Source organism: Salminus brasiliensis, chromosome 16 (genome assembly GCF_030463535.1).
Source record: "Salminus brasiliensis chromosome 16, fSalBra1.hap2, whole genome shotgun sequence".
Taxonomy (NCBI): Eukaryota; Metazoa; Chordata; class Actinopteri; order Characiformes; family Bryconidae; genus Salminus; species Salminus brasiliensis.
In genome coordinates this window covers 6,532,961-6,677,139 of record NC_132893.1, presented here as the reverse complement: position 1 = coordinate 6,677,139, position 144,179 = coordinate 6,532,961, and the positions used below count along the sequence as shown (strand labels likewise).

The window sequence follows — 144,179 nt, the reverse complement described above, 5'->3', positions numbered from 1 at the left end:
TAATCAGTTGAGGTAAGAACATTTCATGCTAGGTTTGAGTATAAATGGTATTTAGCATAGCCTGCTATGTTCACTTTGGCAGACAATCAGCAAGCCTTTCTAGATGCATTAATCAATCTGCGTTGATAGAAATTCTACCTCAGCGTTTTTCGTCTCTCCAAAACAAAAACTAAGCTTGAGGCCCCTGAACACCCTGCTGAAAATTGCGGCTAAACACTAGCTTTTGCTACGGTAGCTGATTTCAGATGGTCCAGTGGTTGAAACTCTGGTCACCCAAATGAAAACATATGCTAATAAACCAGCTGATTAAGCTGGGTAAACAGCTTAGCTCTACAGAATTTTCACTTGAGTGCGACGGACTAGCTTTGCTTCATCAGCGTGGCCATCTTGACCGGTGCTTGTTGACCACTTTGGTCCGGCACTTTGTTCATGCTTGTAGACCAGCTAGACCATCAAACCCAAACTTCAACATGCCCTTTGTTAGTCACCAGCCAAGCTTGTCTACCAGCTTAACCAGCTTCACCAATTTGAGCTGGCCAGGCTGTTTCTATTCAGGTCCCTTATCCTCACGAAAACGACACTAGCTCTAGGAAAAAGGATTGTGGAGATGCTTAAAAACAACGTCCAAGCATTGGTCCACTGCGGTTTCATGTGGGGTGAGCTGCTTTACATGGCTGATGACCAGCTGTTTCAGCTGTTATCAGACTTAATTACATGATATTCCAAAACACAGCAGTTTCTCTCTCTCAAACTTTAGAAAGATGTTCTAAGCTGTGTGTGTTTTAATTGTTTAAATGACTTATTTTTTGCGGGCAGTGCAGAAGAGCTGGAGCTATGCACCCAGATGGACGTTCTTTTAAGTCATTTGGTCATTGGTGTCATGGTAAAGATATGACTCATTTATGATAAACTGTTCAATATGTTTAATGTCTGAATATGTTTAGATTTAATGTTTATAAAATGCAGTTTCAATGGAAAAGGAGAATTTTTGTAGCTCTGTTACCTTTTTCTAAGGTTGAAATAAAACTGGTTCTACATTTTTAGCCATCATTTTGCAGGTGAAATGAGGTTGGCACATTAATAAACTACTTTCTGTTCTTCATACTGAAATATGAACACTGCGGGTAACTGAAGGTGCCTGTACTTGCGGAAACATGTAGAAATATCCAAACACACCCAAAACTAAAAAGGAGTGTTAAACTAAACAAAAAAGAAAAAGAGTTGAGGGTTGTGGCAAATTACGTTTATGAACTTTATTTATAGTTAACAGGACGTGACCTATAAACCACTGAAATTCTTTACATTTCATTTCCCCAAATACGTACATACTTACATAAACAAAGCATTCTTTGAAGGTTTACAACAACTCTGAGAAAGAACTGACTGCTTAACTGTGTCAAATCCTCTATGAACGCAAAGCTTTTCTAGATCGTTCTTTAAAGCAAAGCAGATATCGTTTAAAGAATATTTTCGTATAGCACCAAAAACTAGAGTTTAGGGTTAGGTCCAAGTCTAAAAGTACCCCCTTTTGATAAGAGTGTACCTGATAAAAGAAGAGCAGACTTACCCTGCTGGATCGTGCTGCCCCCAAACAACTTCTGACCACAAGCTGGAAAGGAAAGGAAATACCCAGGAAAAAACACAGCAGCAGTTTATGCAATCAACCTCATCAAGCAGCTGCAAATAGAGGGCTGGAGTTTACATAATGAATGTCAAACAGCAACCGAAACAAAGAAGGCTTGAACTACAGAACCACAAAATCCATAGGGGAAAAAAAACAACAACTAAGAAATAAGATGACAATTAGACCTGGTTCAAATTCCAAATAACAGCAAACAAAAACAGCACTGAAGAAACCTTAAGTCATGTAGTCTACTAGAGGGTGAAATAAGGAAACTACAGACAAGTGTGAATGACAGTGAAATTTTTGTACTTCCTATTTCAGAAAGTTGTATAATAAGTCCTAACTAAGACTAAACACGTGTTGAGGACGTTATTAGATACTTGCTATTCTGTCCTTGTTGGCAGGGAAAATCTGACCCGTTTTAAAAACCTATTGCTGTGAAGTGCAGAGTATGTTATGAACATTACGACCATGAACACAGCAACCAAACACCACCTCCGTCCCAGTTTCCACTATACAATCATTCAAAAGTTAACTTTCCAAAAGTACAAAAGTTCAAACACTTATTTTAAGAGTAGGCTGTTTTTTTTTGTTTTTTTTTTAAACATTTTGAGGTGCATGAGGTATTAATGTTCTGGCCTGAACAGGATGATTATTTTTAACCACCTTGTTAGTTAATATTCCAGGTCATATTAAGCCATAAAACACACCATAGTTTTCCTGTAATCTTCCATACAGTGTAATGACAATTCCACCATTTTTATACATTTTCAGAGTTTAAAAAAATAAAAAAATAAAAATCAAAGACACATTTATAAGAAAACTAAATAATATTATCATTAAGAGTTCTAATAATTAGCTGCTCCAATATATTTCTTTAATTCCTTTAAGGGTCAATATATAATAACAACAAAAAGTGGTGAAATACAATCCGGATTCCAAAAAAGTTGGGACACTGAACAAATTGTGAATAAAAACTGAATGCAATGATGTAGAGATGGCAAATGTCAATATTTTATTTGTAATAGAACACTGATGACAGATCAAAAGTTTAATTTGAGTAAATGTAACATTTTAAAGGAGAAATATGTTGATTCAAAATTTCATGGCGTCAACAAATCCCAAAAAAGTTGGGACAAGTAGCAATAAGTGGCTGGAAAAAGGAAATTGAGCATATAACAAACAGCTGGAAGACCAATTAACACTAATTAGGTCAATTGACAACATGATTGGGTATAAAAAGAGCTTCTCAGAGTGTCAGTGTCTCTCTGAAGCAAAGATGGTAAGAGGATCACCAATTCCACCATTGTTGCGCAGAAAGATAGTGCAGCAATACCAGAATGGTGTTACCCAGCGTGAAATAGCAAAGCTTTTTAAGTTATCATCATCAACCGTGCTTAACATCATCAAAAGATTCAGAGAATCTGGAACAATCGCTGTGCGTAAGGGTCAAGGCCGTAAAACTCTACTGGATGCTCGTGATCTCCGGGCCCTTAAACGTCACTGCACCTCAAACAGGAATGCCACGGTCAAGAAAATAACAGAATGGGCTCAGGAATACTTCCAGAAATCATGGTCAGTGAACACAATCCACCGTGCCATCCGCCGTTGCCAGCTGAAACTCTACAGTGCAAAGAGGAAGCCATTTCTAAGCAAGCTCCACAAGCTCAGACATTTGCACTGGGCCAGGGGTCTTTTAAAATGGAGTGTGAAATGGCCAGCCTGCAGTCCAGATCTTCCACCTATAGAGAACATTTGGCGCATCATAAAGAGGAAGGTGCGACAAAGAAGGCCCAAGACGACTGAACAGTTAGAGGCCTGTATTGGACATGAATGGGAGAGCATTCCTATTTCTAAACTTGAGAAACTGGTCTCCTCTGTAGCCAAACGTCTGTTGAGTGTTGTAAGAAAAAGGGGGGATGCCACACAGTGGTAAAAATGGCCTTGTCCCAACTTTTTGGGGATTTATTAACGCCATGAAATTTTGAATCAACATATTTCTCCTTTAAAATGTTACATTTACTCAGATTAAACTTTTGATCTGTCATCTATGTTCTATTAAGAATAAAATATTGACATTTGCCATCTCCACATCATTGCATTCAGTTTTTATTCACAATTTGTTTAGTGTCCCAACTTTTTTGGAATCCGGTTTGTACCATAAATCAATGATGTTCTCACATCATTCAGTGTTCTCAGGTTCATGTTTAACCTCCTCTTATACCACCTCCAGCAATCAAGAGAAAACACACATGCTTCGAGATTGCACCCCAAGGCAGTGTTGATAGTTTGGCTTCATATGGAAGGAAAATGTCCTTTACTGTTCATCCTTTCTTCATTTTTAATCATTCAGTTTTGGGACTTGACTGGTAGCTAAACATTCTCAGTATTTTTACACTGTAATGGTATCGTTAGACATTGCACAAAGAATCCTGATAAATTCGACTAACATTTACTAGATATTTTAGCTAGATTAGGACGGAGTGAATTAACGATTGTATGTTTCAGGACAAAGTGGATATCTGTAACAAAGAATGTACCATCAAAAAAGGGTTTAGGTAAAGACACAGAAATTTCCCCAAAAATCTCATTTACGTATATATATATATATATATATCGTCCAGGTCATGCAAAAAAAAAAAAAAAATTATCATATCAAAATACATATTTTGTGCAAAGTTTGTGGTGGATGCACCAATAGAAACGCTCCAAAATTACTTGGAATAAAAAAAAAAAATCATTGAAAATTACGTTTTTTCCCCTTCTCCTGTAAAGTTGCCATTTTGGACATACCATTTTTTTTTTGCACGACATTGACAATATATTTTATTAACTTGTTTCAAGCAGAATAATAAAACTTGCACAACAAGCAACTCTCACCAAATTGGTGTTTATTAATTTGCCATTTGTAATTTGAAATGCGTGTCAAACATCAATCAGCCTACTTTATTGCATGAGGAACAAAATAAAATGTGGTCATTCACAACGTTTTGGCAGAGTAGTATATCATCTGATTATGTGCTTAACAGTAATTGTGAATAAAGGGTAAAATAAAATGAACTTTAAAAAAAAAAAAAAAGAAAAAAAAAAGAAAAAAAAGGTACCAACACCAAAAACCCTACAGCAATAATTTAAATTCAGAAATAACTTCAGCCTTCGAAACAGCTTCAGACCAAAGTGTCCTTTAGAAGACACTCACCTCGACTGGAAACATTATACACAAACGGCAGAGCAATGAATCTAGCTACTTTTTAGAATCTATGTCCATTGTAAAGATCCTTATTCGAAAGGGGATTCCCCCCCTCCCAAAGTTAATTCCTTACTTTCAAAAGCACACACAAAAGTGTAAAATGTTACACTACAGCTATCGGTACGTCATGTGTCCACAGAAATGTTCAGCTTTACTTCAGGAAATACCAGACCACTGGATCAGTTCATGCAAGGAGCAGAAGTCATAAAACATACAATATGTGGCAGTAAAAATGACGGTTGAATTAATACAGGTGTACAGTTTGCCTTAAAAATCAAATGCATTAGTACTGAAGTCCACCAAGGCTAGCTCCACATCCCAAATATTCCACTTCCAAGTGATTATCTATGTCAAGTCAGGCAAGATACGAGATCTTGGCGCGAGTTTAAATTAAATATATACATAAATCTGTACAGTACAAATTGACATACAATATCCTTTTAGAGTCTTCCCCATCATCCCCCCCCAAAACCTCTCTAATAACCAAGTGTGCCTGCCACAATTCTACCAGCATAGATACACAGCTTTACATTGGCTTCAACTACAACAACTTCAACAACAGCTGCATTTTTCCACAGAGACAGACAAAATAAAAACATAATCCAAGCCTGTTTAAGTGTTTTTCAGTCCAGTAGCACAAGAGTCTTGGGTATTGACAATTTAAAGGCCAACTGTCAATTAAGAGTTCCTTGTTTTACTTTACTTACACAGACGTAACAATATAGGAGCCACTCTCTGTTGTGTCTCCTTTCGAGTCTTTCTTTTTGACATTGCTGTTAACCGGAGTAGGGATCTGGGACGGCCTCGGCGTTATGCCGTCAGCGCTGCTCTTTCTGGGGCTGGGTGTGTAATTGAAAGGACTAACCCTTGCAGCGACTGCACCGCTAGGGGAGCTGTGTTTGCTGGAGTTGGTCGAGCTGAAAGGCGTACGCTCGGCGACTGCGATTTCATGAACTTCAGTGGCGATGTTTGGGTTGCTCAAAAGAGGATTGATGTCAGTCACCTTTTTGTCAAGGCTCTCGCTGCTTCTGATCAAGTTCAAATTAGTTTCTGAACCAAGGCGCCGCTCGTTCGCTGTGGGCTGCTTGGGCTGCACTTCGCTCAAGTCCCAATCAGAGGGATGTACTTTTCCAGGCAAGCTGTCAATGACCGGAGGCGTGTTTCCCGTTGGGGACTTGCTAGACCTAGGACTGTTAATGGGGCAATCTTCAATCCTAACCCACACATCCTCGCTCTTAGACCCTGTGGCACTCATCTGATGAGACAAATCCCCAGTTGGATCAGCCAGGTCCAGAGTCATTGAGGGACTCGCTTCATTCTCTTTTATTTTCCGCCATGTTCCTTTCCGTTCCAGACCCCCCTCCTTGCTCTGGCCGGAACGTTGTGGAGGGTTGGCTGGCTGACGTTCATCTTCACTTTTGCCCTTGTCACTAGACTCTGATGAGGCAGAGAGAATAGAGGAACTGCTGCCTGTTCTCTTCCAAGTGCCAACTCTTGGGAGGGAAGAGGAATGCTTGCTGTGCTCCCTTTTCCATGTCCCTGCTCTGTTAATTGGGAGTCTGGAAGGGCTCTCTGAATGGGAGCGGGAAATGTCTTGCCGTCTCAGTGACTTACCATCTCCATTCTCGGAGGAATTCTGGCTTTGAGGGGACTTCCTCCAACCGCTTCCTTGGTAGGGCAAAGAAAGAGACATGTCTGGAAGCGATGGGCTTGATACAGGTGTTTGTGACTGGCTGGGAGATGAAGGTGATAAGGATTCAAAAGAAGCAGACTCTTCCAACTTCCTTTTTAACGTTGGACTAGGGGCTTCTTTAATGAATGTGGACTGGCGAACGAGTCCAGGTTTCTCGGACCGGTCAGACTCACTCCCACTTGACTTCGTGGATGACATTCGGGACAACTCTGCCTTTTTTGAAGTAGCGGTGGCTCCACACTGATTTAAACTCTTTGAGGCAGATTCACTCCTGGGTATTCCACTGGTGCTCCTTGGCAAGCCACTCTGCTTTGGAGGCGTTTGCTGGCCCAACTGTCTTCCCGGGGAGGTGTAAGATATTCGGCCAGATCCAGATGGTTTAGAGGCAGCACTCGGAGAAACGGTACGAGGTATCTGAGATAACTTGTTAGATGGAGTCAGACCATTTCTACCTGGTGAGACCGAGGTGCGACCTGGAGACTGCATGGGTCTAGTGAGGGATTGCTGAGGCGGTCTAGATGGTGTGGAGTCTCTGGATCCTGATCGAGAGGAAGCTTTACTTGATCCCCCTTGTGAGGAAGGTGCTTCTCTGGCAGGACTAGGATCTGTTTTAGATGGCGCTTTAATGGTTCTGGGAGAGTTTACAGAATTTGGTCCCTGGGCTGGGGGCTTGGCAACCTGGCTACGTGCAGGAGGCTTTTTTGGAATAGGACTAGTACTAGGTGAACTGCTTCTCACTCCAGGTACGTGGGTCATTGTTCTCCCTCTGGAAACCACAGGAACTTGAGCTTGTCTCTGTTGAGAGGCCATGCTTTCAAGACTGGGTCGGGGTTTCCCAGTAATGAGACTTTTATACACCTTCTTACCCCCTTTTAAGCTTTTAGCAGCTTCTTCCTCTTTCTTCTTTGTTTCTAAAGTGCTTTTTTCACCAGGTTTCAATATTCTTGGGCCTTTGTTGGTAGACTGCTTGCTGTCATCTTGATTCACAGGCAGGTGGAATGGGGACCCAATAGATATACCAGATTTGAGAGAGAGGATAGAGTCTGAATCTGATGAGCCCTGTCTTGACAGACTGGCTGCAGCCTGGTGTAGACTGCTGACAATTGAATTGGCCCCTTCTTGGATGGCTTTCCAGTCGAATGACTCGGAGTCTGGTGATAAGGCTTGCTCTGAAATAGGGCTGTGTGTATCTGTGAGATCCAGTATGAGGTCTGGCTCCTCTGCTAAAATGCCATCAGCCAAGATGTTTTTCTCCTCCTTTTCGACTCCTTGGTCATCACTTTTGCTTCTGGGTGGCTGTTTCTTCTTCTTTGGCATTGCAGAACTGATGCACTCCTGCAGGAGGTCATCCTCAGAATCAATGCTGAGAGAGCTAAGAGAACTATTTCGAGAAAAACATACAGGGGTGTCCTCAACGTGAAAAGCTTTTGGGGCATAACCAGAGGCTTGTGGCCTGGGCATTTCCACCTGAGTAGTGTCCTCTTTGTGTGAGCAGTCCTTGTTGTTGTTTTCTTGGTCAATGTCACTTAATGAACTCAGAGAGGAGTTTCTTGAGAAACATACTGGAGTGTCTTCGATTGAAAATTTTTGCTTTTCGTCAGGCACTGTTCCTGTATTTTCTTTGGCTGCTAGAGGAAACCCTTGCTTTTGAAGGGGCTTGGTTGGAGCGCTCTGAAAAGTAGTCACTCGGTTGGCGTTTCCAGGCTGCTCTCCATTGCTCTTCAAAGGTGGGACTTTTCTTTGTTCCTTATCCTTTCTGAGCTCAGCCCTTTCTTTAGAAAGGTCAAGATCATCGTCTTCAAAGTCAAGCGAACTCAGCGAATCATTGCGAGAGAAGCAATAGGGAGTACCCTCAATTGGTGTGTAATGGTGCGGAGAATCAAAGGTAAAACCTGGACGCGCTCTTTCCTCAGAACTTACGGGCTTATCAGCAAACTCTCTAGGGCCTACTCTGGGCTCTAATTTTTTTGTTTCAGTATTTTTATCAGGATATGATGCCGCTTCTGATAAGTTACTGGGAGCATCCGGCCGCTTGAGCATCCTTGCTCTGTACTCGCTGCTTTGAGGCATAGGTTTTACAGGTGAAGTTGGCTTTTTCTTCTCAAAGTCCTGCTGAACTAGATTGCCAGTTGCAGTAGGTGGGTGCTGAGGCTGATCAGACATTTTCTGCACTCTAAAAGGTTTGTGCATTTTACCTTTTGGCATTGCAGAGTTGATGCATTCAGCAAGAATGTCATCCCCTTCGTTCTCAGCAGGAGCACCTAGTGAGTCAGGTGATGCAACATCCTTAGTTTCTGCACTTTTGCCTTCTGGGACAGTGTCTCGTCTTTGGTTGGATGCCTCTGCATGAGGCGCTGGATTTTCAATCGTTGCCAACTCATTTGGAGGTGAATCAATTGTAAGGTCACTGAGAGATGTTGCAGTGGAGAAGTTTATGGGTGTTCCTTCTACGCAATACACCCGAGGCATATCCTCTCCATGAGTTAGTGCCACGTGTTTCTGCTGTCCCCTGCTTTGTGAGGGAAGTAATTTGTAAACAGGGAGCTGGCTTGGCTTACGGGCCACTGGTGGGGGTATCCTTGAGGAGGTTGGCGGGGTTTGTTTCTTGGGTTTTCTTGACGATTTTGTGGGCATAGCTGAATTTATACAGGCCTCCAGGATCTCTATGTCGTCATCATCATCAGAGTCATCCAAGATGTCTTTCTCGGGTTCAGTCGCTGCTGGAGGCTTCTCTTGCCCCTTGGACTCTTTAACCTCATCCTTCTCAGGTTCAGAGTCATTTCCATGGTCATCTTCATGAACTGGAGGCATGATCTTCAGCTCAACATCCTTTTGAATAAAGGGCTCATCTAGACTTAGCGCACTGAGGCTAGAAGCACATGAAAATCCATCTGGCGTACTCTCTGTGGCAAAGTGCAAAAGTGTGTCGTTATCTGGAAGTACTTGGACTTTTTGCACAGCAGCATTAACGGCAGCATGCCTCGGAGCCAAATCCTGCTTTTCAGAGTGGGGTGGTACAGTAACTTTTTGTTTTATAGATGTCGAACGTGGCGGTGGGGGTGGTGGCGTCTTGCTACGACTGGGAGGCATCGTTTGACCAGGGCTATCCGGTAGATCACTGGGGCTAATAATTCCACTCACCATTCCACTGCAAGGCTCACTTTGTACAGAGCTAGCAATCGAGTGGCTTTCAAAACTGTCAAGAGAGCTGACAGAAGTGCACCTGCTGAACATAAGAGGCGTCTCTTGCACGTAATGTTCTGGGGGACTTTTAGGGGTCTGGGCACCACTTTTGGAGGGCGATTTAGCACCCGATGAAAATTCCACTGCTTTGTGATGCCTGGAACCCTCTCCATGCCCAACGTGTGACCCTTGGTGTCGTGGGGGTTTCATTCGGACATAGTGTCCAGAGGACTGACTCTCTGTTGTGCGTTGGTCTGGGACATTGGATTCTTTCTCAGAAACAGGCAATGTTGGGTAGTTGCTAGATGCATTGACATTTCGCTTACAGCTCTCCATTTCATCTTCAGAGGACAAAGATGACAGGGAGCTCCCCCTTGAGAAACATATGGGCGTGTCCTCCACACAATAGGTCTGCAGTGTCTCTTGATTTATTGTAGGAGCCTTGCAGGTTGGCTTCTGAATGGCCCTACCAGGCCCTGATCGTGTTTGAGCTGTGGATGGGTGGAGCTGTTTTTGCCTACTCTGATTCTTAATAGAGGACACTGAAGATGAGCTGTCCTGACTTAACTGGTCTTTGACAGAGCTCTGAGATGAAGATTGTTTTGAGTGACTGAACACTGCCTTCTTGGGACCTTCAGAATACTTAAGACTGTAATCAATTGGTTGCTCGACATGATGATCTTCATTGTACTTCATGCTGTAATTGGTTGGCTGCTCATCAAGTTGCTCCTCTTCTGAATAGCGCTCACTGTAGTTGGTTGGCTTGTCATCACCAAAATCGTCCACGGTGCAAATAGTTTGGCTCATCTTTTTATTCATTCCATGACTAGAACCACTGCTACTTTGCTCATTAGGTCCCCTTGATCGGAAGCTTCCAGACATGTCTTGTTGAACAAATCTGGGCTGGAATTTTTTACGTTTATCCTCACTTTCTGCACTTCCCTCGGCGTACATTGGATAACCTGGGCTTTGGGACCTGGGAGCTTTCTGGTCAGAGCGTTTCATTTCTTCCTCCAGGGTCTTGGGCCTTGCCCACCTCTCGTTCTGACTTGGACTTTGCCGGCCGGAGTTGAGCTGCTCATCCGAATACTTCAAACTATAGTTAATTGGTGTGTCTAGATCGCCATCGTCATCCTCCATATGATTCGCATTGTGTATCTTATGGGCAAGGTCAGCAGGATACTTTCTGTAAACACAGCATTTGCTTTCGTCATCCTCTGAGTAGGAGTCTACAGATGGTTTCATCTGGCCTCTTTTGCCATAGCCGTCAGTGCTGTTGACACTATTTAGACTGTCATTAGATGCTCGATACTCTAGTTTGGGCATTGGGCAAGGTCTGCCGGATGGGTCTGGTTTGCTGTAGTTGTAAAGGTTTTGGTGGCCGTGAACACTGGTCTGGCGTCTGATCATGTCATCCTGCACCATATGAGTGTCTGAGGTTGAACCTGAGGTTCTATCATCGAGGCCTAAGTGCATGCCTTGTACTTCTTCCATTACCATTGCTATCTGGGCGGCGGTGGTAGGAATCTGCATTCCAATTCTTTTACTAGAGTCAGGTTCAGGGTGGAAACCTCTTCGCTCCCTGTCAAGACTCTTGTCCCGCTCAGCCCTAATGCTTTCCGCGGCTCCTCTATTCTCCCGTGAAGATGGACTGGACAGCACTGGAGTGTTCATGTAAGGGGACCGAACACCAACGCCACTAGTGTTATAACCATCTGACCTGCATACCCCATCGTAATCACCGTACACATTGTGCTTGTGTCGAGGCTTTCCTCTGTGAGAAGCCTTGGGACTCAAATTGTCTATGTTATCAAACGTCTCGGAAAGATGTTGTGCATCCAGTTCCTCAATTAGTGCTTTCTGTTTTCGTACATGTAGTGAAGGTAGGCTAGATCCAGGAGACATTATATTGGCATCCTTGTATTTGGCAGGTCGGTTGGCCATGAGGTTCCTCAACGCTGCAGCACTGCCCATGGCGATCATTTTGTGCTTGGAGTGAATCAGATTTTTCAGCATGCTAACCGCACCCATATCCCACAAAGCCTCCTGGTCCTTCGCGTTACGAGCAGAGAGGTTCCAAAGTGTCCCGCAAGCATTGCTCACTATGGTCAAACTGTGAGACTTAAGGTGCTGCAGAAGAGTCTGAAGACAGCTGTTCTCCCTTAGGATTTGCCTACAGAAACATCGGAGAGGGGCAAAGATAAGCAATAGTGGAACAGCAGCCATGTACACTTTACCAGCAATTAACTCATTACGAACAGCGGTCGTATTCATAGGACACAGAAGTAATAGAAATGTCACTTCACCTGTGCTCCTCGTTTGTGGCTATAAGACTTGATACATTCCTCAGGATGCCTCCACCACTTTCAATAATGGCAAGGGTGTTAGTTTGGCTTCTGTAGGTAAGAGTGCTCACTAAAAAGGCCAGGGCTCCAGCAACAGAACAAATGTCAGCTTTGTTTTCAGTACAGTGAGCAGATAAGTTCCAAAGGGCACTGAGGACACTTTTTAATGTGGATTCCTATAAAAAGAAAAAAAAATAAACACCACATGCATGCAATACCACTGATCAATGTATTTTTGCTGCTATTCATTTCTAAAGGAGCCCTACCTTCTGAACCTCAAGAGCACATTCCATCAGTGCTCGAACACTGCCAACCTCACGCAATGTCTTTTTACTATTCACATCTGCACGCCAAGACAGATTCCTTAGGACACTGGCAATGACCTGAGTGGAAACATCAGAATTTAGTTGGTTACTTTTTTTTTTTAATTCAGTTAAATAACATGAACTGAATGGTTGATATAGGTATACAGGCATGTAAAAAATATAAATAGAAAGAGAGAGAAAAAAATATATAAATTTACCTGCTGCAAATCTTCACTCTCAGATTTTAGCTGAGCTACCATGGCCCTCATGCAGCCCTTCATGGAACAAAGTGTAGCCTGAAAAAGAAATGGGATAAACTGTCAATAACAAGAACAGTAACACGATACTTTGTTAAGCATAAAATTAGTTTAACCACTTGGCCAGGATCATCTTTAATTCTGTAAAGTACAATAAGATAAAGTACTTTTATGAAAATATATATGTATAATTACATTTTTCTACAGCAAACAGGTTTTGGACAATAGAGACGCTAGCATTACCACTACTGAGCGCTGGATTATGGCCAGTTAAGACGGCTTTGCTTGGTCGTAACTGTGGTCGACAGCCTGGCAAGCTAATGCAAGGTTAAAGTGAGTACCTTTGCAATGTTAAACATATACATTACTACAATAAAGAAAGATTTACTCAATCAGTGTGGTGACCACAGTAATGCAATTTGCACTCACTACAAATGAGGCAACAAAGTCTTATAACTTGAGTTCAGAAGATTTAAAAAAAGGGCAGCGGTGCTGAGACATTTCAGGCGGTTCTGTGTTAAGGAAATATTAGCCCAGTCCTTTTGGACTCCCTCTAAGGTCTGACAAACTTAGAAGACTGGTACTTTTAAATTCTCCAATCTACAAGTTCTCTGATGAAACTATATGCTTTGCTCCCTCTTGTGACAAAATAAAGGAAGCGACAAAAAAAAGGCTACCATTAGAACCTGCTACTACATATATGAAGGAGGACAAGAAGGAAAAAAAAAAAATCAGGATTTTTGAAAATCCTTAAATCCATTATTAGGAATAATAATAATAATAATAATAATAATAATAACAAATAAAATAATAATAAACCCCACAAACACTAAAAAAAGGGGTCATTTTGATCATTAAACCTTAAACCTCTTTTTCATTGTTGGTCTTATACATACCTAACAACAAAGTTTCCCCAAGGCTACTTTTGCCCACTAAAGCCTTATTCAGACGAATAAAACTTCAGGTAATATTAATCCTGAGTGAATTGATATTTGGGTAGATATTTAGTCTTATCCTCTGGAAAAGGACATGTATGTTTTTTCTCAAATATGGGGGAGCTTGAGGAGGCTACCTCGGGTTGTTCAAATCTGTAGCAAACCTCAGTCAAATACAGAAGACCAACCAAAGAACTTCCCAGACGGTGAGGCAAGCCATTGTGCAGCATAGCCTATAGCCTCCATATGTGTTGTGAACATGTATGCAATTTTCTAACAAAACATTTATTGTTCATTATTGAAATAATATAATATTAAGATTGGTCATCACTTTTTTTGAGACGACAGTGCATAAAATAAAATTGTGACTGCATTGAGCAAATCAAGCAGGCACTCCAGTCTCAATTTCATTTATGCTGAGAATTCTTTTCCCGTGCAAATCTGTTAAGAAATCCTGTAGTAAAACATTACTCCACCTCTCCATGTAAAATGAATCCAAATAGGGCTTACTAATTAACAGCTAACACATTCAGCAGTCAAACAATAAACACACAGCACATCATATAATTTCGACAAGCAGCTTTTATAGGAGTTGTCACCCAGACCTACCTTGTTGGCCACATCTCCAAAGGTTAAGTTAGTGAGGGCCATGCCGGCATATCTTCTTAGTGTAACACTGTAGTGATCACTGGTAAGACCATAAATCTCGCAGTCCACCTGCAACAGTTCACCTATTGCCTGCAGTCCACCTAAAGAGAGTAGAGAGAGCCAATCAGACTTACTGAACATAAAACACAATGTTTTCTCACAAACAGCAAACAGAATTTAAATATGTCTGAAGGTCAGAGGAAAAAGGTAGCAAAAAATGAAGCTTACCGAGTTCGTTCATAGCGTGTCTATGCTCCTCGTCGAAGGACAGCTTCATGAGAACACAAACAGCAGGGCAGATCTGATGCTCCACAGGAGAAGGCACTACAAATAAGGTGAAAGGCCACTAATGAATGCATGAAAATGCAGCGTATTTCCACACACAGTAAGCCAGTGCATTTCTTAGAAATCTATGAAGCCTACCATTTAAAGAATCCCACTAAACTAAAATTAAAGCCAGCTGAACATACCACAAGCTATTCCTGACTAGTTAGGGGAAGGAGAGAGAGAGAGAGAGAGTGAGAGAGATGAAGAATCAGCTTACTTGGGTTTTTATCTTGGTCCACTCCACGTTCGTGACTCTCTTGCCACTCCCAGCAGGTCTCGCAGTAAGCCCTGATTTGCTCCAGGAGGTGAAGCACCCGTATCTCCCGCCGGCCTCGCTTGTCATCTGGCTGCGAATGGATGATGTTATGAAGGGCAGCGCTAGCCCTGGCCCGGGCCTCTTTGCTGCCTCGGGAGTTGCCTAACAGTACCGAGTCCTTGTCGTTGCCGTGGAGAAGCTGGATGAGCAGCGGCAGGCAGCCAGACTGACGCATGGCTATGCAACTGTCCTGAGAGCTGGACATGGCCAGGAGAGTGCGGGACATGTCGTCCTTGTCGTGGGTCCCCAGCATGGACAGCAGAGAGTACACCATTTCCACCTGGCAATATAAGAGAAGAGTTAGGAATTTAGGGTTGTTTTTTTTTTTCTCTCTCTCCATATAAGCAGACGAAACTGACCTCAGGATTACTTTTCCAGTCTCCTCTAATCAACTATAGCCTCTATATTGCCAACCATATCGTCATTAAAGCAATATTCCACAACATTCCCTAAACGTTTCCCAACAGTCCTCACTTCATTTTCAAAGTGACTTTGATTGAGTTTATTCTGCTTTTGTTGGAGTAACTATCTCTACTGTACAGTTAGGAAGGCTTTCTACTAGGTTTTGGAGGAGCACTGCTGTTAGGATTTGCTTGCATTCAGCAGCAAGCGCTTTAGTAAGGTCGTTAGGGTAGGATGTTGCATGATCACCACCCCACATCATTCCCAACTCATCCTAACAGTCTTTTATGGAGCACCATCCATCATTCCAGGAAACACAGTTTCACAGCTCAATGCTGGGGGGCTTTATACCCCCTTAGCTCAAGCCTGGCATCAGGCATAGTGCCAACAGTTTCAGGTTTATTGGCTCCAGATAGTCCTATTCTACTGGCAATAATTCTCTACAAGGACTAGACGAGATGTGTGCGGGTGCGTACACCCATTCGCACAATTGTGTCAGCAATGGGTGCAACCTAAAGTAGCTAAATGCATTCATTACAAAGAGTGTCCACAAACATTTAGACAATGTGACAAGTGTATGTGCACAAGATATTGTGCAGAAATGACAGGTAATAGTCTTCCAAAGGAAATAGAACTGACCTGAGGTTAGGGTTCAGATTTTTGATTACAAAAGCCATTGTACATCCCTTGGCAGATGCAATTTTAACGAATTAATCATCTATATAACTTTATGCCAGTGTTATGTTAATGTTATGGCTGATCGGTGTAGTTTGAAGCAATATTGCTTTGCACTTAAATAAAAATAAATAAATAAATGAATAAATAACTTGCTTTAAGGCTGTCTGGTTTACCTTGGTGCCCAGATGACTGGTCAGTCTTCGTGGAACGGAGTAGCTCCCACCACTGCTCATCTCACTTGCTGTGTCGTGATCCACACGAGAACTTGAGCCCTGGTAGACAGAAAGCTGCCTTATATATTATTACAGTTTTTTATTATCTAATCCCTTTTCAAGTCTGCACACAATGAAAAAAATATGACTATACCATTTATAAACACCAGAGCCCATTAGCAGAAAGTCAATCAGAACGAAGAAAGACTATCTGTGGTGGAGAAGTGAAAAATCAATACTACAAAACACTACACTGAGAGAAAACATTTGCTTTCTCAACTCTGTAAAGCAACTCGAGGTCCATGAGTCACACTTGATCCCACCACCTAATCTAATGATGGATCACTGGCACCATCTGTCCGCAAAATGCGACTTGAACCTCAACGCAGCAATCCAGGGAAACAGTATGCAATTTAGAAAAAGTCCAAGTCTGTTTGGGAATTTTAAAGCCCCGCTGGGCTCCGAGCCCCGTAGAGGCAAATATTTCTAGGCTGTTTGCATACGTGACATTAGTATTCAGAGCACATTGAGGCTTCTGGCGTGGAATGAAAAGGCTTTTAAAAAGATCAGTTGAGGGAAAAAAAAACCCTTGTTCCCACTGCCAAAATGACACCCCAACAGAAACTGGTTTTCTTAAAGAGGACTGCGGACAGGACTTTCACATCCGGGGGCTGGGTTTACCTGAGAGCAAGCACCAGTCGCGATGGCAGCTTCTGCTGACGCCTGGGCCCCTTCAGCTTGGGCTACAAGCTCGTGCTTGGCAGATGGCTGTGGATGACAGAGGACAAGTTAGAAGATGATCATGGTGGGATCATAAAGAGGAACCAGCCAAGACGACGATGATGGACCGGACCAGAACCATACTAGCAACAAGGGGAGGGTATAGACTAGCAGGGATAGACTAAGCCACCTCATTGTGCAAGAGTAGAAAACCGTATCATCAGGGTTAACCACTCCAGTAATGTGGAACATACAGGACTGCTTGAGAGAGAGAAGAGCCCTCAATGAGGAGTCAATTAGGGAGAACTACGAGGAATACGAGAAAGAGCAGGGGAGAGATTCAGCAGTCACTAGGCTAGAGCAGCTGTACGAGCATCAGGCTCCCTTTTCCTGACCTACATAAACTGCTTGTTCAGCCTGCAGGATTAAAAGCAACAGAGGGGGAGGGAAATCCAAATGTGTCCAATAGGATTTGTTGTCAGGAGTCGGGGACCACACGTGCACCAGCGCTCGCAAACCACACATATATGGTGCTGCGAAGAACGGTGCTACATAGGGTTGTTTGAGTGATACCATTGAAGAACCACTGTTGGTTCCATGAATAGCCAACCTAAGAGAGAGGTGAGCAGAAAGAACCTTTAAAAAAGGTCAACATACAGAAGGTTCTTTCCAAATGTAAAAGGTTCCTCAGGCTCATCTCTTCCATAGAAATGCTTCTTAATCAACCTAAAAGTCGTTCCTCTATGGCATCGCTCAAATAACCTTTTGTAGCGCATTTATTTTTCAAGGGTGTATGTGAACATAAGCTCACATCTGCATTATATATACCCCCCCACCAAAAACAACCCCTAACGCCGTATAATCCCACACATAATCAAGCACTTCACTCAGCATGTCGACTCACCCACCCGCGCATCAAGTCTTACTGACTATGACCTGCACTTCTGAAAGCTAGGTCACGCTCACGTCAGCTCATGCTCGGTCACCCAAAAGGCCTACATTTAGCACACATGCTCATTCAATTAAATATGTATGCTGAGGGTTAATGCATGTAGCGCCCCACCGCAACACATTTCCACTAGCTACGAGAACAGAGACCTGGTTCTCGACACAGCAGAAATGATGCGGTGTACGGATCTGACAAGAACGCAAGCTTTGCAAAGCGGAACAAGTGGATTAAAAGTGAAATAGGAAACAAATTGGGGCTGAAATGGAGCTTAGACAAGTAAGGAGATTACGATCCTTGAGACTAAATTCTTATAGACAATATGTTGAGTTCTGAGGTGCTAGTCTGTCCGTGTTGATGACAGCACAGATTCTTTAAAAAAATAAAAAATAAAAAAAATGAATCCCCAGAAACGATATTTGTTTGGAGCTCATTACAGATCCCTTCTCCCTGCATTATGGATGCTGATTGCTAGAGCTGTAGGGAATTGCAGAGGTTACCTCGGCTTCCGCAGGCTGCGACTGTAAGTGCTGGCGAATCCTCAGCATGTCCTTCTCTATCTGCTGGATCCGCGCGACCCGCACCTGAGAACATGAGGCACACGTTGTTCTTGAGCTTTCAGAGCTTTCACTGTAAAAACAGCACTGCCTCAACATTAAGACATGATAGCTGTATAAATAAATAATCACCTGCAGCGGAGATTTAAATAATAGAAATAAAATACCTGAACAATATTTTATGTTTGTTGCTAAATGATAAATATAATGATTATTATTATTCTAGTCTATTCATTATAAACATGCCCTGTGTGTAAAGATATGTTGCCAAGCAGTTATTTTTATGCTGCTGTACTGATTTTTCGGTCATTTTGGAACAATCGCCAGCTTCATTCAGCATTCTGAATACATAGATTTCTTAATATTTCAACTAATGTGTAGGACAACATCAGGGCTGACCTAAGGAGCTTTGACGAGCTTCAAATGCTTGGTGTTCAAAAAAGAAAACACCCTCAAAAACAATTACATTCAGATTCCGTAATGAACCATAATTAAAGCAACCTTATGTAACACGTTTACCTTAAAAGATCGTCTTCAAAATCAATATGATGCTCCGATGACTTGGATCTTTGATACCTTGGGCTTTGCACGCTTCTAACAACACTATGTAACAATGTACAGTGAAGCTGGCAGGAAAACGAGAACTTCACAACACTGCGTAATCCAAATCATACTCGCATAAAACCCTGTAATATTACACTACCACCTCAGTCCACGTGCTTCTTTCACTTTCTTTGCTGATTTCATCCCTCAGCTTGTCTAGAAAAGCATGGTTAAAGTGTGTCCTTTAGATGACCAAGCAAGAATCCTCAATGTTATTGCACGTAAAATTCCTATTTTATAGCATGGTCTATAATAACTGCGTAGTTAGACATTAATAACTCATACAATGGCAATGTAACTACTGGTGATAAATTTACTGTTACGAGCCGATTACTGCAGAACAGCTTGTGCAAATACACATGTATCAACTTTAGATTTGATCCATGTAGTTCCACAGGTGCATCTCCATAGCCATAACAGCATATTTAGCATTCATAGCTGTAGTTGCACATGTTATTACATGAATTACTAATGTGTACCTATACAGTTATTAGAGACACTTAATATAAAGCAGACAGTTATTTTGGCTAATATTTGAATTCAACATTGCTGCATTATACATAGTAGTTGGACACCTTTTCACTCTTGATCCTCAGGTGTTTCGAGGGGGCACTTTTTAAAGAGCATTTTGAATGACAACCTTAATAGTTTTGTTTAAAATGATAAGAGTTCAAGTAAAAAAAAAAAATGTAAACTATAGTTCAAAAGTTTACAAAAGGTTAGTATGTATACAAGGTCATATCATAATACCATGACCACCTACCTACCACCCTTGGCTCAGATGAGACCTGGGAGACGCTGTGGTATAAACTGTATTAGGTGACGGAAGACGTTCTTTATAGGAGATTAATTGGTCCACTGTGACTCGATCCACTGTGAGTCATGGTTCCCTCTAGCATCAATGGCCCGTGGGGCACCACTGTTGTGCCGTTGGGAGGCACTCGATGTGCAAGTAGGCCATTCTCTGTACACCATTTGACCGGTACCATACCATCAAGCCCTTTTAGACATTAGACAAATCTCACTCTTTGCCCATGTCTATCGTTTTGCACTTTGCTACAACTGACTGCTATAACTGCTTAATTTATGTGCGGCATTCCAAATCCAAACCAGAGGTGGTCACAATATTTTTAGATGATTGTGTATATACACTGTAGGCGGGACTTTCAACTGCCCCCTTTATGGCTCACCTGTGCCCTCTTCTCCATGTCTTGGCAAGTGCCCAGTTGCTCCTCCATCGCTGCCCGGATCTGACGAGCCTCGTATTCCAATTGCCTCCGAGTCATGTCTGTCTGTAAAGAGAACTGCACATACAATAATGCCTTTATCAGATCAGACGTTTATTCACAGTAGAGAACACTTTGTTAATCCACATATGAACTGATCTGTGTGTCAATTTAAACTATATGTGATGTTATCAGAAGCTTACGTTCTCAGTCAGCGGTAGGCTGTCAATCCTTTTGGTGAGGTTTTGTAACTGGGCATAGTACCAGTCTTTTTCTTTCTCTTCTTTCTCCAGCTCTGCCATTAATAAAGACCTGAGACAAATAAACACAACACAAGATGAGCACTGGTGTAAAACATTATACAGGACTGGAATACGCCTTTACTCAGCGACTGAAATAAGTGTCTCCATGTCAACCTGGAGTTAACAGTAACCGAGCACCAACGCTTTATATTGCTCGGGAGTTAAATATAATCTTTGTTCAAAACCAGATTTAGACACAGACGGAGTGCTTGGATGGAAGGTCTATGCCTGGGAGGCTTAGCAGGTTTCCTAACTTCAGTTACCCTAAATCAGCCAAGACACGCTGATCAGAAACCACATAAGCAAGTGAGGGAATCTGGGAGAACATGATGTTCAGCTCAGCCACAACACAAAACATATGGGGGATCTTAATGTGGATCCTACCTCTCCTTCTCCAGCTCCTCGAGGTATCCAGCACTTTCTCTGCCCCCGTTGGCCACCCCTCTCCTGGGGAAGGAGGACATGGGGCTGGGGCTGGGACTGCTGTCAGCAGAGCGGCCTGAGCTGGAACCCTGCATGGAGGCCTTCGGTCTCAGCTTCACCCCAGGAAAACTATTAGGATCCAGGCTTATCTCTGAAGAGTTTAAGGGGGTAAAAAAAAAAAAAAAAGTCTTCATCAACTTCATCATCCAGAGAACTTGTTTCCAAAGTGCATTGGCCTTGTTTAGATGTTGAAAAAAATCATGACTTCTATTATTTAAACTGGTCATACTTGTGCAGGTGTCGCTGCACAGTAAAACAGTGCAACACCACTCCAGAGATCTTCCTAATTTCATTTCTGTCAACAGCCATTTCTTCATTAATTACGAACCGAGGAAACAGCCTCCAGTAAACACTTTGCTATCTTCTTATAGACAAGTCAACCTAGTGTTCAACACGTGCCTGGAGCAGTGGGCAGCCATTGCAGCGGTGCCCTTTGAGCAGAGAGGGTGAAGGACCTTGCTCAAGGGCCCAGCCTTCTCCTGCTTTGTGGGCATCCGTTATCTTAGTGTGCAGAGTGCAAGGCAGCTGCTTAGAGGAGCCCAGGGCTACTAATTGTTGGGACAAGGTTTGAGGAGTCAAAATTTTACATGTGTATCACCTTCTTAATGACAGCTGTCAACAAGCAGTAACCCTACAAAGCTACTAAAGTTCTGAGACCATAATAAAAGTTAGAGAGCTCACATGTTTTGGGGTGCCCCCTCAAACTTTGTCTTTTTAGGATCAGTTAATTTTCTCCTCACTAACAAAAATTTTACATTTAGGACAGGAGAGGCCAAACTCCTGCATGGCACTGTACTGAATTAGGATATGCTGAAATATCAGACTGCAACATAAAACATACATCTTCCTTTAAATCAAAATGAATTCAGACCTCCTACCTTTAAGTCTCTCCAAAAAGTCAATCTGGCCTTGTGAATCTTTTGGGTCTTCTTCAATACTTCCTTGCAGCTGCTTCAACACCTCCTGCAGCAGAAAAAAACAAAACCAAAGAACATTTCATTTTGGTTCTTCTCCGACATGTATACCTCCTTCTCTGTTGTGATACAAACATGAAGCATCCTGCACGTTACATGCGTCGAGACTCATCTTCAGATCACACAGATCAAGCACACTAGCTGACTAAAGGAAGGGAAATATTTTGGGCTCTTTTTGCCAGTGGGTTAACGTTGCTGCGATAAGGAGAAAAAAAAAAAAAAAAAAAAAAAAAGAACCTCCCTCGATGCTTTGAACTCCCATCAAACGCCGTCTGTCAGAAGCACAAAACTGCTTTGAAGTCCTACAGACGCGCTCTTGCTAATTCTTTAATGTTGCGATTGCATGTTTGATGTGCCTCGGATGTGAGCTGAAAGGTACAGATCACCCCATTTGGCCACTTTCTTCACTGTGCGCTGTGAAACACAATCTACTGTCTGCATCAGTATTACTGTCAGTGTTGCTGCATTTGATGTGAATCATGGGTAAAAAGATACAAGACCTGCTTCTTTATGAGCACGGATATAAAAACTAAGAGCGTTTCTACACCTATAATTGGGTTGCTCTGGTCCTTATTGGACAGACCTGTCTGGGGCAGGAGCTAGAAAGTAAATACACGAAGGTGTTTTAACATGGAGCAACAGCAGAGATGGCATTTGCTCAGATCTTTAGTAACTATATGGTCTATGTACTGGGTTAAACTGCACCAGCAGAGCCTTTTAGCTCAAACCTGCGGAGTACACCCGATAGTTGGGTCGAGTGGAGGTCGAATCACATTCGCACTACGACAAAACACTTCAGAGTTTGTTTGGGACTGGACCAAGACCACCTGCTCTCGAGGGTCTTGATGCAGTTGTTTTGGTTGAACTGCATCAAGGATGCAAAATGTATTCATCCAAATGTATTCCAGGGATGCACCAATAAAGGAGCTGTGAGCAGGCCATTATCCAATAGTTTTCATGTACATGAAACTTGATTGAAATGAAATTGCTAATTCTAATTCCAATCAAATTGCACATTAAAAAATGTTACACAAAGTAACCTTTATTATAAAGCAGTCCTCTGTGCTTTATCTTTGTGCTAGTATCAGGTAACACACATCATGCATTATGATAGCAACAGGATTAAGATTAAGATCTATAGCAGGGGTGGGGAACTCCAGTTTTGTGGTTTTCTGACCAAGCATACCTGATTTAACTTACTTGTTAACTGCTAGGTTTAGTCGGTGCGTTAGAGCAGATCCGGAAAAAAATAAATAAATTTAAAAATCCCCAAACTGTGCTGGACTCCGGCATCTTAGTTTCTGAGCCATTTTGACAAGGCCCTTATCATCCTCAGTTCAGCTTCTTAATTTAACCCAGCCGCGGCAACAAATACGGTCTACAGGGGTATGGGGGGTAGTGAGCATACATGCCTTAAGCAATGGGCAGCCACCTCAGCGTCCAAGGAGCAAATGAGAGGGGGGTTAGGGTTAGGTGCCTCAATTAAGGGCTCATCAGTCATGAATGTTCTGCGAGGAGAAAGTGGCGTTCCTTCACTACCTCAAACCCCAACCACCACCACCTACCGGTCCAGGGGATCAAACCAGCAGCATTACAGTTCTGAGCTTGCTTCTCTAACCTTTAGGCCACACTTGCCCTGGTACTGTTCACATTTTACACACTGCATATTTCAGTAGTCCAGCATGGCCTAAATAAACCCATCCATCAACTACTGGTCTGAGATACTGATCCAACAGTGACATTAATGCCCATCTATATATAAAAAATATATATATAATGTTAAAAACATGTAGATTACAAGAAGAGAAGACCATGTATCCAATTGTTCATTACAGAGTCAAAACCAGGACACAACTAAACTGAGTCAGACTCATTTACGCCTGAATCAACTGTATAAGCACTGACTAGATCAGTCTGAAATCATAGTGCACCAAATAGTCACTTCACTCTATAGAGGAGAGGGGGGGGGTTCTTAGAGACTCCTAAGTAAATCAATGGTCTGTACAGAACCATGACTACACAAAGAATTCAACACCACAAACTAACACACAGCCACATTCATTGTTACACCAAATACGGACACCAGCCTACTTACCACAGCGCAGCGACTTTTCAGTGGAAAGCCTGTTGTTACTCTGCTGCATCTTTACAGATACCCTACCCCAAACTCTCAGTAATCCATTAAACCTCTGCCATTTGTAATGTTATCAGCATAAAAGCTCCACCGCAGACGATCCTACATCCAGCAGATTGAGTCCGAGCAGCTAATCCAGGCAGCGGGCAGCGCAAAACCCCCCCAGCAACGAGACTACCTCTCAGGAAGCAGCTCTTTCCTCCCATCCTTTCTAGCAGACCCACGGCCTCATGGAGAATACAGCTGCTTCCCATTCAGAGAAAACACCGCCCCCTCCTGTCCCCGAAGGCCCCGGGTCAGCACGGCTGCAGCCCTCTGACCTCCGTGGACACACATCGTCGTGCCGGCTGATAGCCGGAGACGCCCGAAAAGGAAAGGTCAACCACAAGCGAGCTGTTCGTCTTCCTTCATTCAGGGACAAACAGAACCGCGAGAGAGACTTTTTTTTTTCTTCCCCCGAGCGAAAATGTGACGTCTCCGATCAGACCCTGGAAACAACGGCTTCATTATTGGGGAGGGAGGGTCATATGATCGTGGACCTCCTGCCACACGTTGAGTCAGAGAAATCTACGGTCCAGACAGATGACAAAAAGATACTCACTCCCCTCTGCCTGCTTCTGGATTCTTTGACTGGTTCAATGGTACAAACAGCTTATTTTTTGGGGGGTAAAGTAAAAATCACCACCACAGCCCGTCCAAATGGCTAAATGGCTGATGTTGATTCTGGAGTATAATTCGCTTTTTCGTTCGCACTGCTCAACGTAAAACATGGTTTCGGCTTACATGGATCCAGAAGGGACGGCAGATGCCCTTGAAACTCTGTGTCGCAGATGCTCGCCGATGCATGGGGCTCAAGTATACACTTTTAAAGAGGTCATTCTATCCGGCCAGTAATGGAAATCAATGCATTGTGGCATCCATCAATAGGAAAGGAGTCATTCTGAGAGAGTGAGGATCTTTCTCCTGACATGGAGCCAGAGGAGACACCTGCGAGGCTTGGCGTTAAGAGCTGGGGGAGTGCTGTTGGAAAGTAGGGTTGTCACAATACCATAATTTAGATTTTGGCACCAATATCTGGTGTAGTATTATAAGGCTCAAAACCAACTGATACTATACAAAAACACACCAACCCAAACACCACTCATCATTATCTGATCTCAATACTTTTAAGAACTGGACTGTAATTTCATTTTAACTGAGGCTGCATAATATTTAAGGGGGGGGGGGGGGGGGGGGGGGCACACCTGATGTTGCGATTTTAGTTTTTCCTGCAATATTCATTGTAATATTACAATCTGGAAGATCCGTCAGGGAAAATGGAAACAGTGAAAGTTTCCTTTAGTGTCAAGCGAGTTGGAGCATGACCTGTATGGTTTTATTTGCCTTACGTGACATTGCACACCCTTCAATGCAACTATTATGCATGTGCACACTGCGATAACTATGCCAAATATATATTTATTTAGCAGATACCCTTGAAAAGCAAAACATTTAAAATATAACATGGTGGAAAAAAAGGGATTCAAAAGGTAAAATAAGCAAGGTACACTACTGGCATGCTTGCACCAAGACGTAGAAGCAGAATCTTTAAGCCCTGTAAGTTCTGAGGTGGGGCCTCTGTGAGCCTCAATAAGCCTTGGGCACCTAGAATTAGAGCTGCACAATATAGGGAAAAACGGACATTACAACTTTGTTATTCTGTGACATTCTGCAGTATTTAAGTGATCCAACAATATTAATAATACACTCCATGTATCCAAGTTTGGAGTAAAATAAATGATTAAGGAGGATATAACCTACCTCTGGTAGATCCGTCAAGGAATACATGAGAACTACAGGTTGTAGCATGGACCTGTATAGTGCCTTATGTGACATTGTACATCCCGCAATGAGACTACTGTGCATGGCCATACGGCCAAGGCAATGTAGATATTATATATTGTGCAGCCCTATCCATTATCCTGGTGCTCGTTCAAGAAGTTCACGTTCTTGGAGTACTTTTGGTAGGTACGGACCACTGCACTGCATAACCTGAACACCCCAAAACAAAGACCTGCCTGGTGTTTTGGAGATGTTCTGACCCAGTCCTTCAACCATCACAACAAGCCCTGGTCAAAGTGGCTCAGATTCTTATGCTCACCCATTGTTTCTAGTTCAACACCTGACTGTTCACCTCATGCTTAATACATCCCACCCTTATAGGCGCTACTGTAACCAGAGGATCATAGTTACTCACTTAATTTGTAGCAGCAGTGGTTTTCATGTTATGGCTGCTCGGTGTCTTCAACATCTAGTGCCAAGCCTTCTCAAATGAGGGTTCAAGCTCCCTATTAATACCCATGATTTTAAAACAAACATTTCATCATTAAGGAAATGCTTTGAATCAGCTAGACCCCTTCACCCAAACAAACAGTCAACCTCAATGAGACATTTTCTCTCTATAAAAGGCAAAGCATTAGAGCACTCAGTTTCTCCACTTATGCATCCCGATGGTCATCTCTCTGGGAGTGACCTGTACTTCATTCTGGCAGAGTGACTAAGCTTGCCTTCACATCCATTCCTCCGCTAATTGATGCACTGTCCAGCCTACCCCTGTTTTGAGCATAATGGCACGAGATGATAACACTTTGAGTCACTGCCGCAAGCTCAGAGCTCCATTCTTTGAGAAAGCGTGCAGTGCTGAGCTCCAGATTACAGAAACAGGACTCCTCCAAGCCTGAGCAGACCACAGGACTGCCAGAACTGTGCTCATCAAATAGACGAAGCAAGCACTGCCACGGCAGCAAGAGCCCAACTGCGACAGGAAGCCTAATGAAGCAATGACCCCAAGTCAATCCTGAAGGTAAAGCTCCTAGGCTTTAATGAAGCTACGTTTGAAAGTGGACAGTAGGTGTAAACAAACTGCTCCCTGCAGATTATATTGTCAAACCCTGGACGCTCCTCAAGCGCAGCATGGCGCTGGTCGGTAGACTGCCTGAGGACTTTCGTTGCACTAGAATCAAAACTGGCAAGGGAGGACAGAAGTAATTAGCACATTTTTTGACAGTCCAAACACTTCACCTAGCATGAACCTACCTTAATAGGCATGCGCCCTTTCTGGAGCAAAACCAGGACAACGGCATGAGCAGCCATTGTAATTGTGTGATTTGCCAATGCTGGGAGAGGAAGTGGAGTTATTGATGAATAGGAGGTGTTTACTGTCTGCCAGCAGCTGTTTGTCTCCAGCAGCCAGATGGGAGAGGAAATGGCTGTGGGACGGAAATGAGCTGCATTCATCAGGGAAACAAAACCAGGAAGGGAGTGACGCTAAAATAAGTCCCAAACAGGCCAGAGGTGAGGGAGGAAAAGGGCTGTCGCGAACCCGTGTCAGAGGATTCCTTCGCTGTTGGTTCCGTCTGAACCAACAGCGAGGAGGACAGATCTACCAAGAACTTCAGCAAAACGATGGGATACGATCGTAATAAAAGGACTTTTAGACTTTATGGCTCATTGAGCTCCTTGAGGAACAGTGGAATGGCAACCAGAGATTCTGGGCACTTCACGTTCCTCCCCAAGAAACTCAGACGTGCTAAAAATACTGGACAACACAAAGGGGGCAATAAGTCAAAAAGATACGGTTCACTGCGTGACAGGATAGGACATCCTATTGTCTGGCAGCCTAACAAATATTTGTAGCATTACAATAATAGCAGTAGAAACCTACTGTCTCTGGTTTAAGCAGCTTCTTGATGGCAGATTACCATACTGAAGCAGGTTATTGGGTCAAGGAGCCATAGAAGAGAGGATAGACAGTTCCTAAATCAGAAGCAGCCTCAATTTTTTTTATAAAGAGACACTTGCACCGTGTATCGCTATACAAAACTATGCAGCCACATAATTTAGGATGTGGTGAAAATAACCATTCGACCCTTTCCTTTTCATGGTTCAGTTTAGTGCTCACACTGATAGCAATGCATAACATGCAGGGCTTCTGTAATGACCTGCATGGTCTCCCAAGATAAAATGCACATTACCTTTTGGAACCAACCACATTAAAATGCTGCAGAACTTTGAGCACAGAACAGGGCTGTTTATCTAACGTTAAACATTTTGGTTGTGGTCAAAAGTGGTCTGCACTACTTGCTAGCTTTCTGTGTGGTTAGAGGTGTTTGTTAGCCCTATTGCGTTCTGACACTCACTGTACTGGGCCGAGTGATGTATCCACTTTTTTCCACCCTGAAGTCTTTATCCTGTTTCCCTCACAAGGGGCAGTTAGATTTACACAGGAATACACAAGCCTGAGTCAGATACGATTATAGACAAAAACATATCATAAAAGCAAGTAAATTAAATGGGCTCTAATGGGCTTCTGCAGGGGTGCGCAAGCTCCGTAGTTCCATCAAGCGATTGAACGCAAGAGCGGAAGAAACAGCAGCATCCTTTGACCGAGGAGACTTGTGCAGAGCTACAGCAATCCTTAGCTCACAAATACAATCTGATTGGCCCTCAGGACGGGCTAATTACAGAAGTAACTGACTGAGCGCATATTTTGGCTGAAAATCAGTCAATACTAAAAAGAATAAATAAGACAAATAAATGATGCAATGTTTTAATGCTAGTTTAAACCCAGAAGGTGTGTTCTACTCCATACAGTAGCTGTTTTTAACACTACTGTAACTGAAAAACAAGGTGGTAGTGTATTTCCCACATATTAACATCTGTAGATATTAGAGGGGTGTATATGTTCCACTATAAAACAGGCTCCTGAGTGAGCAAAGGCTCCTCATTGTGGCAGGCTGTGAATAACGTCCGCTTATGAAGCCTGGAGAACACCAGAGGAGGCGGTCTTTAAACACAATGGTTCAACAGTAAAATCAAACTGCACTGGAAGAATGTGGATCAGGCTTTAAACAGCCCGTATCAGAACCATTAAAACATGCCTGGATCGGAACAGAACAAAAACACAGTGAATTGTTTCTGCTCATAAAATAAAGCCAAGCTTAAATGATTCTGAACACAATGGAGAAAATAAGAAAGGAAAGACAGACAATTAAAAAGCAAACCCGTCACACAGAGCAGTGCACTTCATTCGCTTAGCCTAATTTCTTGCTACCAAAATAGTCCGAAGACGACAATGCCCTGCCCACATCTGCCAGGCCTAAAACTGCATTCGGCCAAACCAAGGTCTCATTAGTGCTCCAAAGGGTATGATTATTCCTTGAGTTGACATAACCACTGGCATTGGGGACAGCCAAATGTGCCCATGCAGAGGGCTTGTTTCGAGCAGCCGAGCTTCCAAGCGTGGGAGGGACGACGCGCTAGGACATGGCCGAGACCTCTTACATAATCCGGGCATGAACACCGACTTTACCTCTCGAGGCCCCACACAAAGCTCTCTCCATTAGCACTGATGGCATCCTTTAAGCTAGGGGCTGGAGAGGAACAATTTTTCAAAAGGCTCAGACCTGGAAAGAATAGTTGTTTCTCTTACATAAAGCAATTACGATCAGACATCAAAGCACAGGGAAGAAGCACTGAAAGGAACCAAGACTCCCTAAAAGCAAAAGGAAGAACTCTGCAAATAATCTTGAACTGAAACTCCAAGAATAAGAAGAACCTCTGAAAAGAATGAAGACTCAAAAAAAGAAACACTCAAAGTTCATGAGGAAGAACCCCTGAAAGGAACCAAGACCAAAAAAGAAAAGACTCCCTGAGACCGTAAGGAAGAACCCCTGAAAGGAACCAAGAACTGAACGGAACGGCTCCATAAGATAAGATAAGGAAGAACGCTGCAAGGAACCAAGACTTCGAAAAACTCCTGAAGATCATGAAGATGAATCTCTGAAATGAACAAAGACTCAAAAGAAAAGACTCCCTAAGATCATGAGGAAGAACCCCTGAAAGGAAACAAGACAGGCTCCCTGAGATCACGAGGACGAACTCTGCAAGGAACAGAAGATTCCCAAAGAACATAAACACGAAAAATCTCTGAGAAGAACGAAGACGCGAAAGCCTCCCTAAGATCAAGGAGAAGAACCCCTAAACGAACCAAAAACTTATGAGGAAGAACTCATGATCAAGAACTCGGAATCAAGACTCAGAGAAACCTAAAAGCATGAAGAACATTTGAAAAGAATGAAGACTCCAAGATCACTGGGCAGGGGAAAAAAAAATAAGCATAGGGAAGAACCCCCGCAAGACACCAAGTCATGACTACGAACTCAATGGTCTATAAATGCAATGCTAAATGAGAGATGCTTACTGATATGGAGGAACGTCATCTACTGAGCTCTCCATCAAACACGACAAGCAAACATGACTATGACTATGATTCACCCACCATATGCCACAGACTGCCTGATGCTTATTTTCAGTATACAATATCTAGGTTACTTAATCTGCCTGACCTGACAACAGATGCCTCGATTCTTAGCAAGTCTGTTATTTTCACTCTTCTCTGACAACTGCCGCACCAACCAAAAAGGCTCCCTCTCCTCTTAAGGAGCAAACAGCGAATGAAGACGTAGAGCGGAAATCTGCTTCCGCTTCAAAGCCTCCCCCTTAGCAACACCAAATGCACTTCCATAAAAACGCCACTAATCCACGTCGCCCGTCATTCTTGAGCGTAGCATCACCCAGAACGAGGTCCAGCAGCACTCTATTGAAGGGAACTGATCAAACACTGCCCGATAGAACAGTCCAATCTAATCTGAAAATGCGATTACGGAATAAGCGTCATATGAATCCAAAGTGACAGACTCCCTTCAGATCGGCGCCTTTGGGAACCTGCAATAATCTTTTTAACAGAGAGCTCCAAATGTCTCTGTGCATTCAGCCCAGAACAACCACTTTCTGTCACATCCCCTCCTCCCCTAGCGGAAGGCTGCCAAGTCACATCCAAACGACTCGCTTCCCACCTAGCAGGCTGACTCTTCCGCATCAGAAGCTCCCTGAGAGCTGAACAGAGCCCTTGGGTTCCAGGGTTCGGCAGAAAGAAAGAGCATTCAGGTGGAAAGTACGGATCCGGAGTGATGGTTTGCCGTGAAGGACCGGGTGGAAAACATTAAAAGGAGGTGCATAGGAGGACTGAGCTTCCTTGGAAATTTCTTTAGATGAAACTCTGAAAATGTCATTTCTAGTAGTGGCAAAACCAAGTTGTGTTTTAATAATAATACAGATATTACATATTGCACTGTAATATACAGAAACTCAGGCATTCCTGTTGTCCCTACATAATGCATGCGCACAAGAAAAGTCCATCAATGGACTCAGAAAAGGCCTAAACTACAGTGGAAATGAGGCTGAAGGCACTTTTGAAATGGCTACACATTTGCAGTATTTTGTTATGCATTAAATCAGAGTAAAGGAAAACTTGCCATTTTATCAGATGATGCATTTAGTTCATTTTTTTTAATTTATTTTATCATTTTTTACATTTTATCCAATTTTCTACCCAATTTGGAAGGCCAATCCCCCAATCCCCATTCAAGTTAAAAAACTCCCACCGCTAGCAGTGCCCCCAACACTAGGAGGGTGAAGACTAGCACGTCTCCTCTTCACAAAGCCAGCCACTACCCTTTTTTTTGACATGCTGCCGATGCAGAATCACTAGGCAGCCAGTGGGCTCGGAAAGGAAAGCCCAGCAAGGTCAACCGTGCTCCATCTGATTCCTAATGGCTGCTAATGGCAAACAGCATGACCAGGGATTCAAACCAGTGATACATATAAAAAAAAAAAAAAAAAAAAAAAAAATGTTTTAAATAATAATAATAAAAACAATACTGCAGTATATGGCACTGCTTAAGGTATTGTGATATTCTGAATTTGAATTCCTGCATCGTGACAAACTGTATCACCAGAATCTTGTCAATGCACAGCTCTAGTAGTGAGAGGGTGGGAGACCAACCGATTGAAAGGAGGGGGGTTACTTTTATTTTAAAAAATCCGTAAATTAGCACAAATACATTTTACATGAGAATTAATTACGCACTAATAAATGATGTCATTATATATAAATCCGATCTTATTTTTAAAGGTTTTGGTTTCCAGGTGGTCTAGAGCTGCGATTAGCTTTTAAAATTTAAAAACGCACCTTCATATTAGAGGCCTCCGTCTCCAGTTTGGTGAGGTGGTTCGAGTTGTCCTCAAGCTCCTGTCTCAGGTTGGAGTTCTCCATCTTCAGGGCCTCCACTTGCTTCAGCAGCTGATCATAAGATGCTGCAGCCATCTTGGACTACCTCTTGACCTGCACGGCAAAGGCAACAGACTCTTAAGCAGCTGGTTAAGGCGGTTAATCAGGTTTAATTTAATGACTTTTTGGCCTGAGTAAAACGCTCGACTGCTCCCCTGACAGCAGAACGGAGTGATTCGGCAGTAAAAAGGAGAAACCAGGGAAACGGAGGGAGCTAATGGAGCAGGAGGGTGAAACATATGTGCCTTTAAGAAACGTTCACAAGCCGAGCTGAGTGAGAACACTATAATACAAACGCCCCCTGCAATAAAGCACAACCCACTCTCCTGATGAGCACTGGGTATTGGATTTGGACTGGTTTGTCATTTCTTGGCTAAAAAGACACATCCCCAACAAGCAGGCAGCAAACAGGGTTAGCATAAAGCTAGCAAGGGAGCCAATCAGGTTGCACATGGTTGAACTGCAGACCTACTTGGAGGAATTACATGACAAACATCAACAATGGCAGGTACAGGCAAGTCTGAGAGCGAAAGTGAGCTTCTCCTTTTAAGGCACTTTTGCTAAAATGGTTCCTTGACCCCATATCAGCAGCAAAGGCTTGAATTTCAACTACTTGCTTCATTAGATGATCAGAGATGGCATTTAAGTATCAGTACCAGCAGAAAACGGACTGGGTAACCAGAGCAAGTAAACAGTTACTGATGCAAACTAGGCTAAAAAGCCCATGCTCCACTGTGTGGTGTGATGTGATGTTAGCTCAGTAAAAGGCTTGTGAGATGGTGTGTAATATGCTATCGTCAGATCAAACCTTGTGGGGTGGCTAATTACTAATATTCTGCATCACGTCAAGCTACCATAATTTATAAAGGAAGAGGTTTAAAAGAGCCACTGAGGCCCTATTCGTCAAACGCCAACTTCTCTTACCTATGGCCATGTAGTTCTGGGTACAGTTTATTATATTTACTTTTGAAGGGAAAATCCCTTTATTCTTAATATTTCTTAATATAGTGAGACCTTCGGGACCTTTTGGCAATTCCATAGTTTAATATTTTACAATCCAGTATGACCGACCTCCCTGACCATTCAGCTCCCAGCTCCTTTAAAACACTGCAGTAAAATCTCTTTACATTCTCAAAGTTCCTTTAAAATGCTCTGTACTGTGGCACACACTCTGAACACGGCTAGTCAACAACTGATGTGCAATAACTTTTATAATCTCTATAACATGTACATTAACCTCCTCTCGGATTCAACATGGTATAATAGGAGTGTCTCTCCCCAAGGGCAGAAACAAAGTCCAAGCCCTAAAACCACAGATATTACACATTTTCATATTACAGTAAGCCTAGGGCATGACTATTATCGCAGTATTTTAAAATGCTGACAATAATATAAAATTACAACATGTCTGATGTGTGAAATGTCTGTATGTGACCATAATAATAATAATAATAATAATAATATAATAATAAAGGTAATTTCCCATTCTCAGTGCTCTCAGATATAAGACTTTACCCTCTAAACCTGTTCGATTTGAGCCTCAGTTAGCTGGAACACGCTCTGAACCATGGTGTTTAACCTGCAAGCTAACATATTTAAGCCTACAAACACAGCAGTGTCATCTCACCTTTCTAATACTCCCAACACTCAGCAGTTGGCCAACAGCAGCTGCACTGGGCTGTCCGATACTCGCAGGAGCTGCAGCAGAGCTAGTTAAGCAAAGCTTAGCTTAGTAAGAGGACTACAGACCCAAAACCATGAGGTCTGCTTGAGTTATTATTGTCTAAAATAGGGGTGGGAAATTCCTGGTTTTCCTGCTCAAGCCCACCTGATTCAACTCACCTGTTAATAGCCAGGTTTAGCAGAGCAGGGAAATCAGTTCTCTGCTGGACTCCAGCCCTCGGTGCCCATCCCTGGTATAAACATTCAATGCCATCAGTAGGCATAGTGTCCAGCCTTAGTCGCAATAGGTCTTATTGTCTGCCCAAGATTACAGATCAGCACCGTAACTACACATTATTGCAGCCCCTGTATGTTACCCAGGCCTTTACACAGCCTACAGGCCTCACACAATAACCCCCTCTACCCCTCAGCAAATCAATGACAGTTAATGAGAGTCAGGAGAGATGAGCTGTAATCACGCACGTGACTCACGTTTGTGCAGGCTGTGGAGTGGACTGCCCCCTGGCCATTTCCACCCACTCGGCACACTAAGCTCCACTAACAGCAGCGATCTCGCAGGCAAAATCACAATGGAAAGAGACATAAATCCAGAGCGCAAAAGTAGCCAGGACTGGCTTCCATAACGAGCCGTTTGGGCACGGCTGAAGTCTTGGTATTTTTAGCCCTGCTGTGGTGCGGAAGCTGGGAAAACATCTAGCGCTCCGTTGTCACTAAATTACGAGAGACGTGTTAAACATCAGCTCGAGTCCTGGCCTGCTTCCTATTAGAGCAACTGCTGTGTTTCTCAAGGCTTATGGAGCTTTACAGGGGCTTACACATTTACCTTGCTGCTACAGTGCTGTCTCCGCACCTGCTCTGGAACTCTGACAAATAGGTTTGGAAAAAGTCCATGTCGAATAATGGGCTATGTGGTTATAGGAATTAATCCCACCTAAATGACTATAATGATCAGCACTGGGACAAACAGCAATGCACTGCTTCCTACTTACAGTCACAATTGTCAGACGACATCTACAGGACGCAGCACTGGACGCAGTAAAACGGCCAACTGCAAGTGCGAGTCTCGTTTCACCAGGGGGTGGGGTGGGGGTACGCAAGTATCCAATCCGGTCAAAGCACCTCACCTTTACACCTGGCATTATCATGCGTTTTTGGGTGATCGGATCAGATTCGGATTTCGTCTGTACGCATGAAAAGCCAGGTGTAAACACCTCCAAAATGTACTGTGATCGGATTACGATCTAAATCACATTGAGAGCTGTTAAACAGTGTAAACAGAACACATTTTCTGTGATCGGATTCAGTCCGGCATCTCTGGACACACATTTTCACACATGACAAATGTAAACTGAATCCGGTAGATCCAGATTCAAAAGTAGATCCAGATACTTTGCAGAAACTGAATGCAGGTGTAAACAGACCCACTGAGTATCAGCTGATTCCCATCCAATCTGATCTAATCTTTGTGTTTCCATTAAATAATACAGCCACACAATTTAGGTAAGATGTGCTGCTAACGAATACACTCTAAACGGATGTTCTTTAGGACTACTAACGTGAAACTCTGTGTGGATGGACTCTCACTGGATGGGAATGCAATGTTTGTCGTCCTTCTGCTACAGTTTCATTTCTGACTTGAAAAGTAAAGACAGAACTCCAGAGTAATAGAGATGTGGTGAAGGGTGTATTCCTTTACATGGTGTTTCTGGCATGGGCAAAAATATAAGAATTGGGACGCCCATTTATTCAGAATTTCTCCCAAAATCAAAAGTATTAAAAAGAAGAGTTTGGAGCATTGCTGTGAGGCTTTGATTGCATTCAGCAGCAAGAGAGCTAGTAAGGTCAGGATGGTGGATTATCCCAAAAGCACTGGATGGAGCACCATCATTCCAGAGAACACCGTTCCACTGGTCCTCAGCTCAATACTCTCTCCCCCTCACACTTGGAATTAGAAATGGTGCCAATATTGTTCATTGTACAGTGAAGTTTACATGCATGTAAAAAATAAATAAAATAAAATAAAATAATTAATTACTACATTCTTAAAGATCATGGAGCATTTGGAAAATATCAGGATAATAGGAACGGAAAGCTGGCTTATGATGTCTGCAGGAAACCACAGAAGCAGCTGAGGTTGGGGGTTCAAAATTACATAGTTGTCCACAGTTTGACCACACACTTGCTTTAACTCGTCCTCCCTCTTTCACTCCACATACTAGTCATTCTTTCCATTATAATTCACCCTTTAATCCTCAAAAGCTACCTTGTACTTGTTCGGCCCAGTCAGGTGGCTATTGTGCATTTTTTCAAGATCGGAACATGACCGGCTCGCTTATTCGATTGTAAAGAGCTGCCTGAATAAGTGACAATATATTAGATACAATATATTATATGCAATATATTTAGTCTGTGATTGCATGCATCAGGATTAATGTTGTGCATCGTGAAAATTTAGTTCAACATTGTGATACAGCTTTGTACCATATAGCTGAGTCGATATTCATATGTGGCCTTTTCACCTTTATAAACAGGATATATCTAGAGAGAAATTAATACCTGAAAAAATCCATAGCGGAACAGTTTACATCTTCTGTATTTCACCACGAAAATGAATGATGTCAAGAGGTCAAGGAAGTTTTGCAACAATACACAATATTCAAATCTGAACATTCAATTTCCGTATCTCTTTAAAACATGGCCTTCAGTTACACCATGACAACAGCTTACATATGAGCACTAGGGGTACATACTGTCAGGTTCAATACCCTAAATACACAAAAATACACCCCAAAAATCACAAACCCTCCAAATCCATTTTTTAACAAGCCTTGCCTAACCCTTAATCCCTTATCATAGGCCCCAAAATTGAACCATGGGGTATTCCACAAAATGGTAAACTAAGTGACTGCACAACTGTTTTTGCTTTAGGATTAATAACTTAAATATTTAACCTAGAGTTTAATAGGTTCGATGTAGCACACTGTAAGCCCCTCCACCTTCGCACTCATTTTACTCAGCCCCAGATGCCTTTTTGAAAGCCATTTCCGTGAATAAGGACACAAGGGCGACTTGGAGGACTCTGGACGTGTAAAGTTTTATATTTTGAATATTTTGAGATTTTCGGAGAAGTAGTCAATTCGACACACCATAAAACTTTATTAGTGTCGGTTTATTATTGTGAGTTACTGCACTAAACTGGTATGATGAAGCAGCTATGAATTATAGATGTGTACGGACAGTCAAGTATTTGAGAACAAATACAGATACTGCTATTCGTGTAACGTGACCATGTTGACCCACGTGTAATTAAAGGAACGTCTGCCAATAATTCTCACACTTTGCTAACAGTGTATGAACAAGAATGGTCACCAGACAGATTATTAATCTAAATTAAAAACTGGCAAGTACTAGACTCTATTCATTACCAGTTAACTTATAAGACAAAGTAACACATCCATTGAGAATAGAGAAAACAAGCTCTTACCCAGCACCCAGTGTACTGGTTATCTCTATTAGATCAGGACCCCTCTGAAGAAGTCATCTACAATACTCCAAGATGAGAAAATACCACATTTTCTCAGTCTTTTCTTCAATATTTCTAAAAAATATATATTAATGAATCCCTGTGTGTGCTGCCATTTCCATGTGCTACTGAATATTGCAGCCACCAAACACTATTTTGATCACCTAATATTTTTTTCACCTAAAATTTCAGTCAAACTTCAGTCAGATTTAAATGAAAGCATGTTCATTAGCATTCGATTCAGGTTCTTACGAATATGAATTAGTTCGGATGCACATCTCTAATGTGAATTATAGAAGCATAACCTTTATTTTGGAAACAGTAAGAAACCTGAAAGGAATAGGTTCAGGTAGAACTATCACACTTGTATATAAATTAGCCCCAAACTCTTATGAACAAAGGGGCTTCAAATGGTTCTTGCCATAAAATAACTACTTTTGGTTCCATTAAGAACCAGGTTTGTATGCAGATTTGGAGAAATGTGAAGAACCTTTCAAAAAAGGTCTTTCACTTGAACATCTTCAGTACAAACAAGGTTCTATGTGGTAACAACAGAGGTTCTTCTATGGCACCGCTCAAACCCCCCCCCCAAAAAAACCTTCATTTTTAGGAGTGTGCCTTCATCACAGTTACATCACACTAGTTATGGCTGACTAGCAATCTTTCCCACCATGAAGAACAAGGCAGCACCAAGATAGCAGTTCAAAATGGCTATTGCAAGATTTGTGAAGAACCACACCACGCTCATAAGCCCACAGCATGGTCTGTCGTATATCATGAGCTTTCAGAACCGAGCTAGACGTTCTACACAAGCAGGTCTGACATTGCACCTTCTGAACTACCTGCATTACAGAGACACAATGTCATCAAATCACGAATATCATCTGCCATTATCTCCACGAAATTACACCAGTCTCCTCCTATCATGATAATCAGATCAGCAATTAATCCTATATGGCAATCTATGCGTTACTGCAACTGATGGCAGCACTCTGCAAATGGCTTGGGCTGATCACACAGGCTGAAGCAGCCAAGTGCCACAGAAATCTGCTGACACATATCTGCTGACACACATTCGGTGAATAAACGGTCAATAGGGGTATAAACGGTCCGCAGCAGGGACACAAACTGCATGATGAAACACTGTGTACTGCAATACAGTCTAGAAAATCACATTTCCTCAACAAGCCAGGGCAAAGCAAATCAACTAAAATGGTCGACGCTGCAACAAAAGGTGTAGGGGAGCAAGGGGAGCGTCAAACCATCAAAAAAAAAAAGAAAAGAAAAAAAAGGCACCAAGGCGAAGAGGATTAGCAGTACCTCATGAATATTTCATGGGGTGTACAATATTCATCTTCAAGTCAGGTTAACGGGAGTTTCAACGCTCAACGTCAGCCCAAATGATCAACACAGGTAACCTGCAACTGGAGTCCATTTTGTTGGAAGGCTCGTTTTTGGTAGTCTTGCTGGACATCGAAGGTGCAAGCGCCGTGTATGAGCACGCAGGAGTACAGCCGCTCCTCCTATGGCAAGCCAGATCCTAAAAAACCCTGCAGTCAGCTGCCCTTCCCTTCAGTCCACAAAGGCAGTGGGCAACTGCTTACTCTCTCTAAGCCCTGCTCTGCTCTGGCACAATTAGTCCTGGAGAGAACGCCATCAAAAAGCCCGACTGTATTTCAAGGATAATGCCTAACAGAATTGGACTGCATCCCCCCCCCAAATCATGACACATCTGCTTTGTTAGAGCATCGCTGGTAAATTGGTGGAGACCCGAGCACCAGCCCCTCTCCCTGCCACCATCTTGGCTATTAAAGCTCACGTTTCCATCTTCGCTCCAAAGCCATCCGAAATGTGGTTGGGCTCTTCTGACAACCTTCTTCTTTCCCCTCTACTGAAGCCCCTCAAGAAACCCCCTGCCCCCTTTTATTTTCTGCAAAACCCTTGCAGTCCCTCAATGATGAAGCAAGAATTAGTGTATCCATGCACATCCCCCACACCCTGCCTGTCTGCCTCTCTCAACAAGCAACCATCAAAACAAAAGGCTTAGAGGAACCGCCTCGCTATTCACACAAAATGTGCCGCTGCCTCTTCCGCAGGAGCTGCTCCTAATCCCCGTTAAAAAACAGACGCGGGTCTGAGATGCTGCGTCTGTGCGTGCCGAAACGTCCTGTAAAAGCAGGCGGGTAAAAGGAGAAACCTACCCCATGTCGATGCCAGTGACAGCCTCCATCCCATCTCCCCTTCAACTGTGTCATTTGCACGAGAGCATCCAGCCAGCCCAGTCACATGGGCACGGACGGGAGCCAATCAGAAGGCGCGCTCGCCTAGGCTGGTGGTGCAGTGGCTGATGCTGGCTGGCTTGCTTCCAGCCCAAAGCACAGCTGCTTTCCCCCGCCCGACTCAATTACGGAGGGGGGGAGCGGAGCGGGTGGCAGGGGGTTGGCAGAGGGGTGACAGGTCATAGTGCCTGAAGGTCATATGATGGAGCAAACGGATCAATAAGGCAAAGCCAGTGATAGTTCTGCTTGTTAGATGAACTGAGTAACATAACTTGGATCGGGGCATCCCTAGCTACTTTGCCTCCAATCGAACCCAATTCTCCCCACACTGAGAATCAGCCGATACCCATCCGATCTGACCTGATCTTTGTGTTTGTAGAAATAATCAAGCCCCACAGTTAAGCTAAACATATCCTGCTGATTAATCCATTCAGTAAAACCCCTTCATTTGTAAAATCAGTTTCTATAATCAGACATCCAGGACTGACTGATTTAGTTTAGTCGAGACTTTTCCTAAAATCACTGTTTTATAGCATTAATATCCTATAATCCAGTCTGACTCTCCTCCCAGACCAATCAGCTCCCAGCTCCATTACAACACTGCAGTCTAATCACTTCCTGTGTGTGTAGTGGTACCTACGCTGGACTGATATCTGATGTGGGTCTACTGCTGTAAAAGAACTGGTTTATAGTGGGTGAATGTGCTGTGTGAGATCTGGGTTTCTAAAGCATATGTGAGTGTATTAGCGTTAGCCTCCACTCGGTTCTAAATAAGCTCTTTGGTGCTGGTTTAAAAACAGATAAAGGCGTGCGGTTCTCCCGCTGGTAAAACAGAACGTTTTATAAAGGGTCAGATATTATGGTTCGTTTTCATGTTCCACTGTAAAATAGCTCAACACTCTCTTATTTTCCTTCTGAGAACGTCTGCACTGCTGCCTGCTGGGCAATAATGCCCATTAATAGCGCCTTGACGACACAAGATGGCGCTCTGAGCATCATAGTTAAAATAAAAAAAATAAATAATAAAATAAAAAAAACTATTAAACTGGACTAGGATTAAAATAGCAAATGTCTTCCATTAAAATATGCCAGCATCAGCCCCAAACCCGAGTCACCTCCACTGGGCTGGAACATCCTTACTAATAACTTGCAGAATTAATTTTACTAGGTTAAGACTTCCTTTTACTATGGTTAGTCCTGCACAATATATCGTTCCAGCACAGTCGTCGCAATGTGCGCATCCACAATGTCAGCTTGTTCTGTGTGATGCAAAAGGTAAATCCTCAATATTCCCATTTTCCAGGACATACCTTTCAGAGAAAGTATATATCTACACAGGTTCATTTATTTTATTCTGATCTTGGAACCCTTTTACAAGTTCATTCTGGGTACCTTTAATGGTATGGCTAGAGTGAGCTTCTTGAAACGTGAAACGATAAGTTCCTGCAGTTCAAGCTGAAAGCCGCATCATTTTAGAAGCCACAAGTGGGACCGTACTTGTGAAATGCTTAATATCATATGTTGGATCACTGAATTCTGATGAAAATTCATGCAATAAATATCACAGAAAGAAAGTACTGCAATGTCAGTTTTCTTCAATACAGCCCTAATACAGCCTTAACTATAGGAGTAGGAAACGCATGATAACATTTACAAGAACCCTAAACCCAATAGTCAATATACTGCCCTTTGGAAATCAATAGTTTTCTGCACAGCTCTATAGGTTTCCAATAACAGTATTGCACAGGATGCCGTGCACTAATTAGGAAATGTTTAGAATGATCAAAACGTAGACGGTTCAGATGCAACAAAATTTGAGAACATCACCAGATAGCAAATCACAAGAACTGTACAGCTCCCAAATGACTTCTTTTAACCTACTGCACTATTCGGTGAGCTGGTTTAGCTGAAGGCTGTCGTGACTAGCCTCAGCCTCATAATAAATCAAATTGAGTAGTGATCCTTTCTCTTCTGGCTGGTCTCCCTTTGCATACCATCAGGCCCCTGCAACTGATCCAGAACGCAGCGTCACGGGTTGTCTTCAATGTTTCTCAAGTATGGCTCGGCTTGACCTGCCACCCCTTAAGATCCACAGAAGACAACCAGGCAACCACAGAAGACAAAGGGTATCCAGGCTTCTGTCCTGCACCGAAGTGGTGGAACGAACTTCCCTCGGGTGTCTGAACAGCAGAGTCGTTCGCTGTCTTCAAACACACACAGAAGACCCTCCTCTTCCAAGATTACTTGGGTGAAGTGTAGCGTTGAGTGTTGTGGTCTCCATACGGACTTCTGTGTATGGTAGCAACTAAGCTTAGAGGCATGTTTTGGATCCCAGCTGATACAAACTAGCTAAGGGTATTTTCTGAGTAAACAGTGAAGCACTTGTCAGTCACTCTGGATAAGAGCGTCTGCTGAACGCCTTCAATGTTAATGTACCAGCAGTGACTGTACACACACCAACACGCCACCACCATGTCAGTCTCACTGCAGTGCTGAGAATGACCCACCACCCAAATAATAATAATAATAATAATAATAATAATAATACCTGCTCTGGGGTGGTTCTGTGGGTCCTGACCATTAAAGAACAGGGTGAAAAGAGGCTAATAAAGCATGCACAGAAACAGATGGACTACAGTCTGCAATTACAGAGCTACACAGTGCTCCTATATACGAAGCAGTCCTGATTTAATGGACAAAGAGCACAGAAATGTTGCATCTGCAGGAAATCTGCAGGTTTCATTACTAACAGTGTGATTAGACTGGTTTAATTAGATGAAGCAGATGTTGAATAAAAATCACTCCATTCAGTACGGAAGAGTATATTAATAGTAGTTTATAAGTAGTTATAACAATCTGTCGCTACTGATGTTTTTAGTCTGTGATTACATGCATCGTAATAAATATTGGGTACCACGAAAAAAGTTTATATATAGTATTTTTACCATATCGCCCAACCCCATACATATACATATAGATACATGTGCACACACACACACACTGTTGGTGTAACTGCATTTAACTGCATTAATCCAAAGGGCTTTGAAAGACACTGGACTGTCATCAGAATGTATTTATAATCAGCTGTATTTGCATTTATTTAAACTGTTGAGTTGGCCTTCACCAAACAACCTCTATCTTTTGTGCACACCGGAACAGTACATTTGAATAAACATACTCAGACTTTTCTGTAGCTGTGATGCAAAATACTTTGGCAGACCACAGACTGACTGATACATGGATCTTGTGAAGAGCAACGTGGACCCAGTGAACTCCATTGTGCCTCTAAAGAAATCTGAATAAACTTACTAAAGGTCTTGCCAGTCTCCTTTAGCAGACTCCCATCAATCACAACCAATGAAGTCTAGCAAAACCACAAACAAAAACTCATGATCTAAAACGAATCCATAGCTGCAGTCAAATGAATTGAGTTACCAATAAATAAATACATAAAATGTGAAAGCAAAATATGAAAGCAGTTGAATGATGCTACAGGATTAAGATTTGTAGTATTACTTATTTGTTTATCACCCAAATTTTGTTATCACATTTTTAAAACATTTGTTTTTACTTTTGCTCATCACTTAGAAGTTAAGCTGTTTGATAAATACATGTTTATTTTTGTTAGTAACTTAGTTATGCTAGTAAATTATGAGCCATTTTAAATGTCATTTTATTTTTTGTTTTTAAGCACATTTTAAATATTTTATATAATTGGTTTAGTGTAGTTGTGCAAGTCAACTGTGTTTTGGACAAATTATTTAAATAATCAACTATTAAAACATGAAAATGCCACCGCACTTAAGATCATTATTTTCACACTACCGCTACATTAAAGATCCACATTAACGAAGTCTATGTACCTCAAAGGGTAAGCCCGCATTTTATTAAGCAAGTCAAAGGTCCCATGCACGTACTTGCTTTCCAATGTACTGGGGGTGTTCTGCAATCTGCCCGAGCGCTATCCGTACCACTCAACCCCAGAGCCCTTTGTGTTACTGTGCATCCCTGCTAGTGTAGCAGAATTTTCCACCCAGAAGTAGAACCTTAAGAATTACTGCCTCTGAATAAGGCCTTGTCAACATTAGGCTAAATCACTTTCAATGGCCTGGACTTTTTTTTTTTAACTGAGGAAATGAATGGGCAGCCTGGAAGGAGGATGTACTCTGGTGGGATTTTTTTCTTCTTTTCATGTAAATTAGGCCTGAGTCTCTGAAAGACTTGAAAATGAACATTGGCAGAGACCCTTGTTCAACAGTCCTCTCTCAGAGTTGCCCTCAATAGGAATGTCCCACACTTTATTCCTTGTGTGGGAAAGTGTTCAGTGGTGAGGGAGCTAACAACAGAAATGTTGATTTATCATTAAAAATAAAACGACACAGAACATTCAGCTTCCTCATGGTTGACATGTCAAGTTTAAGTGTTTAAGTATTTTAATCAAAGTATTACAAAGCTATTTTATTATTTATTTTTAATAATAGTATCATTCAGAACTTACATTTTGTTTATCATTTTATAATTCCCTATTACGAGTTTCATTTCAGCATGAATATTTAACTTTTTACTGCTAAAATTAGAGATGCACCGATATGATATTAGGATCGGATATCAGTCCCGATATTGACAAAATTAGCTGGAACGGGTTTTGGATAATTAGGCTGATCCATGGAACCGATCCTTTCACTTTAATTTGTTTGCATGTTTGCAATGTCTGATTACTGCTTGTTTGTTTGACAAAGTTACTTATTTCCTTACTTATTACTTATTTATTTTCAGGTTCAGCTGCTAGATTATGTTTGAATAGCTGTTTACAATAAATATTAAAAAAAAGAATACTGTTTGCATATTTGACAAAGTGAAGCTACTTATTCTCAGTTTTAGCTGATACATTTGATTTATTTTAACATTTTAAGAAGTCTGACCCCTTTTTAATTGAATTTGAATCCCGTGTCAAGGTCCTGCCCAACTGTTTATTATTTTAGTGACAAATAAAGAGCAATTTAGTCCATTTATACCCATGTGGTAATTTGTTATATTTTCTTTATAAAGTTATAAAGTCAATCCTGATACCTTTAGTCTTTCCCACATGGTGAGGTATACGGTTTATTATTTCAACAATGGTATCGGGTATCGACCGATATGCACAGTTTATCAGTATCAGATCTGGAAAAAGCTGGACCAATGCATCCCTAGCTTAAATACAAGACATTCTGAATAATTACTAGGCTTGGGCACTATAACTGTAATACCACATAACAGCATTTATGTATTTAAGAGAGCCACTCCTAAGACCATTCAGTCAACTTTGTGCTCTTAGATATTAGGCTTTATCCTCTAAACGTGTGGTTTGAGCCTCAGTATAAGAACATGGTCAGTTTTGTGCAATAGACGACTGTGGCATCGAACAGCACAATTTGGACCAAAGGAAAGGTTATAATTTTATTAGAGCGATTTGAAACTTTTGAACAGTAAACGCAAAACCTACTTCGGATATACAGATCCTGTAGACCCAACTGCCCATACCTGCTCCATTAAGCTCCACCCTCTCAAATGATGAGAGACAATGAGCATCTCCACTAAAACATCTCCCAATCAGACCAGGTCACTTACTGTTTTTTGAGAATTATTTCTTCATCAGTAAGCTACAGCATTGAACACAAGGCCTAATCCACCTCCGGGGGCTGAATAAATGACAAAAACAAGTACAAGAGCCACCTCAGAAACATGAGTACAAGAGGATCTGAGGTACCTCATAAACATGCAGGCCTTCAAAGGCAGTTTAATCTAATCTCCCGATCAATCTCTGGCCACATCTGTCTACAAAGGAAGCCAGGTTCCACCACCAGCAGCGGTAATCATTCAGGCACAGGAGAAGTTGAAGTTCTGTCACACAAACACCAAAACACTTTGGGTTTTCTACAGCGAAGCAATTCATCACTGCAAAGGCGCCTGCCTCAGCAAATCGCAAGCGTAATTAGGTTCTGAGAAACTTTGTTGGAAAGTTTCTCAGATGTAGCTGTTAGATCAGATGTGGTCTCAGACCAGACTGCAGTGTTAATGGTGAATCGCCATTGATTTTGCATTAGTCCTAATACGGGGTTGGAAACCGGCCCTTAAATATAACTTCAAAAAACCCGGCCCTGTAAATAACTTCAGCTCACATTATGCTGAATCGAGTTTCCTCCAGTCTCATCCATCAGGACAACACATCCCACTTTTGAACAGTTTCTCTTCTGAGAACCAGAGGAGGGCAGGGTATAATCTATACTCAAATAAACATTAATTTCTAGACATATTAAGGTGCTACTGTAGTACAGAAGTAGCTGCAGAAAATTATATATATATATATATATATATGGCTCTACAAACAGAAAAAACCCCACAATATCTCGGTTTCTAATCAAACAAAGGTTGTTAGTGTCCATGCTGTTCGTACAGAACGTAGAGCTTTATTCATCAATCACCCTTACAAAGAAAATTCTACTTATAAAATGGTTCAATAGGACCAATGTTTTAAACCATTATCTGATTCATTTATCATCTTCAGTAGTACAAGCTAGAAACAGCACAATATCACTGTTCATTTTCCAATTCCAATCACAAAAAAATTCTCAGCGTGGGGATTCGTACAGGTCCCATACATCGTCTTCTAAACCTGCCGAGTTGTTTTTAACTGAAGCTCTTCACTGGAGGAGAATCTAAAAGTAGGCCATCACGCTCAAACTACTCAAAAAACTCGACTAGCCCACAGGAAAAAACACAGAGCTGACACCACATCACAGTGTGAGCGTGTGCCGATTCAGGTTAGATCTGTTACAAGATTGGACTGATTCTTTACCTCTGATATCTGATCCAGCATTTTGTGCTGGTATTGAACACAAGCGTTTGGGCGATGCTGGATTAATGTGAAAAGTGTGTTTTCTTTTTTTTTTTTTTTAATTTCCTGAATTTCACACAGCAAAGCCAATTTACACTTTAATATAATGTGGATTTAGTCTGAATTATCCACATTTTATATACAGCCATCTACACATACATACATACATCCATCCATCCATACATACATACATACATGTGTAGGTGGCTGCATATATAAAATGTGAATAGTCACACACATACATACATACTAATATATACTATACTAGACTAATATATACTATACATTTATATATACACAGCCGTCTACACATACATACGTGTAGATGGCTGTATATATAAAATGTGAATATAGTATGTGTAATATATTTTATATATAGCGCTAACTTATATAGTTTTATATTTAATAATTATGAGTACTAATATATACTATACATTTATATATACACAGCCATCTACACATACATACACACAATTTATTTATATATATATATATATATATATATATATATATATATATATATATATATGTAACACACACACATACACATATACATACACACAGTATACTAATATATACTATACTATATATTTACATATACACAGCCATCTACACATACATACATGCAGATGGCCGTATAACTAAAATGTGAATATAGTACGTGTAATATATTGTATGTATAGCTATATATATAAGAAATATATATGTAGTATACTAATAAGTACTATACGTTTATATATACACAGCCATCTACACATACATACATGCAAATGGCTGTATATATAAAATGTGAATATAGCATGTGTAATATATTGTGTGTATATATATATATATGTAACACACACACATACACATATACATACACACAGTATACTAATATATACTATACTATATATTTACATATACACAGCCATCTACACATACATACATGCAGATGGCCGTATAACTAAAATGTGAATATAGTACGTGTAATATATTGTATGTATAGCTATATATATAAGAAATATATATGTAGTATACTAATAAGTACTATACGTTTATATATACACAGCCATCTACACATACATACATGCAAATGGCTGTATATATAAAATGTGAATATAGCATGTGTAATATATTGTGTGTATATATATATATATATATATATATATATATATATATATACATACACACATACACACACACATATATATAAGAAATATATGATATATATATATATGTAGTATACTAATAAGTACTATACATTTATATATACAGCCATCTAGACACACATACATTATATAGATGGATTTCTTGGAAATGAATAGTAAAATATGACTACTCAAAACTACCTTTAGGATATGTGACTGGTCGGTAAGGGTTTACAGAATTATTAGCTAAATATTTTACAGCTGATCTCCAGAATTTGTCCGAGGAAAAGCTGCACTAGCTTTATAGAGCTGGTCAGGGCTCGTTTCGCTGGTTGCATTTTAAGCATTAGCAGTAAGTTTCCCATAGAGACCAGCACTGCTGCTGCTGCTGCTGCTGCTGCTGCTCCTCCTGCTGCTGTCAGGATCTCGTGCTCAGCTCGACCCCCGAAAAACAACCGCTGCTGGGGAGCACGACCCTTCGCTTCGCGTGGAGCTCGAGCTCGCGGTTTTCTCGCTCCCCGATTTAACGCGTCCTCTCTGGGACAGGGTCGGTGGAGCTTCCAACAACTCGCATAAAGCAGCCCTGAGCTCCGGGCGAGCGCAGCTACAGAAAGCCAACCCGCGGACCCTCCGCTGAAGGCCAGAGGAACATGACGAGCAACGTTTAAGGAGCACACTGGTCTGGCGCAGGGCTGCCCTGGCTGCTGCAGCCGTACTTTGGGAGCGCTTTGTTGGCTAGCTTAGCGGGTTAGCAAGGTAGGGTAGTTTGTTCTTACCTGCGCAAACTCTCTCCTCCACCCCGCCAAACTTTGCTCCTCTCTACCGCGCCGAGCCAGACATGTCCACTGAAAACATGGTGCTCGCTTGGAGAAGTGAGCGGAGCCCACGCTGCTCGGGAACACAGTCACTTCTCTGCGTTTCGAGTAAAACTTTTTTTCTTTTGTGTCTGAATTTCTCCCCAACACCGTTTACACTCCGGACTCTTACGCCATGATGAGAATCGTCACTCGCCTCGCGCGCATGCGCACTGACAGCACGAGCACACTGCCACCTAGCGACGAGCACGAGCTATCGGCGCGCCGTTTCTACTGCGATCACTGTCCAGAAGTGTTCGGACGGCTACTTAAAGCGCGCGTGTGTTGAGATATTCAGTCTCGTGGCCTCGATGGTATAATATACAATCTGTATAATATCTTAATGTACATTAAAAGTCATATATTTATCAGGATAATGTGTTGAGAGCACAAGATAATATAATGAATATATGAGGTAATATATGGAGGCCACAGGCTACTATTTTGTGGCTTTAATATATTTTTGTGGCCTCAATATATTATCATGTCAGTTCAATATGTTATCTTGTGGCCTTAAATATATTATATTGTCAGCTCAATATATTATCTTGTGGCCTCAGTATGTTTTCTTGTAGCCTCAATATATTATCCTGTGCCCTCAACATATTATCTTGTGGTCTCAATATATTATTGTGTGACCTCAATATGTTATCTTGTGGCCTTAAATATATTATATTGTCAGCTCAATACATTATCTTGTGGCCTCAGTATGTTTTCTTGTAGCCTCAATATATTATTGTGTGACCTCAACACATTATCTTGTGGTCTCAATATATTATTGTGTGACCTCAATATATTATCTTGTGGCCTCAATATATTATTGTGTGACCTCAATACATTATCTTGTGGCCTCAGTATGTTTTCTTGTAGCCTCAATATATTATTGTGTGACCTCAACACATTATCTTGTGGTCTCAATATATTATTGTGTGACCTCAATATATTATCTTGTAGCCTCAATATATTATTGTGTGACCTCAATATATTATCTTGTAGCCTCAATATATTATCCTGTGGCCTCAACATATTATCTTGTGGCCTCAATATATTATTGTGTGACCTCAATGTATTATCTTGTGGCCTTAATATATTATTGTGTGACCTCAATATATTATCTTGTAGCCTCAATATATTATCTTGTGGCCTCAGTATGTTTTCTTGTAGCCTCAATATATTATCCTGTGCCCTCAATATATTATCATATCAGTTCAATATGTTATCTTGTGGCCTTAAATATATTATATTGTCAGCTCAATATATTATCTTGTGGCCTCAGTATGTTTTCTTGTAGCCTCAATATATTATCCTGTGGCCTCAACATATTATCTTGTGGTCTCAATATATTATTGTGTGACCTCAATATATTATCTTGTAGCCTCAATATATTATTGTGTGACCTCAATATATTATCTTGTAGCCTCAATATATTATCCTGTGGCCTCAATATATTATCTTGTAGCCTCAATATATTATTGTGTGACCTCAATATATTATCTTGTAGCCTCAATATATTATCCTGTGGCCTCAACATATTATCTTGTGGCCTCAATATATTATTGTGTGACCTCAATGTATTATCTTGTGGCCTTAATATATTATTGTGTGACCTCAATATATTATCTTGTAGCCTCAATATATTATATTGTGTCTTCAATATATTATCTTGTCAGCTCAATGTTTTATTTTGTGGCCTTAATATATTTTCATAATATAATATAATATAATATAATATAATATAATATAATAACATAATGTACTGAGGTCACAAGATCATTCATGGTGTTATTATATTATTTTGTTGCACTAGAAAGAAAAATTATAGCAAGTATAAACAGAAAATAAATATTGTCCTCCAGAATTTGTCAGATGTGTGGGTCTGAACTCTTATACTGAAGCTCCTGTTCAGACAACACTTGGATGGGTCTGATCTGATCATCAGATGCTTTTACACAAACCTCTGGAGTCATGCAGCTAAAGTGCACGCTCTCACTGAAGCAACAGGGCAGAAGCATTTGACTTAGGGGTCTCATTTAAAGGGGAAACAAGACGTGCATGCCTTAACCCCATTAAAAAGCCTATGGTCTGCCACCATTACTTCTATTACCAAAGATTAACCCCACCAGGTCATACAGAAGTCCCTGCAGTTACTGAGCAATACGCCTTGGAGCATTAAGGTGTTAAAGATGTGTATATGTTCAATAGTGCTACAATGTGATAGATAACTCAAATAGAAACCTTCTGTCTATTATAAAACATAACAAACGAGCAAAATCTCCCCAGAATCGCTCCACTGTGGCAGGGTAGGCCATCACTGTCACACTGATGAGGTCATGCCTTGCACTGCACTGTACTGCACCGCTCTGCTCTGCTCTGGACTCTTACAGAAAATAAGACAATCAGTAAAGTTTTCTCTTGGGTGACGTTACACTCTAGCCACAGCTGGAAAGGCTGAATTGTACATTTGAGCTGTTTGTCAAATTACCTCAATAGCAAACAATGCAATGTCAGTAAACCATTCCCCAACCTCTCAGAACTGAGATGAACAGATAATATATGTAGGCCGCAAGATGACATATTGATGCTGCAAGATAATATATTTAGACCAGAAAAGAATGTACTGTATTGAGACAATAAAATATTATAGTGATAATGTATTGAGGCCGCATGATAATATATAGAGGACACACAATTATATTTTGAGACATAGTAATATATTGAGGTCACAAGATAATAAATGGAGACCACAAAATAATACACTGACCCAATAAATATATTAATATGCTTAAATTAAAATAATATACTGACCCATGATAATATATTATATCCACAAGTCAACATATTAAGACTGCAAGATAATATATTGAGGCCATAAGATAATATTCGGAGGCCTTAAGATAATGTTTTAAGGTCACAAGATATATTTTGTCATATTTTGAGGCCACAAGATAATGTTTTCACAATAATATAATATAATATAATATGTTTTAATGTCACAAGATAAAATATTGAGGCCACAAAATAATTTCTTGAGGCTACAAGAAAATATACTGAGGCCACAAGCTAATATATTAAGGCCACACAATAATACATTGAGGCCACAATGTAATACATTGAGCTGACAAGATAATATATTGAGGCTACAAGAAAATATACTGAAGCCACCACATAATATATTGAGCTGACAAGATAGTAAATTGAGGCCACAAGATAATATATTGAGCCTACAAGAAAATCTATTGAGGCCACAAGATAATATATTGAGCTGACAAGATAATATATTGAGGCCACTAGATAATATATTAAAGCCACAAAACAATATATTGAGGCCACACAATAAAATTGTGAAGCCATAAGATAATTTTTAATGCCACAAGATAATATATTGAGGCCACACAATAATATATTGATACCACAAAATAATAAATTGAGGCCACAAAATAATGTATTAAGATGACAAGATAATATATTGAAGCCACATGATAATATATTGAAGCTACAAGAAAATATGCTGAAGCCACAACATAATATATTGAGCTGACAATATAGTATTTTGAGGCCACAAGATAATATATTAAAGCCACAAAATAATATATTGAGGCCACAAGATAATATGTTGAGGCCACAAAATAATATATTAAGCTGACAAGATAATATGTTGCAGCCACAGGATAATATATTGAGGCTACAAGAAAATATATTGAGGCCACAAGATAATATATTGAGGTCACACAATAATATATTGAGGCCACAAGATAATATGTTGCAGCCACAGGGAAATATATTGAGGCTACAAGAAAATACATTGAGGCCACAAAATAATACATTGAGCTGACAATATAATATATTCAAGGCTACAAGATAATATATTGAGCTGACATGATAATATATTGAGGCCACAAAAAATATATTAAAGCCACAAAATAATAATAGGCCACAAGATGAATGTTTAGCAAAGCACCCCAACAGTAAAGCATGCAGTGATAATAAGCCACCCTGCAACCCCTCCAAACCGCGCTTTGCATTCTCCCCGACAGATGGCAGGCAAGTCTCGCTTTCCCCTCCCTCCCGCGTCCCAATAGAAAGTGCAGTGAATTGGGGCGGAGCCTGAGAACAATCGTGATGAAAAGACGCTCTTCAGCTTTTTTTTTTTTTTTGGTTTGTTTCCCACCCGTTTTCTTAACCCCGCCTCCTGCGCTGGGATTGGTTAACAGTTCACCCTCACAAGCAGTCCACTGATCTTTCAGCGCGGTATGACAATCAGCAAGAAGCGCCAGCCAACCCCAGTGCAGTATGTAAATCAAGCGAGAACTACTAGCCAATCCCCGCGCAGTATGCAAAACGGCGGCCCGCTTGTGGGCGCTAACTATTAGCCAGTGGTAGAGCCGGGGGCGGGCTTTGGTCGGAATACGGGTGGGGGAAATAATAGCTCCTTGGCAACGGACTGCCGGAGTCCTGTATTCAACGCGTCTACGTTTCTAGGACTGCTCGGAGCGCCTCGCTTTCTGCTACCAAAACACGGCGGTTTAGGATAAAAAGCGACAAGAGGAACTGCCTAAAGCAGTGTGCAGGAGTTCACTTTTCTGATTTGGAGGGGATACACCTGCTAGCTGGACACACACACTCATGAGACTCCATCAGTGTTTGGATGGAACTGTGTCACTTGGTGTTTTCGACAAAGGAGAAATGCCAGCCGGGTTGCCAGATTGCACTCCTGTCATGAGGGGCGAATAAACAACAAGAAACACACACACACACACACACACACACACACACACACCGGGGGAAAGGCAACACTGTTTCAGTTCGAGAAAAGTGATCCGGCCAGCTGTCCGTCCTGCCCGCTGGAGACCGCTGTCATGGTGTAAGAGAAGAGGCTGGCCAGTGGCAATCCGTCTGAGGGACCTTGGTGAGAGGCGAGAGCCTGAAGAAGCAACATGAGCTGCTTCTGTTCGGTGCAAGAGGAGTTTTACTGCGAGGTGCTGCTGCTGGACGAGACCAAGCTCACCTTAACCTCTCAGCAGCAGGGCATTAAGGTCAGCAATGCTCACTTTCATCTTCTCAAAACCCTCCTCCTTCCTCCTTCCTCCTTCCTCCTCCTCTCTTCTCTCTTCTCTCCTTCTTTGTCTGGATGCCATTCCAGCAGAATCCCCAGTGCTAGCCACCTATTCCAGAGCCAGGCTCTTCACACAAGTGCTACTGTGCCACACCTAGCAGACACAATGGTAACTCTCCACACATGCAGAGGGAAAGGCAGGGATCATCATCATATTTCTGCTTTTTAGATTTAGGCTTGGGGGGTGACCTGTTATTCTGACCACTCTATTTAAAGTGTGTGTGTGTGTGGGGGGGGGGGGGGGGGGGTACAATTCAGTTCACATATGGGCATCATTTGGGGTCGGTGGTCAGTATTGTCACATCTTTTTTTTTCTGTCACGTTAAAATGTTTGTTAAGCTTGTTACTTTTGGAAAATAACCCACTAAGGATCATTTTAATAACTTTTTGGATTTGTGTCTTACTGGGCGACTTCGGGAGACCCTTGGATTTGAAGTTGTGGACGGCTGAAGAACGAACTGTCCATGTGTCCATTCAGAGAGCCGGACATTCTTCTTCCCTCATCGCTTCGTACACTTTTATGCTCTCTATCTCTTTCCGCCTGCGTCCACAGTTTTGAACAGCAGCTCATAATGGGAGGCTTCTAATGGCACATTATGAGATTCTCTACCACCCACACGTACACACACACACACACACACATCATCAGCTGGATCAGGTTGCTCATCAGCTTTTAATTGTTAATGCTAAGCGGGAGGGGCAGGTGGGCCCTTTGGCAACTCCATATGTCTAGTATGGCACATATGTGGGTAGAGCTGGGCTGGGCAGGCCTCCTCCTGGACTACAACGCACCAGTCTTTCGGCCTGACCCCACTATAACGCCCCCCATTGCACTGCAACTGATAAGGTCTGACTGTATGAGTCTTGTAGAAGCTCTATGGTTTTCCCAATGCAAGCCATTGGCTCAGTTTGTTGTCTATGCTATATATGCTAGGGAGGGGCGGATGGACCGTTTGACAACTCTGTCCAGTATGGGATATATGTGGGTAGAGCTGGGCTGGGCAGGCCTCCTCCTAGACTAAAACGCACCAGTCTTTCAGCCTGACCCGACTATAATGCACCGATTACCAATGTGTGGGAAATGAAGTGGAAAAGGATTACTCTACAGTCTGTACACACATGTGCAAAAATGTGGTAAAACTCCAAAACCAAGTGCTGCAGGAATGCTGACCTGGTGAAAGGGTGTAGCAGCTGACTTTTTAACCCCTTCTCCTGGGGCGTGGTCTCACCAGGAAAGTAAGAAGGAGTGGAGGGAAAGTGAGTAAACAAGAAAGCATGCGGTCAGTGAAAGACCACTGTGAAGGACGTCTCACTGACTGCTTTAACTTCAGATGACACCTACTGTTGGTCTAGACAGCGAAGTTGACAATAATTGATATCTTAAGTAGCCATTCGTCTAATGCCTTGCATGCCCAGATGTTGCATGTGGCTTATGACTGCATATGATTAACAGTTTTCATCTGATACCAGGAAGTAAATTAGAAATAAGTCCTCTGCTTTGGCATATTTAGGAGTCAGCAATATGACAAAATATTATCATTGCAGCCACGTTCACATGCATATTTCTAAAATTTTGCAATATTTGCACATGCATATTTCTATTTTTGACGGATTCCTAATCCAAATGGAGCATTATTTATTTATCTGTAATAGAGCAGTATTTACATTGATTCATGTGTGGAAATCTATAATCTAGTGCTGTGAAATCAGATTGTAGACGTTGTAGTGACTTATATGACTTATGTTGTTCACTATACAGGAAGTCAGGAGGTATTTGAGATTCAGCCAGAAACATGCATACATGTGTTGTGAGGTTAAGGTTTTCATAAAGCTCCTTTTTCCTGGTCCACACTACAGCACTCAGGGTGCCATATGGGAGGTAAAACCTAGGACGATTCTAAGGGCCTGTGATTGACAGGGGCCCTAAAAACGAATGAATTGAGTAATTTGGCAGAATTGTGACAGACTTGTGGGGCCCTGGGAGACCTAAAATAGCATTTCCGAAAAGCTCCATTGTCAATGACCAAAAAACGCATTTTGCATTTTGGTGTATTTAACCCTAGTATGGCCAGTCCCACCAGTAGAATGTTCCGTGGCTGGTCCCTGGTTGGTACGATCCCACCCGTAGGATTGGAATATTAGGTGACGCAACAATTCTACAAGTTCACTTAACCTGACCCAGCACACAGCGTGTGCTGACCCAACAACACCTGCAATATGTATTTATTGACGCAACTCCTCATATCGGCTTACACACACTCGTTCAGGCTCCGTGTGCTCATTCACACTCTGTCCTCGAAATACACTTCAGTGATGTTTCCCTTGTTATCCATTTCCACGCCAAACTAGCATGGAAATGTTCCCATTTGCCAGCCGCGCTTCTGATAATTGAAGCATGTCTTCACATAACCTGAGTAGGACACCGCTACCTTTCAATGCAGAACGTGGCGACACTGTAAGTAAAGATGGCTACACCAACGAGGCTGGAGTTAATCAGCAGTCTTTCTGAAATGTCCTCCTGTTCCACCTTAAAGAATTAAGAATTGTATGTTCGTTGCAGTTTTAAGGTGGAATTTTCAGCGTCAAGCGCACGGCACACTTGTCATGTTGTTTAGATCTTTAATATTATATCAAATATTAAATTTAATATTATAAAAAGGGTCATGAGTGTCACTGGAAATCCGCTCTCAGGTCCGAGCAGTGTCCCCTCTTGTTGTCGAGCCACACACTTGCTCATTGACACACACACTCGCACACACTCGCATTCTGCACAAAGAGCTCATTGAGTTTGCCCACAGGGTGTGCGGGATTCTGAGCGAAGAACAGAGCGACTCACGTGTTTCCATCGCCATGAAAGAAAGACAGCCCAGGGACAGCGGCTTAGACCAGCAAGGCGAGGTTTGTTTTCTCTGGCCGGTGCAGGCCGCGGCCTCCTGACACTCAGCCGTATTTGAACAAAAACAAGGCATTTGAGGGCTTGAGCCGGACTCCCTGGTGCAGTTTCAATCATCTTTGTTTTTCCAGTTTCCTCTCGCACAATGGCACCCTCACTGTCCCTGGACAGACAAAAAGAATGGGCTGCATTTCATGCCCCAAGAATTCCGTGTGGTGTATCCTGCTAAGTGCCCTCTAGGCCACAACAGGAGTTGGAGCTTTGACAAAACAGCTTCGACTCTGTGGCTGTAGCGTTCATGCTGACAGAGTGAACCAGGCAAGGTGGTGCGTCGGCCTTCACGTGGTGTAGATTAGCATATCGCTCAGTCGAGTAAAAAAGTAGCAAAGAGAGAAGACAGAGTCTAGCAACCCAGCCGACATGCTCATGTGGGTCTCACATGGGTGGAACTCGGGCTAGGTGGGTTCCAGTTGGGCTCTGAGTGTGTTTGTTTATGCATGTTGTCCCCTTTTGACACAGAGTGCGGTTAGCTAGTCAGCTGGGTTAGCTTTTAGCCTAGCACCCACTCGCCTCCCAAGCTTATGCCATTCATCTGAGTTTGTAAAAAGCTAATTTACGTAACAACAGTTGCTAAATGATGATCATATTTTGACCTGAGGTTCTGGATTTGGGGTTGGGGTTGTCTCCTGGCTATGCTATATTGCCCCCTAAATGTGTGTGTGGTATCCTGATTCCGCTCCACTAACTGTTCCAATCAGAGCATTGACTTGCAGAGGAAGAATCAGGATTAGGGACGTGTGTAAGGGCACCAAAGCGTCACTGATTAGGCCCCATCTTCCCAACCTGCTGGAGGGAGGAGGAGCAGAGGAGGGTGCGGTGTTATATTTGGGAGCGTGCCTGGTACCCGACACACACTGGTGCTGCCTCAACACAATGGACTAGGAATCCCTCTGTAGTGCGGGTGTGATGGCATGGAACAGATTTCCTTTGACTGGATTGAAGGCAGACCAATGCGGCCTTGGGATCGGGGACCTCGGTGCTGCGTTTAATGGGATTTCTAATGGGACTAGTGTATCTTTTAGCACGGCAGCATGCGCCCCATTTCGCACACTGCCATATGGTCTTTCTGGTTATTCTGAAAAACTCAGACAGCTAATTAGTTACCAGTACACCCCCTGCAAACAAACCATTAGAGATGCCTTCCTAATATTGTGTTGATCCCCCACCACCCTCTAATTCCACTACCCCCTGAACAGCTTCAGTTTGTTAGGGAATGGGTTCCACAGGCTGGTGCTTTCACTCAAATCCAGGCTCAAGGTGTTTTTTCTCTTGTCTCAGGCCTGTCCTGGGCTCACATGGGTGGAACATTGGCTTGGTGGGTTCCGGGACTGCATGGCCCCATCGTTACAGACCACCATAATCTCGTATGGGTCCCATTTAGGCCCCTTTATGCAGTGTACAACCCATATGTGGCCCATATTTAACCCCTCCTGGTCCTGTCACCAACCCTGGTGCAGCCAATGTGGAACCTGAGGACAAACCATTCTGGTTCCGAGTGGAGCTTCTCATACAGGCCCCACATGGACATCTTAGCTGGGTGGGAGCTCCTAATCTTGGTACTCTCACCTATCACAAGGCTCATTGGTTTGTTATGCCCACAGAAATGTAAGAAAAACTATGCTCTCCAGGGAAGGGCTTGGTCACCACCCCACCTCATCCCTAACTCCCCAACTCATCCCAAAAGTACTGGTTGGAGCACCATCATTCCAGATAACAGCCAGTGTATGACGGCATAAGGCTTTTGACGCTGATGGTGGTCCCTCAGCATGCCAAAACATCCACCTTTCAGCATTGGGTCATGTCCCTCCCATTACCCTCAAAATAGTCTCAGTTTGTCCTTGAATGGATCCGACCAGCCTGCCACAACGTTGGCCAATGCTGCCTCTGGTATTTCCCCTCAGCTGTGTAGAGGTGTGTTGGGTTGGTCTGGAAGTTGGTCTCTGTTTGGAACTTTTGATCTCATCCTGCAGGTATTTAGTTGGTTGGAGCTGGCTTGCCCACCATTTGGTTTCCTATGACGATGTGTCAGACAACAACCAAATACTGCTTTAACCATCAAGTGCATGTAGTGATCTATGTTTCCCAAGAGTCACGACCAAACGTGCAAGCAAACTGTGTGTGTGTGTGTGTGTGTCTGTGTGTGGGTGGGGGTTTGATTTAGTGGTGAAGTTTATGGCCCTGTCGGAGACAGGCACAGGCATTCTCCAAGCCTGCACTCTGAATGCCTTGGGAGCATGCGGTAGAACTGATCTTCTGCCACTCTCGGGAAATGCACTTCATCCCCTCTGAACGGAGCAAGCACATGCACAGGTATACACATTAACCCCTAGATGCTGGGAGTTATACAGTCAGGTTAGGACAAAGGACAACTTTTTCACATGACTGTTTTACTGTTTCAAGGTAATAGAACCAGTCGCATTGATAATTACACAGTCAGTTTGGATGTCCAAATAATAACAAAACATTGTGTAAAACAATTAAGACAAGTAATATAAACAAATAAGCATCACTACAATGCATTTAGGTATATACATAATGCATAAGCAGGTATCTCAATACTTTTGTCCATATACTTAGGGATTATTTTGAGGGTAATGGGAGGGATATGACCCAATGTTGGAAGGTGGATCAAATTTTTTGGCATGCTGAGGCACCACCATCAGTGTCAACAGCCTTATTCCATCATACACTGGCTGTTATCTGGAATGATGGATGGTGCACCATCCAATATTTTGGGGATGAGCTGGGGAGTTAGGGAGAACGTGGGGTGATGATCATCCAACATTGCGACCTTTCTAGCACTCTTGGCGGAGAGTGCAATCAGATCCTCACAGCAATGGTCCCAAAATCCAGTTAAAATCCTTCTCTGGACAGTAGAGACAGGTACTCCAACAGAAACAGGATTATTTTTTAAACCCATTATTTGATTATTGATAGTAATAGTTTTTTCATATTATTTTTTATGATATTATATTGTTATATTATTTTCTTAATAATAAGACGCCCCTGCTGATGTAGTAGGGTGACGGCTTTTCAGGTGGCACATTAACAGACTCACCAGGCCTCTGGTTAGCCCACTAAATGCTTTTCCTTGTGTGCAAAAAGAGTCTGTTGCTAGGTAGTTGCTGTGCTGTTCCAGGTGCTGTGCTGGGGTGTTCTAAGTGCCTTTGCTAGGTGGTCGCTATACTGTTACTTTTTTAATAATTACATTGTCATTAAACGCATATTCTGTATTGACAGTTTTGAGACTGCGATTTTTGGCCTTTTCCAGTTGGTTTCAGGACAAAGAATAACAAAACATGGCAACCACCAAACATACCATCGCTTATTGTGGCCAGAAAGTTCGATTTCAGCAATCCAAAATGCGTTAGGCTTGTTTAGAGTGGAACCTGGTAAAATCATCTGACGCAGGAAAGGGAATCTTCTGATGATTCTTCTGATGAAAGTCATATATGTACAGGTATCGCTGCACAGTAGAACAGTGCACCACCACTCCGGAGACGGCTAAACCTCACTCCCAAATAAGAATTAGAAACTAGAGCTTAGCAACACACACTGCAATGACGTAACTAATGCCATTTCACATATCGTTATATCACCCACCCCTGATCCCACCTGCTTAAGTAGGCATCAGGTCAGTCTGCATGCTGTCTATTAGGCCTCTTGTGTCACTTTCTTCTCTCTGCTCTGAGCAGTCATTACCAACAATTAGCATCAAAATGCGCTCACTCAAGGTCCGTGTGCAACCTGGGCTGGGAAATCAATGCTCATAGCCATTGCCTTGTGTTCTATCCCCTGTATTAGAAAGTAATGGCCTAGAACACAGACAGTGAGAGTGCTTGGCATAGTCACATCCAGTCACTCACTGTAGAAAAAGTCCACTGACCTGCTGTACATCATTAGGAGGTAAATCCCATGGTGTGGAATTGATCTGTCAGAAGATTCTCATTACAGGGTTATGCCACCTTAGTCTTGTTTACGAGGGCTTGGGCGTGGACGCGAGGGCCAGGATTTAGCAGGCTTTCCGAGGAATGGGAAAAGAACACCGCAATAATCTCCGCATCACCGACTGCCTTCAGGCACCCAGAGGAACGTAAGCTCCCCTGTCGAAAATAGGAATTAACACCGATAGCACTGTTTTCTTTCACCTGAATTCCTCAAAGGCACACACACGCCGAGATTAATGACACAAATTCCATTTTCACTCTGTATACGGATGTGCACCCACACACCAAGCGACACTGTAAGATGCACATTCATCATCCAAGGCTAATGTCTTAAAAAAGGCTTCAAATAGTGCCACAATTTTAGCCCTTTAGAAGGCTGGAGCCGTTGTTCTCATGTTCTCAGAATGCCCATGAAGTCCAGGGTCTTTATTTTTCAGAGGTTTTGAAGAGAGTCAATATAGAATAATCCATTTAAAGAAAATTAGCCAAAGTTGGTAATAAACTTTTTCAGATAATGATACAAAAAAATAGGCAGAGAAAATGGGGCCCTAACATCCATGCAAGATCTGGTAGACCATCCAATTAAATGTAACTTAAAGCCTCTGGGCCCTGTTTTAGTTATCTTTAGACAAGCAGTCAATCACTCAGCTTGAATTAGGGCGTGTCAGTGTGTTTTTGCTATTGTAACAATGTGGCGCGGCTCGAAACACACAAAAGGCATGTATTAAGTCTCCGAATTACTCATGGGTGTGTTTTGGGCGTAACATGCAATAAACCAATCAATGTGTCACTCGGCATTGGGCACGCGCCTATGTTGACAATTCACTGCCAAGATAGCAAGGGACGTCTGACTGTTGACATCTGCCTAGGTTGTTTTCAGTCAGTGGTGCACCTGTGTTTTCCGTTGCCAAGATTTACCTGAACACACCTAATTTCGAGACCACCATATATATATATATATATATATTCGCAAGGTGTGAAAATAGACTGTTGGCGGAGTGTAAGATAGCAGTGAGCATCAAGCTATGACTCAAGGTTCACTTAAAGGAAATCTTTTTTTTACTCCCAGTTTTCTACCCAGTTTACCCAATTACCAATTACCCAGTCCCCATCCATGTGAACTCCCCCTTATCGCGAGTAATGCTCCCAACACCAGGAGGGTGCGGACTCCAACGCCTCTTTTCAAACTGCCGCTGATGCAGCGAAGCTAGGTAGCCAGTGCACTCAGAGGAAAGCACAGTACACAGCTACAATACAACAGCAAACAGACGCCTGTGCTGACCAACATCCCACCAATAACTGGTGCCTTAAGGGTTAATGCAGTCTTCCATTTGGCCGGATTCGTTTTAGCTTGGCATCACCCAAACATTTAAGTAACATGGTGGTATCATGACGTGCCTAAATATATCCCCAAATGGCTTTCATGGTCCTTTCATCACCTATGTCATCCGTAATGTCCCTTAAGGTTGTACCTTTCCCCGCCCATCAGACAGATATGTGCTACAAATGAGTGCAGAAAAGCCTTCCTCGTTTTTCATGTAATTGAAGTTTAAAGAGCGACGTAGCGGCACTCTGGGATGCATTATTAAAGGCCTCTTGAGTATGAATTATTACTGACCCTGGAAATCTAATTTTAAAGCTGTCTGCTCCGCACAAACTTTGCCTCGGCGGAGAGCTTCAGAGAGAAACGTCTGGCTTTTTAGTTATGATAGATGGGCTCTAAAAACTCTCTGTAAAAGTAAAACTGCCTTGCTATTAGTGTGGCACACTGGCCACAGCGGAAGTAAGGGGTGATGCCGGAGGCCTGAGGATGAGAAACACCAACATCCTTCAAAATGTTGCTTTTCAGGAGCTCAAATTAAAACATGACACTTCAGTCCTTTCTCAGCCCCATGTCTCTCTGCCGATGCCTCCTTATCCTCCTTCAGTTGTGCTTCACTTTTAGGTAGAAGTACTTGTTAGCGCTATCATGTGATGCTCCAGACACTGGGAGGGTGGGAGCTTGCTGGCTGCCGGCCTCAGCCTCAGCATCGCTACCACACCGGCCACGCTCAGTATTACTAACGCTGCGGTAGCATCGCTACCATGGCGACCACCATAGCATGATACCACATGGTGGTATCATGACGTGCCTAAATATATCCCCAAATGGCTTTCATGGTCCTTTCATCACCTATGTCATCCGTAATGTCCCTTAAGGTTGTACCTTTCCCCGCCCATCAGACAGATATGTGCTACAAATGAGTGCAGAAAAGCCTTCCTCGTTTTTCATGTAATTGAAGTTTCATGTAATTGAAGTAATTGAAGTCTCTCTGCCGATGCCTCCTTATCCTCCTTCAGTTGTGCTTCACTTTTAGGTAGAAGTACTTGTTAGCGCTATCATGTGATGCTCCAGACACTGGGAGGGTGGGAGCTTGCTGGCTGCAGGCCTCAGCCTCAGCATCGCTACCACACCGGCCACGCTCAGTATTACTAACGCTGCGGTATCATCACTACCATGGCGACCACCATAGCAGTGTTACCATGCAGAAAATGGGGGCCTAACATCCGTGCAAGATCTGGTAGACCATCCAATTAAATAGAACTTAAAGCCTCTGGGCCCTATGTTAGCGATCTTTAGGCAAGCCGTCAATCACACAGCTTGATTTAGGGCGTGTCAGTGTGTCTTTGCTATTGTAACAATGTGAAAAAGTACACCTGGCACGGCTCGAAATGCACAAAAGGCATGTATGAAGTCTCTAAATTACTCATGGGTGTGTTTTGGGCGTAACGCGCAATAAACCAATCAGCGTGAGGCCGTCGCCCTCAGCCTCAGCATCGCTACCACACCGGCCACGCTCAGCATTACTAACGCTGCGGTAACATCGCTACCATGGCGACCACCATAGCAGTGTTCCCATGCTGTACCTGTATGCCGTACCAGTTTGCACAGTAAGCTGCCTCCACGCTGACCGCTAATGCTGCCACTCAGTCAGTCTTTTCAGCACTCAGTGGGCATGGCTGCAGAGACTCCCGCCACCTGTGCCGTCAGATGCATGTGTGCATATTTTTATCAGAAAGAGCTAGAAAGAGATATCGGGGTCCCAAACTCCCCATTGTTGAAATGCCATAGCCAATTCTGTGCAGCCAATGGCAGTCTGGCGAAGATATTAAGGGTGCTTAACGAGGCCATTTTTCATCAGAACCAATTAGTTTGTCCTCTTCCACCCTGGAAGCTTCTGTTTCAGCTCAGGCTTTCAGTTTTGCTTAACGTGTTGAACTTTTGGCCTGATGGTGTGCTGTTTTTATCACTTTGCGTATACGTGTGTATGTGTGTGTGCGTGTGGGAGTGCGCAGTCGAGCTGTAGGGAGTTTGCTTATGCAGTCTGCTAAGCCTTTTGACTGGAGCAGCACACACAGGCCGGTGCGTCAGTCCGCTGAGCAATTAAGCGTGTGGGTTTATTGTGTGTTGCTGCCCTTTTCTCCCTGTGGCTGTGTTTACTGTGCGCTCTGAAAAAGGCCTCCTCACACATTATCACTCAGCGCTGCATGACATTTGCTTATGCTCGCCTGCAGAGATTTTGGACTTCATATTTGCCATCAAGCCTTTTATTTTAGCTCTTTATACAGAAACAGAAAAAAGGAAAATTTAAGGCAATTAGCCGTTAGTGATTATTCCTAAAACGATGCAAAGCAAACCACTCTGCCCGCGCTCAGCACACTGTGTGTATTTTTGCATGTGACCTCAGTAAAAGCCAATCAAAGCTCTGATTTGCTCTGATTTGCCTGTCTGACCGGCATATGTTTAGGTCTCATTGTTTCCTTGGTCCTCCAGTAGCCAGTTGCACCAGCTTATCACGACTTTTCACCATCCAAGTCATTCCAGACACATTTAGTGACGTTGAGGTCTGGACTCTAGGGTGGTTTCATACCCACAGTGTCGAGTTGCCTTCATACGGCGAAGGGGTTGAAGGACAGAAACACCTGTGAATGCTGTCTGATCTGAAGCGAGAGGACAGCTTGATGTTCTTCTCTCTCTCTCAAAGCTGCTGGGGGAGTTCTGGTGGTCTTCTAGAACTTAGATAATTGTTAGGGTCCATTTCTGTTGACGGCATGACGGTTGGTCCCTGACTTGTGCACAGTTCTGTAGTCCTGATTGTGTATTGTTGATTGCTGGACCTCTGAACTGCCCCTTTCACAGCTTCTTTGTGTATTTTTCGGTAGCTATGGAAACTAGGAGGGCCCAGGGCCACCGTATGGACGGTTTGAGGATCTGGACAGTTTCCAGTGGTAACCGATAGAGAGGGGGGGGGGGGGGGGTGGAGGAGAAAGGGAAATGAGATGATTTTGGCTGCTGCTTATTAAACACATGTCCCAGGGAGGCCGAATGGACAATCAGGGCCGTCGTCCGAGTCAGCCCTGTTACCGGCCTGCCTGTCTTTGTTCCCCAAATATTAGACCAGCAGGGCAGAGAGGAGCATGGGAGGTGGTGCATGTGCGTGTATGTCTGTGGAACATCTGCTGGTGAGGATCCATCCACCACACACCCAAAATCACCACCCTCTGGTACCCTGTGATGCACACACACACACACACACACAGTTAATGTGCCAGAGCCGACGGAATCGGCGGTCCCCACCACACCCGCGTGCAGCCGGCAGCAGCAGATGGTCAGGTCCCGTCATGTAATGACCCCGTTGCCATGGGGACAGAGGGGCATGTCAGAGGGAGTTAAATGTTTCAAAGAACATCTTAAATGAATCTCCCCCTCCTTACCCCCCCCACACACACTCATACACTTAGGCCTACACTTTCTCACAGTCTGGCAAAAACTGTCCATTTCACACAAGCCACATAAACAAACACCCCGACTAGCCTTTTTCAGCTGGCTGTACCGTCTCACTGTACATGAGTGCAACGCTGGAAGCAGTTTTGCTTTTCATATGCACTGCATTGATTTAACCATTAAAAGTCTAAAGGTTCAGCTGTCATTTTGTTATACTGTTTACATTTAATGATGTAATTACTAATTATACATAATCAATCAGTAGGCATGTATTGATTTACTAAGTTAATTCAGTTCGATTCTACACGTTTTCCACAGAGCACAATTAAGGAGTACCAGAAAATGGGCCTTATCTAAACAACCTTACAAGAAAAGAACTGTAGTAATACGGCAAGATTCTGTATGTTTTTATTAACATATTTAACCTGCTGTGCTTTTTCTTGTGTATATAATAAATATAATAAATATTACATTCACAAGAAAAAATGACAGGTTATTACTGAAATATTTTAGAAAAGATATGGTAAGATTCTGTTTATTTAAGTACAAAAGGTATATGATAAGGTAGTGTATATTTTTCTGTCATACTTTCTTACGTATGTAATATTTAGTACACAAGTTAATATTATAGAAACAAGAAAGTACACAAAGTTATTATACATGTACTACAGAAAATAACTGTATTTTCTTATGTATATATTTAGTACACAAGTAAATATTATAGACATGAGAAAGAATCAAAAGTTATTACAGGAGTATTATAGAAAAGAATGGTAGTTATATGGTAAAATACTGTATATTTTTTATAATACTTCTGTAATAACATGTCATACTTTCTTCTGCATATAATATTCAATACGACAGGTTATGACTAAAATATTATAGAAAACATCTGGAGTGATATGGTAAAATTCTTCTGTAAGAACCAGTCATACTTTTTGATGTATATAATATTTATTCTGAATATATATATATTGTGTAGTACTCAGTAGGGCATGATATTGGAAAACTGACATTGTAAAAATTTTCCTTCTGGGATATATATTTAAAAATACAGATTTTTAGATTTTTTTTCCAGATTTCACCAGACATCACCATAAGGCAATAATCCAACATGTAGTGAAATTAATACTGCATTCAGTGTATCCAAGATTGGAGTAAAGTAAAGGATCTTTATCATTCATATAACCTATATAACCTACCTCTGGTAGATATGTCATTGAAAATTAGAACAGGGTTTTTTTTCTTTTGCATCAGGCAACAAAAAAGTTGTAACACTGACTTAAATATGTAGTTATTGGCCAGATTTACTGTAAGATTTTTATCGCACAACCATAGATCACTGTACAGTGATTCCAAAATAAACTGATCTCCTTGCTAAACGGTTAAAGAGTCATCCTTTTTTGACATTTTGAGCAAGATTAGTGCATTATGTCTTGTTTTGTACAATTTTGGAGTGGACAAAAGCAAAGGAGCACTATTCAGAAGTCTCAGAACCAGATTTCTCAGGTGACTTTTCCTAAGGTCTCAGACCTTAATTAATTAATGTTAGGGATATGGCGTGTTCATTGTTTATTGTTAGGAAAATGTACGTAGCACTTTAGATGCAGATTTGGTGTGTATTTACAAGGATACTATTGGTGACAGTCTAAGTCCAGTGTTTATTAGCAGTGTTCAGGCAGTCATCACCTGTGACTCCAAAGAATAGAAACTAAATGAGGTAGTGCTGGTAACTTACTGTAATATGGTGTAATCCTGTGGAGGATGTTCTGTCACGTTACGCTGCCCCGCTATCATTAGCAGGAGAAGGAAAGCAGTAATTAACTAATCCGCTTTGCGCCACTGGATCATAACACCACATTTAGGATCCTGCTTTGTTAGCTTTTGCTCTCAGCATCACCCCATGGATTAACAAACGTCCATCTCTCACTTTTCCTCGCCTCTAAAAAACCGACCTTTGGCTTGTACCTTTAGCCAATCCATCTCATCGATTCCAGCCAATTGTCTCAAAGGCTGCAGACAATCAACGATCCATCTCTGTCTATTAAAGTCAGTATTATCTGCGATGGTTAGGTTTATTGTTTGACTTGGAAATAATTGAGGACAAATGGGATTTTAAAGCACACAGCTTAATTGCGTTTGCTTAATTGGAAATGTTAATGTCCTCTTTATTTTCCAGCTCTGGAGGAAATGATACCACTGACAGCGGCGATCCGTCATAGACTAGAGGGTTTATATCTGGTTTGGGAATACGGCAGATATTTCTCCCCCAACTCTGACCTCTGACCCGAAGCCCCATTAAAAAGGCCACAACCCTAAAACCCAGCATTGAAATCCATTTCTGTCCACACATTAATTTTGTATGTGGAGAAAAAAGAATCGATAGTACCATTAAAGGAACTGTACCATGCAAAACTGACATTCCCCTGCTTTGATAAAGGTTTGCAGTTCATTTTTGTTCTGTTCACTCCCAAAACATACAGTCCAACTGGGTCAATATGGGTCATTTCCATAACCCAGCGCTGTAACGCTACAGGAGAACACAAGCAAAGGGGTAATTTAACCGATCTGTCCGGTCTAAACAAGTTAGTTTGGTTAGCTAGGTTAGCTAAGTAACTCAGAGAGTAGGTTAATGGTGAGCATGCTAACTAGGGCTGCACCGATACTACTTTTTCCTTGCAGACACCGACATCAGTAACAGTTTTTAAGTATCTGCTGATACAGAGTACCGATACAGATACCAACTGATTTGATCAACTCGATAGATGGCTATGAATCCTGATATTTCTAGTGTTCCACTTTTTATGGGTTGTACTTTTTAGATCTTTTCCCAAATAAGATAAGAGAAAATACGCTTGAAAGAACAGCATTTACTAATTAAACCGCACATTTAAAAAGTTCCAGAGCTATGAAAACATTAAAATTGCCACAATGCAGAAACACATACAAGTAGGGAAGCATAAACTGGCTAAGATCCACCAAACAGCTTTTTACTGGTGTAAAATTTACATTTCAGAGCAGTGAAACAATGCCAACTTTTTAACTTATTTTTTGGTTTCAGAAAAAGAGCTGTATTGTAAAAGTTTCAGCTTAAAGTTTAAATATCTCTTTCATTCATGACTGGCTTTTACTGGTTGTTTAAACATTTGGTTTCAAATTTTGCCGAATTTTGCTTTGTTACTTTAGCATTAAAGCCATGAGGCTAGCGTTGTCCATTAACCAACCTACAATTTACTTAATGTGGTAACTATAAGTCAACTCAAAGAAATGCTTTAAAAGTCCTGGGGATCTAAATCCGAACCTAAAAATCTCCTTCTGATTAAGCAATTAATTAAGGCTCCCCGGGCCCCCAGTGTAAGGAATCGTCTTAAGGAATCGTCACATAAAAACTGGGTATGTTTTCAGATGGTCATGAACACAGTGAGGTTGTATACAACACAACCTGCATGTCGTCCCTGTGCAATGACAAACAGGTATCTCCAACTTTTGACAACTTTTAAACTCATTTTTTGGTTTGAGAACCACAAAAACACCACATGGGAAGAAAAAGTGCTGTAAATGTAAAAGTTAAATGTCTGTTTAATGGTAATGACTATTTATGACTGGCTTTTACTGGTTGTTTAAACGTTTGGTGTCATATCAAAGTAGGCAAAAAAAAAAAAAGTCTATGTAAAAAACATGTACGGTACCGATACTGTGTGTAAGGTATCGATATCGGTATCGGTATCAGTGCAACACTAATGCTAACATTAGCAAGTTACAGCGACTCCACTCAGATACATATACACAGCTCAGACTAATCCAGTACATGTCCAATACTATATTGATTGTTTGAGCTAATAGTAAGTAGTGGAGCATCTATATTTCGTTGAGGTTTACTTACTGGTTCCTATCAGTCACTGTCATGGACTCCATTATGAGACTGTATCACTAATCCAACAACTTGGATTGTAAAAGCGTGAAAAAGTACAATGAATGAAATACAATATATATATATATATATATATATAATGCCCTCTTCAGAGCTGCCTGTCCAATCTCTTATACAGAGTATCTTTCCCGGCAGAAATGGGAGAGGGACTGCATTGTGGCTAAATACTCGGAAACACGTTTCCTCCGCATATTTCTCTTCCCGGTGTTATTTTAGCAGTCCCACCCCGAACGTCTGCATTGTCTTATCAGGGAGGAAGATAAGGCAGGAATGTGGGGAGCAGGTTCAGAAGCTGACGGCAAACAGAACTGCTCTCGTGCCGGCGTGGGTCTAGGTTTGAGTGAGGCTCCGGCCTCTCCACTCAGCGTGCATACAAAATACACAGAGTGGCTAGTTTATTAGACACACCTGCCATGTAGCTATTTGCAATTTGAAGGGGCACAATTACTGACTTACGTGGTGCTGCAGAGTTTATCTGCCCCCCTTTAGCCCCTCTTCCATCAGTGAAAGCTCTGACTACATATAATTTAGATAGTGAGCTGTTCTCAACTTGCAGCCCAGTGTAAATGGAGGGTTGACACATCAGCTTGCATTATACAGATGCATTAGCCTGTGGTATATAGCCTAGTGTCAGTATTGGAGTATTGGCTGCGTAGTTTGTGGTGATTGTACATGTATATACTGTATAGATGATGCTAAGCTAATATCTGCCCGGTAAATGTCCTTCTGATTAAGCAATTAATTAAGGCTCCTCGGCCCCCCCCCCAAGCGTAGAAGTACAAAGTACGTCTTGTGTCTTAAGGAATCGTCACATAAAAGCTGGGTACGTTTTTAGTTGGTCATGAACACAGTGGCGTTGTCTACGACGCAACCAACATGTTCAGAGTTTAATTAATAAGTAATTTAGAGCATTTCTATTGGTCTGTTCATCCAGAACTGTTTACACAGTGTACGGAGCAGCTAAAGGGTTCAAACCATGGAGAAAACTAAAAACGGACATACATGGTTTTCATTGAACAGCAGCGATATGCTGTGAGCATTTCACTGAGGGCAGCTTCAGTGACTTCACTCATTGAGCAGTCTGCCATATTGGCTAAAACCCCGGCTTTGAGGCGGTTTGAGAGAGAGCCAGGGGTTTAGCCCCCTGTAACGACAATTGTGTATGAGGGAGATTGAGGGCTGTCTCCCTGCCATAGAATCCTAAGACCATGCCCAGACTGTTCTCAAAAAAGGCTGATGAGTGCATTTGGCCATTTTTTGAGCTCAGTAGTCACCAAAATCATTTCTGTAAATGCATGCTGTCACACTTCTTGCAACCCACTGCGTTCATGTCTTCATTGGGTCACAAGGACAATAATACACAAACTATAGAAATGAGTGGCGGCGTAGATACCAAAGATTTTGGTGTCTGTTGAGCTTCAGCGTGCAAATTTAAAATGCTACAACATTAAAAATGCTTTTGGGCACCGAAATGGGGGAATTTTGCATGGAAGCATTGAAGGCAGGGCAAATACATGCTGGACAGACCTGACAAAGTCTCCTTTCCAGGGATGTGCTCCCTCAGGGCTTTGTGGGTTTGAATTACAGGATGAACAACAGAGATGGCCAACAACTAGACGTACAGTATTTCAGAATGAGTGATAGAAGCCTATACCACTTTACCTTGGTGCCCTTCGGGAACAGTGAAATCAAAGGCTTGAGTTACTGCCATAGACATTCTTTGAATTCGGGCCATATGGCTAGTTTAGCTAGCCAACGCAGCCCAAACGTCTCGTGAAAAGATGATCAACAGACCTGCGATTATTATCTACACAGAATGTTCGACTGTGAGGGCATACGTAAGGCTTTACTGAGTGTACTTATGTTAAAATAGCATTGATGCCAATGAAGGCTCAAGTTATCACCTGAAGTTTGCCACTCCGGGCTTTTGTCTGGAATGAGTAACGCGAACCGTAGTGACGCATTCTGTGGCACGGTTGGTGGAAAAGTATGTGTGTGCTAGCGAATAAGCACAGCCCCAGGGGGAGATACCAGCCGCAGTTCGAGTTTCTCTTCGTCTCCTCAGAGATGTGGTGTCATTTGAGCTAGCGTGTGTCATAAGTGTGAGCTGTACAACAAACAGCAGGGCTGCCACATTAAAAAAAAAAGATTTATTGAGACTGTCAGGCAGATGACAAAACTTACAAACGATTGTTGTTTCTAGTTGATATATAATGCAGAATGAGGCTATTAAAAGCTACTGAAATTCAAACATAGCCTGGCCAACCACAGGCTTCCTTTAGCACCGTCGCTGCTTGTGTCCATGCGTTCGTTTGTCAGGTCAGGCAAAGGCCAGCTCACAGCATGAACATGAGAAATGTCAAACACGTGTAGATCAGGATGTATAGCACGCTGGGCTATGCCTCTGAGGCATATCACATCTAACAGTGACAGCGATCAGGTACAGGAGACGAGGGATGAGAAATGCTAGGCCAAAAACAACCAAGCACAACCAAGCAACATTACCTGAAGCTGCCGGCCCGTATCTGCATGGTTTTATGCCTTGCACGTTGCAGCTGCCACAGATGGTGCTAATTAATACTGAAAATTGACCCATTGGCTGGGTTGTTATTATGACAATAGCTGCGTTCCAAAGCCTAGGCTGCAGCCCAGGTAGGCTGCATTTCTCGGCTGCTACGTCAAAAAGAAAGGCCCTTTATATACAGCCCAGAAGCATTTCTGGACTGTATACAATCGTTTGTAAGCCTATGTTCAGAGAAATTTGGAGGATGCAACTAATGTATCCTTCCCGGCCCTCGGTTACCCACAGTTCTCTGCACAAAAAAAACAAAAAAGAAAAAAATCACCATGAAAGTGGTGGGGAAAAAAGTCCAGAGCACAGTTAGTTTAAAAATGTTTGTATTATTATCATTTCTGTGAAGAAATGAAAAAGCACACAAGTTTCCCACAGCAATTTCAAAGCAGAGGTAAGACCTTTCCAGTGACATCACCACACAGCCTGGGTCAATGAATTCAATTCAGTGTTCTGCATAACTACATAACCCCAGCCTTAACACTGGGTGGAACAGCAAACATTGGCAAACACTGGCAAACATGGCAGAGGTGTGGACTGTGCCCCTTGTTTACCTTGGGAGGCTTACTTGTAACACAGTGTTAAAACTAACCCTGCGGTGCGGAGGCCGTTCTTCAGCCTGACTGTAGCTCCAACAGTGTGTTGTTTACATGCTTCCCAGTAGTTCTGTATTACAGTCTCCAAGAACATGATCAGGGTACCACTCACACCCATTCACTCACTCATTGGGCGGAAGGCAGGAATACCCTCTACAACAGTGCACCAGTCCTTGGTGCAGTGGAGCAGTTTAGCATTCACCCTCCTATTTACCTGCCCTGTGTTTTTGGGAGGAAACCCACAGAGGAAACCCACACGGAGACTGGGGTACTCCTCACAGACTGAGCCCAAAATGAGGTCCCTAGAGCAGTCTGGCACACACACCACCTGCTGTGCCACCGCACTGTCCTTGAACTTGTTTACCTGCATAAAATATCCATGCTACATTTTACCCTGCAGCCGTTGGTGCCCTTCTCTCCCCTATTCCTTTGACTATCCCTAGTAAATACATGTACATGTACTGCTAAATACAGGAATCACAGCCGATAGCTCGTTACTAGGCACCTTTCCAAGGTGATTGGGCTGGAAACAGTGTTGCTGGAAGGAGCTGTCAGCATAATGTAAAATTGCTTGAAATATTTTAGCATAATTGCTATTCTGTTGCAGCGTCATTTTGACAGCAACTTATTTTGCATTTGATCTTGTGTGTGTGTGTGTGTGTGTGTGTGTGTGTGTGTTAATTCATGTCAAGCTATCAAAAACTACACAGCACAAGACGAAAGGTCTTTCCAAGGTGACTGCTGCTGATTCAGCACTCTGACATATTTCGAGACAGTTGCAGGAGTTTATCTGACATTAAAGCAGCATTATGCAAAAGTGGTAGAATTTCTTGCTGCTGGGTTTCTTTTACAGTTTGATCAGGGCATGCTTTACACGTTCATTTCTGGACAAGCTGAGAGACAATGAACCGTCAGTGAAAGTGAAATAAGCATTACACTTATATGACGCAGTTCTCGCAAACGCTGTCCTGCCCGCTTCACCAGAGTTACATAGTGCAGTTAGCAGCACGGCGAGCCTGGAGTAGCAACGAAAGAGACGCTATTCCCCCTGTTACTGTTGCAGATAGGGCTGCATGATAAATTATGATAATGATGTCATATGATACAATGTAAAACTATGACATCGGGAGCTTCCTGATCTGTTTCACTCTCCTTTTCCCCAGTTTTACCTTTAGCACTAGCTTAGCCATTAGCATTAGCTTAGCTTTATGTTAATGCTGTGTTTATGACTCAGTCTTTTCAAGCTCTCGGCTTTATACTTTCCACCTTAAAGCGTGTTTTGTGCTAAGGATGCATAAAAAGTTTAAAAAGTCATGTGCTTACAGAGATGAGATTGGTGACAATCCAAGTCCAGTGTTTGTTAGCAGTGTTAGCCTAGAATCTCTCATTCTAAACCTAAAGAAGCAAACGTCAGATACAAACCATGATTTGGCTGATTGACGGTATGTAGGATTAGTGATCCATCAAGTCAGGTAGATTTTTTGATGAACTGCTCCTTTAAAGGACTTGGCCATCAGTTCTGAAATTTCAGAGCACTACCTACCAGAATAGCTTTATTAAAAATGGATATATCCCATATGATGCAGCACTAGCTTCGGCACTAATGCACTGACATCCTGATCTTATTTTAAATGTAATCTCATGTATGGTGTTGTTCGAGTGTTAGTTCATGTCAGGCCTGGCGCACATGCAGCTGCAACACACACACACACACACACACTCAGAGTCCTGTTAAAGGAAACATTTCATCAACGTCACATTAATATTTCAGAATTATCAGTAGGAGGCCGCCTTCTGCAGCGGAGCGATCACAAACACCCTTTCAGCCCGAAGCCCAGAGACAGCTGCCTGCCAGGTGACAGCATATTCATCATCATCATCCTGTTTAATCAGGGTTAGCTAGTGGAGAGCTTTGCACAGGGTTTGTTTGAGGATTTACAGAAAATCAACTTGTGCCGAGGAACAAAAAGGGGACTGTAGCCTTTACACCAGACTTCACGGCTGCGATAACGATCCAGCTGTCCTATTCAGAACTGACTCTGCCGTGCCATTTCCCATTGAAGTACCTTCTAGAAAAGAACTGATTTAGATGGCATTTCATCAGTGTTTGACACACTCTGTTTCCTGTAATAACTCTTCTATGTGTGCCTCGGAGTCAGACTCTGAACATTTGACATACTGTAGCAGGATCAGTGCTTGGAAGCGTGAAAGTCTATTAGACATCTGCAACACAACATCTCGGCTTCTGCTAATTTCCTTTGTAATCAAGCAGATTTTTTTTTAATTGTACACAACAGTACACAGAAGTCACGGCTGAAGCACCTCTTATATTAAACAAATATAAAATAAATCACTGATGCTCACAAAGCTCACAAATCACTACCCAGTTTGAAAGTGCCCTTTCATGTGAACTACCCTATCACTAGCAATGTTCCCAACACTAGTTAATATACACCTAAACCTAACCTTTACTTAACCCTCTTTTTGAACTTGCTCCGATACTCCGATGCTGACAGACGTCTGTGCTCTGTGCTGACCAACATCACAGTAAGAGTGATGTGGGAAAGAAGTGCCATCAACCTCATCAAGGCCAATTGTGCTCTCTCTGACTCTGGCTGCTGATGGCAAGCAGCATAACACTGGACTCAAACCAGCGATCTTCAGATGCCACATGGCACATAGCGGTAGCGCCTCTTGTTCCCAAATGAAGGAACTTGAACTTGAGCAAGCAGACCTGGGTCTGGTAAAAAAAAAAAAAAAGCGCTTGCATGAAAACACTGCTTGTAGGATTGTTAAAACTGCCAAAGACTTTCAGGAAGTGATAGATTTGGCCTATTGAGTGGTGGTATGCTATATTTTGGTGGTGTACTCAATTGATTTACATTTATGGCATTTAGCTGACGCTCTTATCCAGAGCGACTTACAAGGTTACTCGTATTACAGAGGTGGGCCAATGTAGTGTTAGGAGTCTTGCCCAAGGACTCTTATTGGTGTGTCGCAGCATAGTCACCCAGACAGGGAATCGAACCCTGGTCTCCCACATGGTGTTGTTGTAACTCAATGGCAGGTGGTGTTATCTGTTGCGCCACACCAACTAACACATAACACATAATTGATGTTGGTCCATTATGTCTAGCATTATCTCCTAGCGCTGTTTTTTCAATTCTTCGTTGAGTGCATGTTTGTATGTGTGCTTGTGTGTATTTTGCTCAACAGCTCTACCAGTGGGCGGGTTGAAAATCGACCAAACAGGTCGTATTTCTGGACTAGAACAGTCAATCTATGTGGATGTTATGTGGAAGTACACAGTGGAGCAACATGGAACAATGCCATTCAATACAGGCTGCATACAATTAACTGCATGTGCTACAAATTCTAATTCAGGTGTCCACTTCTCAAGAATGTCAAGAAATGACACAATAAACATTTCTCATTGAATCCAAATCATAACCAGCAAATGATTCAGATAGAACTGCAACATGCTCCTGTAATCGCTGGTGAAAAGTGAGACCTTGCTTATTATATGTGTGGTTTGTGGTCAGAAGCTCACGCCCGCTTTAAAGCTGAAAACTGTTGGAAAATCCATAAGCGCTGAAGAAGCAGCTTGTGATGGACAGATGAAGCGTGCTGGAGAGGAATCAGCCTAGACTCAACCTAAATTCAGCTGGAGCTCTTCAATAATTGATCAGTCACCATCTCTGCTTGAGTTTGGAAGGAGACAAGCTGTCCACCTTACTTTGCTAAGTCCACTTTCAAGGGTTATGTAGAATTTCAAGGGTTGCGGCTCACTGTGTTAACCCCGAGTAGAGCTAACTAGCTTTTCACATAACAAAAAGAAGAAAAGGGTGGTTGAAGACACCAAATTAAACACAAACACCCTCCCGAACGTCAATATGTACGATCTTATCATTCTGTGGACGGGTAAGCCAACACCAGAGAGTCTTTACCCAGAGAAATGGCTCGGTTATGAGGCTCCGGTGAAGCGGACGCTATCGGGTAGGACGTTAGCCTAAGCACTACCCAGAGCGCTTCACCGAAGCCTCATAACCGGGCCCTATTATCTGGGTAGAGACGTTATGGTGTTGGTTTCCCATCCACAGAATGGTAAGAGCAGACGTGTGGACGTTTGGGTGTGTGTTTGCTTTTAATTTAGCACCTTCAACCACAGACCAAGGGTCCTGTTCTTAGGAAGGTGGTGCATATAAGTTATATGGAGCTCCACCCTCTAACTGAACACAACTCTATTGGGTGTGATTGGGGATGTAAATTCTGGAGTTTGACTTAAACACAGCAGTACCACTAGTTTGGTGCTGACGTAGCCTAATGTCGGAAACAGTAACCTCAGTTATACTTGCCTGTGTGGTGTCTGTTACTTTGTGGCATACTGCTATTAATGGAAATGACCAAAAGTATAGCCCAAATTCTGACCTCTGACCTAAATTCATACTAATTTATCGCTATGAGACACACTTTAGTCCAACTGCAAGGCTAAAATTCCTACCTACCCTTCATTCTTATTGGAGTCTTGTCCCATATCAGATGTCTTAGTTGTACCCTGCTTTTTTTCACAGAAATCCACCAAGGGCTCAGTGGTCATGGACTACGTGTTTAGCCATGTGAACCTTGTGGAAATTGACTACTTCGGGCTGCGCTACTGCGATCGCAGTCATCAAACGGTGAGTACTGGCTGTCCACACTCTGTTTGGTGAGACCTCACTGTGTCACTTTGCAGTAAAGATTTGAAAGGTTTGGGGGTTCTGAAACCCCATGGTACAGGGTGGCCTACAGAGTTGACTGAGGGTTTCCACAGAAGTCTGCACCAATCCAATTCCGGACCACGATGGAATTCTAGGCTTCATAACTCAACCTACAGACGTGATACACATATCATAGCAAAATCTAACCAGCATCTGCCCTCGACCTGTCATCAGCTATCATCGAGTAATCCAGCTTGTCATATAGGAGACGGGAAGTCTGTGAAAAGTAGTGATTATGTCAATCTTGATGCCTCAAGTCTTAATAAGTCTTAGTATTAATTCTACAATCTTTTAGGAGTTGTTCAAAGCACGAATTACACTTCCTTACTGTACGAAGGGCCCAGGAGCTAGAAATACTCATTCTCACCTAATGCTGCCTTTAAGCCTTGTAGGTCCAGGACAAATGTCTTAGCAAGTGGCTGGTGGACTACATTTGAGCTGAGAGGTTAAACAAGGCATTTTCTTGTATTGTGATAGGAATAGTCCTAGTAATAATTCCTTAAACATTTCTGGAAGAACTACTAAATCTGCCCAACGGCCAAATTGTAGGGCAGGCAATGGGAAGAGCCGTAAAAGAGCATGACAGTAATCTTCCCATAACCTTCTCCTACCACAGAGGTGCTTTTTGGGACCTGTTCTCCAAGCTTTGATTTATTGCAGAGCCAGAAGTAGGTGAGAGGTACAATCGCCTACAAAAACAGTGATTACTGTGCAACACAATGTAATTGGGGGACCATTCTCGTAGTTTCGCTTTGGCTCATGGGGTTTATGTGCACCCTTGACTTTGTGGAAAAATTAGAAGCCCATGTAAGGTGCACCAGTTCATCTGCAGGCATAAAGTATCAAGTTACAAGTTAGTTGGGATTGGTGACACTTTAAATCCGGTGTTTGTTAGCAACGTTAGCCTAGCATTTCCTAATACCAAGCATGTTTTGGTTGATTGAGTTCTGACATCTGGGGTCAGTGGTAAATCGTGTTAGAAGCATTTCTATTACTGCTACTCCAGGCTCGGCACGCTACTAGTGAAGTGAGCAGGACAACTCTTGCATAACCTGAGTCGTATTTGTTTAAAATCGTGTAAAACTCACTGAAGCCTCAGTTCACATTTTTCCACATCTCTCAGCTTGTCCAGAAAAGCATGTGTAAAGCGTGTCTTTTAGAAGTTGTTCAAAGCATGAATTACACTTCCATACTGTAGGGGGAGCCCAGGAGCTAGAAATACTAATTCTCACATAATGCTGCCATTAAGCCTTGTAGGTCCAGGGCAAATGTCTTAGCAAGTGGCTGGTGGACTACATTTGAGCTGATTGGTACAACAAGGCATTTCCTTGTATTGTGATAGGAGTAGTCCTACGAATAATTCCTTAAACATTTCTGGAAGAACTTCTAAACCTGCTTCCATGATCCCAAAGCGTCTACCAGTGGCATTTACTACAATCGCCGTCTGTGCAAAGGCAGACTGGGTAGAGCGGTTGTTTCAAAGTGCTGGACTGTGGCATTAACAGGCTTTCCTTTTTGTGCTCACGAATCGCGCCGTTGCCAGATTGTGTTCCGCAGGCTCTCATTTGCATAATTCGGCCTGCACCGCAAACCTCCCAGCTGCAGCAGTGTGATTATTAGATAAGATTAGCCAATTCAATTAGCTTATTCTAATTTGATCATGCCCGGCGCTAATTGGCGTCCCTGCGTACGCAGATGTTTGCATGCATGTGTGTGTGGGTGCATCTATTACTGCGTCCACGCATCTCTCAGTCGGTGTGTGTCTTTTGATGGGATCCCTCAGACAGTCCTCCCTGTCATTAATTTTGATTTGCTGACTTCAAATATTTTAGGCAGCTTCATTAGCATGCACTCGCAAGCGCTCCCAAGCACTCCCAAGCACTCGCGTGCCAGCGATCAAAGTGCGAGGCAGTCCTCTCCTCTAGACTTCACCTGCGATGCTACCAACCGCTTTCCTCCAGGAATTCACAGAAGTGCCGAGAAATTTCAGCGTGGGCGACTTGCACGCATTAGCAGGTGTTAATTAGCCTAACCGCTCAACTCCCGCAATCTGCAGCAGCGCAGAATTTGGACTTGTTTGGTGTTTGTAGGTTACAAACACCAGAAGCTCAAACAGGAGACAGGACAGGAGGTGCTGTGTTATTAATAGACGCGGGAGAGGAAGACGTCCGCAACTTGTTTTTCCGGGAGAGACAAGATTTAGCACAATAGCAGCACCACGCCTCAGAGGAATCAGCTTCACTGTCTTAAGATTAGCATATCACAGACTGCTGCCGAAGTCTGGCTTTCACTCCGATTCACAGTTCTTCTCAGAGCTGGCAAGGAGAACCCACATACAGTGAATCTCCAACAGTCTGTTCACTTCGGTGCTAATATTTGAAGGACCCAAATCATAAGAAATGTCCCCACTTGTTTAAACAATAGGTGGACACTGTTTGTCCCCAGCCCTTATATTAAAACTAAACTGCCACCAAATGCTCCGCCTAGTAAGCCTACAGCAGTTTAACTCCACTCCATCACATGGAAGTCATAAGGAACGTTTCGACCAGGACTACTTTTTGAATAAGATGCAAGGCAAGGCAGCCAATCAGAACAGAGCTCATTTCCATATATCGGTTTTTAAATGCCTGTTTAAGCCTAGACTCTAATTTGAACGAGACACACAACAGGCCAGCCAATCAGAACCCATTTACATATATATCCACCTGGCTGAGTTAGCCTTCAGCACTTTAGCTCTATTTGTTCATATAGAATTTATAAGGAGCATCTCAGCCTGGACAATAATAATAATAATAATAATAATAATAATAATAATAATAATAATTGCATGCTGTTTCTCTTTAAAGAGATAAAGAGAGGTTGGGAAATGGTCGTGTACAAGTGAATCATGGCTGGCATACGGCTGATTTTCACTCATTTAGATTGCATTGCACTGGAGTGATGTGGGGAGAAACTGCTATGTACCCACCCTGGAGAGAACAAGGCCAATTGTGCTCCCTCAGGCAGCATGACCAAGACTTGAACTAGCAATCCTCTGGTCATAGTGACAGTGCCTTATTCCACTGGACTACTCTGGGTGTGAATGATGTGTGTTTTTGATCAGTAAATACACACAAACTTAGAATCATGGCCAAAAATATTGGCACCCCTGCATGTCTTTCAGAAAATGCACTCAGTCTCCCAGGTAATTGTTGCAACTACCAATTCTTTTGTCTGCATGAAAACACCACAAAAAGAGTCCAATCTGATACCATTCCACACAGAAATGGACTGGCCACAATTATTGGCACCTTTTCAAACTTGTAAGAAATGGCTGTGAAAATCTGGCATTATGAAATAAAGACTACCCAAGGAGAGCAGCATAGGGTGCACCCAATTGTGGAGGGCAGCATAGGGTGCAGTGTCAGATCGCTGGGTCTCTCTCCATCAGAGGGTATGGGTCTTCCAGCAGCACAACGACCCATAGAAATGCTTTGGAAACCAGCACTGGAGAGTTCTGAAGTGGCCAGCAAATGAGTCCAGATCGAATTCCTGTCCATAGTTGCAACAATTATCTGGGAGACTGAGTGCTTTTTCTGAAAGACATGCCAATATTTTTGGCCATGATTCTATGTTTGTGTTTTTACTGATCAAAAACACACATCATTCAGTCCATTTCTGGAGTTCTGTGTGGAATCATATCTTTTTTGATTACTTTTTTGTCTCTGCTTTATTGCAAACAAAAGAAATAAATGTACACTATATGGACAAAAGTATTGGGACACCTGTTCATACATTGAAGTGTATTGAAAAAAAAAAGTGTATTCTGCTTTTGTCGGAGTAACTGTCTCCACTGTCCAGGGAAGAAGGCTTTCTACTAGATTTTGTACCATTGCTTTGAGGATTTGATTGCATTCAGCCACAAGAGCGATAACGAGGTCAGGATGTTGGCTGATCACCACCCCAACTCATCCCCAACTCATCCCAAAAGTACTGAATGGTGCTGCTAGCCATCATTCCAGAGAATCTCCAGAATTCTTCCACTGCTCCACAGCTCAATACTGGGGGAGGTTTATGCCCCCTATGGCCTATGTCTGGTGTTAGGCATGGGCCAGTAGGTTCGTGTTTAACTGCTACAGAGAATCCTATTCTACTGGTAATACTTCTCTACAGGGACCATTTGCTCATCTGTGTCAGCAATGGGTGCATCGTCAAGCAGCCAAATGCATTCATTAGAAGGGGTGTCCACAAATATTCGGACATACAGTGTTGCAACAAAGCTCTGGGAGAAGTGATGCATTTTCTAAAACCGATTTTTACTGTAACAAGTGGACGTCAGGGGAAGAACAGAATGTAGGGGAAATGCAGAATACAGTCTCCAAGACGAGTAATCAAGGAGTCGTGTTGGAGTACAATGTCGCGATAAGCACTCAGCCTCCAGAATGGATTGAAGTCATTTTGCGAGAGCCTCCCTCACCGCCCAGCTGCGTGCTGCGACCTGCTCCTGCTTCATGTTTTATTGATGGAGGCGGTAATGACTCTTACCCGAAATTTTTAACAAGCCTGTTTTACAGTCCACTTTAATGGGCCTCATATTATGCTGCCTCTTGCATGACTGAACATCTCTAGGAGCACAAAAACTCAGCTCAGGTTTGCACTTCGAAGGTCTGTAGATACGGCTACCTTTTTTTGATCTCCCAAGGGTGCGTTTGAAAGTGTGTTTGCGAGGCAAATGGAGTTTATGTTGTATTGAGAAGTCAGTTATCAGATCAGTTCTACACTCTGAAGTCACTTTATATACAATATATATATATATATATATATATATATATATTTTTTTTTTTTTTTTTTTTTTTTTTTTTTTTTTTTTTCAGACGACACGAAGGCGTTTAAAAGAATTTAAATAATTAAGAAGACTTCGGAAGATGTTCCTGGGATGTCTACATTCTAAGCAAAAAGGGTTCTATACACCCTTAAAAATAAAGGTGCTTCAAAGGTGTCTTTGAGGGATGCCATAGATGAACCACTTGCGGTTTCTTGAAGTACTTAAGGCCTTATTTTTCAACCGATCTTGAGAAGAAAGAAGAATTTTCTTCTGAAAAAAAAACACTTACGCTGTTTTTTATTCAGATTTACCAACCCTTTTTTAACTGGGATTTGTTCAGTTTACGATGACAACAGGATCCATCATTATAAGAGTAGATCTGTGACCAATTCTGCAGTTTAACCCCTTAACACACCCCCTTAACAAGGCTTATATCACACTAAGGTGTATTACTCAGTAACTACAGGGACTTCTGTACAAACTGGTGGAGCTATTCTTTGGTAATAGATGCTTGTAATAACACTTTCGGCCTGCCGGCGGTCCATACTCTTTTCAAGGGGTTAAAATAAAAAAAAAAAACACATCATGAATCTAAGGTAGACATTTAGTTTGGACGTAGTTGAGAAGATTCTCAGGAAGGTATTTGTGAATAAGGCCAAAGTCCTGATGAGTCTGTTTACTTGGCGGCCATCTTTGCAATATTTGAGAAGTGTCGCTGACCATGTGCATCCCTTCATGACATTGCCACACACAGTTTACCCATCTTTTGCAGACTATGTCCAGCATGATGAAGCAGAAGACATCTGCTAGAGGAGGTTTTGTAATAAAGTGATTGTTTGTCTGTTCTCTCTTGCAGTACTGGCTCGATCCTACGAAAACCCTCGCCGAACATAAAGATCTGATAACAAGTAAGTGTGGCCTCTCCTTCCTGCTGTGGAGGAGATGGCAGCGATGATTAATCCAACAGCGAGTTCCCCAAAGCTTGTAGAGCCCCACAAGCCCACAAATTGACCTCATGATTACCCTCCAATCTCCTCCCCTGATTAAAAATTGATTATCGCAGCATGAAACTGCACAGATGTATTATGTGGAGGTCCTCGGATGATGCTAATGTTTCTCCTCATCATCTAATGAACAGTTTGAGCCTAAGACCCTACTGGCTTCAAATAATTACAAACTTAATTGTGTACTTTTTTTATCTTTAGCTATGTAATTAAAATCTATACCGCATAATTGTAACCAAATTGGCCAAGGCCACTGCAGAGTTCATATAACAGAGTGCTTTCAGGACTTATTAAAAACCACTAAACAAATTAGGCTGAATTTTCTCTATTTTTCTCCTAAATAACTTACACACATGCAGGACAAAAGTATCGGGACACCAGCTCATTCAGTGTTTCTAAATCAAGGGTGTTAAAGAAAGAGTTTACTTCGCTTTTGATTACGTTCAGCGACAAGAACGTTAGTGAGGTCAGGACGTAGGATGATCACCTCCCCACTCCATCCCCAACTCCCCAACCCATCCCGAAAGTATTGGATGAAGCATTTACCATTATTCCAGAGAACACAGTTCCACTGCTCCACAGCTCAATGCTGAGGGGCTTTAAAAAGGTTGCCATGTTTATTTATCTGCTCTAGGGAGTCCTATTCTATTGGCAGTACATGGCTACAGGTACTAGACACGCTGTGTGTATAGGTTTGCTCATCCGTGTTAGCAACAGATGCAGCTTAAGTAGTAGCTGAATCCATTCATTAGAAGGGGTGTCCACAAACATTTGGACATGCAGTGATGTATAGATGCAGATGGCTATTGTGTTTCCCTGTGTCCTCTGGTCTGGGAAATGAATGGACTACACACAGCCTGTCTAGTACCTGTAAGGATGTAGGATGATCACCTCCCCACCCCATCCCCAACTCCCCAACCCATCCCGAAAGTATTGGATGAAGCACCAACCATCATTCCAGAGAACATAGATCCACTGCTCCACAGCTCAATTCTGGGGGCTTTATATCCCTCTAGGCTCATGTTTATTTATCTGCTCTAGGGAGTCCTATTCTATTGGCAGTTCATCCCTACAGGTACTAGGTTTGCTTATCTGTGTCAGCAGCGGATCCAGCTTAAATAGTAGCTGAATGTATTCATTAGAAGGGGTGTCCACAAACATTTGGACATGTAGTGATGTATGGATGTAGCCAGGCTATTGTGTTTCCCTGTGTCCTCTGGTCTGGGAAATGAATGCGCTACATATTCTTTATGCCTGCTTTTGATCATAAAACACACAGCATCAGCTCATTATACCCAATTTAACGGCTGTCTTTCTTTTGGTTTCTCTTTGCAGCTGGCCCTCCGTACACCCTCTATTTTGGTGTCAAATTTTACGCTGAGGATCCTTGTAAGCTAAAAGAGGAAATTACGAGGTGTGTTTTTCTGTGTAATGTCTGATAATGCGAGAAGTGGGTGGGTGAAATGTGGGGAATTGCATGTAGAATACATACAGTAATACACAGCAGGGCTGCACTGTATGGGGGAAATTGTGCCTCATCAACCCATGATATACCAACCGTCTTCAGTATCAGGACTATATGTGGAAGGGGTGTGCGGTGTAAATGCAGCCGCCTCTACAAGCCACATTCATAGCTGAGTGCTAGTGAGGCTAGTGATAAAAAAGGGAATTCCATTGAATTTTACAGATTTCTGCATAATTCAGTTGTTGAGATGTAAACATAGTAGGGCTGTGACAAACAACTGTTTTGATAGTCGAATACTTAATCGCTAAAGTATGCAAATATGCAAATTAGGACCAAATAAATAAACCCGCCTCAGAATGTCATTTCTAGACAAGAGGCTGGACAGCTGGACAGTAATCATTTCCCATTGGATCTCCTGAATGCCTTCATTTGTCAAACCAGAAACATTCATCCCAAATGTCTGTGATTGGCTAGAAGGCCTATTAACCTATTAACACAGCTGTACAAACTGGTGGGGCTATTCTTTGGTAAGACTTTCAGCCAGCTGGCAGGCCATAGGCTGCATAGGCGAAACTAGCAATACTATAATAATGACTAAGAAATTCTACATTGTGCAGCCCTGCGCAGCTACATCATTAGCTTGCCTGGCTAACTAGGTTGCTTTTCTGAACGCAGCAGCTGTTTAATATTGCATATGAGTGTTATCATATAGAGTCTCTGATTATATCGAGTTCAGAGTGTGTGTCTGATTGATCTGATTGTCTTTTATCAGGTACCAGTTCTTTCTTCAGGTGAAGCAGGATGTGCTGCAGGGAAGGCTTCCGTGTCCCTTCAATATCAGCGCACAGATGGCAGCTCTGGCTATCCAGTGTAAATATCAGCCTTAAGCTTTTCCAATAAAACAGTTCCTGGTAGGGGTGGGAGGTAATAGTAAAGTGAATACTGGTGATGGACGGTCATGCTGACGTGTTATATGGGTTGTAGCATATCATAGACACCATGGGAAGCCCAAAAGCAGTGAAGTACAAATTGTACCACCTCCTTGGCATTCAACATGAACATGAAGTTTGGGTATCCCAGTATCCTTTATCAAGGTCTCAAACCTTAATTAGCTTGTCACGGCTATGGCTTGTTTACAGTCATCATTAGGACATGCCAGGACATGGTCACAACAATCAGCAGCCATCAGCTCATCTAAAAAGCTGCTTATCCTTCTGAAATAATTGATGCCCACAATGCAGGAACTGCCTATAAGAAATGGCAGTAAGACTAAAGACTACGGTACTTACACTATGGCATCAGTACATTAGTCTATAGCTTTGCCATCAGCAGCCGGAAGCCGAGAGAGCACAACTGGCCAAGCTTTCTCTGGACGGGTAGATAGCGCTCTCACTCCCATTGTGATGCTGGCCGGCACAGGTGTCTGTTGGCTAATCAGAGCTGGGAACGTTGGCTACCTTGCTGTCTAGAAATGCTGCATTGGTGGCAGTTACCCTCCTAGTGTTGGGAGCTAGTTATGGCAAGTGATTGAGGGATTCCTTGTGAGTGGGCGGAGTTAAGTGTCTCAGCTAAATTGGGGAGGAAAACAAATGGCAGTTAACAGGGAATGTGGATCTCAAGTTAAGGTCTGGAAGACCAATAAGACTTTCAGAGAGATCTGCTCATAGGATTGCTAGAATGGCCAATAAAAACCCCCGTTTGACTCCAAAAAAACCTTCAGGAGTGACGGTGTGCTGTTCTACTGTGCAGCAACACCTGCACAAATATGACCTTTCTGGAAAAGTCATTAAAAGATCACCTTCCCTGCATCCTCCCCACAGAATTTAGCATCAGTTTTGACCTGGGGTGCCCAAACTTTTGCATTCCACTGTATGTTGTGCTCTAGTGGAGGACAATAGACTTACTGAGGTCAGTATCTTAGTACCTAATTTGATCTCTTTATATCACTCACCCCTAGTTCTTTTGCATTCATGTGCAAACATCAGAGAGTTGTTTGTTATTCAGTAAGTGTTTGTGTGTGTGTGTGTGTGTGTGTGTGTGTCTGTGTGCTTGCTTTTCATTTTCCCTCAGCTGAGCTCGGAGATTACGACCCGTACAAGCATATGCCAGGCTACGTGTCAGAGTATCGCTTCGTGCCAGACCAGAAAGAAGACCTGGAGGACGCCATTGAGCAGATTCACAAAACTGTAATGTAAGCAGGGGACATAGAAAGGAAACCTTTGCCCCGCTCCGCACTACACACTCCTAATCCATAATCCGTAATCCTGCTCATAACAGATTATGGAAGATTGCTGGGAGAGCGCTGCTACTGAACAGCAAATTAAATGGCAGCATTCATCTCCTGTCCTGTCTCTCTCTCTCTGCATCTCAACATACTCATTATTATAGGCCATTATATGTAGGCCCGTTACAATAATTACATTACTGACTTATCGTACAATATATGGACATGGCCTCATCATTTTTGCTGACCACTATCTAGGGACTATTGTGTTTACTTGCATGTTTGTTTACATAAGAATGAAAAGCACTAATATTTTTGACAGTGGGGTTGTTCTGTACTCTTGTCTGCTCTCTATTGAGGGCAGGGCCGAGCCTGTGGGCAGCGGCGCCCCTAGGGTTGGGTACCCTTCCGATTCTATTGAACCGATACCGGTACTGGTACCCAATGCTAATGGGCTGAGTGATGGGTCTTCAGTGTTTGTTAGGTTAGTGTTCTGCTGCTGTACTGGGCTGACTGAGTGATGTACTCGGTATTGCCAATAGAATAGGACTCTCTGGAGATATACATGAACCTCTTGGCATCATGCCTAATGTCAGGTATGGGCTAGAAGTGTATAAAGCCCCCCAGGATTGAGCTGTGGAGCAGTGGAACTGTGTTCTCTAGAATGATAGGGAGTTGGGAATGAGGTGGGGTGGTGATCATCCAAAATCCCAACCTCACTAATGCTCTTGTCTGTGAATGCAATCAAATTCTCACAGCAATGCTCCATAATCTAGTAGAAAGCCTTCCCCAATAACTCCAACAAAGCAGGACCAATTCTTTTTATTAATACCCTTGATTTCAGAAGAAACAATGAATGAGCAGGTGTCCCAATACTTTTGTCCATAGAGTGTACATCTCCTAAATTGTTATCAATTCAAATGTAATTGTTTCCTAAAGGGGAGGAATTGTATTCTTTTGATAATATGTTATTAATATATCACGAAAATATCATTTATCGCAAATATTTCCAGGATGATATGATGATATCATCCACAAAAAATAGTCAATGTATCAGAGATGGTGCTTCATCCAGGCTGCACCGCCCAAGCTGTACTTCCATTCACCCAGTGTGTATTTTCCTCACTCATTTCTGTAACCTGGAATGCAGAAATGACAACTCCCACCATCCACCCTTTACTTTTGAGATGTGGAACAGCACCAAAATGCAGGGGCATATCAGCTCCTTCGCCATTGGAATGGGGCTCTACTGGAATGTTGTTTAAAGGATAATAAGGATTCCTCCCTCTGGCCGCGCTCTGCGCCTTTGTAATGGAGGCTGCTGGCGGAGTCGCCTTCAGAGGCCTCAGCCAGGCACAGTCGCTGACCTTTGCTGCATTCGTTCCCTTGTGTGGAGTTCCTCAGAGTAGAGCCAGAGGGGGAAAGCATGCGTATAGATTGAGGGACGTCACATGACTGAGAAGGAGGTCGAATACTGGTCGGTGCGTGAACGAACGCCCTAGCGTGACACTGCATGGTTGACCTACTAATGGAAATAATTATTAAACTGACTTGGGAGAAAATCAGGAGCAGCTAGGTTTCTGAAGCAGGTCGGAGGTGATTGGCCTCTTTTTTGCTCTTATTACTGGGAATCCAGTGTAGTTGCATGTCGTGGCTGGGAGGGTTCAAGTAGGCCTAAGTTGTAGGTTGAACTGAAAGGAGATGATCTGATCATGTTGGCTGTTAAGGCTATTTGCTAAATGAGTAAATGTGTATTGCGTGAATTAATGTACATTAGCATACTATAGCTGCATGGTTTGGCTGCTTTAAGTTGCACCCATTGCTGACACAGATGTGCAAATGCACACACACACAGCTAGTCTGGTGCCTGTAGAGACGTTTTGCCAATAGAATAGGACTCTCTGGAGCAGATAAACATGAACCTATTTATTGGCACCAGGGCTAGAGGGGTATAAAGCCCTCCAGCATTGAGCTGTGGAGCAGTGGAACTAACTGTGTTCTCTGGAATGATAGTTGGTGCTCCATCCTAGACTTTTTGGGGGGTTGGGGAAGTGAGGAAGATGAGGTGGGGTGGTGATCATCCAACATCCTGACCTCACTAACCTTGTCCTTGTTCCTGAATGCAATACAATCCTCACAGCAATGGTCTACGATATCTAGTAGAAAGCCTTCTTTCCTGGATGGTAAAGACCAACAAAAGCAGGGTAGACTGTTATTTAACACCCTTGATTGAAAAAGCAGTGTAAAATGAGCAGATGTCCCATGGCACCAAGGCATTAACAGCTTGCCCTTTAAACCCTGTTAGTTGTGGGGTGGGGCCTCCATGGATCACAACAATAAGCCTGGGGTACCACTTTTGGTTGGGACTGAGGACTGTATATCAGGAACACCCCACAGGAGCTGCCTGATGCCATCTAGTCATCACACATCGGTTCTTGTCATAGTCACCCTCGCAGCGTCTCAACGGAGTCTCTGGCTGCCCTCTACAGTGAGCGTGTGATTCATGACTGTCGTCTTGGTTGCTCTGTTGGTACTTAAGTTCCCTCTTCAGCTCTCTAAATTGCCCTCTGTTTTCAATCATTACCATCGAGCTGCTTCTTCATGCGCCGGGGCTGATGGGTAATCGGTGGAGGAGGATTGATTCCCCCTCAACTCAGAGTCTCGGTGATGGATGAAGTGACACTCGGAGGTCTCTCATAAGAGCGGCAGGCTGGGGCAAATGAGAGAGCGGCAGGAGGGGCGGGGTCGTGAGAATGAGAGAACGCACTGTGAGATCAAGAACATGAGGGCTTTTGGCTGCGTGGAGGGGAAGGCACAGAAGGCTGTGTGGGGTAGGAAGTAGAGTCCTAGAGCCCAAAGATCTGAAGGGAGGGCCATTGAGTCAATGTATAAATATAAATGATGCTGTGTTACAGGCTTCAAACAATCAGCAGGTAGGGCTCCCAAAAGGTACCACCCTTTCAGATATGGCCTTATTGCCCGGAGATCGCAAGTTCAGAGATCACAGCCATCCATTGTTGGAAGTACAAGTGAGTAGGATGGCCCTCCCTCTCCCCCCTCCACATCTAGAAGACGTACATACTAGCCTTCACCCTACCAGCACTCAACATATGGCTGTTCTTTACGAGATTATCTGCATGTATGATTCCAATATTATTGTGCATCCTTATTCTAAAGTGACATCAAACTTTGTGAAGCAGAAGGGCCCCCCTGCTGGGCTGGCTAATACCTGTTTTAATTTTTTCTATTTTTTCTTAATATATTCATATAAAATGGCAAAAATAATTACTATTCCAAGTGATTCCAAACTTTTGAAGGGCAGAAAAAAGACTGAGGCTATTTGTTCCCAGCCCCAGACGTGCTCATGCGGCGCGCGGAAGCCAAATGAAAGGGGGCAAGTCTCTGGAGCGGCTGTAAATAACTCCCGCTGTGCGGCGCATTTATAACAGGGCATCTGCAATCATCCACCACTCCACCCAGCCCCGCGCGGCCTGCGCCAGCCTGCTCTCACAGGGGGAATTCACACTGCATACAGAAGCAAGGGATGTGATCCGCCCCGCAGGGACAGAGAGGCCACGCTCTGGATGATGAGGATGGGGAAGCAGGGCGGGAGGTGTAGAAAGATGTGCGTGTCATGAACCGGGTATTTCACACTGTAGCGCTGGCACGGCCCCGATCCGTCTTAGCTCCTGGGCTTCAAGGGCTGCCGGAGCAGTCAGAGGTTTGGGCTCAGCTACTGATAGAAAGCTTTACTTTTATTATTTGAAAATAATAACAAAGACATGAAAACTGCAGCATAACATAATCAGCATGACTACAGTAAAGAACTCCTTCTGCAGGGCCGATTAGAGCTACCCTGTCACAGTGGTTTGGCTCAAGCACGTCTACTAATTGCCTTTAAACGAGACACATCAGTAATTAGCATGATGAATTGGAGATTGCCCTGGTAAAACATTTTCTAGCAAATTAATGCCAGATTTTCCTCCAATTTAGTCATTTCAATTCCCACCCACTAGCTAGGACTCCCCCATCGCATGATGCTACCAGTGCTCAGAGGGTGGAGGTCAATACATGCCACATGAAGCGTGCTTTACTGTCAAATGACATAACACTTGAGGTTTTACACTTGAAGGAGAACCTAACCTAGCGTCTAGCATCATGCTTAGTCATGGGGGGGAGAGGGAGGGCCATCCAAGCTACCCAGAAAGAGGGAAGCCAATTATGCTCTCTTAAACCCTTTATCTTTTATAATGTCACTCTTCTCAACACAGGTCCATTTTTGTTCCCCCACTCAGTGTCCAGCTCTTTCAATCCTACCTCAGTTCATCAGAGCCTCCCATCTCAAAGGAAAAATCAAGCGCTCATTTATCCTTTACACCAGATGCACTCGCTAGGCTAATTTTGCAAACAAACACTGGACTGTCCCGGACGTATGACACTAGTAGTCAGTTACGATTTATTTGCCTTACATGTTTTTTACAAAATCTTTTGGGCAGGAATTTACAGTCCAGTCCAGTGTTTGTTAGCAATGTTAGCTTAGCATCACCCGTTCTAAACTCCAAACAAGTCTTAGCTGATAGATTTCATGTAGCATATCCATCCAAAAGTGGAGTTCCTTCTGTCCCCTTCATTATACTCTAACCGTACTTTGAAATTCTAGTCCAAAGTAGCAAAATGTCTGTTTATGAGAACTTAATAGTAATTGTTTAGCAATTTTGTTGGACCATTCATCATGAAATGCACAGTGTAAAAGCCAGCTGGCACCTTTAAGTGGTATTAAAATGATACTAATAAAATCAATCCAGTTTAAAGCAAGTTATTAGGGAGTAGATTTACGTAGAATCTGTATCCGTGTTTCTGGCAGAAGGTCTCAAGCCCGGCCTATTTTAGAGAGTCTGTTAATCAGCAATAGGAAGGCATGCTTCTGCCACCTGCTAGTTACCTGAATGTTTCTGAAAGAATGCTAAAAATGCTGAAACCTACATTTTGTGAGGAAATGAATGTGTTAGTGATTTACAGCCACTGAACATGTTTCAACAAAGGTGCTGTGTACTCGTTTTGAAACTAGTGACGTGACTGTTTATAATATTTAGATCATCTGAAATAGAGTTCAAGGAGAGTTAGCCCAGGTCTCCATCACATGCATCAGATTCTGACCAAGCTATGTGTTGAATTGCCCCTACACTACACAGACAAAAGTATTGGGACACCAAAAAAACATTTATCCTTTTTCAACTTTCTTTACCGTCCAAGGAAGAAGACTTTTATTTATTTTATTGATGGCATTTAGCTGACGCTCTTATCCAGAGCGACTTACAAGGTTACTTGTATTACAGAGGTGGGCCAATGTAGTGTTGGGAGTCTTGCCCAGGGACTCTTGTTGGTGTAGCGCAGCACAGGGACACTGGGAATCAAACCCCAGTCTCCCACATGGCGTGGTAACTCACTGGCAGGTAGAGGTGTTATCTGTTGTGCTACACCAACCACAGTAGAATTGCTACTGTAAGAGTGTTAGTGAGATCAGGATGTTGGATGATCACATTTCCACCTCACCCTCAACTCTCCAACTCATCCAAAAAGTACTGGATAGAGCACCATCCATCATTCCAGAGAACACAGTTCTTTCACTGCTCCACAGCTCAATGCTGGGGAGCTGTATACCCCTCTAGCTAACGCCTGGCATTAAACAGCATGGTGCCAAAAGGTTCATGTTTATCTGCTCCAGAGAGTCCTATTCTATGGGCAGTGCTTCTCTACAGGGTCAAGAGAAGCTGTGTCAGCAATGGGTACACCTTAAAGTAGCTGAATGAACTCATTAGAAAGGGTGTGCACAAACATTTGAACATATAGTGTAGCATGAGACAGGTAGTGGAGTTCAAGTAGCTGTTTGGTAATGAAGGGACTTCTCTTTGCAGGGCTCAGACTCCTTCTGAAGCTGAGAACAATTATTTAAGCATCGCCAAAGGCCTGGAGATGTATGGAGTGGACCTTCACCCCGTGTTTGTGAGTATAGCATTTAATAGCTTGATTATTGATTAATGCCCTTAATGATTTTAGTATGTGAAACCACCCCATAGGTGGGATATCCCATAGGTGTGGCCAATTATAACAGTTAGGGCCCCTTTTGCTCTCAGTATTCTTGCCTTAATTCTTCATGGCATGGATTCCTCATGATGTTGGTCCATGCTGGCCCGATTTCATGCACATCCCAAAGCTGTTCTATTGGATTCAGATCCGGTGACTGGGAAGAACCAGGTCTGAGGAGCACTGAGCTCATGTTCATGAAACCAGTTTGAGACGACTTTGGCTTGTGGTGATGAAGGGATGCACATGGTCAGCAACAATACTCAAATAAGCTGCGGCATTCAGGTGATGGTTGGGCCCATGAATACTAATTGATCAAACTATGCCAGGAAAACTTGATTCCCCACACTATCACACCACCTCCACCAGCCTGGACTGTTGATGCAAGGCAAGCTAGGTCCATAGATTCAAGCTACTTTGTCCCATTCAATATTCCCCATTCAATGAGGACTAGGTCGGGTAGAAATAGGTCGAGATTAAGCTCCAAATAAACTAGCTGTGGTTGGACTTTAGCCTGGATGGCTCTCACTGTGAGTTCTTTATATGCTATATAAGAAAACTTAGTAATAAACACACTTTTATGTAAAAAATTTATATGAAAAATATAGAAGATATGAAAAAATAAATGTTGGGAGGAGGAACGTGCCTGACACCCCGCCACTTCCCAATCTAACGTCCAATGAATTCCATCCCTACCTTGTTTATATGTACACAACAATGTTTTCGCAACCCACCACCACCCCGTCACCTCCCTTTAACTCTGCCATATCTCTCACCCCTAGCTCCACTTCTCAGAGAGGGTCTGCCCTCTGGGTCTCCTCCCATATTGTCATTATCGCATGCTGATAGCATGGTCCTAACTCGCAAAAACTTATTGGGATGAAGCTCCAGAAACATTGGTCAGATTTCTGTGAAAATTGGCCATTGCCATTGCAATGGGAATATAAGAAGATGGCCAAAAAGTATGTTCTACTAGAAGCTACTGCACTACCCTGCTTTAGGTTTTGCTGTGCTCTCTCATTTCCTCCCAGAAATAAAATGAAGTTTGTCTTTGTTTCTTTTCAGGGAGAAAAGCAGGCGGAATATTTCCTGGGCTTGACACCAGTCGGAGTTGTAGTTTACAAAAATAAAACCCAAGTGGGGAAGTATTTCTGGTAAGCGACGATTATGTGTGGTGGAGCTTTCAAATGTCATGCTTGACTAGCTTCTGCATTATTTGCATACAGAATATGTTCTTCACGTTGCTTTCTGCTTGACTTAGCACCACAGATTTGCCCAAAGAATTTAAGGAGTGGCTGTTGTTAGTTTACTGAGGAGCTGTGTCTGAAACTGAAGGTTGCTGCCTCGATGCCTTGCTGCCCAAATGTTAGCTAACTTACTTGCCAGGAGGGCTGGGTATGGGCAAGAACCTGGCAATACCCCATGTTTTATATCAAAACAGGACAGAACAGTTGCAGCTCTCTGTATAATGAGACCCCATGTGGCCTAGAGTACTGTGTGAAGGGATACCTTGATCCTAAACCTAAAAGAAATGAGAAACTCTTTATATTTGCTGTGAACATACCTTTACATATGTGGATGAATAGTTTTGGAGCTTGAAATAGATTTAGCAGAGTCTTAGCTTCACAAAAATAGTGGACTGTATGAAATGAATGAAAAGTGTATAAATGGCAGAAGAAGGCAGCTGTGCTTTATTATCACAAAGACACTCATAGAAACATCAAGAAACCTCGAAAATTTAAGGGAAAACTGTCCTACTATAAAAAAAACCACACACCGTCATATATATATATATATATATATATATATATATATATATATATATATATATATATATATATATATATATAAAAAATCAGAAAACAGTGGGACCCGAAGACAGAGTACAACACTGCTATCTAGTGGTCAGAGTTTAAACACAACACTAAATGAACCACTGTCTGCCACCAATCTTTACATGTAAACTATTTATTAAAAATCAATACTGTGTTTTTGAGAATTGATACAGTACTGCAAAACATAAGATAGTGTTACTCAAGTGTAACAATATTTCCTACAGCCCTAGGCAGTAGTAACCATATGTGTATGTGCTCTAAACACATTTAGAAGACATCATACATTGACCAAATATTGACAGCTTTCCAGTGACCATCAGCTAACCCTCAGCAATCTCTCAAACGATGGTACTTCAACCAAACAGTGTCTTGATTGGTTACCCTGCACAAGGCACGTTGCGATGCTCATTGCTATCTTACACCCCGCCAACAGTCTATTTTCCCGATTCCGCCTGCATTGTTTAACTAGCGATGTCTCGAAATGAGGTGTGTTCAGGTAAATCTTGGGGACGAAAAACACAGGAGCACCACTGACTGAAAACAACCTAGACAGACGTCAACAGTCAGACGTTTGTTGCTATCTTGGCAGTGAATTGTCAACACAGGCACGTACAGCCCAACACCCGTACACCCCCGCTTTGCGCCATTGAAATAGCAATCCCCCAAAGTCAGGCCGCATCTTAAAGGGAATGGCAAGTGACACTCTGATTGGTTTATTGTACGTTACGCTCAGTACACACCCATGATTAATTAGGAGACTTAGTACATGCCTTTTGAGCCGTGCAAGGCGAACTTTTCCCATCACTGCTATAGCAAAGACACTGACACGCTCTAAATCACACTGCACAGTTGCCTGCTCACCTAAAGATCACCTAAAATAGGGCCCTAGTCTTAGTTTGTTTGGGTTCATACACTTACAGCATGATTGCTAAATTCAAGCATTACTCTTAATTATGAGGTTGTCTCAAATGTCTCTTAGAGCGCTGCCATGGAAGAACCACTTCAGTACTTATGTACACTTCTGTAGAGAAAAAAGTGTTGTTTCTATGACATCGCTCAAAAAAACATACATCTTTGTAAAGTTAAAGCTTATTAATCTTTTTTGTTGATCATTTGTTTGATGTTTCAGGCCAAGAATAACAAAAGTGTTTTTCAAGGAAACACAGTTCGAGCTGCGGGTTTTGGGGAAAGATGTAAGTTACTCATTAACACCTAGGTAGATAACGTGTGAAGTGTGAAGTGTTTGGGGGGATTTATTCCCAAAACAGGCATTTACCCAACTGTTAAAACTCATAATAGGTCCCAGTGTGTGCATGTGCCTGTATCTGATTATGCTTTTATTGTAAGTTCTAAAAATTGTTCTTTAAATTTTTAAATATTAAGATGACTGGATTGGAAACCCCTTCTAATTCCCCAGCTCATGACTTCTATCTAGGTCAACATGGTATTTGATCTTCCAAAATCATGCTGTTATCTTAAGTTGAAACGTATTTCACACAGTAACCTCTATAGTAATCTATAGTCTTTTCTTATGTATAAAATATACAATAATTTCCATCTTCAGTTTGTCATAGCTTAATAAAAGGAAATATAAGGACGGCACATTGGAATTTATCCTGGTCCATTGGGAGCCCATTCCATTCAGCATACTAAAAACACAAAAACAGCTTTAAAATAATGGTATAGGTAGTTTAACGACTACAGCACCACAAAGATTTAATGAATTAACATGCTAATTACAAGCTAATGTAGTTATTCGCAAACTAATGCACAACCCTAACAGCAAGATACCATACTAACCTCGAGCCAACCTCAAGTCCTGGGATAACGTACTCTAGCCAAAGCCCTAGACACCCAGCTAACGAGTTAACGACAAGCCAAAGCCCTAGCCCTGAGCAAACACACTAACCACAAGCTAACCCCTAGCCCCGAGCGAACGCATTACCTGCAAACCTATATGCTAACCTTGAGCTAAGGTGCAGGCCCCAAGCTAACTGCTACAGCCCTATCCCCCCCAGCGAACGCACTAACCAAAAGCTAATGCCCTATCCCCCCCAGCGAACGCACTAACCAAATGTTATTGCCCTACCCCCCCCAGCGAACGCACTAACCAAATGTTATTGCCCTACCCCCCCAGCGAACGCACTAACCAAATGTTATTGCCCTACCCCCCCAGCGAACGCAATAACCAAAAGCTAATGCCCAAGCCCTGAATGAACCCAGTAATCACAAGCTAAGGCCTTAGCAACAAACAAACGCACTAACCATGAGCTAATGCCCAAGTCCTACCCCCAAGCAAACACACTAACCGACACCTTAGCTAATGCTTTAACCCCAAGCTAATGCATTTAACGTGCTAATCATCAGCTCTTATTTCTTATGTAGCTCTAATTCCATCTAGGAATGAAAGAAAGAACTTCTCCTATCACAAATTCTTTTCTAGGTATAAAATATGCATCTGATACCTTTTTTATGCAGCAAGACCTTGAGCTCTCATGTGGGACTTCCTTTCTCATGTGAGAAATCCATTATTGACCTCAGATTACGACCACCCTGAGGCCTTGAATGAGATTTCTCTAAAAAACCCATCCACCTACTCTCCTAAGGGCCAATTTATTCTTCAAATGAAGGGGGTGATCCTCTAAGGACTGTGGGTTTTAATGACCCAGTGCATACAAGCTGGCGGGAACATGCTAATAAGGATTTAGCTGGTCCTTTAAAACACCTTTATTTCTATTACCTCCCAAGACATTTTCTCTTTGGCCTTTTTTTGCAGTGCAATGAAACATCATTCTTCTTCGAAGCTCCCAGCAAGACGGCATGCAAGAACCTTTGGAAGTGCTGCGTGGAACACCACACCTTCTTCAGGTGGAAAACCCACAGTTTGCACAGCGGTTTCTTAAGCTTTGTCGTGCATCAACATCTTAAGGCTTGTTATTCAGTTACTATGTGGAACAGAAGGTGAAGGAGTTAGTAAGTTATAAGCGAGAGAAATGGGATATGGGAGATCCTTTGAGTTTATGAGGTTTAGGATTAAGGCACCAGTTAGGGACCCATAATGCTTTCAAGCCCATTCCCATTCAAGGTTTATCTTCTTTGCTTTAGTCCAGGGTTAGTCATCATGTAACCTTTTATTCCAGACTTAAAATCACTGCTGTGAAAGAGGTTTTCTTGAGGAAATGTTTGGATTGGAAAGGTGCTGTCACTAACTCTGTGTGGTTCACATCAAATAGATTTCACAGAATTCAGCAGTACAATTACCAGTAATCATACATCTTCTATGTGAAACTGACAGATTCTGGTAGTGAACCTCGCAATTGGGCAATTAGGACTTTAAAAGCTCAAGAAGTTTTTAAAGAGAAGTCTGAGGAGAGACCTTCCCATACTTGCCTCTTATTGTCACTTATCTCAGGTCATAGATCCTGAAGAAAGAAAACTTACATTAGCTACATACGCTTCAAAAACACCAGTCAGCTCTGAACCACTGAGGCATGGACTCCACAAGACCTCGGATGTTGTCCTGTGGTATCTGGCACAGAGAAGTTAGCAACAGATTCTTTCAAGTCCTGTACGGTGTGAGATGGGGCCTCCATGGATCTCATCAATGAGCCTTGAGCGGTCATGACTCTGTCACCAGGTTCCCCGGTTGTCCCTCCTTGGAGGACTTAGGACTTGGTAGGTACTGACCTATGCATACCTGGAGCACCCCTGGAGCACCCCACAAGACCTGATGTTTTGGAGATGTTCCTGATTTCAACACTTTCCCTTCAAGAACAGACTGTTCACTTGCTGGCTATTACTGACAGGTGCCACTGGAGCTTCACCTGGTGGAGGTTTTAATGTTATGGTTGATCTGTTTATATCAACTCAGCTTTCATGGAGACTTTTACTCTGCGTACTGGGTACTTTTAGATGGACCTTCCACGTGTTTCAGTCCTTATCTACTTGGCCTCACTATTTCCCCTTGGGAGAGTACCACTAATGAAGTGGGTTACATGAACCCTTGGAGGTGCGAGAGATCAAGTGAAACTTGCCCAGAATTTGTTGCAACCTGACGCATTTCTCTTTCCAAATCAGATCCATATGGCAGACACAGCTACTTCTTAAAATGCTTAATATGTAAAAAAAAAATCTTAACATTTGATTTGCTGAGCTCTGGGTTGTAAACTACTCTACATCTATAATGCTTTATTTTGCTCCACCTTCTTGTTAGCCAGTTAGCTATTAGCATGCTAAATGCTACTAGCTGATTAGCACAGTAAAGCTAACCTGCATTCCAATTGAAAATCACACTCCTCATTCTCCTTTCCCCCCATTGTGCTGAGAGTAGCCACTTGTGTAACGTAGGTATGACGCCCGGGTGAAGAGTGAGTTGAAGTGGGTGAGGACACGGCTCTTTCTTTGAGCGAAAGTTGGCTGTCGCTGCATTTCTCCCCCCTCTCCCTGTCCCCAAGCGGCCTCTGGTGTTTGTGTAATCAGACCGGCAACTTTTAGTTGCTACCCGAAAGAGCCTTAGAGGCCAGAGAATGCACGAGGCCCTGGGCTTTTGCCCGCTAATCCGCGTGTGAAACACTGGCTCCAGGAAGCTAAGAGCAGAGGGGTCAGGAAACAGGGATACTGGGACAGGTGACTCCCCTGTAAGCAGGCCTCCGTTTGAGGAGGGCACATTTTTAAGGCTACAGGCCAAAACACTTTTGCTTTCGGGGCAAAATCACATCCAGAACTATACAGAGCAACTCGAAACCACTTACCCTACAGTGGAATGCTAAAGTTGGTTACTAAAACTGTGGGTTAGCAAAATAGTTACCTCAAACTCTTGACTGTGTCCTTGGCGTTATGCTAACTTTGCACTGGCTTGATGTGAATCATTTCCAAATCAAACTGCATGGCATAACTGAGCATACACTGATCAGCCATAACATTAAACTGTGTAGTTCCCCACTTTTTAGAGGCATGGACTCCACAAGACATCTGGACACCTTCAGACATTATAGCAGTAGTCTTGTAAGTCATGAGGTGGGGCCTACATGGATCACGTCAATTAAGCTTGGGCGCCAGTTACCCACTACACTCTGGTTATCCTTTCATAAAGCAACAGCGAATACCAGAAAAACCTCACAAGACCTGCCTGATGTCTTGAAGATGCTCTCACCCAGTGGCCTAGAGTCAAAAAGATTCCCAGATTCCCGTCCATGTTCCCCATTGTCAAAAACGCTGCAGTAATCTCCAAAGAAAGGAACAGAAACATGCCATATATGAGAGGAAAAATCAAACTTGACTGCTTGTCAGAGGCTTTATTGGCTCAAACAACTATTGAGATTGGCATGAGAAGTGCCGTAGATACCAGCTGTTCTTTCCTCAGTCGACACACACCGACAAATAAAGACTTCAGAAGATCTTAGATGAGTTATGCTAATCAGGCCAGCTAGCTTTGAAACCTGCAGTTCTCAGTATGCTAATACAGCTAACAAGGAACATCTTGGTAGACTTCAATGCTTCTTTAATGATTCCTGTTCATTGATTTAATGAGGATTTTGGGAAGCACTGTGTGTACAGGTCCCATTGTGGTTTAAGCAGCTCAGATACGCTAACAGTAGAGTACAGCTCTGTGCAAATTGTGATCAAATCTATAAGGACGTATTATTATATGCAGACCTCATACCTGGGTTAGAGCTACATTACGTGCAGGCTTTTAGGTTTTCTGCTGCGTGGTTAAGCAACGCTTCTTTTGCAACGGTGCACTTTAAAGCTATGAATTTTAATAAGAGCCAAAAGCTGTCTGTAGTGTTTTCCAGACTATAATTCACCTCATTAAAATAAACTTCTGAACGGCTGAGCTCCGTCTCAGAAGTAGAAAGAGAGAGCCTTGAAGGAGATAGTGGCCAGGTGATGAAGCTTTCAGAGCTTTAGAAATAACCCATAACTCCTTAAATCTTATATGATATATCTACTGTAATCTCACTTTTTCAGAGCAAGGTCAAGAGCTGCTCCTCACACACTATGTCTACCACTTATCGGCAAAGCCCAGCTAGCTGATAGAAGCTACAGTGAGTCATTGTTCAAGTGGCCTTGGGGGTGCAAGCTCACTCGTCTATGAGACACCAGGTGTATGAAGTCTCTGTTGACCATATACGAGTTCTCTCTCACGTCATTAACTCCTTAAACCCTGCACATGAGCCCAGTCATCAGTACTTCACCCTCGTAACTACAGTCCTCTCATAATTAACATCAGTTTCATAGACCCTAAGATAGAACCTTGCGGGACTCACAAAAGATGCTAAACTGATACCAATTTCTGCAAAATGATTAATAACAGAATAATGAAACCTAAGACTTTAATTATGCTTACATGTTAACGCCCATCTTGTTTATTCATATCACACTTAAGTTTATCCAGTGAACTGTAACTTCTTTGTTCACTTTGAACTAATGAAATGCAACACCCCCCCCCCCCCACCCCCTTGTAATTCTGGTCAGACTTTGGCGATCTAATGTTCTGCCAAGACCCATAATTTAGATATTTCTACCCATAGTCTCTGGACATTAAAATATTGAATGCCACCAAAACATGAGAAGGTTATAAAAAGATAGCAAAGCATCTTCATCTAGCAGTTTCCTCAGTTTGCAGTGAAATTAAATAGTTAGTGGCAGTTAGCAGGAACTGTGGCAGACTTTTGAGTGGTGGTGCACTGTTGTACTGTGCAGCGACACCTGCCACATATATTGACCTTCATGAACGTCAGCTATGAATTTTAATAAGAGCCAAGAGCTACTTGTAGTATTTTCCAGCCTCTAATTCACCTCATTAAAATACACTTCTGAACAGCTGAGCTCTGTCTCAGGAGTATAAAGACAGCCTTGGAGGAGATGCGTTGTACATTTTCTTTGGTTTTAAAGGCAGAAACTTGTGCAGTACAGCTTTAATTGACTCAGCTTTATAGTCGCAATCAAGATCAGTGTTTTTTTTCCTGTGAAACTAACTGTCGAAATTTACCAGTGGTGCTGCAAATCATGGTCTGTAGGCCCCAACAGGGCAATTTAACAAAAAACACTCAGTCCTGTTGTTAAAGGTTGTTATTCTTAATAAGTCTAGTTATTTGCAAACAGTCTATATAAACGATACCAATTAGACTTAGAAATAGTGTATATCTGAATCAGAATAATTCACACCACGCGATTGTTCCACTAAATTATTAACTTGTTTTCCAGAATGCCGGAGAATGACTCCAACACACTGACAAGAAAGCTGTCTAAACTCGGGTCCCTTGGGTCCAAACATCGTTACAGGTAACTCATTTTTCCATCCATGGTACATTAACCTTTACTGGTGAACTAAACTATATGGAAAAAAGTATTGGAGCACACCTCTTGATCATTGAATTCAGGTGTTTCATTGAGTCCCATTGCTACAGGCATGTAAAATCAAGCACCTAGCCATGCAGTCTGCCTTAACACACATTTATAAATGAATGGATGAATGAATGGCTCACTGAGCTCCAGCGTGGTACTGTAATAGGGTGTCACCATCGCAACAAGTCAGCTTGTGAAATCCCCCCCCACAGATATTCCCCACAGTTGATGGTGGAATATCTGGGGGGGGGGCCCAGATATTCCACCATCAACTGTGAGTGGTGTTATTGAAAAGTGGAAGCGTTTATGTACCAAGAGCCAAAAGCTGAGCTCAGAGCATAAATGTGGGCAACTGCTGACTCAATAACAGCAGTTTCAAACATCATCTGGCATTAATATCAGCACAAAACCAGGAGCTTCATGGCATGGGTTTCCATGAGCGAGCAGCTGCATGCAAGCCTTACATCACCAAGCACAATGCTAAGCGTTGGCTGGAGTGGTATAAAGCACATCACCATCGGACTCTGGCACAGTGGAAACAATGTTTGTGGAGTGACGAATCACGCTTCTCTACCTGGCAGTCTGATGGCTGAGTCTGTAAAGTTTGGTGGAGGAGGGATAATCTATTTGGGTTGTTTTTCAGGAGTTGCCATAGGCCACTTAGATCAGTAAGGAAAATCTTAATGCTTCAGCAGAACAAGACATTTAAGAAAGTTGTATGCTTCCAGCTTTGTGGAAAGAGTTTGGGAGATGGTCCTTTGTGTTCTACCAGGACTGTCACAAATAACTAAAATTACGTACATCAAGTTATTCAGCCTATAGCAGTTTAGTCCAACCATTCATGAAGAGAAACCACAAGACATGGTGAAGTTTTGGGCCTGGGACACTTTTTAAATGAGGCATCCAGTACAGTACATGGCAGCCAATCAGAACAGAGCTCTTTTACAACTAGCAGTCTTATACAAAAAATATGTAGAATCTGGCCAGATCCGGATATTCCCAGACTTTTCCTGCAGAAGATCTGAAAAACGTCTAAAGTCTGAAGTATTCCACTCTCCTTTTCACTCAGCGGGAAAACAGCCATGCAGATGGGGAAGGATCAGTCTGTGGGTTTACCCAGGCCAGACCTGGAGGTGGTGCGAACCCGGAGTAAGACTTACCCCAAGAGGAGTGCTCAGCCAACAGGTGAGCTCACCTGTATGATATCAAACTTCTGCCCAAAACACCTACACTATACGGTCAAAGGTCTGTGGACACCTGCTTATCCAGTGTTGCTTCTAAATTAAAAGGTGAGGGTGAGGTTTTCTCTAGATTGTGGAACTTTGCTACGAGGAATTGATTGCATTCTGTTAATGCTGGGTGATAGGTTCTCATCCAGAAGGTATTGGATATAGCTTCTAACTCCAGAGAACTCCAAAAGAGCTTTGCTTCTGAGCTTCCTATTGCTAGTGCTTTGCTATGGAGATTAGTCAAGCTGTCAGCAGTGGGTGTACCTTAATTCCAAGGTCCTGATGTTGCTTATAAAGGGGGTTTCCACAAACTTTTGGACTGTTAGTGTATCTGGCATTCAAAGCTCTGAATGTTGGCTTGTACATAGCTTTACACCATCTGGCCTATCTGTGTAGATTGTTAACATGCAAGAATTGTCTTGAAAAACAAACAGAGAATCACATCGGGATTTGTATTGGATACAGGTGTGTAGTAATCCTGTTACTCAGACTGTAGAACCTGCTGGAAGTCATTCCAGTTCCACCCGAGTTAATTATACCAATTGTGGGATTACACTCACTTCAGTAACTTGCAGGCACGTGTGGAGAAGAGCACACTTCCTACCTGCTGATAAAACCCAGAGTTTTGGCTTGCACTGCAGCAGAGCCTGTAGTGATTTATGGCCCAGATCTGAAAGTGCTTGGCAAAAGTCAACCCTTTATTTGTTTACTAAATTCCTAAAGAGAATAAAAGTTAATCCATTTGGCTTAGGAGAAGAAAATAAGTGAAAAGCCCTAGAGCATGTATACAGAAAAAAGTAGGGACCCCTAACAACTGTGCAAGACCAGGTAAACCTCCAAAACTGCCTCCATTAGATAAAACTTCGCTCAGGGCCCCAATGCCACCAGGGGTCCCCCAAGAGCACCAAGACATCATGATGAAAATATATATATTTGAAAAATAACATAAAAAAATAAAATGAAATGGTATTACACAGGTGAAAGTTAATTCCTGCTATTGGCTGCTGCCACTGTTGGGCAAATGCAGGTAATGCTAATGATAGTGGGTATGTTACACACACAGTGTATCCTACGGAGTGATAAAGGATTTGGTGCTGAGGTGGTGGTATGGTGGGCCCCAAATGAAAATTTGCTTAGGGCCCCATTAAGGCTTAGGCCAGCCCTGTGTCAATCCTTCCATTGTGAGAAGATGACTGAAAGGGTAAGAGCTGATCAAGAAGCTCTTACTGAAAAAAAGCAAAGACAACAAAGACGTTCTACCAGAAAGACTCAAGAGGCAAACGTGCAAGAGAAACACTTTAATTTCAATGAGATTCAACAGTGTAATAGATACCAATGATTAAGTCTTTCCCAGGCAACATGCCCATGTTGTGCTCTGTATGAGTAGCCAACTCACACAACCATGTTGGAATCAAATATGGATGCCCACCAGGGTCAGTGGTGGGACCAGAAGGGGTTAAACATGGGCCCCATCTGGGTTGTACACTGCACATAAGGCCTACATGGTACCCATGTGAGATTAGGGTGGGCTTTTAACAATGCGCCCATGTTCCACCTATGTAAGCCCCACATGAGCATGTTGGCTGGGTTGGCCCAGGCCACATCATCAACCTGGGTCTAGTAATATTTGCACCCATGCAGATCCAGCCATAGATGGATGGTAGGGGCAAAGGCTAACTACTGGGCAACCAAGACAGATGGAAGCTGATAACTGGTTGGAGTAATAGGTAATGGAGCATTGGGGTCTCCTGATAGATCAAAACTTTGCTAAATCAGTCATATCATTTCTGATGCTGGTGTTCTCAGAAGAATGGACTGACCACCCCAGAATCCAGACCTCAACATCGTTGAAAGTGTTTGGGATGACTTGGGTGGTGTGATAGTTGGTCACATTTTGCAGTGGAAAAACGCCTGCCTGACGATAGCCAAAGGTCTGGCTTGTGAGACTTACAGAAGTAGTTCAGCTATACATGCTAATGTCGCTAACAGCAACTGGAAGCTAGTAGTCACCAATTTTAGCATGATGTCATTTAAGCAATGCTAACCGGTGACTTTGTACTCCTAATTTTAAATATTACCATAGGCTGGAACCTATGACCTCCAGATGTGTAAGGCTTCTGTCTCCAGTGATGAAGTGCTCTGTTCAGCTGTGAGTAATCCATTGGTGTAATGTGTCTTTTAGGAATGAACAATACCAGCAGATTGGTCACAAAGGCAGGAAATTCCCTGATTGAAGGCCAGGCTAAAAACACCCCACTCTCCCCTGCTAAAAGGTACCGACCCGAAAAGTGTTGAGTTGCAGCTGCCTCACATACCCTGATATCCCTTAAGAATGAAGGAATGATCCTAAAGGCCTTTTCTTTTTTTCTTCAAAAAAAGCCCCAAAGCATCCAAGACAGAAGTCAATCCCGAGGATCAGCCAGGCAAGCCCACTGCACCCTGGGACGAGAACGCACCGCAGAGGTACAGAACAGTGTGAGCACTGTGTTTAAGGCTGGATAAAGATTGTGTTAATCTTGCCTGAATGCACGTAAACATGTACAAACACACACATACAGTATGTGCCACAGGCTGTGTCGAGACAAGGATCAAGTGCAAGGTCAAGTGGATTTTTCCTCTGACCTGTTTGGTTCGCTAAGTACTTCCCATTGAACACAGCTACTGCAGAACTACAGCCAGCCTACTGTGGGAAACGAAGGTTTAACGAACACTTACTATGTGAACACTAAAAAGGTTCAACCTGTACACCTGTTCACTCCCCAGACCATACAGTCCATATAGGGAAACTAAGGCTACGATCAAACAGCAGGTAAAGTGGCCAAATTCGATTTTCTCACCAAATCCAATGTTTTTTTTTCATGTTTTTTTAAGGCTGTTCACACTATCGTTTTAATGAACGGTTCACACTCCTAAACTGATGCGTATGCCCCAAAGAGCAATGTTTACTTCATGGTAGTAACGTCATCTTCGCCACTTCACTGGAGCAACTAAGCAGTTCCAGTGGGTTATCACAGAGAATGCTTTTAAGCTCACTGTAAAAAGGGCACGTAATTGGGCCACGCCCACGTTTTTGAGTTTGCGTCTTTGGTTTCTTTAAACTTCGCCTTTAAGCATTTTATTTTCCTTTCACTCTGCAGTAGCGCCCTCCTGTGGCCGCATTCACATGCCTCATTCAGCATGAAAGCAGCTCCACTCAGCAGGACCAGCTGAAGCTCTGTTTTCTGTGTTTTCTCCACAGTGGGCTGTACAACTCGGCCAGCGAGAGAAATAAATCCCCTAAATTCCCCAACGCACGCAGACGCACGCCCTCAGGAGGCAGCGAGAATGAGGTGTCCCAGACAGCCAGGCACAGGTGAATTGAGGTGTTCGTGTGTCATGCTGTGCCCTCTGCCCTCTCAGTTATTAGATCCTGATGGAATGTGATCTTTCTTTTAGAAAAACAAGACTAAGATACATCTCCTTTTATATATATATATATATATATATATATATATATATATACATATATATATATATACCCATTTCCTAAAATTCAATGACAAATTCAAATATATGGCAACAATGTATTTTATTTCTTTTTTCTATTTATGTTTTGTCTTATTTTGTCTAGAAAAGTCTTTCATGTCTTTTCGTGGTTTGTCTCTCTCTCTCTCTCTATATATATATATATATATATATATATATACATATATATTATAATAATATAATGACTTATATTATATATATTATAATATAAAATATTACAAATCCCTTATAAATGTCATCCTTTCTATTCAAAGTAAATTAAAGTCATTTATATATATATATATATATATATATATATATATGGGGGGGGCAACCGAAGGCATTATGAGGTAACATTGTATACTTTTATCTGATCACATGCCATCCTGTTGTAGTCTATACTTATTTTTTTTACACACACACACACACACACACACACCCTGTGACCCTTTCTCAGTGTGTGTGTATAATTCAGTTTTGCTACACATCAACTTCTAGAGGCTCCTATGCCTTTTTCATAAATAAACCCAGTTGTGAGGCTGGACATTTTAAATTAAATTATAAAGTATAATTGGATGTCAGCAGCAAGCGGCAATGGAACTGCGGTCCGCAGTGCGAATAGTATGGGTAAACAAACACACAGCCATTTTCACATTAGTGCTTTTATCAGTATAATCTTTTCCATGTTACTTTTCTCCTTGCCTTTGTGGCCGTCACGCTGGATCATGACTGTGGCTGTGTTGAATGGCAGTGTGAATAATTTTACTTCAGTCAAAGATTAGATTTCACTCATATTTTCAATATAAGATTTAGTCTGGGTCTGGGGTTAAGTTCTGACCAAAAGGGATTTGAAAGGTTAGTCCAGTCTGTGGAAATGAATAGCAGTACACAGACTCCCTCTAGTGAGTAAACTCTGAAACAAAGCCCACACTGAAAACAGCACAGCTGAGCTTACAGGGAGTAATTGCTCTGCCACTGTTAGTTGTACTGAAAAAACAGCAGAAACTGGAGGGCAGCTTTCAGAGGCTGTTTGGAATTACGGAAACTATTTCAACCCTATTATTATCATTATTATCTTTTTTTTTTTTTTTTTTGAGAAGAATGAGAAGAATTCCATGTTCTGCCTTTTTTGGCCTTTGACTCTCAGTCAGGAAAGGGCAGGGCTTCTAGTAATGAATTTTCCAGGGCTTTGCACCCCCGAGAAGAGAGCCAGAAAGATCTCCCCCTGGGTTCGGCAGTGATGAAAGGAAGCCTCAGAATAAATAAATAGTGATAAACCATCAAAGCCGTTTGGGGAGCCGTTTTCTTCACGGTCTGAAAGCATGAAGGCGCTGATGGGGAACATTAAATGTGTCGAAAGCCCACAGCGTTAAGAAAGATCTGCGTTTCTGTGCAGCCAGATTAAACGAATGCATGCTTCCAATGGTGTTTCCACAGGAGAGGCCAGAGCACCGAGGATCCAGCCAGCAAACAGCACAGGAGGAGGTAGGATTCTTCATTCATACGTTGTATGGGCAAAATTATTGGGACACCTGCTCATTCACTGTTTCTCCCAAAATCAAGGGTATTACAACTACTTTTTTTATCAGATCCAATCGGGAATCTGATCAATATATCTGATAAATAAGATATTATATAACACTATGTGGTGCTGTATGTCTTAAAGCTCTATGAACAATCACTTGATGAAGCTACACAGTTGGTTTAGGGGGTGACATTAACTCTTAAATATGCTATAATAATTAACCGATGCTTTGCCAAGGCTTGAGCCAGTGTGCCTCACCCATCAGAGTGAGCATCTGTGTTGATCGACAGCCTTCAATATGTCCTGTCCTGCCTCCTCAGTCTCAGTTCAGACACAAAGACGATATAGAAAGCAGAGGATTTCTTCTGTGCCACACCTGAAATCATCATTCCCTCCCTCCCTCTCTCCCTCTCTCTCTCTCTCCTTCCTGTTGCAGCTCATTATTGCTCTCATTTTGTTCTCTCTTCAACTTTCAACCCTTGTCTGTTCCCCCCCTCAGGTCACGTTCCCGTGGCAACACCAGCAGTGGCAGCGAGTCAGAGAATTCCAACAGGGAGCATCGTAAAAAAAGGAACCGGTGAGAAATCTCCCACACACCCCGAAGACAATGGCAAAATTGCAAGCTCCTTTCGAGGTGGTCTGATTTCAGAAAGCGCTGTAAACTGCTAGGTTAACTAGGGTCAAACAGACTGTGACAAATGAGACGGATGTCTGATGACGTTTCTTCATTCGTCGGTCACATCACTTTGTATCTGGTTGCTCAGCGCAGATGTTTGTCTGTAGTACTGTAGGCCCATTTAAAACATACCTGGAATTACTCCGAATTTAACTCAGAACTCAGAAGTCGTAACTTTCCCTTTTTCCCCAGTTTTTATTTTTTAACTGACCCACCAGTTTGTAACTCCCCCTAGCACTGGCAGTGCTGCCGACTCTAGGAGGGGAAGCACTTAACCCCTTAAACAGCCTATGGACCAAAAGTGTAGTTACTGAGTAATATGCCTTAGCGTGTAATAAGCCTTTAACACGTCTCCTCCGATACATGCAAAGCTAGCCACCGCCTCTTTTCGAAATGTTTTGTAATTCTCTGTACACAACCACCATGAATATGGATATTTTCACAGGCAATTACTTTCACAAGTAATTGGACAGTTAAGTGATAAGCAGGGTCATGGTCAGGTGTGGCCTGTTCTGTCATAAATTAATGAAAGGTCTGGAGCTGATTCCAAGTGTAGAATTTTGCAATTTCAAGGCAGGTATACAGTGGCAAAATCCCAAAAATAATGTCACTGTCCAAATACTTAAATACCAACATATAGCCTCAATGCACATGTTGTTATTTTTTTATTTATTTGATGACACCTGTAATACTGTGTGCTTCCTAAAGGTTAATTATAACTGCCAAGTCACAGATTAACAGTGTAGTATTAGAATCCAAGCAGCAAAGTAAAATATAGTTATATAGAAAAAGACGTAACTGGTAGAGCTCATTAGGAAAAAGTCTCTTTTCTCTTAAAAAAAAGGCTTACGACTTCTGGAACAATGGCCTTTGGACAGACAAGACCAAAGTAGAGATGTTTGGCCATACTGCACAGCATTCAAACACAGCATATCAGCACAAACACCTCATACCAACTGTCCAGCACAGTGGTGGTGGGCTAAACGGCTAAAGCTTGGCCAAAATCATGCAACAGGACAGTGATCCCAAGCACAGCAGCAAATCTACAACATCAGCACAGTTCAATAAATACAGAACTTATAGAACTTCAGCTCTAACAGTAAAGTTAAACACAGTGATTTCAAACTTTTGAACAGCTGTATATGTATATTTCTGTTTGTGTGTGTGTGTGTGTGTGTGTGTGCTTGCTGTAGGTCTCGTCAAGAAAACGAGATGGTAGACTCAGGCCCTCAGTGGGAGGCTGTGCTTCGCAGGCAAAAAGAGAAAACCCCGAATGACCCCAACCATCGTCGCTCACGCCATCGCTCCAGATCGTGAGTGTCTTTAATCAGACTTCTCTTACCTGCACTACACATTAACATTGCTGTGGTTTCAGGGTTAGCTAAAGCACACATTTTCTGTGGGCACTTGTTTATGGAAGCTGTCTCAAGTCACATTTCTTTATTTTTTGTAGAAGAAGCCCTGATGTGCAGGCTAAGGAGCAACTATGGAAACATATTCAGTAAGTTTGGTTGTAATATCACTCATATCTCCATTTTCTTGATAAAACAAGCAGTTGTATTCATCCCTAAGGCTAAGTGTGCGTGACTGCTAAGGATATAGCATTGCAAGCAGCGCAATTCAACCTCTGCATTTAACCCATTTGTGGTAGTAAAACACACACCTGGAGTGGCCAACCCTCATAGTGCCTGGGGAGCAGTTGAAGATTAGGTGCCTTGCTCAAGGGCACTTCAGCTGTGAATTTTGAAGGCTTGGAACATGCTGTTCATTCTACACCCTCCCTCTCGCTTCCAGCCGGTCCAGGGGATCAAACCACTGTCTACGGTCCACTGTCTCAAACCTGCTACTCTAATGCCTAATGACTGAGACACAAAACAAACACAAGCTTAAAGGTTGTGTGAAATTAATACATACAGTCATGTGAAAAACAAAGTACACCCTCTTTGAGTTCTATGGTTTCATGTTTCAGGACATAATAAAAAACATCTTGTCCTTAGAAGTTCTTAAAATTAGGTGAATAAAATCTCAGATGAATGACTGAATTACAGATGAATTACAACTTGTCATTATTTATTTAACAAAACTTGGCCAAAATGCAGAAGCTGAAAAATTAAGTACACCCTTATTTCATCCCATCCAGAGGTTTTGGCGGTTTGATGTTCTGAAGCATTTAAAAGTGTGTTATCATAATTTCAAGAAGATAAGACATCAGCAATGATCTTAGAGGGGCAATTGTTGCTGCCCATCAATGTACAGTGAGAAGAAATAGTCACAGGTGGAAAACATTTAAGACTATTTAAGTCTATCTTCCCAGGAGTGGACGTCCCTACAAATTCACCCCAAGGTCAGACCGTGCAATGCTCAGAGAGACTGCAAAAATCCAAGAGCTCCATCTCAGACTGTCAGACAGGCCTCAGCTAGCATGTTAGATGTTTGAGTTCATGACAGTACAGCTAGAAAAAAGACTGAGCAGGTAAGGCTTGTTTGGAAGAGTTGTCAGGAGAAAGCCTTTGCTTTTTAAACAGAACATTGCGGCACGGCTTACGTTTGCAGAGTTGCATCTGAACAATTCACAAGACTTCTAAAACAATTGAGCTGTTTGGTCATACTCCACAGCACAAATACATCATACCAACTGTCCAGTACAGTAGTGGAGGGGTAATGATTGGGGCTTGTTTTGCAGCCACAGGACCTGCAGGGCACCCTGCAGTCATTGAATCGACCAGGAACTCCTCTGTACGCACAAAGTATTCCAGAGTCGAATGTGAGGCCATCTATCCAACAGTTAAAGCTTGGCCGTAATTGGGTCATGCAACAGGACAATGATCCCAAACACAGCAGCAAATCTACAACAGAATGGCTGAAAAAGAAAAGAATTTGCAATGGCCTGTTGAGGTTCAATTCTGTGGCAGGACCTTAAGAGATCTGTGCATAAATAAATGCCTACAATAAACTGAAGCTACGTTGTAAAGAAGTGTGGGCCAAAATTCCTCCTGAACGATGTGAGAGACTGATAAAGTCATACAGAAAACCATTACTTTAAGTTATTACTGCAGGTAAAGGTGGTTCTACAAGCAGACATGGGGTGTACTTCGTTGTTCACACATGGCTTTTTCACTTTGGCTTCATTTTTGCTAAATAAATAATGACAATGTAATTAAACTTCAGAATTAAAGAAAAATGTGGGATGCAGGTCCTTCAAATGAGTTTTTAAAACAATCAAAATTATTAAATTATGAATTGCTTGTAACTCTAATTCAGTCAGCCAGTCAGCTACTTTTTACTATGCAAATTGTTCACTTACTGTACACTGATTACTGATACTCTATAGACTCATTAATATTGGTCTAATTGGTCTTTGTTAGAATACATGATGTAATTAATGTAATTGATTATGATAGCTTACGTTGCTACATTGCCCCGCCCCACATAAGACAAATGCAACAAAATGCAACAAAGCAAAAATCCCTAGTGCTGAATTAACACTCCTAACGTTCAGTTAAGCCCAGCTGCTCTGCAATGTTGTGTTCAGTACACTCTGTCATCTCATTAATGATGTGTTTGTGTGCAGGAAAGAGCTGGTGGATCCCTCCGGCCTCACTGAGGAACAGCTGAAGGAGATTCCATATAAGAAAGTAGAGTGAGTGAAGCAGTTTCTCCTGCACTGTCCTGCAGTGTTCACTGTGACAGACTGTCATTACCGAGGCCTGGGTAATGGATGCAAGTCTCAGTTCTAGATGCGTCTTCTGCAGTGTAACAGACCAAGGCCTAAATCCAAATCATCACCATTATTCACTATAGAGTGCATCACCATAATTCACATTTACCATGAGTACCCAACAATCTCAGAGGCCAGAGTTCGTAAGACAGTGCAATTGACTGTGTTCTCTCCCCTCGTCACTCTTAAGCAGTGGTGGCTGGCACTGTCTGTTAGCTGGTGCATGGCAGTTTGAAAAGAGGAGGTGTCTGGCATAAACAGGGCAAAACAGACACACAGACCTGGACCGGAAAACACAAGGGCAAGACAAATACACCTGGTAAAATAGGTTAAAGTGTCGCTGCCCCCAAACAATTGTAGTTTAATTAGTTCTATTTTCTTACTAATGCTGTTCCAGTAAACTGTGTCATTCACTAGGTGCTTCAGATAGTTTGAAACAAACAGTTAAAAATATATGAAAATGAAATATGAAATAAGATAGTATATTTCTTTTCTGTAAATCTGTCTGGTCTACAGTTCTGTTTGAGGTTCCCTTCAGTCTAATTTTAGGCGAAGAAAACAGAGCAAAGTCTAGCCTAGAGCACAGAGTAGCAGCACTCAAGAAGCACAGGTGCATTAACTTTATTAACACAGAGCTAAATATCGTCTGACACCATGATAACATGACCCATTTAGATATTATAAATATTGCAACACTGAATTTTATCAATGGCCACATGTCAAAATACGCTGTGAGGAAAATGAGCACATGCCGCCTCGTCTAAAATGGTGTATCCCCATTGCTAACTAGGTCATCTCTTCTCCTTCTCTGTATTCTCCACCACACAAAGGTGCTCATAATACAGCATTAATAATTCAGGATGCTACATCTCCAGAGTCATGCCTGGTGGAACATGCTATAAACGCAGTGCTCTATCAGACCCGGAGTCTGCGGAGTGCATTTGCACATCAGGGCATGGAGGCATTTAACAGATCCAGCATGCAAAGTAACGGCTCCTTTCTGCTTGCAGAACTCAAGGTGATCCAATCCGCATCCGGCACTCTCACTCTCCCCGGAGCTTCCGGCAGTACCGGCGCTCGCACTGCTCCGACGGCGAGAGGTCCGTCCTCTCAGAGGTCAAGTAAGTCTGGAAGCACTTTTGGTCCGTACGAAGATCGTGTTTCCCCCCACAGGCCGTTGCCAGGGAACAAGAACCCAGTCAGACGTAGAGTGGTTGAACTCATTCACACCAAAGGCATCACTGTACTGAAGTCGTGTTTCTTGACCCCACATGATAATATACTGGGGTTTCTAAGGTGTGGCCTCAGCATATTATATTTTGGCCACTAGAAACCTGATTTGTGGCCTCATTACATTATTTTGTGGCCACTAGAAACCTAATTTGTGGCCTCAATTTATTATTTTGTAGGTACTACAAATTTCATTTGCGGCCTCAATATATTTTTATAACCACCATGTCACTTTTTGTCACTATTGTTTTTAAAAAACATATATTCATATTTGACCACACCCTTCACCCCCATTCCTCTGTAGCTCTCGTACAGATCTGGTGCCCCCACTCCCCGTTACACGCATTGCAGATGTGCCTGGGTCCAGCACCTCCACCTCACAGGTCAGTCACACCCCTTCCTGTTCAGTGGTTCTCAGTCCTGGACAGGTATCATTTAATGGTGCTTTCCTCATCTGATCTGATATATATAATATAATATAATAATATAATAATAATAATATATAATAATATAATATAATTAATGACCTGAAAAAAATCACTAATTATTCAGAATTTTTTTATAATCATATGGTTGAGAAACAAAGTCCGTAAGAGTCGATTTGGTGTGAAATTCTTCTCTAGAGAGTCTAAAAAGCCTCTAAAAGCTATGATGACTATGATTTTGGTCCAGAACATCTGTTTCAGTCTGTTCATAGCAGAGAAGTTAGCAGAAAAGCAATTTACTGGCTGGAAACTGCTGGAATTTCTATTTACCCGGTAGGTTAATAGAACCTCAGAACATTAGGTAGAAACTACACTGCATTTCCCAGCCCTAGCTTTTTTTCTCCCTTGGCAAACCTGGTTCCAGCCATGTTTGGATTTTTGTTGGAGGTCATTCCTGGGACTTAGAACCATTACACTAGAATAGCTGCTACACACACATTTCCTCACTTACATGTGTTTGCTTTGCACGGATGTGTGGCATATTTGGTCTTTGTTTCGTAATGTACCGACGAATGTACTGCAGATATCCGGGGCCATCTGTGTGGATGTAGGCAGCATTGTTCTAGACACCAGGTCAGGCAGGTCAGTGTTTTTACACGACTGTCCAGACATGCTTGTGTTTGTCTTGCCCCAGAAGAAGAATGCGTCCAAAGACAACCTGTCAGAGAGCTCCGAGCAGGACACGAAGAGCAGCGCCAAGGTGGTGAAGACTGCACATGGGCCTCGGACAAAAAGCGAAACGTGAGGAGGGAGAATGGACAAAGTCAAAGAGACCAAGAAGTATTCAGGAGTTTTAGAAGGCAGTTTTCCACAGGGGTGGAGCTCCTTTCTAAAAATGCAGTTCCCTGCGATAGCCTGATTAAAGACTGTGGGATCTTTAACTGAAAGAAAGGCACTGGGGTCCTGGTCAGTGCAACGAGTCGACAACTGCTGCAAATCTGTAACACGTTTTTCAAAGCCGTATCCATCCTATTCTGACAATCAAATGAAGTAATGGACCACTTGTACAGCTCATACCGCACAGTCTTTAAGGTGTTACACTGGCATTTTGAATTTTTATACAGTATTAAGTATTCTCAAACTCATTATAGTACATGTGGATATTATCGTGGAAAGAGCTTGTAGTACCACATTTGTGTTCTCCGATGTTAGGATGACTTCTCTCTGCTGTAGGAAATGCTCTGCTGCTGTATTCCTTTGTATTGTTTTTGCACAGTCTTGTCTTTCTCTGCTGTAAAGAAGAAAAAAATCACTGAACCTGGTTTACTGTAGCTGAGCTGGAGACTCTTGTCAGTTGTTGTTAATTAAACTCCATGTTGACGGCAGTACGGCCGCTTTGTGTCTCTGAATGCTCTTCGTTTTTCCAGGCACCCCTTTAAATGAGCAGATTACACTGAGGTACACAGCACACAGAGTACTGTACAGTGGAACCTTCGTAGAAAAGCTCTGGTACTACAACTGGACCCTCTGGAGCAGTAGGCCACCATGTGCAGTGCCTATAAAGCCCCTCAATTGTGGAACTGCATTGTTCCAACGTAATACTTGCCCAGAAGAGTAGAAGCTCCCCATTTATATACTCTTGATTTCTGACTGGGTATATCTATCAACCAGTAGAGGGCGCCCCAGACATGGCTAATGATAATCTGCCTTAATGGAAAATAATTCCACCCTGTCAGCCTTGGCTCTAAGTGCTCTTTAGCATGTCTGACTTCTTCAGTGATCTTAAGAGACCACTCACAAGTACAGGAAACGTCTAAACGTCTCTTAGCAGAGATCTGATCTCCGAGATTGGGGCAGTAATTTCAACCAGCTAGAACAAATCCTTTTAGGGAGCGTAATGTTACACAATGCATGAATTCATCAATTGGGGAACCAAAATGTGACCATGCGCATCACCTGAAGACTCCGTAAGACCCTAAATGATCTGAGAGGGCTTTGGATGATGGCCAAATACCAAAGGGTTTTAGTCTTCTAATCTGATATTTAAGCCTTTGCAAAGAGGCCGTGTAAAATATCCACTCGTCTAAAAGCTGCAGGATAATTTAATCCCCCAAGGCTGCCGATGTTACGAGCAGCCCGCAAGCTAATAATTAGTGGTTAGATATAATGGGCCTTGTCTCATGGTGTTGAGCACTGGATGTTCCTGTAATATTTGAAAGTGTGTTATAATTCAGAGGTGAGCAATTCCAGTCCTGGAGGGCCGGATCACCGCACAGCTTTGTGCTTCTCCTGCTCAAGCACACCTGATTCAACTCCCCTGTTCATTGCCAGGTTTAGTAGGTCTGTTAGAGCAGGGAAATCAGCAAACTGTGCTGGGACTCCTGCCTCAGTTGGAAGAGCCGAGAAGTCAAATATCCTAACCTAGGCCTTGTCATGTGCCGTATTGATAGTACCCTCTCATTGTGTGGCAACAAAGCCTTGTTTCGGGAAGGCCTCTGGGCTGCTGTTTACTTTTCTGCAAGCTTTGTCCTCATCTCAACTTGACAAAACACATGCTCAACATCATTCACTTCCCTCTACAGTAGGAACATGTTTGGTCTGGCAAGACGAAAGCTTAAGACTTTCCTCGGGATGGAAAGGAAGGTGTGTCGTCCTCAGCGACAGCTGCCGATGCACTTCTGCCAGGGGATTTTAGCGACTCCCTGTTGGGCCACCTCCTTTGGCCGTCCCTGACCATACCGCACTGCCTACATCTGCAGCAAAGCTACATAAGCATCCAGAGTTCTGTGTGTCGTGGCAGACTGCCAAGGAAAAAAGTATGCCAGATGCACTCGCTCACCTCGAAAGATTTCGAAGGGGTGGAGGGGAGGAGGGGGCAGGCAACGGGGCTGGGATTCTTTGCTTTGTGCATTGAGCAGGGCTTTTTCCTCTCCACATGTAGAGCTTGTGATGTTGCATGACTGATCAAAAGCAAATCTGGCCTCCCCCACTCCCTCCACTCCCCGTGGCCCAGGCCCTGGAATCCAACTTTCGAAGAACAGCAGTTCAGATGTTTGCATTGGTCTTGCGTAGCCTTTCTTTCTTGAGCTCATATGAACAACACTGTGATGGACTTTTTTTTTTTTTTTTTTAAATGAACAAGACATAAACCTTTAAGCTCTAACAGTTTACAGATGTTTTCGGTGTGACAGAGTCCAAGTCGAACCCTTTTCTCCACTGCACTGGTTCTGTCAATAAATACATTCGGGAATGCAAACAGTTTTCTCTGCGTCTGGTGACCTGGAAACATCCTGTGGGCCCTTAAGGACAACAACCTTCAATGCAGGGCCTCGTGTAAACAGGATACTGTCTCTTCCTGTGAGGAGACCTATTATCAAATTAGCAAGCAGAAATCTCATTGCTCATTGTCTTAAAGGGCTTTGTGTGCGTTCTGGCCATTGTTCGTAAAGGCGGAATCTACAGCAGGGTTCTACTATTCTTGGACTGGAGGGCTCACGCACACCTACTCCAGCTGGTAATTAACTGAGGAGTTGAATCAGGTGTGTTGGAGCAAGGAAATCACCTAACTGTGCTGGACACTCGCCCTGGGCTGGAGTTAAAGATCTTGTCTCCAACTTACCTAAGTTAAGTGTGTAAAAGCAGGGGAAAAAAGCCACCATAGGGTGTAGTCCTACAGACTGTCAGGACTGGGAACAATAAACCAGGCCGAAGGCCAGTGAGGAGTGAAGTTATATTTTATGGATCCAGACGTGATTTTCAGGCAAACGTTGGTCTTTTTCTTCCAGTTGGTGGAGGAGTTGGTGTCTTGCCCAAGGATATAAGCAAGCAAGCATATCCAGTCGGTACTGGGTATTGAGGTTGCTGGCGAACTTCTCTTGCCACTCTTCTACATGCCACTTCAGATGCCACAGTCTGAGAACTGTGCTGGACAGACCAAGGGCTCTTAACCTCTGTCTTGGGGACCCCACTACCCTACATAGTTGTAGGTATTCCCTGCTCCAAGGACTTTGTTGGAATGGAGAAGACATGCACTGGGTCACTGGGTCCCCAGGGCTGAAATGAAGAACCTCTGCTTTAGACTTTGGCTGTCTAACGTCACTGTAAAAGGTCTTCAGTTCCAACTCTGGACATCTGACGTCCTGCCATGTTTAGTTTAAACCCTTAATCAGTTCCGTCTGATCCAGCCAATCGTTCTCTTCACAATGCCTTGCCCAGCTCAGACATGGAGGTAAACTGTGTAGAAAGGCTGAAATCTGGATGCAGGTTTGATGATTACTCTGTGTGTCATAACTCTCGATCATGATTAACTGAAAAGGGGAAAATATGTAGAAGAGATGGTAGAAGTGGTTTCTGCAAATTCAACACAAAATGCCATCTTATTTAATGACGACTGCAGATTCAAAATGATTGAACCCCTGAATAGAATCCTTCATATGAGCACACATTTGCGAACACATCAAAGACCTGGACTGGCTGGTGGAGGGGGGGGGGGGGGTCTAGCGTCAAAAAGAAAAGAATACAAAAGATGCAAAGGCACTGAATGGTCCTAGAGATGCAGCTGGATTCACTACCTAGACGTAGCAGAAAGAGGACGCTATGATCGGCTGCCACCAGATTCCTGAGGAGGCAGGTGGACAAAAACCTTTGAGTGACTGCGAAAAACTTGCAGCAAGAATTGGAGGTTTAAGTTTGCACAGTTTGCACAGGCTAAGTGCTGAAGGTCTCCATGCCAGTATACCGCTTGTCACCCAAAAGCACAAGAAAGGTCAGCTTCCACCTGCTCCAAACCAGATAAATAAGCCAGATTTTGCTCTGTGGAGCGATTAAAAAGAAAACTGGAACTTTTCAGGTCTATGGATCAGTGGTATGTCTGGAGGAGGGACAATGAAGCATGTGCTGAAAAGAACACCCTGCCTACAGCGAAGCATGGTGGTGGCTCAGTGATGAATCAATCAATCAAATATTAGGAAATCAGAGGAGAAGACATCATGCCTTCTGTGAGGAAGCTGAAGCTTGAGCACCATTGGACCTTGCAACAGGACAATGATCCCAAGCATAACACAGAGTCCACCAAGAAGACAGTTGCAGCATGTAAAGCAATGGGCTAACAGGCTTTAAGAATTATGCATCATGTTTGCAGCAGGTCATAACAGCTAAAGGGGGGTCTACTAAGTACTAAAGATGCTTGAACAGGTTGAATAATAATTCTGAGACTGCAGTCGATATTAAAAGTGATATTTTGTGTTGAATTTGGAGAAAGCACTGGTTCTATCAGCTGTGTTGAGATATTTAAATTGTTCTTGCTTGGTTGGTTTATTGTAAACAACTAAATGTTTGTACTAGCTAATAATAATTTAATCTTTTCAATCGCAACTTTATGTTCCTGAAGTACCATTGCTATTGAATAAACCCTTCCAGAGTTGAAGCTGGTGTACTATCGCAAGAAAAAAAACACTGGGATTGTCCAGGACCAATGATAGGAACCACTGGTTTACTTGAGAGGTCACAACACATTCCTCTGAAGTTTACCTTTTCTGCAGGATTCCTCTCCAACCAAAATCTAGCATACTTCATTCGGGCAGTCAAGGCCCGAGTCAATTTAAAGGCCGTAATCAGGTGAGTGTTGGAGCTGAAGTCTGCATTGAGGTAGATCAACAGAAGCAAGGGTCAGTGACCATTGCTACAGACAAGTGGTCCCCAATCATGGCCCTGAAGGCCCACTGTGCACATTTCTGTGTTTTCCTTGCTCTTGCTAAGGTGAAGTGGGTGTGTCAAAGCAAGTGAAACTCAAAAATGCAGGGTAGGGGACCACTGCCTTAGACCATACGGTCCAAGGTGCTCAACAAGTCATGCACCTTTCAGTAAGCAGTCGACCCTGGACAAGGAAGTGAAAAAAACTGACGAGCTGAAGTCGCAGAGGCCTTCATCAGGTTAAATACCTCCCTGTTATTAGTGGACATGCATCTGATTAAGAGGAGTCTGGATTCTTTTAAAGCAGGCTTTTCTGTTATTGGGAAGTGGAGTGCCAAGCTAAGTGCTGACTAAAGCCTTTGGTTCTGAACTAGAAACCACAGTCAGTCATGTGTTTTGAATTGCTGCTCCATTTTCTGTTTATCTTGTATGAATATTGCTCTGCCATTCACCCGTGTTGTTTCCATGGCCCAGCTTGGAAACATGGCCGGCTTCCGCAGCTGTCATCACACGTAGTGTCCTTTAATCGAGGCCTTTACTGCTGCAACTACAAGTGGCTTATTTTATTTAGCTGTGGAATCTGCAATAGCCCACAGAAGGCCATTAACTGAGAAACTGACACCTTGTTAATTCCTTCTCGACTTGGTTAAAAGCGTCATGTGAGCATCCTCCACACATGGCTGGTAATGCATTGGTGATGAAAGGCCTTTTTGTGGGGTTAGGAGAAGTGGTAGTAAACTGAGAAGCTGCTGTACGAATCAGGTTTTAACCAAGACAGAAAAGCCATATGTGTTTGGACCTAAATATGAGTCCTCTGATTCATATTTAAAACCAGGGAGATCCTCAGTAGCAGACATAGGGTCACTGCAAAGGTCCCAGGCTCTGTTTTACACCTGAATGCAAGCATGTATATGTAGGAAAGAAGCTTAAACAGCCATATTTATGAATGCTGGCACTTCAGTCTACTGTCAAAACAGTTAGCGCAACAACTGTGGAAAAACTGAAAGACTGTGTAAACAACTAGGTGATGAGTTCCAAGCCCGAGCAGTTTGAGGTCGAAGAGGCATTGCTCAACTAGAATTTTCTTTGCTGCCGTTTCCATGTGATTACAGCTGTGAAAGGCTTCTTTTCCAGCAGAAATTCGCCACAACGAGTTTGTCTAATGAAGCTGATACATAATTACAGCCTTCATTTTCCACTCTACACCACGAGGCCTAAAGTCTACCACATGACCTGGATATCATCCAAGATGATTCAGGGTTTGGATGGAATGGCCATTCAATGGCCACTCTTTCCTTACATTAAAAACAAAAAACAACATAACCTGACACACCAACTTAGGCCGTATTAGAACAGGAGGTGGAGTTATCACATTTTAATTCACATGTGATAAGAAATCTGTGCATTAATAACTTACAGTACTAAGAAAACTTAATTTAGCTGATGCTCTTATCCAGAGCCACTTGCAAGGTTACTCGTATAACAGAGGAGGGCCAATATAGTGTTAGGTGTCTTGCCTAGGACTCTTTATTGGTGTAGCGCAGCACAATCACCCAGATTGGGAATCGAACCCCAGGCTCCCACATGGTGTGATGGCTCACTGGCAGGTAGTGGTGTTAGTCGTTGTGCCACACCAACCACTTCAGATTGAAAACCAACAGCTAGATGTTCACAGCCGTAGCTGCGTTTCAAAGCCTAGGCTGCAACAGAGGTAGGGCAGGTCCTCGCTGGGACTGTACTATAAAAAAACCTACTGGTCACATGAATAGAACAGTCTAACCAGGCAGCGTGACAACCTCAGCGTCAACGTCCGTGAAACTTTTTCATTTCCTCATTCAATTTCTCTAAAAACGCTAATTTTTATAGTTAATTTTGAACAAACGCTGGAGGCTTAATTTTCCTGTGCTGCCCTCCTCCCCTATGTTGTCTGTATGCAGAAAACTGTCGCTAACCGAGGGCCGAGAAACATACGTCATTTGCGTCCTCCAAATCATTTCGAGTGTCAGCGATTAGAGCTCCAGGCTATTGCTGACCGGTTCATGAGTTCAATGCCCGGGCTCGGCAAGCTGCCACTGTTGGGCCCTTAAACAAGTCCCTTCACCCTCTCTGCTTCTCGGACGACACAGCAATGGCTGCCCACCCCTCCGGGCATGTGTGCTCACAGTTGCTGTGTATGTTCGCTGCATTGATGGGTCAGATTCCATCATGCGTCCAACACAAAGAGGGAATATTTTTTCTTTGTCCTGCACAGTGGAACAGCTTTGTAGCTTTGAGGAGTCCTTTGGCTTGTTTGCTGGATGTGAGCGTTTTGCATTCTACCCAAGCTATCTGTGCCACGCAGGGCAAAACTAGATGCCTTCCAGAGCACCTCCATACTGGAGAAAAGCCATGGAAAAGCCTTTTCCCCTGGAAACAATTAAATATTTTCTCACGTCAAGTTGCACAGGATTACTTTAAGCTGGAGACATTTTTTTGGCTCGTTTTACATAAAAGGCACTGGGGTCTTTACTGACACAGGAGCGTGCCGTCCATAAAAATGATGGACATGGTGCATTTCTCAAGCCCCAGAGAAATTTGGGTAATAACTACATTAGCCCACCTCCCCCTGTAAAACTCACCCCGCTTAAAAAGGGCTTTAGCTAATCGCTAACCCTCTGCAAGTACCAAATAAACAAAACAAGACACGTAGAACAGCTTGCATATTTATTTAACTACTGGTTAAATTGCCAAAAAATACTTGAACAATACATAGTGCATCATCATCAATCACAAGCTTACTTTTTTTTTTTCTTTTAAAACACACACCAACAATTATTACATAGTATCTCAACATACTACATCATCAGACCTGGCCTAAGCTAGTCGCTATTTACAAGACAGCTGGCATACCTAGTCTATGTGAGGAAACGCAAACAGAATTAGTATCAAGATGGAGGGAAAAAAAACAACCAAACAAAAAACAAAAAGCGGAAAGCATGCTGTTGATAGGCCATCAGCACTAGGGAAGATCTAGAGCAAGCTGGGAAGGTCCCCACTATAGTGGAAAATAAATGGAAGACAGAAACTAACGTGGGCTTTCGAGTTGGTCATTGAATTAGGATTGTTCAAAAGTATATGTTAACTGGAAGCAAAGACAAAACTGCAAATACTGCAGGACAGTACTTGGCTACTGAACTGAACCAGCAGAAAGAAGAGATAAAGCTTTTTTTTTATTTATTAATTAAAGTCACACAAACTTGTTTGTTGAAAATGCCAACGAGACCATCATTCATCAGTGCTACATTATTTCTTTAGCTCGGAAAGAAAGAAGTAAAATGAAAGCGCATGATTGAATTGCGTGTGTGTGTGTGTGTGTGTGTGTGTGTGTGTATATATATATACCGAGTGTCGGGACCTTGGGCGCTTAAGCCATGTAAGACCCCAAGAAGCATTGAGTAATTACCAGCTGGTGAAGAGTAATGCAGCAGATTGGTAACCCTGAACCAATCTATCCATGGGGGTCATACCACCAAATACCAGTTCTCAGATTAATAACACTCAGGCTGTCCCAACAGAAACCCTGTCCTTCACCCTCTGCTGGTTTTTGGACAGACAACAGACACGCCCTGCGCGGCGGAATAACCCTCAGGTAGAAGCAACAGACATTGCTGTTTTTCCCTGGATAAATGGGCATTTTTCACTAGAAGCAAGAGAGAGGGAAAAGGAGCCCTCCCACACTTACTCAGACTCGGATTTTCATGCATTAGAACTAGGCAAAGAAAATCCAAAACGGCAACATCCAAGTATGCAGTGAGATCTTTTCTGATGTCCTGTGTGCTGGATTTGACGCATCAATTGCCGAAATTGTGCAAAAATACATTCCTAGAGGCGGATCCCTGACACCACTACATCAAGGAGGAAGAGCTCACAGATGGTTTGCTATTTTGCTATTGCCAAAATGACTAGTGCCAAGAAGTGGAACTACCCCTCCGTACAGACTCGTCCTTAAAGGGAAAACATTGTTGTTTGATTGCAGTTTTGTGATTGCTCCCGCTGTCTTTAGGTTTTCTTTTTTTTTTGGCAAGAGATCGTCTCCTCAAAAGAAAACTTCCTCGTGGTCTTTTGCTAATGTCCATCGTCTAAAATCCAATGAGAAAGCCACACAGAAACAAGGGGGGGGGGTAATAATAATAATAATAATAAAAAAAAAAGTCCATCCAGACCAAGTTACGATAACCATACGACAAATAACCAACACCTCTCGCATCTCCAAGATATGAAATAAAAATCCATCTTAGCTACCTTACCAAGGAGCAGATTAAAGTCCAAAATAGCACCATTCATCAGTGTCTCAAATCCGTGGCAGCATCTCAATCACTTACCACAAGGAAACGATGCATTTTCTACAGCTACTTCTATATCACAACGCACATGATTACACTTTAATATACTGGCAAAGCAAAAGCAAAAAAATAAAAATAAAAAGAAGCCAAAACTTTAAAACAAAGCAAGGTTTCAAAAAAAAAAGATTAAATTTAATTAAAAAAAGAAAAAACAAACCCAAAAACCCTATGCACTACGAAGCGTCTAGTAACTGCATGGAAATTCGGGGACTCTTAGCCTCAGTAAATACTGCAGAGTGTGAGAGTATAGCGTTGTTTCAGCAGTTTAGTGTGTAGAGACAGATCAGTTGCTGTAGTTGAAGGCATGGGAGGAACTGAAAATGACAGAGGAAGGTGGATGGGAAGGGGGACTGGAGGGGGGAGGAGGCATGAACAGAGGGACAGACTAATTGGATGAAATCCAGGTCTGGCAGATAGTAGGTGGTATTGGGATGTGCGCTGGAAGAGCGTGTGTATTTTAGCCCATAGTGGTGTTATCAGAAATACTGGTGGGAGGGGAGGCGTGGCAGGGGTGAAGTCAAACGTCTTTGGTGGGTCCACGGGAAAGAAAAAATAAAGCGCAAAGGTACATACGCTGAGAGAACAACAAAAAAAAGAGAAAATAAAGGATCCTACTTTGTGGGGAAGTGGACAAGTGGATGACATGCTGCTGCAAGTTTTCTTGGCCCCGAGTGGGGGGCCACCTGTGGAAGTTGTAAAAAACGCAGACGCGTGGGTCTTTACAGCTCCAATCTGTCAGGTCTGTCGCAAGGTGCTTTGTGTCATTTGGCATTACTCCGGCTCCTCCAAAGGACATGAACTTATCATCAAGGCTTAGAGTCCCAAGCATTTCTAACATATTAAATCACACAGATGGGGAGAGTCATCCCCAAGAGTCATAATTCATCTTTACCACATACCATAAAAAAGAGGATATACGATTTAGGAAACAAACGGGAAAAAAAAAGAAAAAAAAAAATTATACAGGGAGATACTACCCCCCGACCCTTCTTCAGGGTTAATAAAGGCGGCATTTCTATCCTACATCAGGCGGAAGGAATGTAGATTTTTCTCCGCAGCTCCCCTTCACCCTGGTCAGCACAGGGTGCCAGCTGTCAACCCTGTGAGAGAGAAGTGCTATGTTAAAAAATGATTTTATATACAACACACCTGTTTAAATTATATTTTGGAATATTTTAAATATAAAATAAACATATGTATATAATGCATAACTAACATATCTCAGGTTTTCCTGAATCATACAATTCAGGTAAACTTGCTTGTGTTTAAAATAAATATTTTTTTTAAATAAATAAATTTTTAAAAGGCGAGATTGTGCAACATATTGCTGTGCAGTTTGAGCAGGAGGTAAATAAAATTGCATTTGTGTTAAAAAAAGAAAAAAGAAAAAAAGAATTCTATTCTATCATCTATTTTTTGCCATTTTTGCAATTTTTTTCATTTTCTGTATTATTTATTTCTTTTGAATTTTTTTATTTCAATTTTATTTCCTGGGGTTGAGCTATTTTCAAAGCAGTTCAATATTAGTTGTACCATAAAGGTCACTCAACTACTCCACTGCTTAAGGCAGCAAACAACCCAAATCCAACCCATCAAAGTTTGTCACCCACAGAGTCATATATGTACAGTGCATATTCAACTGTTCACCCCCTTGCTTTTATTTAATTGCTTTTACAAAATGCAAGTATGGTCAATATAATCTGGCTTTTGTTTTTACAACTTACCAAAAATAAACCTCCGCAAAACAAGGATCATACAGAATGTTAAATGAGTGATTTCATTAATATCCACCCCTTTAAACTGACTGAGCTAATTTAACAGAGGTCCAAGCAACTGGCGCTAGCAGTCTCAGAGTTAGTGAAATCTCCTGAGATCTCCTGAGTGCAGTGAACATGTATCTAGCGATTGTATTAAAAAGACACCTGTCTGGAAGGTCAAGGCACTGGTTAATCAGTATTCCTGATTACACCATGAACGCTTTAGAGAAAAGCTTATTGAAGAGTAGAAGTCAGGGGAGAATTACATCTCCACTACAGTTCACCCAACGTCATGTAGATGACTCCAAGTTCAACTGGAAGAAGGTTTTTTTTGGTCTGGTGTGACCAAAATGGAGCTTTCTGGCCATCAAACTATACAGTAGTCATAGTCATAGTCACTCAGTTTTGTGAGGACAGCCTGCTCCAGACAGATTTAAATATTTTCCATTTTCCTTCCCTTTCTTAATGATGGATTTAACTAAACTCCAGGGGATGTTGGGATTTTACCTACTTAATTTACTTATACTCTTCAATAAGCGTTTCTCTGTATTGTGTGGAGCATCTTTAGTCTTCATGGTGTATTCGTAGTCAAGAATACTGATTAACCAGTACCTGGGCCTGGACTGGTGTCTTAATACTACGATCAATTGAGACATGTCCATTTTGCCAATTGTGAGACTTCTAGCACCAACCGCCTGAAATTAGATCAGTCACTTTACATACTGAATATTTATGCAAGCACCTAATTTTTACATTTTACCTGATATTTTTATTTTAATTGACATTGCTTTGTAGAGATCTGTCCACATTGACATTGGGAGTTGTTTTTGTAAATCTGATCTAAAAACATGAAATTATACTGACCATGATTCCATTTCTAAAAACCATCATAAATAAAATGTAAAAAATGGATTTGGGTTATTTGCCGTCTTAAATGGTGGAATAGTTTAATCATGCTGCTATGCAAAAGACAAGCGTCCCGAGTGAAAGCGGCTTTACAGTAAGAAACAGATCAAAACAATCCGTAGGTTATTAGAATACTAACATAATCAATAGTGGCAACCTTAGAAGAAACGAGTCAATGAGTGCATACTCCAGCCTTGATGATGATAATCGATGACGGCAGCCCAATAAAGAACGAGTCAATGGCACTTACAGAGCAAACGCTAGACTAATGCCCACTTCAGCTGCATTTCATGCACTTTGTTGTAGCAGACAATGCTGGAACTCACCTCAGGGGATCCTCCATCGCTCCTGTTAGTTTGATTCAGAAGCCGGAACCTTGAGAAGAAAAAAAACAAGCACTGAATGAAGGAAACCCGGGATGCAGTGTTACCAATTACAATGCTCTGAATGGCACGTCGATGCTCTCAACAACGTGCACCGCAGATAGGGATTTCCTGCTCGTTCATTATGTAGAAACATAGGCAAAGGATGAATGTCATCCACACTAGAGAAGATCCAGAGCACACCACGGAGCTGTAATCACACCTAATACACTTAGGGTGAGGGTGGCCATTCTTTATCCACAACGTTTGCAGGGCTGTCCCCTTCTGATCATAAGTCCTCGTTTAACAAATCGGACCACCAGCATTTCAATAAAAGGTGAGGGTTTGCAATTTTCCTGTCCAGCCCCCGCATAACGCTCCTGTGCGATCCCAGGCGAATGGGTACGGACCGGGGGAAAGCGCTCGTTTCTGAGCCGTCGAGCATGCATGGGCACAATAGCGGGGCACCTGCTCAAATCCCTTCTATTCCACTTCCCCGACTGCAGCTTGGAGCGCCTCCAAGTCCAGTCAAACGAGGTCACATTTTTCCCCCGCCTCAACCCGCCACTGTGAGCGCACACGAACCCGGTGAACCCTCAGTCCTGCTGCAGCGCAGACGGATTCTGGAAAACACGCCCCTACTGACACGGCTCCAGCTGAGTGAGGAGGCAGAGCCCGGTGCCAGCTCTGACACAAAGACCGACACTACCTGGTACAGCTGCAAGACCTGGACTGGACAAGAGTATGCCTTGACAATGGGATGCATATATATATATATATATTATATATATAATCAATAATATAATAAAAATATATTTACACATATATAAAGAGACATGGCAGTTCTAAATCTGGTAATAAAATCTGCTGAAATGAGAACATAATGTTCAATCATCCCACAGCAAGATCAAAAAGGTATGTCTAACAGCAATAATCATTTTAATATCCATAAAACACCTACATGCTGTTTTGCTGTGGATATCATGATCATAATTAGAGCCTAAAAATACAAGAGGAGAGGAGAAGCTTACCATGATTGTCTGCACAAACAGCTCTTGCACTGCAGTGGATTAGGGAAGGGGACACTGCCAGACACAGGAAGAAAGGGAGAGCTCATGAATCGGCTGGAATGGCACTGAAGGAGACTAGACTATGCAGAGATTTCAGGCATGCCCTTGGTGTGTGCATTGAGCATTTTAAGATGGGGTGGGGTGGAGGGGGTACTGCAACAACTACCCTGCAAAAAAAATAAAAAAGAGGGAGAGGGAGGGGGGTAGGACATGGCTGTTTCGTAGACCGGATGCATGACTTCATCTATCCCTGTAGCTGCCTAAATTTAGGACGGTGCAATCCATGCAACCGACAGCTGCTGGAGCCAAGACGAGCCTCCCTGTGTGGAGTAGGGAGTGGGGAGGAAGGGCAGTCTGTGAAGAAGAGAAGAGGAAAAAAAAAAAAAAAAAAAAAAAAAAAGGGGGGCAAGATGCCAGTTGTGTTTTTTTTTATTTTATTATTATTATTATTATTATTATTATTATTATTATTAAGGAATCGCTCTGCTTGAGATGAATTTTAATTTTAACCAACAACTGCATCGTCGCCCATGATCTTAAATGCACTGCACTGAAGATACGGGACGCTCGGCTGCCAGGCTGCCCCTGCTACTGCTATTCTGGCCAGCTGCTGAAATTACACTGTCTGGCACATATTCGTACAGGCGCTACGACGGCGAACTTGAACTTGAGTAAGTTAGCTGGCGATATGAGGGCGATACGAGCAGCTAGACAGCTCTGCCTTGCGGAAAGTCCACATTAAACCACACCACAGCCGCTGATAGCCGATCCCCGCAGACGGGCTAGCCAACGCTCACATTAGCTGACAGGAATTTCGCCTGTTTTGGTGAACCGGACTCACTCTAGCGGCGCTAGCGGCGCTTCCTAAAAATGCTCGGGTTTAGATGTGGCTAAATGTCTAAAAACAAGCCTCCTCTACTCCAAACCCTTAAGCCCAGTCGAGCGCGGTGTCGTGGCCGTGTCGGCTTCAGCTCAGAGCCGCGGCTTTACGCTCTGTAACGACAACAGCCACAAGCTCCACGAACAAAGAAGCAGCTAGCGACCCAATAGCTACTAGCACCGACTAGGCTAGCTGAGCCAGCCGCAGCCGCAGCCGCAGCCACGGGCTGGCTTCCACCGCGGGGGTAACGAAGCATTTCTTCCCGTTTTAAGTGTGCTAACTTTGGCTGTCCGTCTTCGGAGGCGTTCATATAGTCAACTGCCGGCCCAATAAGCTGGAAAGGACCGTCTACCGACTTCTACCACGCTCCCTGCTGACTTGCAGCGACACCTCGGCAGCCCTCGTTCGCCTTATTTGACCCAGAGGCTCCGTTAGCGATACTGACCGACATTTCTGCAGCACAAGCAAACCGACAGCTAATTAGCAACTTGCACCGAGATAAGCTCCCTAACGCTATCCTCCCCCGTCTACCGTGCACATTTCACACGCGGTCGTGAACTTACAGAAGCCTTTTGTTGTCCTCTTTTCACCCGAAGTTTCAGACCGCAGACCCGCACAGCGAGCGAGCGAGCGAGCGGCTCTGAAATTGCTGCTGCTGCTGCTGCTGCGAGTAACGTTAGTTGAACCGCAGCCGCCGTGGCAGGAGTCGGCTCCCCGCACAAAGCTGCACGGAGAGCCGGCCAGCGACCCGCTGCCAACGCGCCCACTTGGCGACTAACTTGCACTCAACAATGAGCTAATTTTGACTAGTACGGGTGGCACGGGGCCAAGCCCCCCATTTCAGTTGCACTGCAGCCTGGACCAGACTGCTTAGTCGACAGTCGGCGGTGGGCAGGATCGCCTGCTCCCCCGCCGTCTGGAAAAGAGGGGCGCAACTCGAAGCACCAATCAGAGGTACGGGTTCTGAGCGGAACGCAACACGATTGGGCCGTTTGGCTTCACAGTAAGCCAATGAGGACACGCAAATACTCCTGCTCTCGTTTCCTATTGGCTGCAACCGAAGAGCTGTTGGCTGTTTGACTTACTGCAAAAAAAATGGGTTTGACATTTGCATAGTTTTCATTCAGTTAAACATCTCTTGCATTGAAAGCCCATTTTTATGCGTACGTGTACAGTTTATCTACAGCTGTGCATTTAGCCTCCGTCGTGTGTTATACGGTATAGATGCATTGCTATTATTTTACAATATATACATTTATTTGCGTATTTATTAATAAAAACACATTCTCGTGCATTTTTTTTTAGTCTTTTCGTATATTTCGCTGAATGTCTAACCAGGGAGATCACGTGTCGATGGCTAGAAAAGAACTAGGTTATTCCTGCAAATGCACCCACATGAAGTCCATTAATCTGCATTTCTCAGCCGCGGTACACGAAGTACCGTAAAGTCCGCCACCTGCTGTCCGCAACTGGAATTGCAGTCTTTCCAGGTCGAGATTCACTTAAGGTAGCCTATACACTTCTAATGGTGTTCAGCCCAATATTAGCCCAATCAAAACTCTACATATACTCAATTGTAAATGAGCATATGTGACTTTATAGAAGTATACACTGATCAGCCATAAGATTATGAGGATGGGAATAGCATTCATTATCTGGTTCACCTGTCAAGGGGTGAGTTATACATATTAGGCACCAATGAGCAGTCAGTTCTTGAAGGTGACGTGTTGTAAGCAGGAGCATAAGGATCTCAACCAGTTTGTCAAGAACCAAAGTGTAACGGTGTGGACAGCTGGTTCAGAGCATCTCCAAAACATCAAGCAGGTCTTGTAGGGTGTTCCCGTAATGCAGTGGTCAGTACCTACCAAAAGTGCTCCAAGGAAGGACAACCGGTGACCCAGCGACTCAGTGATGTGAGTATGGAGGCCCTACCTCACAACTTACATCTGCTGCCAACGCCTTGGTGACACATACCACATCATGATGCCTTCAGAGGTCTTGCGGAGTCATGCCTCGAAGGCTCAGAGCTTTTATTGCATGAGCAGGACCTACACAATCTTATAAGAAGGCAGGTGGTTTTATTGTTATTGTGTATTATTAATTATAAGCGTATCCTGGAGATCTACCACCCTGTAGCGGTCAGATACAACACACCTGGCTGTACTATTCAGACGTCCCTGAAGGCCTTGATTACCTCAAGCAGATGTTTTAGATTACTCCTGATGTAACCTGTTCAGCTGAAAGGATCTGTATGTGTGCCTGCATATGTACATGACCTACATTTATGGTCTGAGGAATAAGGCTGTGATGTACCCAGGGGTCGTCATATTTACAACACAAATATAGGGCAGTGGTGGCTCAGCAGTTAAAGCTGCCACTGTTGGGCCCTTGAGCAAGGCCCTTTACCCTCTCTGCTCCCCAGGCGTTGGAGTTGGCTGCCCACCGCTCTGGGTGTGTGTGTGTGTACTCACTGCCCCTGTACACTGTACAGTGACAAATACGTGCACCTTTACCTTATAGCCTTTTTATGGACTATCCAATCCCTCCAGTGAACCTACACATGTCTTCTGAGTATTTAGATATGATGTTGATGGCAGTAAGCAGAGTTCTTTGGGGATTATTTTATGTTACAACACTCTGCATGTACTCTGCACTCTCCACCATGGAAAAATATATAATTTAGGTCTGACCCTTCTCAAAGTGGTTGTAAACAATGTCTCCGGCATCTATTCCATTCACCAGTACTGCAAATTCTTTTTTGCCTTAGTAAGATCCTCTAGAATAGAGCATTTCACAGCAAAACACCTATCCTAATATGTGTCAGAATTGCTGCAGGTACAGGTAGTTCTGTGAGAATCATGCCATAAAAATGTTAAATATCTTTTATTACAAAAATAGGAAATTGTGCATTTAAATATGTGTTGAAGTCTAGCAAATAATTCCAGAATCACAGGTAGTCTCTTGCTGATATCACTCTCCTTTGCTATAATGCCATAATATCCTTAACCCAGCCCCATAATCTGGTGAGCCATAGATTGACCCCTAGATCTGTCAAGTACTGGATCTCAGGGGTGAGCATTTTCCGGCAGAGCTCGATGTACTCCTGGTCGATGTCGGTCCTCAGGTTGTATCCTAAAATAGAGTTTTCTCCCAGTGGCTGCCAGGGCTTCATGCTTTCGTCCCTTATGTCTCCCTCCTCCACCGCCGTCCCGCCGTCGATGCAGATGGCTGACATCTCCATGTTCCTCCTGCGCAGTTCCCGCACGTCCCTCTCCATCCGCTTCCTGCCGTAGGCGTCCACCCTGGCCCATAAGGTGGCGTTAAAGTGACGGTACAGCTTCCAGTCTGCCCCGTTCCAGGCCCGGGCCTTGGCTTGCAGTTCAGGTGTGAGCTGGGACACGCTCGCACCTCTGCGGGCGTTGAGCTTAAAATACAGCAAGTCGTCCATCTGCCAGCAGAGGGCTTCCTTGAGCAGAATGAGGGACTCCTCAAAGTGCTCAGCCATCAAAACCAGCTGGAAGTGTTCGGAAACGGCCCGGATGGCCTCGTTCATGGCTACATCTTCCGGCTCCAAGGTGTTGTCATGACCAAGGTCAAAAAGTTGCAAGTTCCTGAGGTAAAAGGAATTGAACCTGTCTGGGGTGAAGTAGCTCTCAGGCTCATTGAGAAAGGCGCTCAGTTTGTCCTCCCCACGGATCCTCCAGGTCAGGGGCATCACCCTGTTGTAGTAGTGGAAGGACGACTCGAACACCAGCGCCGGATCTCTGAGGATGGTGAAGAAGAAGGCGTCGTCTGGAAGGAGAGCCTTCACTTCAGGCTCATTGAAGCGCATGTGGTTGCACACGATATTGAAGCACGCGCCAGGCCTGTAGTCCTTCACTTGTGTGCGGTCGAAAGGAGCCGGGTATAAGAAGTCGTTGCGACTGTCGGGGAGAGCAAACCTCAGCTGGTTCCTCTGCCCAAAGCGAAAGAGGATGTTCAGAATGGTGCTGCTGGCCGCCTTGTGGGTCTTCAGGAACATCAGATTGACCTTTGGCATGCAGCGCTCAGAGACCGTCTGTTCTAGTGTCCTTGGAGTTGGATGTGTACATGGAGCAGCCACTGAAGACCTGAGGATATAGAGGAGAGATGAATTACAGGGTTGATATGAAGGTCGCTGAATTGTCCATTGTAGGTTTTTTGCTGACTCACAGGAGTAGTGGAACTCTTTATGGTGCTAAATAGAAAAAAGGTTCTGTAAAGACATTTATACAAGTGCTGTCGCTGTCATGCCAAAACCATGTATCACCATTTTTGCTATTCATTACATCATTTCTGGAGAACCTGGCAGTTGTTCTTTATATAGTGTCAGACTTGATGATGAATGGACCAATAGAAATGCTCTAGAATGACTTGGAATACACTATTTTTACATCCATTGACTTCCATTGAAAGGCCTGTAAAATTGACACTTTGGACATACAAGGTTTTTGCATGACAGCATTCGACAACATACAGAAAACTACTGCATTTTGGGAAACAAGACCTGCCTGATGTTTGGGAGATGTTCTGACCTACTCCTCTAGCCGTCACAATTTGGTTCTTGTTAAAGTGTCAGATTCTTGCATTTGTCCTGCTTGCAACCCGTCACCTTCAAGAACTGACTGTTCACTTACTGCCTAATATATCCACCTCTTACTCCTACTCTTATCTTATTCACTTCAGCTGTGATTGTGATCCGTGGTTTTAACGTTATGACTGATTGGTGTACATACTAATAGTCTAACATCTCAACCATTAAAGATGGAAAATTCAGGTCCAGAAGATCAAACTCCTGGAGCAAAGTTTGCTCCAAGCAGCTGAAACAAAAATCCTGTGGTGGATTTTACTCTCTGGACCTGAATATCCCATTTCTAACAGTATATCTACTCAATGTTAAAGTTATGTACTAAGTTCCACTACTGTTACAATGTGTAGAAACCATTTTTGCTTAGATTGTAGGACCTCTGCTCAGTGAATGGAGGAAACAGTGAGAACCCGGATGATGTACCTGTGTGTGTTGGCCTGGAGACCAGGTGTAGAAAAGCAGTACAGAACCATGGTGACGCAGGTGAAGAGGAACCCCAGAACCAACTTTTGCACACCGGACCTGGACGTGTGCTGGTGCATGTTTCCACCGTCTCTCTAATGTGATTCCTGGAAGCCTATTGACACATAAACAAACAAAAGGTAGTCTTCAGGAGCCTTGTGCGAACGTCATGATGATGACATGAATATGAGCAAACCCAGCGACCTGCCAAGGCCTCGTAAATATGGAGTTTTTGTGCAGCCCAAAACTGAAAAGAACCAAGTTGATGGAGTGCTTGTTTTGTTAGTTGGGTTATATGAATAACTTCACTCAATAAGGGTTAACCATATAAATGGTTCATTCACAGTTAATTCACAGCATCTGAGGATACAGACTAAAACTGAGAAGCCTAATCAGCTTCTAATCAAGCAGTCATGACTGCAATTAAAATAAATAAAATAAACCATGGACCTTTTAGTAGTTCTTCAGGAAAAACAATTAAAATAGATGTTTAATTTCAGGTAAAACTATATTATTAACTTGTTTTCTAAGCTGTTGGTGTGAGACTGCTACGATTGTCTAATATCAGCTTGTTATTTTCAACTCTTTTACTGGAGGGTCGCTGGTAGCAAGCTGAGAAGAAGCATGAATATTAATAATTTATTTTTTATTTTAATCAAATAGTTTGTCATTATTGAGCAGTATGTCTGCTTTCATGTCTCAGTTACTCTAGTTAGTAGCTGATTTGATAATATATTATTAAGTAATAGACATTTTCAAATGACAAATTACAAATAATACCCAACAAAAACAACCCAAATGCTGGATCAAAGTGACCATATATTTTTGAGTCATCTTACTGAGTTGAGTTATTCATATAAACAGAAGAAGTACTCCATCGTTTTAAAATATTTGTACTTTGCTAACCTGGTTCTTGTCACTATTGGAGACATTCATTTCAAGATATGAATGTTTTACTCCTTCTAATACACTTAAACACACAATTTACTCTCATACATGTAGAAAAAACAAAGAAGAAAATGTTGAAATCACCTGAATTGACTTCTTTCACTTAAAAAAAAAAAACCTTAAAGGTTCCTTTAGGTTTCTCAGTACGAAATCTAGTTCTTCAAATAACTCATTTGAATTGGGGTTCCTACAGGAACAGACTACATCTTTAGGATACTATATTATGATTACACTACACTGTTAAAAGGACAAGATCCTTGGAGAACTCTTGGAGGTTTCATAAGTTGCTTTAAGGAAGCTTCAAGAAACCTTCTTCTTCTAAAAGCGCTTTCAAATTGAGGAATGTCTAAAGCTTCCTTAAGGATCTTGTCCTTTTAACAGTGTATGAGCAACGTCTTGAATTTCTCTTACTGAACTACACTATAGTTTTTTGCAAAGACTTTTGTCTTTGAGAATGGGTTCTTCTACAAATGTGTTCCTAAAGCACCATAAGATGTTCCTCAGTGATCTTGTCCGTTTAATAATATAGGTGTACTTAAAGTAGTGCCATGATTATCCCAGGAGTTAAATCAGCCAAAGTCAACTACACCAGCAGTGGTGAGCTGTGGTGGCTCAGCAGTTAGAGCGCCAGGGTATTGATAACAGGGTTGTGGGTTTGAGTCCCGGGCTCTGCAAGCTGCCACTGTTGGGCCCTTGAGCAAGGCCCTTTACCCTCCCTGCTCCCTGGGCACTGGAGTTGGCTGCCCACTGCTCTGGGTGTGTGTGTACCCACTGCCTCTAGTTCACTAGTGTGTGTTTACTACCACAGATGGGTTAAATGTGGAGGACACATTTCGCTGTACAGTGTACAGTGACGAATACGTGCACGTTTACCAAAAAAGAGAATTCCCACAGCATTTCATTACATACATTGCTATGTCAATCAAATCTGTTGTGTTTAACATCCCATGTTGTACATCCCTTTTTAGCTATTTATATTTTATTGAGTTATATATATTTTATAGGTCATCCTAAAAAAACGCCACACTAAACACTACTTGAAAAATTAGGCCTACTACAGTAAGTGGACGTCGGTCAGAGTTTCAGAGAAATGAGTTAACTGATATCTTTGTTTGGTCAAAGGAACCTTGTTGAGTTAAACACACACCTTTTCCATTGGCTCCATTTATTTGCATACTGGTCTTTCACTCTTGTGTTATTTACCATCAGTGTGTTGCCATCCCCCCCAGGTCTACCTTCCATAGTTTGGTCATTTGTCTAGCCTTGCTGTTGGCTCATGTTGTCAGGAAGGATGGGGCTTTCCAGCCAACCGTGCTGAAAAATGGTTTACACTGTGATAGATCTTCAACAGCCATTTAACCGTATTGGAATGCATCCCACAACTTAACCAATTTCAGGTTTAGAATGACAGTCTGTGTGTACCTTCATGCCCTGAGCAAATCCTGAACTGTTTGCATTGAGAGTCTGAGTAAACCACAAGACAAGACTGCCAGCTGGTGACATTCGCTTCTATTTATGTTTACTTTTGTCGTGGATTGGAAAAATGAATGGAAAATGTTAACCTGTTAATGTACCTTCACTGCTCTGTTTACTCCAATATGAATAAGTGAAGGATTTCCACTCGCCGTCCACTCCTGACAAACTGTCACAAAGGTCCTTGTGTATCCATTTCAAACATGTCTAAGGAACTGCCATTCATTATCTTAAGGCTAGGCTTGTGGTTAGCTTGCTAAAAAAAAGAAAATGACAGGAATGTCATTTTGTCAATCTCGCTGGTGTTCCAGATTGGTGTACAAGAAACAACCCATAATAATGAACAAGACAAGCTCGGGCGAGGTCTTGTGCAGATTACACAGATAAATCTATATGCAAGTGGATTATTACCCACGACAAAGAATAACAGCGCCACGAATCATTGACACCAAATCACCTGTGTGATCAGCACATAGCTTGTTAGAGTAGAGGCCTCAGTCTTAGACAGCTTAACGTTAGAGCTTATTTGAGAGGCCTTTTCCTAGAGTTGTGCATCTAGGTCACTTGGTAGGTTTGGTTTGGCTGGATTTTATGATTACACTTACCTTTCCATTTCAGCTCATTCCAGCTTTCTCTCACATATGGCTGGGCGATGTGGTGGCAATACTATATTACGATATTTAAAGAAATTTTCATGATACATGATATTTATCACGATAACTACCAATCAGGTACTCTCCCGTACTGAGCACAGTGATTTTTATTCAGCATCTGCTGCACTTTCTCTTATTACACTGTGTGTAATGAAACCTGCAGCTGATCAGTGTTCTTTAAGCACTGACTATCTCCTCAGTATGCTTAGAAAAGCATATTGTGTATCATGATAACACAGTTTATCACAACAGAGTAAAATATTGCCATATGGCACAGCTCTACTCTCACATAATAACACTATTGATTTTGGCAGTAGAAAGTGCTTATGACAGGTGAAAAGTGTAAAACATCTGGTGTGCCAAGGTTGTTGTTTTAGCTCGCTAAGCCACCTTAAGCTTTGTATGTCTGTGTTTTTTATAGAAAAAGCTTAGCGTACAAAAACTATATTCGAAAGTTATCATAGGTTTAAATAAAAGGAAAACACATATTATTAATATAATAATATAATTGTTATAAAGTGATTGGATGGCAAATTCTAGAGAAATGTACCATGCTGGAATCTGTTCACAGTGGTGGTGATGGGAACCAGACACCCACAGTATTACAGTATTATTAGTGTACAGTACAGGAACAGGACATTGTCAACTTTTGTCAAAGTCTAAAACCTAGATTCAAATGTAGGCTGGCTGTTTTGGACAGTATATAGTTTGCTATATGTGTTGTAGACATTGTGACCCCTGGTTCCTGTCACCACTATGTACATTTTTCTACAATACAATTTCACATGAACCCCATTATCTAATCAATTAGCAGCAATTCAAATATTGTTGATAAATATATATGCCATAACAAAAAAATGCAAAAACTGTATATCTTGGTAACTGAAAACATTTCAGATATAGTGGACCTTATCTAATTTTTTTATCATTATAAAAATTCATCAGCTTTTTATAGATCTGTTGTTTAAAGGAACAATGCAAAAACATTTAGCATCAGATTAACCCCTTAGATTAACTCCAAGGCTGATTACACACTAAGGGGTATTACTCATTAACTACAGGGACGTCTGTATAAACTGGTGGGGCTATTCTATGGTAATAGAAGTTTTAGAAGAACACTTTTGGCCAACCGGCGGTCCATTGGCTTATTGAGAGCCATTGAATTGTGTTTAAATTTTGGGAAAAAGCTGATGTAATTCCACGTTAATAAAGAAAACTACTCAAGTAACAGTAAATGGGCTGTTTATGAAAAATGTCCTTGACTTGCTGAAACAGAGACACCAAAATGAAAAAAAACTAACTAGCCCTAACTAGCACTATGTTCGAATAAGGCATCGTGGCTTAGTTGGTTATAGCGCCAGTCTAGTAAACAGCAGATCCTGGGTTCGAATCCCAGTGGTGTCTGCAACAGCTAGCTATAGCATTATAGATTTTTTTACTTTTCATAAATTCTGAAAAATCAAACAGTTAAATTGAATAATAAATTGAAAGTTTTGAAAAGAGTCAAATTGTTTATTACTTTCAGAAAGTATCATTATAAGGAAAATGACAGTTAGCTAGCACAAATCCAACGCTGCTAGACTGGCTTCTGGAGTTTCTGAGGTCAGGAATCCGTGCATGCTGTAAGCGATGTAAAGTGTTTAAACAAAGCTTGATGCTAAACCTGTACTCTAAGCACACCCCAGAGATAAAGAAATTTAGTAGATGATCATCTTGATATAATCTGGTCTTTCTAGCATAGCGCCTGCATGCTAGTCGCATAAATTCAGAGTCACTCTATTACGTAGGACTTTATAAAGGTGAAGGGTCACGTGCATTACTAAGCGACGTCTGGTGAGAAGGAGCAGATTCAGTAGATTCAGATGATGAAGTGAGAGAGTTTACAAATTAAACAGAAATCAAAAACTCTTCAAATCTCTTAATCACAAAAGTATTCAAGATTACAGCTGCAGGTCTTCTTACACACGTTTCTACAAGCTCTGCACACCTGGATCCGGGCAGTTTATCCCATTCTTCATGGTAGATCCTCTCAAGCTCCTTCAGATTGGATGGTGGGCATCTGTGAGCTGCCATCCTCAGGTCTCGCTACGGATGTTCGAATGAGTTTAAGTCTGTGTTTTGGCTGGACCACTCAAGGAGATTCAGAGACCTGCCCTGAAGACCCTCAAGTGTTGTTTTGACCATATGCTTTGGGTCATTGTAGCATTGTAAGGTGAACTGTCACCCAAAGTATGTGCAAATGATTCAAATGGCCACAGGTGACTTCTAGACACATCTTGAGCATAACAAAGCAAACAGAAGGTCTGAATACTTTTGTCAATAAGAGATTTCAGTTTTTGATTTCTAATATGTTACTGATTGGCCTGGAAACGTTAAAAACTTCATAAAATTGGTCTTTAAAAACAAGACCTTACTGTATACTTTGTATGTAAATGGCAAGTTTTCAGGTTTTAGGAATTACACAATTATACAATTACACAGCTTTTGAATGCATTTGAATGCAAGTTTACTATTTTTATTATTATTTTTTAAAATATTCTGTATGTTATATATCTAGATGAATATTTAAGCAATAATACAGTGAGCACAGTTCACCAGTGCCAATATCCTTCATTATAGCACAGACCTATTTCATATATATATTTATTGTGCTATAACATAGGATATTGGCACTGGTGTACTGCGGTCGGTCTGAAGGTCAGTACGCCAGTGCCAATATTTCACATTATAGCACAAACCTCGAGTGTATTATTGTGATTATACTACAGTTCCCTTATTGCTGATAATTGTTAGCTTGATAGATGTTTGTTTATTACCATAAAGGTAGTAAACAAGGGTAAAATAGTCATTCAAAAACACCCTCATGGACCAACTTTAGCCTTTTGGCCAAACAAGCTATATTTTATTAATCTAAAACATCACTTTCTACATTTATGTGCAAGCAATATATTTTTTTCTATCGTAATTATGAAAAAAAAAAACATTTGGTAGGCTGAATGTTTATTCTTTCAGTTTTGACTCTCGGTTCCCAAGATCAGGAATGAAGCCAAGCGACTACAGGCCTTCCTGTAAAAGATAGCGAGAAGTAGCTTTTCATGCATGCTCACTGATTCTCCAGCAAATCCAGTTCAGGTCAATTTACCTTTAGCTGACTCAGGGAACCTGTTCTACCAGAGGTGACTTCTCTGAGTGTGTAAGATCACACAAAAATACAGGACAGGGCTGGAGTTAAGATTCAGAGCTATTTGCAGAAATTGGTCAATACTGAATGAATACTGAGTCGAATATGTCTTTATGAACCTACTTCATTTATATGAGCTCACAGTTCCCACAGTTTTGTGCATCTTGCATTTGAGATACTTTTAGGTGATGGCTGTGTAGATGTAATATACAGTATGTGCTTATTATTATATGCGTATTTAGTATATACAACACACTACGTACATGTTTTGTGGTTCTTCTAAAGGAGGGGATGTTCAGAAACACACCCATGCACATTCTCGTGCAGTACTAGTGTATTTGGCTCCAAAGTCTATGATGCATTTAACGTTTCCTTTACCTACAAAATATAAAATTCCACAAATACATATCGACTGTTCTCCAAAATGTGCAGGAAAAAGTCATTATTTAATATTTAGTTTGTTTTCTTTAGTGTAATTTTGAGAGGATAGTTTCATCATTGCTGTGCCACTCCACTATCACACGATGCTACCACTGCTAGGAGGGTGAAAGCTAGCACACCCTTCTCCTGAAACACCTGAAGCCAGCCAACTGCTGCTAATGCAACATCATTATTGGACAGCTCAACACACTTGAAGGAGAACACTAACTGCCAATGTTTTTATGTCAGCTAACAGACGCTAGACATTGGCTAGCATCATGTTAAATGATGGGAGGGGGGAGGGAAAGCCATCCTACCCAACCAGGGAAAGTAAGGCTAATTCTGGTATCTTGGACTCCTGAATGGCTGTGGCATATGTATTAATGGTGCAAAACCTTGAATCTCCATTTGTGTCATTTTGCACTTTTTAAGATAATTTGACTTTGATTCATTTCATGATGAATGGACCCACAGCAGTGGTCCAGAATGCTAAAGTCTATGTTAAACTGCTAAATGAAAAAATAAGTCACAACATTCGTGAAAAAAAGAGCCGGGTAATGCAGTCATGCCATCAGCAGCCGAAGCCTCCCTCTCTCGCTCCACATCACTTCAGTGTGATGCTAGTTAGCATGGGCGGGATGGACAGGTGGATTTTGTAATTGGGGAGGAAAAATGGGCACAAATATTTAAAAGCTAGCTAATAAAAAATAGCCTGAAAAATCTAGTGTGTGGAAAAAGGCCCAAAGGTTCGGAGAGGTATCGCCACAGCCATAAAAACATTCAACAGCATGTAAAATCTGAGAAGCTCTCTATTAAATCTGATAAGGGCATAATCATTGGTGAGTGTTTACTTTCAGACACCTAGTGCTTGAACTTCTTGTTCTTGTGCCGGCAATGTTTTAAATGTCTTCATCCAAGGGAGGGTCTGTACTACCTACAGTGATGTGGAAAAGTTTGGACACCATTTGGTTAAAATTTGAACTGTGGAGGTTCTTGAGGGATAAAACTTTAAACTCATCCAACAAGGCCTTCGACTGCTCAACCACCAGCAAAACATTCAGATTGAAAAGTGAAGCTTTGCTCTTCTAAAGACATGATGAACATATCAGTTTCATAACCCTGTAGGCTTATTAACAATATGCCTGGGGTCCCAGAAGTTAGGGAACAGCAGCTTGTCAGTCACTAAATACTGGGGCCATACCAGTTCCGTCAAGTCAAGCTAGTCAGAGTAAATGACTTAAAATCAGCCCAAAGAAAAAGAAACCTGAAACTGCAGTGTATGAAATGACCGTGGTTCTCAGCCAGCGTCTCATATTTCAACCCCTTGAATAAGGACAAAAGTCAAAAGCATTAACATGGCACTGTTATTGTGTGAGCTGTTGACCGAAGATGATTTTGCATGCTTATTATTACGCCATGCTCGTTAGGAACAGCTGAGCAACGGATAAGGTGTTTGTACCAGTCAAAGAGCCTATAGGTTTTAGGTGACTGGAATGTGGACCAATCAATTTCAGGGTCTATAAATATCTGAGAACATAGCATGTAAAACTATATAGATATCTGTTTAGATAGAGGTGCTCATGAAGATCATAACCATGAAGAAGAAATGGCCATCACGTCTTTACACAAGCAGTTCTCAGGCATTCCGTCTCATTTACCTCATCCCGACATACAGGCCGAAACTTAAAACCGACAAGCCATTAGCACACAATCGTGATGAGCTGGACCAGTGGAAATATTGACGCTACAAAGCTGCTTTGAATCCACAGGTTGGACTGGTTCAGAAGAAGCAGCAGGTGGACTACATGAATAGACCGATGTCGTGACTTCACAGATCAGCTGCTGTGAGGACAGCTGGATTTTACCTAAAGCACAGGTCAAATACAGTGATGACAAGCCAAGGTTTTCAGCTGAAGTCAAACAGCTTCATCCATTTGCAGCAATATGCAGTATTTCAGAGCGGGGACAGAATTCCTTATCCAGGCTAGCTGAAAAATACTGCATTTTGCTGCAAATGACCCAAATTCAGTTTGGAAAGGCCTCCAGAGCAGCTTCCTCCCCAAGATCTCCCCTTCTTCCTTCACCAGTGACCTGAGTTCTGAGTTCTGCTGCAGGTTTGAAAGTACAAAGGACAATCTCCAGCCTTCCTGTCTCAACCCCCTACCCTCATCTCCCACTTTCACACCTTCCCACTATTCATCTCTTCACCAATGAGCAGGACATTACAAGGCTCTTCTGAAAACATAAGGTCAGAGAAGTTCCAAGCCCAGATTTAGTTTCACCATCCTCTCTAAAGACTTGGCTGTGATCAACTAGCACCAATTGTCCCAGACATTTTCAACAAATTATTGGAGCTTTGCTCTACTTTCATATGCTTCAAGACCTGAACCATCATCCTGGTCCCCCCCAAAAAAGTAAAATGACTACAGGTCAGTTGCTCTGACTTCTGTAGTTGTGAATGTTTTTCAACAACTGGTCTTAGTCCAACTAAAACCTATTACAGACCTTCCGCTGGACCCCCTTCAGTTCTGAGCTGTCAGTGCCAGATACCATCTGCCGGTGGAGGACAGATTTCTTGACCAACAGGACCAACAAGACCAGCAGGCATAGCTAGGAAAACATGTGAGACATCTGGACACTCAGTACTGGATCACCACAGGGCTGTGTATCAATAACTAGATCTCCAAGGACACATCAGTGAAGATCCTGAGGTTTGTAGACCAATCCTCACCATGGTGATTTTTACGGTCCTCCTACCCTACCTATTTAGTGTGTCACGTCTGAAAAAGACAAACTCCCTAATTAATTAATTAATAATAAAACAAGTTACATACATAACAGTTTTGCTCAACAGCATCAATGTGTAAAGCCTTATGTGCCCCTGGTCAATTTATATATTTTATTAATTTTCTAAGTAACAATAAGCAAATAAATTCTCTAGTGGAAAGTGTAAAATTCAGACCACATTTCCTATTAATTCTCCTAATTGAACATTTGTGTGTAAATAACTCTGCACGGACCAATAGAAATGCTCTCAGTAAAGTC

At 42.5% G+C, this 144,179-nt stretch overlaps 4 protein-coding genes and 1 long non-coding RNA gene across 8 annotated transcripts in view; 1 reads left to right on the top strand and 4 right to left on the bottom strand.

The window, feature by feature from the left end:
- Positions 1 to 1,848, bottom strand: part of c3ar1 (C3a anaphylatoxin chemotactic receptor) — a 4,591-nt gene extending 2,743 nt beyond the window's left edge. Inside the window, exon 1 of the mRNA XM_072658815.1 lies at positions 1,568 to 1,848. The gene's annotated coding sequence lies outside the window, so the exon portion shown is untranslated. The remainder of the gene's footprint in view (positions 1 to 1,567) is intronic.
- Positions 1,849 to 4,498: 2,650 nt separating this feature from the next.
- On the bottom strand, positions 4,499 to 48,759 carry apc (APC regulator of WNT signaling pathway). Of its 3 annotated transcripts, none has more exons than XM_072659699.1 (16): positions 48,559 to 48,759; positions 32,192 to 32,344; positions 21,891 to 21,975; positions 20,914 to 21,103; positions 20,431 to 20,539; positions 20,192 to 20,305; positions 18,342 to 18,425; positions 16,857 to 16,943; positions 16,137 to 16,235; positions 14,785 to 15,163; positions 14,469 to 14,564; positions 14,202 to 14,341; positions 12,619 to 12,696; positions 12,362 to 12,478; positions 12,057 to 12,271; positions 4,499 to 11,923 (listed from the first exon to the last, which is right to left on the bottom strand). In XM_072659699.1, exons 2-16 carry the CDS (start codon positions 32,324 to 32,326, stop codon positions 5,578 to 5,580), a joined length of 8,274 nt encoding a protein of 2,757 aa, XP_072515800.1. In that variant the 5' UTR covers positions 32,327 to 32,344; positions 48,559 to 48,759; the 3' UTR covers positions 4,499 to 5,577. The 3 variants fall into 3 exon arrangements, with proteins under 3 accessions (XP_072515800.1, XP_072515799.1, XP_072515801.1); XM_072659698.1 differs by lacking the exon at positions 48,559 to 48,759 and adding an exon at positions 39,698 to 39,779; XM_072659700.1 differs by lacking the exons at positions 32,192 to 32,344; positions 48,559 to 48,759 and adding an exon at positions 24,082 to 24,242.
- Positions 48,760 to 53,056: 4,297 nt separating this feature from the next.
- Positions 53,057 to 115,728, top strand: epb41l4a (erythrocyte membrane protein band 4.1 like 4A). 2 transcript variants are annotated; one of them, XM_072658984.1, is made up of 23 exons: positions 53,057 to 53,669; positions 77,085 to 77,189; positions 82,931 to 82,982; positions 84,414 to 84,492; positions 85,316 to 85,413; positions 86,614 to 86,734; positions 92,683 to 92,770; positions 93,917 to 94,005; positions 95,816 to 95,879; positions 97,463 to 97,554; positions 101,896 to 101,973; positions 103,106 to 103,221; positions 105,448 to 105,538; positions 105,645 to 105,728; positions 106,504 to 106,617; positions 108,207 to 108,254; positions 108,794 to 108,871; positions 110,164 to 110,283; positions 110,424 to 110,471; positions 112,542 to 112,610; positions 113,699 to 113,809; positions 114,223 to 114,301; positions 115,041 to 115,728. In XM_072658984.1, exons 1-23 carry the CDS (start codon positions 53,571 to 53,573, stop codon positions 115,146 to 115,148), a joined length of 2,031 nt encoding a protein of 676 aa, XP_072515085.1. In that variant the 5' UTR covers positions 53,057 to 53,570; the 3' UTR covers positions 115,149 to 115,728. The 2 variants fall into 2 exon arrangements, with proteins under 2 accessions (XP_072515085.1, XP_072515084.1); XM_072658983.1 differs by having other exon boundaries at positions 115,038 to 115,728.
- A 6,995-nt stretch (positions 115,729 to 122,723) lies between these two features.
- On the bottom strand, positions 122,724 to 130,265 carry LOC140537139 (uncharacterized). Its single transcript, XR_011977642.1, has 4 exons — positions 129,955 to 130,265; positions 128,473 to 128,526; positions 127,406 to 127,454; positions 122,724 to 125,516 (listed from the first exon to the last, which is right to left on the bottom strand). It is a non-coding gene; the product is annotated as an uncharacterized lncRNA (long non-coding RNA).
- A 2,109-nt stretch (positions 130,266 to 132,374) lies between these two features.
- On the bottom strand, positions 132,375 to 134,539 carry gal3st1b (galactose-3-O-sulfotransferase 1b). The gene is made up of 2 exons (XM_072659373.1): positions 134,421 to 134,539; positions 132,375 to 133,500 (listed from the first exon to the last, which is right to left on the bottom strand). Exons 1-2 carry the CDS (start codon positions 134,537 to 134,539, stop codon positions 132,375 to 132,377), a joined length of 1,245 nt encoding a protein of 414 aa, XP_072515474.1.
- Positions 134,540 to 144,179: the final 9,640 nt, after the last annotated feature.

Excerpts from the sequence above, each read along its gene's own strand:
- apc (XM_072659699.1), bottom strand. The coding sequence starts at position 32,326 with ATGGCTGCAGCATCTTATGATCAGCTGCTGAAGCAAGTGGAGGCCCTG. Across the intron at positions 21,104-21,890 it reads CTTTTTGGAGAGACTTAAAG|AGATAAGCCTGGATCCTAAT; the intron begins GTAGGAGGTCTG and ends TAAACTCTTCAG. Across the intron at positions 16,944-18,341 it reads CGCAGCCTGCGGAAGCCGAG|CCATCTGCCAAGCACGAGCT; the intron begins GTAACCTCTGCA and ends TGTCATCCACAG.
- epb41l4a (XM_072658983.1), top strand. The coding sequence starts at position 53,571 with ATGAGCTGCTTCTGTTCGGTGCAAGAGGAGTTTTACTGCGAGGTGCTG. Across the intron at positions 101,974-103,105 it reads GGGTCCAAACATCGTTACAG|CGGGAAAACAGCCATGCAGA; the intron begins GTAACTCATTTT and ends CTTTTCACTCAG. Across the intron at positions 105,539-105,644 it reads CCACTCTCCCCTGCTAAAAG|CCCCAAAGCATCCAAGACAG; the intron begins GTACCGACCCGA and ends CTTCAAAAAAAG.
- gal3st1b (XM_072659373.1), bottom strand. The coding sequence starts at position 134,539 with ATGCACCAGCACACGTCCAGGTCCGGTGTGCAAAAGTTGGTTCTGGGG. Across the intron at positions 133,501-134,420 it reads CTCCAGGCCAACACACACAG|GTCTTCAGTGGCTGCTCCAT; the intron begins GTACATCATCCG and ends CTATATCCTCAG.